The sequence below is a fragment of the Lampris incognitus genome, chromosome 11 (genome assembly GCF_029633865.1).
Source record: "Lampris incognitus isolate fLamInc1 chromosome 11, fLamInc1.hap2, whole genome shotgun sequence".
NCBI lineage: Eukaryota > Metazoa > Chordata > Actinopteri > Lampriformes > Lampridae > Lampris > Lampris incognitus.
This window is the reverse complement of record NC_079221.1, coordinates 57,015,120-57,159,298: the sequence shown is the minus strand read 5'-3', so window position 1 is coordinate 57,159,298 and position 144,179 is coordinate 57,015,120. Positions and strand designations below refer to the sequence as shown.

The following is a 144,179-nucleotide window of genomic DNA, read 5'->3' as shown; positions in this document are numbered from 1 at the left end:
AATGACTGATCAAACGAGTGACTGAATCAATAAATGATTGAATGAATGAATGAATGAATGACTGACTGACAGAATGAATGAATGACTGACTGACTGACAGAATGAATGACTGACTGACTGACTGACAGAATGAATGACTAATAAAAGAATGAATGACTGACTGACTGACTGACAGAATGAATGACTAATAAAAGAATGAATGAATGACTGACTGACTGACTGACAGAATGAATGACTAATAAAAGAATGAATGACTGACTGAAAGAATGAATGAATGACTGACTGAAAGAATGAATGACTAATAAAAGAATGAATGACTGACTGATTGAAAGAATGACTGACTGAGAGAATGACTGACTAATAAAAGAATGGAAAACTAATAAAAGAATGAATGACTAATAAAAGGATGAATGACTGACTGATTGAAAGAATGACTGACTGAGAGAATGACTGACTAATAAAAGAATGAATGACTAATAAAAGAATGAATGACTAATAAAAGGATGAATGCCTGACTGACAGAATGAATGACTGACTGATTGAAAGAATGACTGACTGAGAGAATGACTGACTAATTAAAGGATGAATGACTAATAAAAGGATGACTGACTAATAAAAGAAAGAATGACTGACTAATGAAAGAATGACTGACTAATAAAAGAAAGACTGACTAGTAAAAGAAAAAATGACTGACTAATAAAAGAACGACTGACTGACTAATAAAAGAATGACTGACTAATAAAAGAAAGAATGACTGACTAATGAAAGAATGACTGACTAATAAAAGAATGAATGACTGACTAATGAAAGAAAGAATGACTGACTAATAAAAGAAAGAATGAGTGACTAATAAAAGAAAGAATGACTGACTAATAAAAGAAAGAATGACTGACTAATAAAAGAAAAAATGACTGACTAATGAAAGAATGAGTGACTAAAGAAAGAATGACTGACTAATAAAAGAATGAATGACTGACTAATAAAAGAATGAATGACTGACTAATAAAAGAAAGAATGACTGACTAATAAAAGAATGAATGACTGACTAATAAAAGAAAGAATGACTGACTAATGAAAGAAAGAATGACTGACTAATAAAAGAAAGAATGACTGACTAATAAAAGAAAGAAAGAATGACTGACTAATGAAAGAATGAATGACTGACTAATGAAAGAATGAGTGACTAAAGAAAGAATGACTGACTAATAAAAGAATTAATGACTGACTAATAAAAGAAAGAATGACTGACTAATGAAAGAAAGAATGACTGACTAATAAAAGAAAGAATGACTGACTAATAAAAGAAAGAAAGAATGACTGACTAATGAAAGAATGAATGACTGACTAATGAAAGAATGACTGACTAATAAAAGAAAGAATGACTGACTAATAAAAGAATGACTGACTGACTAATAAAAGAAAGAAAGAATGAGTGACTAATGAAAGAAAGAATGACTGACTAATAAAAGAAAGAATGAGTGACTAATGAAAGAATGAATGAGTGACTAATGAAAGAAAGAATGACTGACTAATAAAAGAAAGAATGAGTGACTAATAAAAGAATGAATGACTGACTAATGAATGAGCAACATGTTACAGTAAATGTTACAGTATACTGACTGCATCCACCACAGTAAGAGTGGCTCAGTGTGAAGGGAGTGAATGGTAAGGAAGAATGGAAGAAATGAAAAATAAATGATAAACAAATAATAAATATTATAAAATAAAATAAATAAATAAATCAACAAATAAAATTAAAATAAAGAAAAATAAAATAATAAATAAAAGAAAAAATCAAATAAAAAAAGAAAAAAGAATTAAGAAAACAAAAGAAATAAACAGAAGAAACCCAGGATACCTCTTTTACTCCTTTCTTCTTCGTCTTCTTGTCATCCATCTCTGGTGGGACTCCATCTCTCTCTCCATCTCTCGCCTCTCTCCCCAGTGTCTCTTTCTTCTCTTTCAGTCTGTCCATATCGCTCTCCTCCAGGAGGTCCTGGCGCTTCTCTCTCTCTCTCCCAGCCCTCTCTCTCTCCAGCTCCTTCTCTCTTTCCTGCAACCTCTTCATCACCTCCTCCATTCTTCGTTCAGTCTCTTTTGCCCTCTCTCTCTCGTCTCTCCTCAATCCCTCCATCCTCTCCCGCTCTCTCTCCACCTCTCTCAGTCTGTTGCTTTCACTTGTTCTCTGGGCAATCAGGGCAGACAGACGGTTCCTGTCTTCCTCCAGCTCTCCAGTTCTGGTTCTGATCTGGTTCAGCTCCACTCGGCTCTCCTCCAGACAGACCCTCAGCTCCTCTGCCTCCTCCCTCTCTCTCTTCACCTTCGTTAGCTCTCTCTCACTCTCAGTCTTCCAGTCAGTCAGCTGGTGAATTTCTCTCCTCTGTTTCTCAACCTCTGTCCTCAGCTCCTCCTCTCTCCTCCTCCAGTGCTCCTCTGCCTCCTTCCTCTCCCTGCACATCTCCTCTGCCATCTCTCTCCGCCTCTGCTCTGAGGCTTTAGCTCGTGCTCTTAGCTCCTCCAGCTCTCCCCTCTCCTTGTCCCTCTCCTCCTCTCTCCTCTCTATCTTCTCTCTCTCTCTCTGTACCTCTGCCCTAACAGCCTGCATGTTTTCCTCCCTGCTCCTCTCCACCTCCTCCTTCCTCTCCCGGAGGGTCTTTCTCAGACGCTCCCCCTCGCCATGGCTCTCCTGTGGGACACAAAGGACTTCAATCAAACCTCTTAAGTCTCACTGTCCACCATGTTGGATGATGGAACATCACTGTGACATCACCAACGATATCAAAACCTGTTCCACTGAGAGAATACTGGTCTCTGATTGGCTGGAGGGTGTGCGTTAAAACCACTGAATACACACATTAATTGGCTCAAGTTTACTTACTTTTCTGAATTAATAAACGACAGCGACATGCTGAATTAACAACTAGCCCAGTAAGCAGTCAAAACGTTAGCTTCCCGGCTAACTCCTCCTCCGTAACCCGAGTCCAAAACCCTCAACAAAGAAGGGAGTGAACGCTTTTATTTGACTTCTCTGGCACGTGGCCACAGTATAAGCAGGCTAACCCACTCCGATGTGTGTGTTGAAGTACTTGAACAAACAATGTGGAGTGGATTATTACTTACACAGCTGACTGCCCAGCAGAGGAAACCACACAGTTACACATCACGCCATGATCCAGCAGGCTGAACGGACCAGCCGCTTTGATACTTTCCATCACTGGTGTGTTAACGACAAGCACTAATGCACAAACACCACATCCAGCACACTGGAGCAGCATGTGATGGGTGGGTGGTGTCTGGTAGGAGGGCAGCATGTGATGGGATGGGTGGTGTCTGGTGGGAGGGCAGCATGTGATGGGATGGGTGGTGTCTGGTGGGCTTTGTCAAGACCTTCACCTACAGATAGATAGTACTACATCAATAAGACCTTCACCTACAGATAGATAGTACTACATCAATAAGACCTTCACCTACAGATAGATAGTACTGCATCAATAAGACCTTCACCTACAGATAGATAGTACTACATCAATAAGATCTTCACCTAGACAGATAGTACTACGTCAATAAGATCTTTACCTATGGATAGATTGTACTACATCAATAAGACCTTCACCTACAGATAGATAGTACTGCATCAATAAGACCTTCACCTATAGATAGATAGTACTACATCAATAAGACCTTCACCTACAGATAGATAGTACTACATCAATAAGACCTTCACCTACAGATAGATAGTACTACATCAATAAGACCTTCACCTAGACAGATAGTACTACATCAATAAGATCTTTACCTATGGATAGATAGTACTACATCAATAAGACCTTCACCTACAGATAGATAGTACTACATCAATAAGATCTTTACCTACAGATAGATAGTACTACATCAATAAGACCTTCACCTACAGATAGATAGTACTACATCAGTAAGATCTTTACCTACAGACAGACAGTGCTACATCAGTAAGTACAACTTAGGTTCCACCAGGTTTTTTTGGTGTGTTCCTGACACAACAGCCCTGCTGACTCTCATTCATCTGGAATGGAGCTCAGACACCACCTCACCACCTACATAAGAGCACAGCTCATACATTTTTTTTTTGGGGGGGAGGGTGTTTTGATCCCTTTCTCCTCAGTTGTATCCAGCCAACTACCCCACTCTACTGAGCCGCCCTGGTCTCTGCTCCACCCCTTCTGCTGACCCGGGGAGGGCTGCAGACTACCACATGCCTCCTCCCATACATGTGGAGTCACCAGCCGCTTCTTTTCCCCTGACAGTGAGGAGTTTCACCAGGGGGACGTAGCATGTCGGAGGATCACGCTATTCCCCCCAGTTCCCCCTCCCCCCTGAACAGGCACCGCGACTGACCAGAGGAGGCGCTAGTGCAGCAACCAGCATACATACCCACATCCGGCTTCCCACCCGCAGACACGGCTAATTGTGTCTGTAGGGACGCCCGACCAAGCTGGAGGTAACACGGGGATTCGAACCGGCGATCCCCGTGCTTGTAGGCAACGGAACAGACCGCTACAGTAACCAGACATCAGAGTTCATACAATTTTTAACCAAAGGTTTTCAATGACTTTTCTGTGACATCTACATACTTTTTAGCATAATTTCCTTGTCAATTTGAAGGCTGTAATTGTTGAAACTGTGTTTGTCCAGTATGCTGTCACCAAGCTAGCTAGCTAGCTCATAGGAACGCTACCAAGGGAAGGTATATGTTAGCATACTGAGACACACTCTTGCAAACACACAACAGAAATTTTGGGTCCATTTAACAGAATCCTTAACATAGTTAATGCTGCTTTAGTCAGTTTTTAAGAATTTTCCAAAACTTCTACAAAATTATACTTTTCCATAACTTTTCCAGGACCTGGACATTGTATTTTCATATTTACTGACTCTTCGAGGTAGGCGTTAAGCTAATACAGATGATCTTCAGCATGGCGACTGGTCTTTTTGTTCACCTGCAGGAGGCGTTTGAGGGAGGTCATCTCCTCCAGACCCGCCCGCAGACCTGCTCTCATTTTTTCCTTCTCCACCTCCTTCTCTTTCACCTCCTGCCGCGCCCGGTCTCTGTCCTGGCTCAGCTCCGACACCTGGGAGGATGGAGGGATGGACAGATAAATAAAGTTTTTTAAGCTGTTTGAGGGATTTAAACTGACAACCTTCATCTAAGCTGGTTTGTGTTTTCTTACTGTTCCTTTGAGGGAGGCAAGCTTCGCAGACATCACCTCCATGCTCTCCTTCACAACCTTCAGCTCCTCCTCCATCCTCCTCAGAGACAACTCCACCTTCTGCTTCTCTCTACACTCATTCTGCACCTCCTCTCTGAGGGCTGAGACTTCCCTCTCACTCCTCCTTAGCTCTGCCGACAAATCCCTCCTCTCCTTCTCCAACTCCTTCAGCCTCTCTCTGCTCCCCTGTACCTCCTCTGACAGCCGGCTCTGCAAGGTCTCCTTCTCTTCCTCCACCTCTCTCAGTTCATCTACCAGACTCCTCCTCTCTTCCTCTGACCTCCTCAGCGCATCCTTCAATCTCTCCTCCTCCCCGTCTATCTCCTCCAGTGTGGTTTTCAGCTCCTTGACCTCCTCCTCTCTCTCCCTAAGGAGTCGGGCAAGTTTGGTTGTCTCGCTCGCCCGCTGCACCGCTCTCTCCCTCCAGTCTCTCACCTCTTCCTCCAGTCCCTGGTTGGCTTCCTGTGCCTCCCTGAGCTCTGTCTGGGTGACGTGGCTCTGGGCAGCGGCCATACGGAGGTCAGCGGCCTGACGGGTGAGTTGCTCCTCTATTTCCTTCTCCTGCATTTGTTGTTTCTCCAGCAGCATCTGAGTTTCTCTCAGAGAGGAGGAAATCAACTCCTCACTGCACTCCTTCTCTCTCAGTCTCTCCCTTAACATGCTCAACTCCTCCTCTCTCTCTCTCTGCCACTCATCCGCCCTCTCCTCTGCCTGTCGCAGGTGCTCCTGGAGTCTCTCCACCTCCTCCTCTCTCTCCCGCACAGCGCTCATCTGTCTCTCCAGGCTGCCATTCCTTTTCTCCACCTCCCTCTTCATCTCATCCCTTTCCTCCTCCACCACACTTGTTCTCACCCCCAGCAGGTCCACCTCCTTCTCTCTCTCGGCCAGCTGCGCTCGCAGGTGCTCCTCTCTCTCCCGTGCCTCTGACTCTCCTCTCTTCCATCTTCTCTCCTCCTCTATCCATCTCTCCTGCTCTGTCGTTCTCTCTCTATCCAGGAGGGAGACCCGGCCCTGCAGTCTCTTTCTCTCTCTCCTGTCCTCCTCCAGACTGGAGATCTGTTCTTTCAGTCTCTCCATCTCTTCTTCGCTCCTCCTCAGTTGAGCTTCTGTCACTCCCAGCTGCTCTGACAGCTTCTCTCTCTCTCTCTCCATCTGTTTTTCTTGCTCGTCCATCTTCATCTCCTGGTCGACCAGTTTATCTCTCATGTTCTGTTTCTCTCTTTCTGCTGCTTCCGCCCTCTCCCTCCATCTATCCTTCTCCTCCTGTATACCCCTCATCTTCTTTTCCACGCTCCTCTGTTCTGACAGGACTCTATTAAGCTCTACCTCTCTCACCCCTTTCTCTCTCTCTAGTCCCTCTATCCTGCTGCAGAGAGCTTTTACCTCTCCATCTCTCTTCTTTACCTCCTCGCTCCTCCTCTCCTCCTCCTCCCTCTGTTTCTCTCTCAACTGAATGTTCTGTTCATTTAGCGAAGCCTCCAGTCTCTCCCTCGCTCCCTCCATCCGGTGTATTCTCTCCTTCAGTTCCCCCACCTCCTCCTCTCTCTCTCTCACTTCTCTCTCACTCTTTTCCAGATGCTGTGTCATCATCTCTCTCTCTATCTCAGCAGACATCAACTGTTCTTTCTTTCTATTTTCTGTCTTGGTGAGAGACAGAGCCAGTCTTTCTATCTCCTTCTCCTTCTCCTCCACTCTCTCCATCCATCTACCGATCTGCTCTCTCTCTTCTCTCACTTGGTTTTCCGTCTTCCGGTTTTCAGCTGACAGAGCGACATTTAGTCTCTCCACTTCCCTCTCTCTCTCCTCCAGCAGAGCCGAGATCTCCTCCTTTTCCGTCATCAATCCCTCCATCCTGTTGTTCAGTGCCGACACCTCTCCGTCTCTCATCCCCAGCTCTGTGCTCAGCTCCTCTCTCTCTCGCTGCCATCGGTCTCTCTCTTCTCTCCAGTTCTCCTCTTCTTCCTGTCTCCTCTTCCTCAGCTGTTCCATCTGCTCACGGTGCCGCTCTGCCTCACCTTGTGCATGCTCCCTCTCCCTGTCACTCCTCTCTCTCTCCTCCCTCTCTCTCTCCTTCTCCTCCTCTCTCCTGGTCATCCCTTGCTCCAGCTCTCCTCTCAGACACTCGATCTCCCCTGAAGAAGAAAGGAGAAAGCGAGAATGAAGACTGAAGCTTCTTTATTTGTTGTGCCTCGTTATAGAAGCACCAGAGAGTAAAGTTCTTGTGTTTCAGCTCCACAACACTGCAGCAACAACAGTAATACAATAACAACTAAACAACACAAAAGAACGGCAATCATAATAAATAGTGTGTGATGTATGTAAGGTGCTGTGTGTGTGTGTGTGTGTGTAGGCCCAGCCTTAATAAATGTGCATATGTGTGTGTAGTTGTTTGCATATTTGTGTTGTTTGTGTATGCCAAGCTACATCTGTGTGTGTGTGTGTGTGTGTGTGTGTGAACTGATGATCCGCTGAAGACCACAGGTCAGTACCATCAGTCCGGCACCAGGCTTAGTGTCTTTAATGTTCTTTGTTCAAAAGCCTGGTTGCTTGGTGGAAGAAGCTGTTCTGGAGCCTACTGGTCCGGGCTTTGAGGCTGCGGTACTGCTTGCCTGACGGTAGCAGCTGGAACAGTCCATAGTTGTTCTGGAGCCTACTGGTCCGGGCTTTGAGGCTGCGGTACTGCTTGCCTGACGGTAGCAGCTGGAACAGTCCATAGTTGGGGGGGCGGGGGTCTTTGATAATCCTACGGGCTTTGCTGACACAACGTGTATTGTGTATGTCCTGGATGGAGGGAAACTCGCATCCACTGATGTCCTGGGCGGTCCGCACAACCCTCTGCAGTGTGTTGCGGTTGTGGGCAGTACAGTTCCCATGCCAGGCGGTGATGCAACCAGTCAGGATGCTCTCGGTTGTGCCTCTGTAGAAGACCTGTAGAATCCTGGGCCCCATGCCGAACTTCTTCAGCAGTCCCGTTGATGGTGATGGGGTCCCCCCTCCCCCCTCTCTTCCTGTAGTTCACTATCAGCTCCTTACTTTTGTCGACGTTGAGAGAGAGGTTATTCTCCTGGCACCACTTTGTTAGGTTGTTGACCTCTCTCCTGTACGCCGTCTCGACATCGTCAGTGATCAGGCCCACCACCGTCATGTCGTCAGCACACTTTATCACCAAGTTGGAGCTATGTGTGGCCACGCAGTCACGGCTGTACAGGGAGTACAGGAGGGGACTTAGGACGCAGCCCTGGGGGGCTCCTGTGTTGAGGGTCGGAGGAGCAGAGGGATTGGAGCCCATCGTCACAAGCTGGTGTCGGCTCGACAGGAAGTTCAGGATCCAGCTGCACAGGCTGGGGTTCAGTCCTAAGTCCCTGAGCTTGGTGTAGAGTCTGGAGGAGACTATGGTGGTGAATGCTGAGCTGTAGTCTACAAACAGCATTCTCACATAGGAGTTCCTTTTCTCCAGGTGGGTGAGGGCGGTATGGAGTGTAGTGGCTACTGCGTCATCAGTGGATCTGTTTTGTCAGTAGACAAATTGGTGGGGGTCAAAGGTGGGTGGTAACATGCTACAGATTAGTCCCTTAGCAAGCCTCTCGAGGCACTTACTCACTATGGGAGTGAGAGCAACAGGACGCCAATCATTCGAGCATGTTACCTTGGTCTTCTTCGGCACCGGGACGATGACTGATGATTTAAAGCAGGAGGGGACTACACACAGGGAAAGAGAGAAGTTGAAAATATCCGTGAAGACACCCGCCAGCTGCGCTGCACACGCTCCGATCACCCAGCCTGGAATGCCGTCTGGGCCGGCGGCTTTGTGTGTAATCCCTGCCACGTGCTACGGGGGTTGTTAGCACTTAGTTGTTCCTCAATTTTCCTGCCGTATTCTCATTTGGCTGCTTTGATCACTTTCTGGAGATCATAAAGGGCTTTCTTCTGAACGGAAGACTGAACGGAACTGTTTATCCCTGGTTTCTGGTTTGGATACACCCGGACTGTTTTAGTGGGCACCAGCTCCTCAATGCTCTTCCGGATGAATCCAATAACTGCTTCCGTGTACTCGTCAATGTTGCCATCCTACGAATCACGGAACATGTCCCAGTCCACTCGATCAAAGCAGTCCTGTAACACGGCATCCTATTGGTCAGACCAGCAACGCATCGTCCTCACAGTGGGTGCTGCCTGCTTCAGCTTCTGCCTATAGGCAGGCAGGAGCAGGCTAGAGGAGTCATCCGATTTGCCCAACGGTGGGCGGAGGAGGGGTTTGTAGGTATTGCGGAAAGGAGAATAGCAGTGATCAAGTAAACTATCTCCTCGTGTGTTAACGGTGATATGTTGTAGGTATTTCCGTAATACTTTCTGCAGAGATGCTTTGTTGAAATCCCCAACCACGATAAAAGCAGCTTCCGGGTGCACATTTTCCACGTCTTAGTATAGTCACTAAGTCTGTCCATCTGTCTGTCTGCCTCTTTGTCTGTCTGTCTGTCCATCTGCCTGTCCAGCCGTCTTGTCTGTCTGTCCATCCATCTGTCTGCCTGTCCATCCGTCTGTCTGTTTGTCCACCCGTCTGTCTGTCCATCTGTCCATCCGTCCGTCTGTCTGTCTGTCCACCCGTCTGTCTGTCCATCTGTCTGTCTGTCCACCCGTCTGTCTGTCCATCCGTCCGTCTGTCTGTCTGTTTGTCGGTCTGTGTGTCTGTATTTGTGAAAGTTGCAACTGTGTGTTGGTCTGCTGCTGCCTACCTTGGCCAGGCCACTCTAGTAAAAGAGATGTTTAATCTCAGCGAGTGTCTTCTCCGGTTAAATAAATTAATAAACAAACAAATAAACAAACAAATAAATACACACATGTATTTACAGTTTGAGGAGTTTCCCCTTCATGTGATTACACATGTTGTTTACACATGTTTGAGAAGGATTTTTTTAAGTTTGATTATCTTTACCATAAGAGGCTGATGAGACAGACATTTCCCCAACACACACACACACACACACACACACACACACTCACACACACACACACACACACACACACACACACACACACACACACACACACACACACACACACACACACACACACACACACACACACAGACCCACCGTGCAGGGTGCGCTTGGCCTGCTGCAGTGTGTGTATCTGTGTGTGCAGCTGACATCTGTCAACCTCCGACTCTGACACCTGCTTCTGAGACACAGCCAGCTGATGGTGGAGAGACACTGACAGAGACCTGGAGAGAGAGACAGACACAGAGACACACAGAGACACAGACAGAGAGACACACAGAGACACACAGAGAGACAGAGACAGAGACACAGAGAGACAGAGAGAGCGAGACAGAGAGAGAGAGAGAGACAGAGACACACAGACATAGAGACACAGAGAGTGAGACAGAGAGAGAGAGAGAAAGAGACAGAGACACAGAAACAGAGAGAGACAGAGAGAGAGAGAAAGAGACAGAGACACAGAAACAGAGAGAGACAGAGAGAGAGAGAAAGAGACAGACAGAGAGACACAGAGACACAGAGAGAGAGAGAAAGAGACAGACAGAGAGACACAGAGAGAGAAAGAGACAGACAGAGAGAGACAAGATAGACAGACAGAAACACAGAGACAGAGAGAGCGAGACAGAGAGAGAGAAAGAGACAGACAGAGAGAGACACAGAGACAGAGAGAGAGAGACAAGATAGACAGACAGAAACACAGAGACACAGAGAGACAGAGAGAGAGAGAAAGAGACAGACAGAGAGAGACAAAAGAGAGACACAGAGAGAGAAAGAGACAGACAGAGAGACACAGAGAGAGAAAGAGACAGACAGAGAGAGACAAGATAGACAGACAGAAACACAGAGACAGAGAGAGCGAGACAGAGAGAGAGAAAGAGACAGACAGAGAGAGACACAGAGACAGAGAGAGAGAGACAAGATAGACAGACAGAAACACAGAGACACAGAGAGACAGAGAGAGAGAGAAAGAGACAGACAGAGAGAGACAAAAGAGAGACACAGAGAGAGAGAGAGAGCGAGAGAGTTGTTTTGTAATGTTGTAATTTGTGTTGTAACCAAATGACAACACAACTGAGAATGTTATGGGGCCCTAAAAAGAGAAGACAAACTGGCTGACTGTCTGTCCACTGTCTCTGACAGTGGACAGACACGTCCTTACCAAGTACAGGCTCACTGACCACAGCCTAGCCACTGAAAAGGACAGACACACAAAACATCTTGGCTACCAAAAGAGCAAAGAATATGTGCTCACTGTCCGGCAGGTGAGGTGGAGACAGAGATGCACTTCCTGCTAAATTGTGAGACATTCCAGAACATAAGAGAAAAATACCAGGAGACATTTGAAAACCAGATTCCAAATGTTCTACTGCGGGATGAGAAAGAACAATGGCCACTTATTTTAGGGGAGGGTCAAAGGTCACAGCTTGCAGCACAATATGTGTCAGAATGCCATAGCCTAAGGGTCAGTGAGTGACCAAAACACTGTCAGTTACTGTCAGTTGCTGTTCCAGTGCTGGTCTATGTTTCTGCCAGATCTACCTGTTCCTTTTTCATTGATTGATTGATGTATTTACTTATTTACCTATCTGTCTATCTATCTATCTATCTATCTATCTATCTATCTATCTATCTATCTATCTATCTATCTATCTATCTATCTATCTATCTATCTATCTATCTATCTATTTATTTATTTATCTGTCTATCTATCTATCTATCTATCTATCTATCTATCTATCTATCTATCTATCTATCTATTAATCTGTCTATCTATCTATCTATCTATCTATCTATCTATCTATCTATCTATCTATCTATCTATCTATCTATCTATCTATCTATTAATCTGTCTATCTATCTATCTATCTATCTATCTATTAATCTGTCTATCTATCTATCTATCTATCTATCTATCTATCTATCTATCTATCTATCTATCTATCTATCTATCTATCTATCTATCTATCTATCTGTCTGTCTGTCTGTCTGTCTGTCTGTCTGTCTGTCTGTCTATCTATCTATCTATCTATCTATTTGTTTATTTCTTTATGTGTGTTCAGTACTCTGTTGACCTGATTTGCTTTGGCAGCATTGTAATGAATTAATGCAGTCATGCCAATAAAGCATCATTGAATATTGAGTAGAGTGTGATCTTACCTCAGTTCTTTCACCTCCTCCTCCAGTTGCTCCCTCCTCCCCTCCAGGGATGTCACCTCTTCCTCACACCTCCTCTTCTCTCTCTCCAGCTCCTCTCTGTCTCTCTGCCCTCTCCTGTCAGTCTCCACCACCCCACACAACTCCTCCCTCACTCCTCTCAACTCCTCACACACCACCTGGTGCTGGGACAGCAGCTACACACCCACACACAGACACACAGACACACAGACACACACACACACATTTGGGAAGAGTCATTTGAAGAAGAAAGAAATGTGAAATGAGACCACCCAGCACTGACTGGTCAAGACTTTGGTTCTCCTCATCAGTCTTCTCTACCTCCTCCAGCTGTTTTCCATCCCTCTCTCTCTCCTCTGTCAGGGCAGCCTTCTCCCTCTCTCTCTCCTCCACTATTCTCGCCAGCTCTCTCTCGCTGTCTCTCAGCTTCTGGACCAGGTCGTCCTCCATCTCTCTCTCATTTCTAAGGAAGGCAGAATGCAGAATAGAAACTGACAGACTGCAGTAGGACACAGGTCACAACACCGAGCCCAAAGTAACCAGAGAGAACTGGCCAGAGAGGAGAAGCATTATCTAGAGGTTTAACCAGGTCAACCAAATCAAACCCACCTGAGCTGGCTGTAGTCCTGCCTGAGCGTTTTCACCTCCCGGCGTAGAGAGACGACCTCTGACACCACAGCCTCCTGCTGGGACTGGCTCTCTGCCAACTCTAACTCCACCTATACACGAGCACACACACACACACACACACAGCAGATAAGTACTCACCTCTGATCATACTGTCTATGAGCAGCACATTAGAGAGAGGTATTCTACCTTCAGCAGCTGTGAGCCGAGCTGTCTCTTGTCTTGGGCCAGAGCCTCGTTGAGGGCGGCCATTTTCTCCAGACTGTCTCTAGCCACATTTACCTCCCGCCTCAACAGACTCTCACTGGACGAGAGAGACAACACACTCTCTCTGGCCTGAGGAGGGACAGAGACAGAGACAAAGAGAAAGAGATTAGAAGATGGAGATACTTCTTTTTATTCATCATCATCATCGGTGGTCACTCAGGGTGGAGTACGACCGTCCTCCCTCTGGGTCCCTCTGGGTCCTCAGGTGGGCGTAGAGGCTGATCCTGGAGCTGCATGATGTGAGGACGCCTGCGCGTGACAGCTTTTTAATGGAGTGGCTGATGCGCCTGCAGCACCACGTGGTCCTTGGCCGGAGGTGACCACAGTCCAATGGCAGGGAGAACCAAGACGACTGGGGACCACCCTCTGTTGCAGCCTTCATCCACCTTCACTGCCATTGTGAGCTGGAGACATCTTCCTCCAGCTCCGCCGTTGAGGTCTTTGTTGGATCACACTCCACTGGAACCCCCCGACTTGTCCGCCTTGGGGGACCCTACCAGCAGCCAAGCTCCGGACGGCATTGCTCTTGGGATCACTGGTGCACACAAGCTTCTCCGCCACAGCAAAGTGGTGATCCAGGAGAAGTTCTTGTTATTAACCCCCCCCCCCACACACACACACACACAGACAAGCTCCATTTGAGTATCTGTGTGTGTGTGTGTGTGTGTGTGTGTGTGTGTGTGTCTGTGTGTGTGTGTGTGTGTGTGTGCGTGCGTTCTTCAGGAGTTGCCAAATTTGGATGTCCACCCGAGTTTCTCACCATCCTTGGCCAGTTCCACTCAGGAATGGTGGCCCGAGTGGTAGTGGGGAACCACAGTTCTGAGCCCTTTGGTGAGCAGACTGGAGTCAGACAAGGCTGTGTGCTAGCTAGCTAGCCCCAGTCCTGTTCAATATCTTCTTAGTCTCTGTTACAACACTGTTACGAAGGAGGCTGGAGAAGCAGGCTGGAGTCACCATTGACTTCAGGCTTGATGGAAACCTATTCAACATCAGGAGGTTTCAGGCAACCACCAAGTTGACCTCTGAGACCATTATTGAGCTACAGTATGCCGACGATTGTGCCCTGGTAGTCCACACACCAGAAGCCCTACAAAACACTCTGTCGGCAGTTGTACCTGCATACAGGAGAATGGGACTGATTATCAACACCCAAAAGACGGAGGTAATCTGTCAGTTGACGGCTGGCCTCCCAAGCCATCCAACAACCTTCACAGCAGAAGGGCAACAACTGGCCACTGTTCCTGCCTTCAAATATCTGGGAAGTATGCTGTCCGACACCTGCACAATGGACGATGAGATTCAGCACTGCCTCAAACAAGCCTCAACATCTTCTGGTTGTCTAAGGAGGAAGGTTTTCCAGAACAGCAACCTCAGTCTCCACACCAAAGTGCTTGTTTACAGGGCAGTGTGCATCTCCACACTACTCTATGGATGTGAGGCATGGACCATCTACAGCCACCATCTCAGAAGCCTGGAGGCCTTCCATGTGAGATGTCTCCAGAGGATCCTCAGCATTACTTGGGAGGACAGAGTGCCACACACAGAGGTGTTGGAGCGGGCAGGCAGCTGCAGCGTGGAGTCTACCCTAAACCACCATCAACTCAGGTGGCTTGGGCATGTCATTCACATGCCCAGCCAACGACTCCCACGTAAAGTCCTCTACGGCCAACTACGCCTTGGTCAACGCACTGCTGGTGGGCAGAACAAGCGGTTCAAAGACCAAATGAAGACCACACTGAAAAGATGCCAGATCAACCCCTCTTCTTTGGAGGAACTTGCTTTCTACCGCACAACCTGGCACTCTCATGTCTCAAAGGGAGTGAAGTACATGGAAAACCAGCGCACACAACACCGTGTAGCAAAGTGTGCGAAGAGGCATGCTCGCAAAGCTACCCCTGCCCCCTCCCCCCCCAGCACCACTTTTACATGCCCGGTCTGCAGCCGCAACTGTGCATCCAGGATCGGACTATTCAGCCAACAAAGGACCCACAAGTAGGAGAAGATGGTCATCATCGGATACAATGGACAGCCAGCAAGCAAGCGTGTGTGTGTGTGTTGTGTGTGTGTGTATTTACCTTCTGAAGGCTTTCTCTGGCATCAGCAGCCTCTTCTTCTGCTCTCTGTCTACCTATCTGTTCTCTCTCTAGCACCCCCTGCAGGACAGACAGGAGGACAGCAGGAGAGAGAGAGCTGTATTTAGAAAACAGCATGGTGTGGTGGCCCAACGAAAGACAAATAGAATTAATCTTTAATTAAGTGTTACACATTCTACATTTTCTGATCATCCACAGCCATTTGCAAACACAATGAGTAGCCAAGATGATGACTGTTCAGAGTGGTTCCACGTGTCCATCTGGTCTTCAGCTGGGCTTCACTAAACCAGACTGGAGTTGGCTGAAGTAAATGATAGGATGCCAGAGTAGACTCTACTAAACTCAGATAAGCTGTGTTTATCATGACAATACTAAACACTGTGAATACTGGATGATAGAGGTCCGATACAAACAAAGAGAAAACAGCCAGGATCCCCATGGTTCTTACCTTATGAATGAGATATCTAGTTATTTCAGTCTCCACTAGTCTGTAAATGCTTCACTACGTACAGGGCTAGATACTCTCAGGTTTCTCCTGTGTTAGATCTCTTTATGTTGACAACTCCACCAAGATAAACCACTGTTGGTGAATTTGCTTGGATGTCACTACAACTCCATCTACAGCTAAAATGAGTCTGACCAAAGTAGACCAGACCGGACTGGACCTGAACACACCGGATGGACTGGACCAAGCTGGGCTAGTTTAAAAGAAGCCTACCTTCAGAGTGTGGATCTCCATGCGGCTCCGTGTCTCTCTCTCCATCTGCTGAGTGGTCTCCACCAGTTCACTTTCCATGCTGAAAACACACATTTCATATATTTGACACTGGCGGCACATTCAACTCAAGACATTTACCACAGCAACAAAAACTTCTTATTGTATGTACAGTGCTATGAAAAGTATTTGCCCCCTTCCTGATTTCCTCCATTTTTTTTTTCATATTTGTCACACTGATGTGGACTGTGGGACATGGACATGGGATGTGGGACTAACATGGGCATGGCTGATGTGGACTATTACTGTCATAACTGTTGGAAATTAATCCAGGAGCCCTGGGAGTTTCTCCAGGATGTCAGGGGTAGCAGCTCCAGGAAACCAGTGTGTGACCGCATTTATGAAACAGATGTTTCGGACTACGGGGTTAGGGTGGCCGCCACACAGCAAGAAGGTTCTGGGTTTGAGCCCCGGGGTAGTCCAACCTTGGGGGTCGTCCCGGGTCGTCCTCTGTGTGGAGTTTGCATATTCTCCCCGTGTCTGTGTGGGTTTCCTCCAGGGGCTCTGGTTTCCTCCCACAGCTCAAAGACATGTAGGTCAGGTGACTCAAAGGCATGTAGGTCAGGTGACCCAAAGACCTGTAGGTCAGGTGAGTCAAAGACATGTAGGTCAGGTGAATCAAAGACATGTAGGTCAGGTGAGTCAAAGACATGTAGGTCAGGTGAGTCAAAGGCATGTAGGTCAGGTGAGTCAAAGACATGAAGGTCAGGTGACCCAAAGACATGTAGGTCAGGTGACCCAAAGACATGTAGGTCAGGTGACTCAAAGGCATGTAGGTCAGGGGAATCAAAGACATGTAGGTAAGGTGAATCAAAGACATGAAGGTCAGGTGAATCAAAGACATGAAGGTCAGGTGACCCAAAGACATGTAGGTCAGGTGACCCAAAGACATGTAGGTCAGGTGAGTCAAAGACATGAAGGTCAGGTGAGTCAAAGACATGTAGGTCAGGTGAGTCAAAGACATGTAGGTCAGGTGAGTCAAAGACATGGAGGTCAGGTGAATCAAAGACATGTAGGTCAGGTGAATCAAAGACATGAAGGTCAGGTGACCCAAAGACATGTAGGTCAGGTGAGTCAAAGACATGTAGGTCAGGTGAATCAAAGACATGTAGGTCAGGTGACTCAAAGGCATGTAGGTCAGGTGAATCAAAGACATGTAGGTCAGGTGACCCAAAGACATGTAGGTTAGGTGACCCAAAGACATGTAGGTCAGGTGACCCAAAGACATGTAGGTCAGGTGAATCAAAGACATGTAGGTCAGGTGAATCAAAGACATGTAGGTCAGGTGAATCAAAGACATGTAGGTCAGGTGACTCAAAGACATGTAGGTCAGGTGACCCAAAGACATGTAGGTCAGGTGAATCAAAGACATGTAGGTCAGGTGACTCAAAGACATGTAGGTCAGGTGACCCAAAGACATGTAGGTCAGGTGACCCAAAGACATGTAGGTTAGGTGAATCAAATACATGTAGGTCAGGTGAATCAAAGACATGTAGGTCAGGTGAACCAAATACATGTAGGTCAGGTGACCCAAAGACATGTAGGTCAGGTGAATCAAAGACATGTAGGTCAGGTGAATCAAAGGCATGTAGGTCAGGTGAATCAAAGACATGTAGGTCAGGTGAATCAAAGACATGTAGGTCAGGTGAATCAAAGGCATGTAGGTCAGGTGACTCAAAGACATGTAGGTCAGGTGAACCAAATACATGTAGGTCAGGTGACCCAAAGACATGTAGGTCAGGTGAATCAAAGACATGTAGGTCAGGTGAATCAAAGACATGTAGGTCAGGTGACCCAAAGACATGTAGGTCAGGTGAATCAAAGACATGTAGGTCAGGTGACCCAAAGACATGAAGGTCAGGTGACCCAAAGACATGAAGGTCAGGTGACCCAAAGACATGTAGGTCAGGTGAATCAAAGACATGAAGGTCAGGTGACCCAAAGACATGTAGGTCAGGTGACCCAAAGACATGTAGGTCAGGTGAGTCAAAGACATGTAGGTTAGGTGACTCACCGTACTCAATTATCCCTAGGTATGAATGTGTGTGTGTGTGTGTGTGTGTGTGTGGGCCCTGTGATGGCCTGGCGGCCTGTCCAGGGTGTCTCCCCGCCTGCCGCCCAATGACTGCTGGGATAGGCTCCAGCATCCCTGTGACCCTGAGAGCAGGATAAGCGGTTTGGATGATGGATGGATGGATGATGGATGGATCTGAAACAGTGAAGTGTTCCACATATGCAACACAGGGGAGATCAGGAAGGGGGAAAACACTTTGTCATGTCATGTAGGCTGTAACATCAGCATGTTACGATACAAGAAGAAAAGGGCCTGTCGTTCAGGATCTGTTCTACTGAGAAGGTAAAGCGAGCTACTGTTTCTGTCGCTCTCTCTCCAGCTTGTTCCTCCTCTCCTCTTCTTCGTCCCTCTCTCTCCTCAGTCTGTCGTTGTCTCTCTTCATGTCCTCCTCTCGCCTTTCTACCTCCTCCACCTGTCTCTGCAGAGAAACTACCGTGTCCCTCTCCCTTATGAACACACACACACACAGACACACACACACACAGACACACACACACACACACACACACACAGACACACACAGAGAGAGTTTAAGTATACACAGACAATGCTGCACTAGTACACATATGAAAACAACACTCTTGTCATCACACACATGACGTCAGTTATATTTATCAAGTCATAGAGCTTACTCTCACAACACATCTGCATGGACACAGAGCTGCTTGTAGAAAGTGTGTATACACAATTTATCACTCATTTTCTCTAATTCTGGATTTGTCGATATGATCAAAGTGTAAAAGCAGCAGACTTGTGGTTCAACAATACAGACAGCATGCTACACAAAAGCAGACATGGTCAGAGGACCGTTGGTGTTCACTGCGCTGAAGGTGACTGCCACGTGTTAATGGACATGTAGAGAGGACTCTTTCTCTCAACCCAGCCACTGAGGATGCACAAGCCAGTGCACTCTCAGTGCCGCTCCCAAACCTGGATAAATGGGGAAGGTGGCGTCAGGAAGGGCATCCGGCGTAAAATCTTTGCCAGATCAAAAATCAGATTTCCATACCAGGTCGGTCAAGGCCCGAGTTACCAATGACCGCCACCGGTACCGTTGACCGAGGAGAGATGCTGGGTATACTGGGAGAAGGATGCTGAATATGGAGCTGCCAGGGAAGAGGAGGAGAGGAAGGCCAAAGAGGAGGTTTATGGATGTGGTGAGGGAGGACATGCAGGTGGCTGGTGTGACAGAGGAAGAAGCAGAGGACAGGAAGAGATGGAAACGGATGATCCACTATGGCGCCCCCTAAGGGGAGCAGCCGAAAGTAGTAGTAGTAGTAGTAGTAGTGAGGACTCTCTCCCAGTGGAATCAGCAGAGATGAGGAGCCTTCATCTATGAAGCCTGCACAGGGACTTCCTTCAGCCCAAATAAAAGTAAAAAGTGGACCAGATAGTAAACCCTTCATGCTGACTTATCAGATCTAAAAAAGGATATAGGACCAGTTAGCGACCTTTCTCTTCACCGTTGATCACGGGAAGAAGAGTTAATCCCATCTCCACATAAGACTAGAACCCTTTAGAGTGCGACTTCCTCACCCCACCCCACCATGTTGTAATGCAGACCTTAATAATGTGTTTGAGGTTAAATACCTTCTCGGTTTACCCGGAAAATGACTTGAACTGAACAATTCAAACCTCATTCCTTCTCTCTCTCTCACACAGACACAGACACAGACAGACACACACACAGACACACACAGACACACACACAAATCACATAAAAATACTCAAACCCCACTTTCTGGACCTTGCCAAATAAGCTTATCTTCAGGTCGTAGATTCCAACATTCTTCAGAGGCCTCCGATGCGACTCTTTGTTTCCGTACACGTCAGAGCTGATGTGAATTGTTTAATCCCACTTAATCAATTGTTTAATCCAGGTAATGTTACTCCGCAAACAAGTTCATGAACATTGATCAAACTCCCGTGACTGTCACTTAAATTGAGATAGTGAGCAAGATTTTAACTGCATTTGTATTGTGTATCCATACTGCCATCTAGTGACCATAGGTGGTTAGGTCTCCCGGCTCAAACGATATGAAGTTTGTTTTATTATTTGATTTTGTCATTTTCTTTCATTTTATTCTATTCATGTTATTACTATATGATAATCAGCGAGTTGTTAGTTAACTTCTGTTCATCTACCGATAGTATAGAAACTTGTCTTGCTAGATAGTTTATATCTTGATGCTCAATAATCCAGGTAAGAAAACCAAATAAGGTTGAACCAGTTGTATCCAGATGAACCGATTCAACCTTCTTTGATACGAGATGGTTTAGTTGGTAGTACCATGTTGTATGAGTATTTAATGTGAGAGAACGATTACTATTTAATCATATGTTGTCTTGGTGTGTGAGGCAATATACTGTAATATACCTCCCATGTTTAGAATCACTGTTGACTGACCATGGTGTTAGCCTAAGTGTGTGATATTTGTGCGTATAGTCTAAATTAAACAATCCTCTCTTAAAATCACGGGATGAAAACCAGTGAGGAGGTGGATCTCAATGTCGCCGGGCGCAAAAGTCAGTCATCCCCCCAGTGAAACAGATGGATAAAAAGCCAGGTCCACTTTTTGTTCAGTTTTTCACTACTACTCTTTTTTATATTTTCTTTCTTTCCAAAGAGACTTCTCAAGCTTTCTTTTATTTTCCACGTCCTTTCATATTTTATTTATTTATTTATTTTTTGCCCTGTGATGGCCTGGCGGCCAGTCCAGGGTATCTCCCCACCTGCCACCCAATGCCTGCTGGGATAGGCTCCAGCATCCCTCGTGACCCTAACAGCAGGATGAGCAGTTTGGATAACGGATGGATGGACTGAACCTGGCTGTTCTGGAAAGATCTGGATTTGGCCCAGTATTCATTACATGGATCAGACTACTTTATGCAACCCCAAAGGTGTCAGTGTGAACCAATTCAACATAGACTATTTTCTCCTCCATCACGGCGTTAGACAAGGCTGCAGCCTATCTCCATATTTATTTAATATTGCTATTGAGCCCTTGGCTATAGCCTTTAGAGCAGAAGAAAAGATAGGTGGCATTGTGAGAGGGGGCTCTACCCATAAAGTTTCACTTTATGCGGACGACGTCCTTCTCTACATATCTGATCCAGTAGAATCCCTACCTCGGCTTATAGATATGTTTCACCACTTTGGAAGACTCTCAGGCTATAAATTAAACTTCTCCAAAAGTCTGCTTTTTCCTATTAACCAAATAGTGTCAGATCTTAACTACAATAACTTTCAATTTAAGCTGGAGCACCATTCATTTACCGATCAAGGAACCACTGTTATGCGATCTTATAACGATCTAGTATATGGCCATAACTTTAAAAACGTACTAGACTGTACAAAACTAGACCTTGTGAAATGGGCCTCACTACCGGTTTCCTTGGCAGGCAGGGTTAATACAATTAAAATTACAATGCTGCCTCGTTTCCTGTATCTGTTCCAAATTATTCCTTTCTTCTTACCTAAATCGATGTTTCGTGACCTTGACAGTCACATCTCGTCATTTATTTGGAATAGATCCAGGCCACGATCAAAATGAACCATTTTGGAGATGCCTAGGTTAATGGGAGGTCTAGGACTGTCTAGTTTTATGTTTTATTGCTGGCCAGCCAACATAGTTAAATTAACTTACTGGATTGCAGTGTTTGAAAATAAAAGTGGCCCCACCTAGGCCCTTATGGAGACACGTTCTAATCCCAAAGTCTCTCCAACATCTATACCGAGTTCTCCACTACCCGGGGGAACTATTAAACATGTCAATAATCCTGTGATAAAAAGCTCTCTTAGAATTTGGCATCAATTCAGAAAACACTTTAATTTCAATAGTGCATGCAGCCATATGTCCTTGACACATAATCTTTTTCCTCCTTCCCAGACTGATGCAGCATTTCAAATGTGGCATAACAACGGTTTGATCTTTTTTAGCGACCTATTTGTAGATGGCATTTTTGCTTCATTTGAAATCCCCCAAAAGGACTATAATATACCAAAGACACACTTTTTTAGATACCTCCAGGCCCGCAGCTTTGCCAAAGGACACTACTCGTTTCCTGTCCTGCAGGAAAAGAGCATATTAGACATCACATTTGACTGGGACCCGGATACCAAGGGAAACGTTTCTAAAATATATAAGATTATCCAAGCTATTGGCTCACCTTCCTTGGAAAAATCAAAATCAGCCTGGGGACAGGATTTAAACATCAAGCTCACTGAAGAGATATGGAAACATTCCTTACAGCGTATTCACACCACCTCTCCCTGCCTTAGGCATCGCCTTATTCAATTCAAAGTGTTACATCATTTACATTACACGAGAGAGAAACTGTCCAGATTCTATCCCAATATCGATCCTACTTGTATTAGGTGCCACCTGAACCCATCCACAGCTGGGCACATGTTTTGGGAATGCCCATCTTTGACCATATTTTGGGGTCGCATCTTCGAAGCTTTTGCATTTATTTGTTGTAAAACAATTGAACCCAGCCCAATCACGGCCATTTTTGGAGTTCCCAGTGAGGGCATAGACATAACCACACCCCAAGCCAACTCTATAGCATTTGCCTCACTTCAAGCCCAGAGACTTATTCTTCGCAATTGGAAGTCTGATAAGCCCCCATCATTCACACGTTGGATCAAAGAAGTGCTATCTTTATTTCCATTAGAAAAACTCAGATACAACAGCTGTAAGTCCCGTCAGAAACTTATGGATGTCTGGTCTCCCTTTATAGAATTCACTCTTGCTCTGCCTCCTTTATAAATACCAGAATAGATCTCTTTCTCCCCAATTACAGCAGCTATCCTTTTATTCTAAGTATTAGGACTAGGAATGGGGGATGCTTTAATAATTCGGGATAATTTAGCTGGAATAAGTGTCTTATTCATGTGTTATTGTCGATGAGTCTGTCCGCCTGTACTCAAATATGTGTATTGAGATCTGTGGGTATGTATAGCTCTTTATTTGTGTATAAGTAAGTGCATATACTGTATATATCTCTGTGTCTGTATATGTGTGCATGTTCGTGTGCATATATTTACCTAGCACTAGGTGTCTGACTATTGAGTGGTTCCAGTTGTAACAAACAAAGCCCCTTTGTTTTCATCCATGTTTAGTTGATGATTTTGTTTGGTTTTGGTTTTCTCCGACTTGCTTGTTGTTGTTGTTTGTTTTTTTTTTGTGTGTCGGGGGGTTATGTGTTTTGATTTTTGTGTGTGTATTTTTGGGGAAAAAAACCTATAAATAAACAAATCTGAGCGTACAAAAATTACCTGTGGAGTTCTCCAAGGCTCCATTCTGGGGCCGCTTCTGTTTAACATTTATATGTTCCCACCAGTTCAGATTACGGAAAACAAAAAAATATGTTACCATAATTATGCAGACGACACGCAGACTAGCATATCCATATCACCAGGGGACTATAATCCCATACAAGCACTGAGTAAGTGCACTGAACAAATCAGCGATGTCTCAGAATTGTCTTCAATTAAATAAAGATAAAAATTAAGTAATTGTCTTTGGAGCCGAGGATGAACAACTAAAAGTCAGCACTCAGCTACAAGAGGTAATGTTAAAAACCACGAACCAAGCCAGGAATCTTGGTGTTGTCATGGACTCAGACCTGAATTTAGATAGCCACAGTAAGACAATTACAAAGGCAACCAACTATCACCTGAAGAATATATAAAGAATTAAAGGATTGTGGGCATCTGGGTAGCATGGCAGTCTATTCTGTTGCCTACCAACACAGGAATCGCTGGGTTGAATCCGGCTCGGTTGGGCATCCCTACAGACACAATTGGCTGTGTCTGTGGGTGGGAAGCCGGATGTGGGTATGTGTCCTGGTCGCTGTACTAGCGCCTCCTCTGGTAGGTCGGGGTGCCTGATGGGGGGGGGGACTGGGGGGAATAGTGTGATCCTCCCATGCGCTACATCTCCCTGGTGAAACTCCTCCCTGTCAGGCGAAAAGAAGTGGCTGGTGACTCCACATGTAGCGGAGGAGGCATGTGGTAGTTTGCAGCCCTCCCCGGATCAGCAGAGAGGGTGGAGCAGTAACCGGTACAGCTCAGAAGAGTGGGGTAATTGGCCGGATACAATTGGGGAGGAAAAGGGGGAACCCCCCCCCTCCTCAAAAAAAAGAATTTAAAGGATTTATGTCTCAGCAGGATTTGGAAAAATTTATCTGCAGTCGACTCAACTACTGTAACAGTGTCTTTGTAGGTCTTACAAAAAAATCGTTAAATAAGCTGCAGCTGATTCAGTCCTTACTAAGACCTAAAAAATAAAACACATCACTCCGGTCCTGATGTCACTGCAATGGCTTCCTGTCCGTCAAAGAATTGATTTTAAACCTCTGCTCTTGGTTTATAAGCTAACTGCTAGCCCATGCAGACCGGCAGTCCCGACAGACATCCTGGCTGGCGTTGGTTCTCCTGGACGGTGATTTATTTATTTGTTTGTTTGTTTGTTTAGTTTAGATATAGGTGTTAGTTTGGATATATGTGTTCTTGTAGGGGAAACCATGTTTTGTTTCACTTCATGTGTGCAAGTGCATGAAATGAAACGACAAATAAAGCGTTTCTGATTCTAAAGCACTGAATGGTTTAGGGCCAAAATACATTTCTGACCTACTGCTACACTATGAACCATCCAGACCGCTCAGATGGTCTGGGACAGGTCTGCTCTCTGTCCCCAGAGTCAAAACTAAACACGGAGAGGCAGCTTTCAGTTTTTATGCACCACATATCTAGAACAATCTCTTTGAAAACTGCAGGTCTACTGCAACTCTGTTCTTTTAAATCTAGGCTGAAGACTTTCCTCTTGGCTGCTGCCTTTTATAAAATAAAAAGCGGGGCTTTTTTTTTAATATAAATTTATTTCTAGTTTTTCCCCTTATCCCACCCGATTAACCCAACGGCATATGGCTGGAACTCTTGTCGAATAACTCCCCTGGCTCACGTTTCCACAGGAAGGAGATAGTCGTAACACCAGCTTCTTTCAAACTCGTGTCGGCTGCTCTCGCCATTTTACACACTGAAGCCTCGCATGGATTGCTTCAACTTCAGGCCGCGAAGGAGGCGTAGGGAGAATGCTTTCGGTTGCTTGGCTGCAGGCGCCCGGGTGGGCCAGAGGGGTCGCTGGAGAACGACGAGTCCCCGAACACTACACCGATCTACACCCACTATCCCTCGGGTAAGGGTGGCCTAATGAATGCCTTACCCCGTGGACGCTCTGGCCGTGACCGGTTATGGCGAGTCTGGGATACGAACCTCCTAGCCACATGACGAGCGGACTGCAAGAACGGCGGTTTATTCCGCTCGGCCACCAGAGCGGCAAAAGCGGGGCTTTTGAGTTTCATCTTACACTGCACTGTAACTTTTACTCTCTTTTTACCGGTTTTTAAATGTCTATACTGCCTTATGTTGCTTCTCTTAATGCCTTTTATCTTTCATGTAAAGCACCGCGAATGGGCTTGATGCTGAAATGTGCTGTATAAACACATTTGCCTTCTATTTATTTATCTATTTGTGGATTTCCCCCCCCCCCTTTTTCTCCCCAATTGTATCCGAGCCGTCCTGGTCTCTGCTCCACCCCCTCTGCTGATCCGGGGAGGGCTGCAGACTACCACATGCCTTCTCCCATACATGTGGAGTCACCAGCTGCCGCTTCTTTTCACCTGACAGTGAGGAGTTTCACCAGGGGGACGTAGCACATGGGAGGATCACGCTATTCCCCCCAGTCCGCCGTCCCCCCTGAACAGGAGCCCCGACCGACCAGAGGAGGCGCTAGTGCAGTGACCTGGACACATACCCACATCCGGCTTATGACCCATAGACACGGCCAATTGGGTCTGTAGGGACGCCCGACCAAGCTGGAGGTAACACGGGGATTCGAACTGGCAACCCCCGTGTTGGTAGGCAACGGAATAGACCGCTACACTACCCAGACACCCCTGCCTTGCCTTTTATCTCACAAAGTTATGCTCAACTCAGCTTTCTTATTATATACTACATCTTTTCTTTTTTCTTTTTTTAAACAAGCCTCCGTTCCGTATCTCCTCTCAACTGAGCAAGCCCTGCTTTGATCATGTTCGCATCACAAAGGAAAGCCTTGTGTGTGATAATTTTTGGAAGTTTTATTGTCCAACCCATAAAGTACTTTCAGATTGTTTTTACCTAGTTGGATTGGGTCAGTGTAGTCGATTACTATTTGACTATCGTTGAAAAGGACACTCTACCAGCCTTGCCTACCAACATTTCATTGTTGCTAAGAACCTCCAGGCAGTCTTTCCCCACGAGCTACAAAGACTCCATCGCTTTCCAGCATCTGACTTTTGCCAAGAATAACCCAGGGAGCTTTGCCCAGGGTACGCTACATGCAACCCGTAGCGGGACATCAGCGAAGAATCGGCTGGTGCCCGACATCGTTGATGGGCAACCTCGACTCCCTTGTGAGTTCATTCTCGCATGGACGTCGGGAGTAAGCCTGAGTTGTCTACAAGCGGCCTCAAGCCGGACCAAATCATCTCTACAGCGACGCTTCATCTAAAGTAGGCTCGAGTCACATCTGCTGCCTTTGATAAGAGTGCATGTCAAACAGTAATTCAGTAATTAGTAATTCAATCATTTCATAGCATCTGGCCTTCTCTGGTAGTTCTGAAAATCGCATGCCCCTTTAATACCATCACCAAACTAAGAGATAAGCTCTGTTTCAATTCAACTTTTATTCCAGACCCATCGCAGTAGAGGTTTATGTCAAAAAGAAAAGAAACAGTACAAGACAAGGACATATACACAGAACATTATAATATTACAAGAGCAAAAACATTTGTCCATCTCACAGTTTACATAGAGGCTCTTGCGCTAATGTCTCCACGTATCTGATGAGAAATTAGTGTAACTCAACAGAGTTAAAACCACAGTAACATTACTCTCCCACTTATCTAGACGGCACATAAATTTATACATAATGTTTCTTAACACTGCTTGACAAGTAGGTGTACAAACATCTGGTTAGCACTGTGACGCCTTGGTACATGAAGCAATAACTGCTTAGCATCATTGTATGCCACTTTAAGTCTCTGCATACTGCCTCTTGTGTAACTACCCCATAGGAGAGCAGTATACAGCGTTGTACATAGAGCTCTGAAGAGTGAGGATTTGATATCGCTAGTGCGCATATGAAACTTGCCTATCAACATGTTAGCCTGAGCATTGTCTATGGATATCTCTGTCATCAGTTAGATTTTCTCTAATATAGTAACCAAGGTATTTAATCTCATTACACACTTTAAGAGCATTATTACCCAGATAAAAATCAGGAAAACCAATTTTCTATCCTCTACATCTTACAATCATAACATTAATCTTTTTGGCATTGTATTGGATGTCAAATTCAGCACCATACTGGGAACATAGCTTCAATTACGGCTGTAAGCCTGTAACCCAGCACTATATGGACAGAAAACAAACCAAATCATCTGCATACATAAGATAGTTAACAACAGTATTTCCACTAACACAGCAAGTTTTATACCCATTCAGCTGCTTCTACAAGTCACATTGAACAGGAAAGGTGATAAAATACCACCCTATCTGACCCCACTGCTCACATAAAAAAAAAGAGCAGATACAGTGTTGCCCCATTTAACCTGCATAGTCTGACGAGCATACCAGAAAACTGAAACTCTGAGTATAAGCTTGGGTACACTTCTTTGTACATTCTGTTAAATAATTTCTCATGATTAATTCTACCAAATGCCTTAGAGGCATCTATAAAACATATAAACTTGGTAGAATTTCAGCTTTTGTATTTAGCTACTATTTCCTTCAGGGCAAAAATACACATATCTGTGCCATGTTTACACTTAAAACAGAACTGATTATTATTGATAAGAATGTACATTTCTAGCCTGTTCAGCAAAATTCTCTCCAACCCTTTAGAAAGCATGCTTGCTATAGAAATAGGCTGTTTGTAATTTGAAAGGGTAATTTCGTTCACCCATTTGATTCTTTCATTTAGTCAGTCATTTATTCTTGGGTTCATTTACTAATTTATTTTATTGTTGGTAGACATTTAGCCATTAATAAGTGTCTCTGATATTGAAAGTCAGTGTATGTGTGTTTGTCGGAAACAAACATGGAAATCCCTGTAATCGGGAATTTACAACTTCAGATCTGAAACTGATTAATTTGGATTATTTTAATTTCCTATGACAAGTAGGTGGTGCCTTCAAAATGTATCACAAGAGCATAATCATATTGCGGCTGTTCATCACTAAAAACAAGTAGCATCAACACTGAAGATACATTTCAGAATAACTTTGGGGTTAAGAGGGTTTGGTGAATGTGACGTTAACAAGACATAGAGAGGAATTTTAGAGAATCTTCTTTGACACATGTCTAAGAAATCTGGTGTGTGTGTGTGTGTGTGTTTGTGTAATACCCACCTGGCTAGCATTTCCTGTGTGTGTGTGAGATCTTGGTGTGTGTGCTGGGAGTATGTGTGGATCTCCTGGGTGTCTGTCTCCAACTGAGTGACTCTGTTTTCCAGCACTGCCCTCTCCTCCTCTAATCTCCTGATGGTAACCTCTGCCTCCTGAGAGGATCACACACACACATACACACACAAAGAACATCTACATCAACTTTCTGTATGTATTAATTTCGGCTCTACCCTGTAGTGGTACCATATACAGTGGTAATCATGGCAACATCAGTAGTATATTAGTACTGTATACAGTGGTGACTGTGGTAACATCAGTATTGTATAAGTAATATATTCAGCTGTAACCATGTTAACAGTATTATATTAATACTGTATGGAGTGGTAACTATGGTAACATCAGTATTGTATTAGTACTGTATACAGTAGTAACCATGGTAACATCAGTACTGACAATCAGGGTCTCATGTGTCCGACTCGTTTTTCCTAACCTGCAGCTCTTGGTGTCTCCCCTGGAGGGCGCTCTCTGTCTGAGCCAGCACAGACAGCAGTGAATCCAGATCCTGAGCTGAGCCAAACAGACTGGGACTGGACCTGATGGTGGTGCTGGTGTTGAGGACCCTGGACTGAGACAGACACCAGTCAACAACACATTACTGACAGCTGAGGAGGAGGACTCCTTCTTTTCTTTTTTCTTTTTAACCTGTGCTGTCAGCAGGCTTGGCATACAATACAGGGGATTTGTGCCAATGTGTGCTAAACAGAGTTAATTTGCAGGTGGAATTCAGATTCTTCACCCAAAGACAGTCTTTATTAATTATCAAGAACCACTTATAATACTAAATCCATCCTTTGGATGATCTGTAGGATAACAAGAGCACAGGTTTTTGTTACACATTTATAGCCCCTACCGGTCCCCCTCTTCTGCATGACCGATCAGCTAAACAACCAATCAGCATCGCTTCTCCAAGAGGGGGAAAATCACCACAAGCAAAACAAGGAAACTAAAAATGACAACATGTATCTGATAAGAAAGAGACATAGAAACAGACACTGACATGTGTTCAACAAAATATAATTAATCAAAATCAACTTTATTGGCCAAGGGTGTTTATGCATACGAGGAATTTGACTCTGGTTTAAATTGGCTTCTAGTACTTTCATATCACAAAAAAGAACAAAAACAAAAAAGAAAAAGGAAAGAAATAAATGTCCGAGTCGAGTAACTGTACTAGTGTATCTTCTGGGTTAGATAGATTTATTAATATATCGTCAGTAAATAAGGAAATCTTTTGTTCTCCTCCCTTCATAGCTATCCCTTTAATATTTTTATTCTGAATAATTCACTGGCACGGGGGTTCAACAAAAATCGGAAACAAGAGAGGACTAATTGGGCAGCCCTGTCTTGTTCCTCATTCTAAAACAAAGGGGTTGGTTATTTCTCCATTGATCTTAATTCTTGCCTTTGGTTTATCATAAAGAGCTTGTATTGTTTTAATAAATGTACTATGAAAGCCGAATGTATCCAAAACTCTATATAAAAACGACCAATTCACACAATCAAAAGCTTTTTTCGCATCCAGACCAACCAACAATGCTTCGAAATCATACTCTGTTATATGGTTAATTACATGTATGGTCCAAGAGGAAGAGCTGTGTTAGCCGGGGAGGCCTGGCTCACTCTGTCTTCTTTGAGTAACGTGAACTGCATTGACTTCTTCTTTTTATTAGGCATTTTCGAAGCCCACAATCTTGAATCACATTGAATCAAACGTTTTTGTAGATTCGAGTCGTAGTGGGCTTTTAATTTTTAACTTTGTTGGGAGCACGTTTTCCTAGGTTGCCATTGCGTAGCTTGCTAACCCAGAACGATATTTATTCTATATAGCTTGCACCCCTAAACCCCCCCGCAGTGACTAGCCGGGGGCTTTCCGCATCCAACCATGGGCCTTCAGCATAGCAAGCTGTCCTGCGCTTCAGGCAAGCCCCCAACCAGCACCAGTGCAGGGCAAACCTGCCAGGATCAAGTGCCCGCCCAGTTCCTACAAATCACCCCCTCCCCCCAAGGCATGCAGGCAGACACAGAGCCCCGCAATCCCGCCCTCTGGGCAGGCGGCCAGGGATCGCCAACCACAAGATCCAACCCTACCCCAGCGACCCAAACCCACCCCAGCCCGAATCTAAGAACGCACCCCGTATGCACACCAGTAAGCTGGCTACAGGCATCGCCCAAAACCACAGACACAGAGACTAGAGGATGACTCTTAACATCTGAGAGGAAGACTCTTAAAATTTGAGAAGACTCCTAATGTCTCTCACATCTACACCCTCACAGCAGAATGACAAAGGATACACTACATGGCCAAAAGTATATGGACACCCCTTCTAATTAGTGGGTTCGGCTATTTCAGCCACATCCATTTCAATCATATGAGACAATTTTTTAACAAAAGAAAACACGGTTCTAATATAACATCTCCTAATTTCTATTACAGCTATTGAATCTGTGTACCTGTTAACCATTGCTAACAGGTGCACAAATTCAAGCACACAGCCATGCAGTCTCCAGGTCATACTGAAGAGCTCAGTGATTTTCAATGCGTCTGTCATAAGATGCTACCTTTCCAACAAGTTGGTTGGTCAAATGCCCGGCTAGATCTGCCGCAGTCAACTGTAAGTCTGTCATATTCCTATCTCCACGCAATGGTCACGCCCTACACCCCCGTCCGACCACTTGGCTCTGCTGCCTCGGGACGCCTGGTTGCCCCGTCGCTCAGAGGCCGCTGCTGCCGATCGACCCGGTCCCGGCTCTGCTCTGTCCTGGCCCCACAGTGGTGGAATGAACTCCCCACTGATGTCAGGACAGCGGAGTCGCTGCCCATCTTTCAGCGCAGGTTGAAAACTCACCTCTTTAAGAACTACTACCCTGTTACTTGTTCTTAGCACTTATTGTATTCACTCAGTAAAAAAAAAAAAAAAAAAAACTTTTTCACACTTTTACTTTAGCACTGGTTTTGCTCTTAGATTCTTGTTTAGAGAGAAGATGCACGTATGACCTCTGATGACTAGTAGTTCTCCTTATCTCCTACATTAAATGATGCACTTATTGTAAATTGCTTTGGATAAAAGCGTCGGCTAAATGACTGTAATGTAATGTAAATGTAAGGAAGTGGAAACATCTCTAAGCAACAACAGCTCAGCTGTGAAGCAATAGAACACACAAGACCACAGAACAGGACCACCGAGTGCGAACAGTCATCTGTCCTTGGCTGCAACACTCACGACCAAGTTTCAAACTGCCTCTAGAAGCAACGTCAGCACACGAACTGTTGGTCGGGAACTTCGCAAAATGTGTTTCCATGGCTGAGCAGCCACACAAAAGCCCAAGATCACCACGTGCAATGCCAAGCATTGGCTGGAGTGATGTAAAGAACACCGCCACTGGACTCTGGAGCAGTGGAAACATGTTCTCTGGAGCGATGAATTATGCTTCACTATTTGGCAGTCTGACGGACCAATCTAGGTTTGGCGGATGCCAGGAGAACACTACCTGTCCGAATGCATAGTGCCAAGTAGAGGAGGGACAATGGTCTGGGGCTGTTTTTTTTTTTTATGGTTTGGGCTCAGCCCTTCAGTTCCTGTGCATAGAAAATTTAACATTACAGCAAACAATGACATTCTAGACAATTGTGTGCTTCCAGCATTGTAGCAACAGTTTGGGGAAGGCCCTTTTCTGTTTCAACATGACAAAGCCCCTGTGCACAAAGCAAGGTGCATAAAGACATGGTTTGCCGAGTTTGGTGTGGAAGAACTTGACTGGCATGCATGCAGCCCTGACCTCAACCCCATCCAAAACCTTTCGGGTGATCGCTGATTGCGAGCCAGGCCTTCTCCCGAATATCAGTGCATGACCTCATTAATGCTTTTGTGGCTGAATGGGAGCGAATCCCAGCAGCCATGTACCAAAATCTAGTGGAAAGACTTCCTAGAAGAGTGGAGGCTGTTATAGCAGGTAAGGGGAGACCGACTCCATTAATGTCCATGGAAGGAGATATTCAACAAACACATATGGATGTGATGTTCAGGTGTCCACATACTTTTTTGGCCATGTAGTGTAAAATAAAGTTTGGGTTTTATTGTATGAAGCTGTTATTTCTCTGTCCTGTCTGAGCATTAAATGTGTTGTATGTTACGTGTATGATGTGTGTTATGTGTTCTTCTTCTGGATCGCCATCTTGTCATGGTGGAGAAGCTTGTATGTACCAATGATCCCAAGAGCTTGGCCATCTGGAGCTTGGCTCCTGGTAGGGTCACCCAAGGTGGACAGGTCAAGTGGGATGTTCCAGACAAAGCTCGATCCAACGGCAGAACTGGTGGACGATGTCTCCAGCTCACAACAGCAGTGAAGATGGATGAAGGCTGCAACAGAGGGTGGTCCCCAATCTTCTTGGTTCTCCATGCCATTAGACTCTGGCCACCCCCTGCCAAGGACCATATGGTGGCTGCAGGTGCATCAGCCACTCCACGTAAAAAGCTGTCATGTGCAGGTGTCCTCCCACAAGGACTGAGGAGGAGAACAGTCATACTCGACCCCGAGTGACCACCGATGACGAGGATGTGTCGTGTGTATGGTGTGTGTATGTTGTGTGTATGCTGTGGCTTGTGTGAGACTCATTCTGCCAAAAAGCACCACAGAGCGCCACGGGAGGTCATTCCTGCCTTTGGCCATCAAACTTTACAACTCCTCCCTCAGACTCAGACTGTCAGACACTCTGAGTTAATGGTCATTGGACTGGCCCTGTCAGGTTTTGTTTGTGCTGCTTGTTGTGTGCTGCAGGAGTGCAGTATAGACAGGCTGTTATGTGCACTATGCTTGTTGATATATTTTGTTCTTTTTTCTATTTCTTATTTTATCTTTCATTTCTATTTGTTTGTGTTTCTATTTTCTTATCTTGTATCTTGTTAGTTTTTAGTTACTAGAGCGTGAATGTCTGTAATAGAACCCAATGCCCCCTCAGGGATGAATAAAGTATTCTAATTCTGATTGATGTTATGTGTATGCTGTGTGTATGCTGTGTGTTGTATGTTGTGTGTATGCTGTGTGTTGTATGTATGCTGTGTTGCATGTTGTGATAGTTGAAATGTGATTTTATTGTGATTATATTGTGAGTTCATTGTATGTTTAATTGAGAAGTGGGCCTTCTCTCAGGATTTGGATGTGACTGAAAACAAGGTTGAGGCTTCAGATGTCACACTCACCAGCTTCACTACAGCCTGACAGACTGACTGCAGACTGCTCTCCGCCTCCCTGTCCACCTCCTGCTGCTTCCTGCAGGCCTGCAGGTAGACAGACAGCTCAGCAACCCTGAGCGGGAGAGAGCAACACAGAGTAAAGATTAAAGTGAGAGGTAGAATACATTCATACGTATATACGTTTCTTGAATTTCTTTATCATCATTTCACATCATCACTGACTTGACTTCTAAAGCACACTAGAGCAGCAGGTTTTAAAGCAGTAAATTTAATATTAAAGAAAAGAAGACATGATTTAAGAAAAATACAAAATAAAAAAGTGAGTGGACTGAAAAGATGACGGCTCATCCAGGTTCGAGTAAATACTCAGGACGACATGAAATAATGTGTAATTGATATTTTAACACTGATTCAGAACAGAACCGGTCTAGATCTGCACTGCCCTCAACCAATCAAACAAGCAGAATTTGGAGGATGAAGGTGGCTTGACGGAGGTGGGTTTCATCAAGAGTACTGAAATGACACCCTCTCTTTGTTCCATCTGATGTCTGATGTCTGACTTCTGTGGCTGTGACCTCTTTGCTACGGTCTTCTCTGAATTTTAGTGATGTGGGAATATAACCTTATCTACACTACAATAATCCTCTTCTTTCAGCTTGGTCCCTGTTTCTCAGGGGTCGCCACAGTGGATTGTACAGTTTCCATCAGTACCCTGTGAGGACACAGCACCGATGGCGGTCGTTGTTCACCCAGGCCCTGACTGATCCAGTTTGGTCTTGTCAATCTGCATACTGATTTGGCAGAACGTTACATCGGATGCCCTTCCTGAAACCACCACTAACCCTATGGATGGGGGCACAGGTGAAGCGCTGGATGCCATCCCAGTGTTCATGGACTTGTGTCCACGCCTGTTGCATTATCTACACTACAATAATACTACAGTTATACTGCAGTAAGACTACATTAAAATTACAGTAAGACTACAGTGAGACTCGTGACAAAGTGCAAAGCAGTTTTTCGGTTCAGAGAAGAGACTGACTGAGGAGAGGAGAACCCACCTGTCCTTCAGCTGCTGCACCTCCTTCTCGTGTAAAAGTTTCAACTCTGACATCTCTCTCTCCTTCTCATCTCTTCTCTCTTTCTGCTTCCCCATCTCTTCTTCCTCCCCCTCCCTCTGCTCCAGCTCCCCCAGGGAGAAGGTGCCCAGTGTGACGGAGGAGAGGGGAGGAGTTTGGGAAAAGGAGTCTGGCTGAGGGTGGGCCAGTGGGGAGGAGCGAGGAGGAGGTGAAGGGGGATGGTCATGAGCCAGCGTAGAGGAAAGGGGAGAGGGAAGGAGAGAAGAGGGAGGGACAGTGAGCCCGGAGAAGTTGAGAGGAGGGGCAGAGGATTGGAAGTTGGTTGAAGGAGCGCTGAGAAGCAGAGAGGATGTGAAAGATGTGAAGGAGTCACAACTGGAGAGGAGAGAGGAGGAAAGGCGGGAGAATTCAGCCCTCAACTCCCACAAGTCCCTGCAACAGAGAGGTGAAGCAAACATGAGGATGTGCTGGGAGATAATGGCTGGTAAACTAAGCTGGTGCTGCTCAGCAAACTCACTCATGCTAACCAAACTCCTGCCCCTCGTCCACCACACGGTGCCGGCTCCACTCCACTCACTTCACTCCACTCCATTCAATCGCCACTCCACTCCACTCCACTCCACTCCACTCCACTCTCCACTCCACTCTCCACTCCACTCACTTCACTCCACTCCATTCAATCACCACTCCACTCCACTCCACTCCACTCCACTCCACTCTCCACTCCACTCTCCACTCCACTCACTTCACTCCACTCCATTCAATCACCACTCCACTCCACTCCACTCTCCTCTCCACTCCACTCCATTCAATCCACTCCACTCCACTCCACTCCACTCCACTCACTTCACTCCACTCCATTCAATCACCACTCCACTCCACTCCACTCCACTCTCCACTCCATTCAATCACCACTCCACTCTCCACTCCATTCAATCACCACTCCACTCCGCTCCACTCCATTCAATCACCACTCCACTCTCCACTCCACTCCACTCCACTCCACTCCAATCACTCCACTCCACTCCACTCTCTGCTCCATTCAATCACCACTCCACTCCACTTCACTCCATTCAATCACCACTCCACTCCACTCTCCGCTCCATTCAATCACCACTCCACTCCACTCTCCGCTCCATTCAATCACCACTCCACTCCACTCCACTCCATTCAATCACCACTCCACTCCACTCCACTTCACTTCACTCCACTCCACTCCACTCCACTCCACTCCACTCACCCTTTTTCACTTTCCATTACTGGAAAGTACCGGCATTTTGGTAACTCTTACCACTTTTCTGGTACCACCTTTGTCGAGGTGGTACCACCCGCCATTTTTAAATACCGCAGCGGGAGAAGCGGCGTTATCTGAAAAGTACATTTTGAAACTGAAAAAAGGGTGTTGCTACGACGACCAGCTACACTGAGAGGGTACCGTTACGGTAATGGAACACGACACAGAAGCGAGCTGAGCCGGGCCGAGCCGGTACCATGTAGTGGAAGAGGGGCATCAGTTTGCAAAGACAGAAAGAGTTCCTGAACTAAACCACATACACAACCACATACCCACATACACAACCACATGAAACCACACACACAACCACATACACACATACACAACCACATGAAACCACATACCCACATACACAACCACATGAAACCACACACACAACCACATACACACATACACAACCACATGAAACCACATACACAACCACATGAAACCATATACACAACCACATGAAACCACATACACAACCACGTGAAACCACATACACAACCACATGAAACCACATACACAACCACGTGAAACCGCATACACAACCACGTGGAACCATATACACAACCACGTGAAACCGCATACACAACCACGTGGAACCATATACACAACCACGTGAAACCGCATACACAACCACGTGGAACCATATACACAACCACATGAAACCACATACACAACCACGTGGAACCATATACACAACCACGTGAAACCATATACACAACCAGGTGAAACCACATACACAACCACATGAAACCACATACACAACCACGTGGAACCATATACACAACCACGTGAAACCATATACACAATCACGTGAAACCACATACACAACCACATGAAACCATATACACAACCACATGAAACCACATACACAACCACATGAAACCACATACACAACCACGTGAAACCACATACACAACCACGTGAAACCGCATACACAACCACGTGGAACCATATACACAACCATGTGAAACCATATACACAACCACGTGGAACCATATACACAACCACGTGAAACCGCATACACAACCACGTGAAACCATATACACAACCAGGTGAAACCACATACACAACCACGTGGAACCATATACACAACCAGGTGAAACCACATACACAACCACGTGAAACCACATACATAACCACGTGAAACCGCATACACAACCACGTGGAACCATATACACAACCACGTGAAACCGCATACACAACCACGTGGAACCATATACACAACCACGTGAAACCGCATACACAACCACGTGGAACCATATACACAACCAGGTGAAACCACATACACAACCACATACACAACCATATGAAACCGTATACACAACCAGGTGAAACCACATACACAACCACATACACAACCATATGAAACCGTATACACAACCAGGTGAAACCACATACACAACCACGTGAAACCACATACACAACCACGTGAAACCGCATACACAACCACGTGAAACCACATACACAACCACGTGAAACCACATACACAACTACGTGAAACTCCAGTCAGCTCATCTCATTCAAACTGAACAGTTCACAATCTGCTTTACAAAAAAGCTGCTGCAAATATCAAACTGGGCCTTTCTGGCTAAGCTGAAAAACTCTCTTACACACACACACACACACACACACACACACACACACACACACACACCTGTCTGTGGCAGTTTTCAGGGCGTGGCAGTGTCTGCTCAGTGTGACCACAGCGCCCCACAGTGACATCAACCGGCTCTGCTCCTCAGCGATGTGACCTGTCAGATGCTACGTGTGCACCAACACACAACCGCACATGCATGCAGGTGCAAACACAAACACACACACCAACAACAACAACAAGAAGGAAATAAAGACAAAAGTAGACAGAAGTGATATCCTTCCATATTTCCATCTTTGTGTTTATCGTGATGACGTCATCACTCACTCTCAGTGTGTTCACATGCACAGTTAAGTGGGGCTACGTTTACAGCTTGATCAGACCATGTAACTGGACTACTGGACGTTGTCCCAGTACACAAGAACCGGGGGAGAATCGGGTTATTGACGGAAGTATGTCCCACCCCGGTACAGTAGGTGGCGATATGCTCCCTTTTAGCTGGTGGCTGTTGGACCTTCTTCCGGTTGACCTATTACGCCACGTACCAAACAAGCCACAAACAAGTTAGCAAGTGGCGAGCGGGTCCCATGTGGAGCGGTGACAACATGGACACCTTCACAACACTGTGCGGTTCACACGCTCTCCATGCTTTACTGCTGGTACACATGAGACGCAGCCAGGCTGCCCCTGGTGCCGGCGCTGGTGTCCGAAGGCAGAAGACCATGCCGCATGCTCCTGGCGTGGTCCAGCCACGCCACTTCTGCGGTGCTCCACTTCGTGCCCTCTTTACTACCACGGGCTCCTCGCACGTGTTGGACGCGGGGCAGGAGCAAAGACTGGTGGGAGAGGGCAGAGCGGCGGTCTTACATGTCCGGGTGAAAGACCGCCGCGGGGACCGTGGATCATGCGCAGAACGCCTAGGGCAGTTCGGGGCAGATTGAAGCGTATACATGCCGCAGTAAATCCACCCCCAACCGCATCATCTAGGTGTGTCAGTCCCACTTCCAGAAACTCGATTTAGTAGGACTTCAGTGGGACTAACACATTTACATGTGTTTTAAAAGTCCAGTTTTAGTCACACTAACACAATAAATCCACTTTTCTAACAGCATGTAAACGTAGTCCCTGAATTACTGGAAAGAGAAAATAAAGGAATCCTGGCTTCTGTAAAACCACTCTGAAATCAGAGTTTTGATTCCAAGAAAACTAAGCAAGACTCAGCCAGCTGTAAACCTGTCTCTCTCTCTGCCACTCGGCCTCCTTCTGCTCCAGCTCCTCCACAGCCCCGCTCCAGTCAGCCGTCAGCTTCTGCAGGTCCTCCCTCAGGGCCTGGCTGGCCAGCGTTGACTGACTGAGCTGGTCTCGCAGGAGCGAGTTCATCTCAGCTAGACCAGTAGATCTGGGGGGGAAGACAGGTGGATATGTAGACATGTACATGCATGGCACACACACTCGCACACAACACACAAATATTTGTACTCACCTCTGTTGTTCCTCTTCCAGCCTGATGAGGGCGCTCTCCAGGGAGTCACTGTGTTCATCTCTCATCCGCCGCTACAAGACACCACAGACAGCAGGTTGTGTTCTGTACCAGGACCCTGAACACAGGTCTGACTCTTCAATACTGATAGCACATCTGACAAAACCAGACCGTTCTAACCCCAAACACGACATCTCTCTGTTTCCCTTTCCAAATCTCCGTTCGGGTGGTGCAGCGGTCTATTCCGTTGCCTACCAACATGGGGGTCTTGGTTCGAATCCCCATGTTACCTGCGGTTTGGGCGGGCGTCCCTGCAGACACAATTGGCTGTGTCTGTGGGTGGGAAGCCGGATGTGGGTATGTGTCCTGGTCGCTGCACTAGCGCCTCCTCTGGTTGGTCGGGGCACCTGTTCGGGGGGGGGGGGGACTGGGAGGAATAGCGTGATCCTCCCAAACGCTACGTCCCCCTGGTGAAACTCCTCACTGTCAGGTGAAAAGAAGCAGCTGGTGACTCCACATGTATGGGAGGAGCCATGTGGTAGTCTGCAGCCCTCCCTGGATCAGCAGAGGGGGGGGGGGGGGGAGCAGAGACCGGGACGGCTCGGAAGATTGAGGTAATTGGCCGGGTACAATTGGGGAGAAAAAAGGGGGGGGGTTCATTTTCTTGAATAAACAATGTGATATTTCAATATCACCAAATAGTGCAGGGCTAGCAAATTTTAAAAGTTTACCCGTGGGTTGAAACCCTTCAGGTTGTGATGTGTCATTTCTCCTCCAGAGCATCAGGGGGCAGTGTGTATAGCAGACCATTTTGTCATTTATCATAAAATGTAAACAGCAGAACTTAGGTTCTAGACACTGGTCACTATCCTGACTGTCAGCAGTCGCAGCTGTAAAGTCCCCAGCTGCTAAACATGACATAACAGGTAGGTATACTATTGTCCTCAAGAGGGCGCTGTGGACGGTCACCTCGGTTCTGTGCTCTCTTGTATGTTTCCTGTTTTTGTTTGTTTGTTTAGTTTCCAGCACCCTCTCACTGATCACATCCATCACAGGGGGGACCTTGAAGTCCTCAGCTGTCCACTGGACAAACTGAACAGACTTTTTTAACGACTTTCACTGAACATTTTAATGAAAGTCTTGCCGAGGTCTTCATCGGCACAGCCTTGTGGACTATGATGAAGATGCTGAAGGGGGAAGCGAGCCAGAGTGCTCGTTAAACTGCGACAGCAGGGATTCAGAACCACGCTCCCATCCATCCACCTGGAGAATGTTGGCTCTCTGGCCAACAAGATGGAAGAACTGCTACTCATACACAGAAACCACTCAGACTTTTCCAGATCTGCCGCCCTGTGTCTCACCGAAACCTGGCTTAGTGAGATACTGCGAATGTTCTCATTCATCCAGGTCATGGTTATCCAAAGGAGTTGAATCAAGTGCAACTGGACTTGGTATATATCAGTGGCTTAGTGAGCTTATACCGGACAGTACAATTCATCTGCTGCAGTTCCAACCCCTCCGGGCGGACTGCAAAACAGGGCTATTGGGGAAAAACCTGGTGGCGGCAGCATATGCTTCTCCATAAATGAAGGTTGGTGTACGGATGTCACAGGGTTGAAGAAGTCACGCAGCCCTGAGATAGAGACCTCTTCCACTGACTGTAAATCATCCTGTTCACCACGGGGATGGTCACCGTTTATTCTGGTGGTGTCTACGTAGGTGAACATCTAGGGAGGTGTCCCCCGTACCTCTACACCGTCACTCAAACATGGCAGTACAAGTGAACAGTACAGGATGGACAGCGCTTTATGATCCAGAATGTGCTCTGCCTTTCCCAGAACTCCAACGCTCCTCGCCATTTTTGTTCTCATGAAGCTTATATGAGGTTTCCAGCAGATTCTGTGGTGAAGGTATCACACCCAGAAATTTATTTTCATATACTCTTTCAACGTTAATATTGCTGATCATTACTTCAACTTGTGTGTCTGTTTTATGGTTTACAAATAACATAAACTTAGTTTTGTTCAGGCTGGTGTTGTGTGTGTGCTCTGACTGACCTCTCTGCTGAGCACCTCCCTCTCCTCCACATGGAGTCTCTGATCCAGACGCTCACAGCGATCCCTGTACTCCACCACCTGCCAACAATAACAACAACAATTACAAAAACACCAATAATAATGATATTAATAATGATGATAATAAGGATGATAATGATAATAATAATAATGATGATGAAGATAATAATATAATGATAATAAATAATAACAATAATAACAATAATAATAATAATGTGCCCCCACTACTGCAATCAATAACCTTAAAAAACTGCACCTACGACCACAATTAATAGTAACAACTGGTGGTTCCACACACACACACACACACAAGCACCCACACAACCACACAACACCTTGTTCTGCAGCTTGTGTATGAGCAGAGCCTGTCGTGCCTCTCTCTCCCTCCCCTCCCTCACCCTCCTCTTCCACTCTCTCTGTTCACCTTCCAGATGGAGAGAGAGAGACAGAGACGGGTCCAAGGACCGAGACAGCTGGAAGACAGACAGAGAGAGAGAGATGCAGACAGAGCAAAAGAGGAAAAGAGGGAGACAGACAGGATTATCATGACTGCTGAGAGTTTTAGTCTGAATAAACGGACAAAAATAAATGGACAGACATCATGAAGAGATTTTCTGTAGAAAAAAAGAGAAGAAAAGTGTGAATAAACAAAAGCAGCCGTCAACACACGGTCTCTGGAAACGTCTATCTGGAAACGTCTATCTGGAAACGTCTATCTGGAAACGTCTATCTGGAAAGTGAAAACAGACCAGATGACAAACTTCTTGTTATATTTGATCTGGACAGTTGTGGTAACAGAAATGTGTCCTAAAAACTGCTCTGCTTCAAACTCTTACCAAGGCACCGACCTGTCCACCAGGAGGCACCCACCTGTCCACCAGGAGGCACCCACCTGGCCACCAGGAGGCACCCACCTGGCCACCAGGAAACAAGAAAGGTACTGATCCTAAACACCAGAGAGACCACCACAGATAAGCAGACTGACAGAGAGAGGAGGAGAGAGGCTGAGAAAGGGGGAGAGAGAGACAGAGAAAGGGGGAGAGAGAGACAGAGAAAGGGAGGGAGAAACAGGGAAAGGGGGAGAGAGTCCGAGAAAGGGGAGAGAGACAGAGAAAGGGGGAGAGAGTCTGAGAAAGGGGAGAGAGACAGAGAAAAGGGGGAGAGAGTCTGAGAAAGGGGAGAGAGACAGAGAAAAGGGGAGAGAGGCAGAGAAAGGGGGAGTGAGCGAGCAGTCTTTACCCTCTCAGTGAGAGCCTGCGCTCGTGATTCCAGCGCTTCTTTCCCCGCTTGGCTCTCTGCCAGTTCATCCTGCAGCCGAGACACTTCCTGTTTCAGCTCCGCCCTCTCTTCCTGCCAGCCAATCAGTAGCCGTGAGTCCATCCCGGTGGCTGAGCATCCAGCTTCAGGGCTATTGTCAGACTGGACAGATGCCAGAATGAACAGATGTTAACAACACCGACTGGGAAAGTGGGATTGAGAGATCATGTCAAATCATGCGATCCAGATAAATATGGTGTCATCTGAATGGCGGTCAGTAATGTAAGCATTAAACACGCGGGGTCCAGGACCTGACACATTTAGTCAGGGCTCTACACTAACTTTTTGCATTGGTTGCACTGGTGCGCCTAACTTTTTTTTTTAGGTGCACCAGCACAAAATTTAGGTGCACCCACATTTTTCATTGCGTCGCCTTTAACACCAAAAGGTCTCCTTTTATCGCTCTTCTAAAATATAATGTGAATGATTTTTTTAAAACAATAAGGTGTAGAAAAAGCTTGTCTTTATTTTAAACACAATATATAAAGAATATATATACATATATATATATGAAGAATATATAAAGAATATATAAAGACCAATTTGGTCGCATGTGTGACCAAATTGGTCGCACTCTCGAGCCCCGTTAGTGCCCTCCCCTTTTACTACTGGTTATAGAGCAATACAGCAAACTGCTATAATACTCCACATGGCTCCATGCTTTGTTTGAGCCCGAAGCTTTGGCTCCATCCATCAATCCATCCATTACCCAAACCACTTATCCTGCTCTCAGGGTCGTGGGGATGCTGGAGCCTATCCCAGCAGTCATTGGGTGGCAGGCGGGGAGACACCCTGGACAGGCCACCAGGCCATCACAGGGTCCACATACACACATTCACACCTAGTGGCAATTTAGTACAGCCAATTCACCTGACCTACATGTTTTTGGACTGTGGGAGGAAACCGCACCCCTGGAGGAAACCCACGCAGACACGGGGAGAACATGCAAACTCCACACAGAGGACGACCTCGGATGACCCCCAAGGTTGGACTACCCCGGGGCTTGAACCCAGAACCATCTTGCTGTGAGGCGACCGCACTAACCACTGCGCCACCGTGCTGCCAACTTTGGCTCCTACATGAGCAAAAAACTTGTGATGGTCCCTTGAGCCGAGAGCCCTGTGACTCACAGGCCAGACCCCATAACTCTGCAACAGAAACAACTGACTAACTAACTAGGTTTAAGAGAAAGTAACACGGCCTCAGTGTCTGTAGGCTGTTGAAGGGTTTTCCCCGAAGCCATTGGTTCACTGAGCAGCCTGAATAGGCTCTGATCACAGAACAGCAACTTGATGGATTTAGGGTGCTTTCACACTAGGGACCTGGGCCCGGATCTTAGTACACTTGACCCCAAAGTCCAGTTCATTTGAATAGTGTGAACACTGCATACTGTACTCAGGCTGAAAAGGTGGTCTCTAGTATGGTTCATGCGTACTTGGACCTAGTTTGCACCAGGTGTGAAAACAAAACATGGAATTGAACTGATACGCTACAAAGGCATAGCAGCGCTACAAAGGTACTAACACTCCCTGCTCAGTAATCCAACGCTTCCTACCACATCATCTGCAGAACGGAGTGACAGCCCATCTAAAACCACTCCCTGCTCAGTAATCCAAAGCTTCCCACCAAATCATCTGCAGAATGGAGTGAAAGACCATCTAAGAAAGACCGCTCCCTGCTCAGTAATCCAACGCTTCCCACCAAATCATCTGCAGAACGGAGTGAAAGCCCTTATAAAACGGACCGCTCCCTGCTCAATAATCCAACGCTTCGTACCAAATCATCTAAAGAACGGAGTGATAGCCCATCTAAAACCATTCCCTGCTCAGTAATCCAACGCTTCCTACCACATCGTCTGCAGAACGGAGTGACAGCCCATCTAAGAAGGACCGCTCTCCGTTCAGTAATCCAACGCTTCCTACCACATCATCTGCAGAATGGAGTGACAGCCCATCTAAGAAAGACCACTCCCTGTTCAGTAATCCAACACTTCCTACCACATCATCTCAGAATGGAGTGACAGCCCATCTAAGAAAGACCACTCCTGCTCAATAATCCAACGCTTCCTACCACATCATCTCAGAATGGAGTGACAGCCCATCTAAGAAAGACCACTCCTGCTCAATAATCCAACACTTCCTACCACATCATGTCAGAATGGAGTGACAGCCCATCTAAGAAAGACCACTCCTGCTCAATAATCCAACACTTCCTACCACATCATCTCAGAATGGAGTGACAGCCCATCTAAGAAAGACCACTCGCTGCTCAGTAATCCAACGCTTCCTACCACATCATCTCAGAAACGGAGTGACAGCTATTCTAAGAAAGACCACTCCCTGCTCAGTAATCCAACGCTTCCTACCACATCATGTCAGAATGGAGTGACAGCCCATCTAAGAAGGACCGCTCCCTGCTCAGTAATCCAACGCTTCCTACCACATCATCTCAGAATGGAGTGCCAGCTCATCTAAGAAAGACCACTCCCTGCTCAGCAAACAAACGCTCCCTACCCCATCATCTACAGAATGGAGTGACAGCACATTTTTGAAAGACCTCTCCCTGCTCAGTAATCAAACGCTTCCTACCACATCATCTGCAGAAGGGAGTGAAAGCCCATCTAACAAGAACTGCTCCCTGCTCAGTGATCCCACGCTTCCTACCAAATCATCTCAGAATGGAGTGACAGCCCATCTAAGAAAGACCACTCGCTGCTCAGTAATCCAACGCTTCCTACCACATCATCTGCAGAACGGAGTGACAGCCCATCTAAAACCACTCCCTGCTCAGTAATCCAACGCTTCCTACCACATCATCTGCAGAACGGAGTGACAGCCTATCTAAAACCACTCCCTGCTCAGTAATCCAAAGCTTCCCACCAAATCATCTGCAGAACTGAGTGACAGCCCATCTAAGAAAGACTGCTCCCTGCTCAGTAATCCAACGCTTCCTACCACATCGTCTGCAGAAGGGAGTGAAAGCCCTTATAAAACGGACCGCTCCCTGCTCAGTAATCCAACGCTTCCCACCACATCATCTGCAGGAGGGAGTAAAAGCCCATCTAAGAAGGACCGCACCCTGCTCAATAATCCAACGCTTCCTACCAAATCATCTGCAGAACGGAGTGACAGCCCATCTAAAACCACTCGCTGCTCAGTAATCCAACGCTTCCTACTAAATCATCCACAGAACGGAGTGACAGCTCATCTAAGTAAACTGGTGTGTAGATGAGGGTGACGGGCTGTGGATAATCTACTACTACTACTTTCGGCTTCTCCCGTTAGGGGTCGCCACAGCGGATCATCCGCTGTGGCTGTGGATAATAAGCATGTTAATAATAATCTGCAGTCCGAGGCGTCAGCATGATGACCATTTAATCCTGAGATGAACCTGCTGCTCCAGTCCAATTTAGCTGGAACCTTGTGGGTTACAGAGGTGTATACAACTTTAAGTGCAGCTGGTACAATGCAAGAAAAACAACTTGCATCATGAGGTTTTACCTTGACATACAGGTCTCAGAACTTAACTCTTGAAAACTGAATCGGTTTAATTTTCTTTCAGTAAATCTTTGGCGGTCACTCAGGGTCAAGTATGACTGTCCTCCTTCTAGGTCCTTGTGGGTATCCTTGCTCAGGTCGCCTGCACGTGACAGCTTTTTATGTGGTGTGGCTGATATTTGTCATTTCATCTTATGTACTAGTACGTACACAAAAGAAACAAAATTCCATTTCCCCCAGCCCTCAGCAGTGCAACACAAAAGATAAAAACACATATCCAAAACAACACCACCAAAAACGTACAAAAAACAGAGAGAACAAAGCAAGAACAGCCAACAACACAGACCACCCATTACAACACGGTCCACCCAGTACAACACAGTCCACCCAATACAACACGGTCCACACAGTACAACATGGTCCACCCAGTACAACACATCCCACCCAGTACAACACAGTCCACCCAGTAAAACACGGTCAGAAAACGCAACCGCCCAGAGAACAAACGCCAGCCAGGATGACTGTCGGAACTGCCGATCTGCATGAGCTAGCAGTTAGCTTAGTCTGCCCCGCCTCCACATCCTGTCAGACCACCTTCTGTGTTTCCTCTTCAGGTGCAGCTCCAGGAAGGGCCGCGGTCCTTGGGCCCATCGGCTGTAGCGGACCAGGCTCCCTCGGTCGATCCAACGCCAGCTCTCCAGCCAGACACCTCCGACAAACGTCCCCCGCTCTCCACACGATGACGCAGACAAAAACACTGCACAGTCGACGCTAGGCATCTTGGGCAGGGCCGTGGGCTAGCAGTTAGCTTAGCCTGCCCCGCTTGCCTCCTCCTCGAGCCCACGGGACGCAGCAGACCAAGCTCTCTCAGCCGATCCAGCACCAGAAGCAAAATCGACAGTCAAAATAAAAACTTCATATGATGACACAAACTTAGACGCAGACGTGGACAAAGACAGTGCAATAATCGGTACTGGGTGAGGTTGCTGCAAACGAGAGTATGCGCCGCCACCTCCCACACTGGAAGGTAAGATATATATATATATATATATATATATATATTATACTGAGCAAAAATATAAACACAACACTTTTGTTTTTGCTCCAATTTTTCCTGAGTCGAGATCAAACATTAAGACTTTTTCTATGGACACAAAAGGCCTATTTGTCTCACATGTTGTTCACAAATGTGTTTAAATCTGTTAGCGAGCACTTCTTTGCTGAGATAATCCACCCACCTGACAGGTGTGGCATATAAAGATGCTGGGATTATTGCACAGGTGTGCCTCAGGCTGCTCTCAATAACAGGCCACTCTAAACTGTGCAGTTTTATCACACAGCACAATGCCACAAATGTCGCAAGTTTGAGGGAGCGTGCAATTGGCATGCTGACTGCAGGAATGTCCACCAGAGCTGTTGCCCATGACTTGAATGTTCATTTCTCTACCATAAGTCGTCTCCAAAGTCGTTTCCGAGAATTTGGCAGTATATCCAACCGGCCTCACAACTGCAGACCACGTGTAACCACACCAGCCCAGGACCTCCACATCCGGCATCTTCACCTGCAAGATCGTCTGAGACCAGCCACCCGGACAGCTGATGCAACAATTGGTTTGCAAAACCAAAGAATTTCTGCACAAACTGTCAGAAACCGTCTCAGGGAAGCTCGTCTGCATGCTCGCCGTCTTTACTGGGGTCTTGAAGGACTGCAGTTCGTCGTTGTAACCGACTTGAGTGGGCAAATGCTGACCTTCGATGGTGTTTGGCACTTTGGAGAAGTGCTCTCTTCACGGATGAATGCTGGTTTTCACTGTACCGGGCAGATGGCAGACCGTGTATTGCGTCATGCGGGTGAGCGGTTTGCTGACGTCATCGTTGTGAACAGAGTGGCCCGTGGTGGCGGTGGGGTTATGGTATGGGCAGGCATATGCAATGACAACAAGCACAGGTGTATTTCATTGATGGCATTTTGAATGTGCAGATACTGTGACCAGATCCTGAGGCCCACTGTGGCGCCATTCCTCCGCCACCATCACCTGGTGTTGCAGTACCGTAATACACGGCCCCATGTTGCAGGCATCTGTACACAATTCCTGGAAGCTGAAAACAGCCCAGTTCTTGCATGGCCTGCGTACTCACCGGACATGTCACCCGTTGAGCATGTTTGATGCTCTGGATTGGTGTATACGACAGCGTGTCCCAGTTCCTGCCAACATCCAGCAGCTTCCACGATCATCAACAACCCGATCAGCTCTATGCAAGGAGATGTGTTGCACTGCGTCAGGCAAATGGTGCTCACACCAGATACTGACTGGTTTTCTGACCCCCCCCCCCGCATTTCTGTGAAATCCATAGTTCAGTGCATAATAAATGTCTCTCCAAGACAAAACTGCACATTTCAGAGCAGCCTGTTATTGTGAGCAGCCTGAGGCTCACCTGTGCAGTGATCCTGCTGTGTAGTCAGCATCTTACTCAGCTCGGCAAAGGAGAGGCGCTCACTAAAACATGCAAACACATGTGAGAGAAATGGGCCTTTTGTGTACATACAAAAAGTCTTCATCTTTGATTTCAACTCAATAGGAGCAAAAACACACGTGTTGCGTGTATATATATAGATATATAGATAGATAGATCTCTAACTAACCTGAAAACTATCGGTTCCCTTTACATGAAGTTGTTGAGGTTAGAAGGGGGGGGGCTACCAGTTAATATGGAATATAAAACTCACTTCACCGTGATATAGTACTACTGCTATAACAAGATTACTATTTCGCGAATGTACTACTAGTGGTGCGACATTAAGTAACGTTACGATATGAGTACTATGTAGGAGATGTACTATTATGAGTACTCCTGCATAGTTTACTGACTTACATGTCGTGATTTCTATGCGTCGTTCCATGACAGCAGTCAGCAGCGTCCGCTAACTGATGCTTCTCCAGCAAATAGCCTGGGCCAAACCACACGAGTCGCTGATTAACGGCCGAGCCGCTAACACCTTAGCCGTGTGTCGCTAACACCTTAGCCGTGTGTGTCGCTAACAGCTTAGCCGTGTGTCGCTAACAGGTTAGCCGTGTGTCGCTAACAGCTTAGCCGTGTGTCGCTAACAGGTTAGCCGTGTGTCGCTAACACCTTAGCCGTGTATCGCTAACAGCTTAGCCGTGTGTGTCGTTACAGCTTAGCCGTGTGTCGCTAACAGCTTAGCCGTGTGTCTCGCTAACAGGTTAGCCGTGTGTGTCGCTAACAGCTTAGCCGTGTGTGTCGCTAACACCTTAGCCGTGTGTGTCGCTAAAACCTTAGCCGTGTGTGTCGCTAACAGCTTAGCCGTGTGTATCGCTAACACCTTAGCCGTGTGTATCGCTAAAACCTTAGCCGTGTGTGTCGCTAACACCTTAGCCGTGTGTATCGCTAACACCTTAGCCGTGTGTATCGCTAAAACCTTAGCCGTGTGTGTCGCTAACACCTTAGCCGTGTGTATCGCTAACACCTTAGCCGTGTGTGTCGCTAACAGCTTAGCCGTGTGTGTCGCTAACACCTTAGCCGTGTGTCGCTAACACCTTAGCCGTGTGTCGCTAACACCTTAGCCGTGTGTCGCTAACACCTTAGCCGTGTGTGTCGCTAACACCTTAGCCGTGTGTCGCTAACACCTTAGCCGTGTGTGTCGCTAACATCTTAGCCGTGTGTGTCGCTAACACATTAGCCGTGTGTCGCTAACAGGTTAGCCGTGTGTGTCGCTAACAGCTTAGCCGTGTGTGTCGCTAACAGCTTAGCCGTGTGTCGCTAACAGGTTAGCCGTGTGTGTCGCTAACAGGTTAGCTGAGTGTGTCGCTAACAGTTAGCCGTGTGTGTCGCCGTTTGTGTCGCTAACAGCTTAGCCGTGTGTCGCCGTGTGCGTTGCTAAGCAACAGCTTCGCAGGAAAGCCTCCTACCTGCAGAGTCAGACCGGGTCTCCATACCAGACAGAACCTACTCTGGAACGTTCATTCATTAACCGCTGTCGCTCGGTAACCACAACACTTCACCTTTCACCCTTGACCCAAACACAAACCCATCATGTGATCACAGCGGAAACAAAGTGGACTGAGTAACCGACAGCGCCCCCGACTGACGTGGAGAGGAAGTGCACACGATTTTAAAAAACGTATTTATTGGATTTTGCATTTTACAAATCACAGAATCCACGTATGAAATAAATCCATATTTTATTTCATATTATTCTATTTAAGAAGAACAACATTAGAATTTAAGCAGACCGTGTGGACTGGCGTACTGCGGAGACTCGGACAGGAACTGACAGACACCACAGCGAGACGGACAGGAGTGAAACTCTGGTTGTCTTAATTGTGCCGACTCAGAGAAACCTGGTTTCCTCCTGTTTCTGCTCCTGCATGCAAGGCAAGAACAGCAAGGCAGCCATCTGCCAAGAACACCACGCAGGACTTCTTCATTAGCGTCCTGGAAGACTCTCTTGACGATCCATCAATTTAGTCAAGCTGCAGGAACAACTGAAAACTTCCCACTACACAGTTAATGAGGAGTATGATGTATGTAAATATATATATATATACATATGACAATTTATACACATTTGATAATATTGTCACATTAGCAGAAACGCACGTTTCATTTCATGCAGAGCTCCAGCTAGGTGGTGAGATAGTTTTGCTCCTCGTCTCATTAGAATGATGGGACTCATAATGTGTAGAAAGACTGCAGCCCTGGATGTCCAGTTGGCCATTCATCTGAATCAACTGTCAGCTTCTTCTCTGGACAAAAATAAACCCCAGCACGAATAAAGGTTGTACTTTAAAAATATTATTTTCAATACAGTGAATATAATTTTTAAACGTTTATTTACTTGTAAACTACAGTATAAAATGGTCACACTACTTTACAGGCCTAAAGATTCTGAGTCGGTTTACAAAAAACAGATTTCTCAGATTAATGAATACGAATCAGCTCTCATTTTCACATGCAGTTAAACGAGGAAGATTAGCTTCCGTCCATTATCTGAAACACTTATCCTGCTCTTAATGAATCATGTTAAAACTTGCTCCACCCTGAAAGTGAAATTACATCTCATCTCATCTCATCTTCAGCCGCTTCTCCGGGCTCGGGTCGCGGTGGCAGCAAGCTAAGTAAGGCACTCCAGACGTCCCTCTCCCCAGCAACGCCCTCCAGCTCCTCCTGGGGGATCCCAAGGCGTTCCCAAGCCAGATTGGACATGTAGTCCCTCCAGCGAGTTCTGGGTCTACCCCGGGGTCTCCTCTCAGTTGGCCGTGCCCGGAAAACCTCCAAAGGAAGGCGCCCAGGAGGCATCCTGATCAGATGCCCAAACCACCTTAACCGGCTCCTTTCGATGTGAAGGAGCAGCAGCTGTACTCCGAGCTTCCTCGTCTGTGAATGTTCTCATTCATCCAGGTCATAGTCATCCAAAGGAATTGAATCAAGCTCCCTCCGGATGTCCAGCTCCTCAGCCCATCTCTAAGGCTGAGCCCAGACACCCTATGGAGGAAACTCATTTCAGCCGCTTGTATCCGCGATCTCACCCTTTCAGTCACTATCCAAAGCTCATGACCATAGGTGAGGGTTGGAACCAAGACTGACTGGTAAATTGAGATGTTTGCCTCCCGGCTCAGCTCCTCTTCACTGCAACGGTCTGGTACAACGTCCGCATGTTTTTGCAAGAGTGTGGAAAACAATGCAGAGTCAATATGTGCAAAGCTTATAGACTCTCAAAAAGGCAGTGCTGGGACACAATTAAAAGGTGCTTCAACTAGTTTAGGGGTGTGCACACTTATGCAACCACGTTTAAGTTTTGTCGTTTTTTTTCTCTAAAAGGTTTCACATAGGTTGCAATTTCACATTAAAGGTGGAAAAACTTATGACATGATTTTTTCCCCCCCACATCACAAGGACCTGCCATTTTAACAGGGATATATAGATCAGTATGGAGTCTCCGTGGACTATGTTTGCGGATGACATTGTGATCCGTAGCGAGAGTAGGGTGCAGGTTGAGGAGAGCCTGGAGAGGTGGAGGTATGCACTGGAGAGAAGAGGAATGAAAGTCAGTAGGAGCGAGATGGAATACCTATGCGTGAGTGAAAGGGAGGACAGTGGAATGGTGAGGATGCAAGGAGTAGAGGTGTGGAAGGTGGGTGAGTTTAAATACTTGGGGTCAACTGTCCAAAGTAACGGCGAGTGTAGAAGAGAGGTGAAGAAGAGAGTGCAGGTAGGGTGGAGTGGGTGGAGAAGAGTTTCAGGAGTGGAGAAGAGTGTCAGTACATAAGAGAAACCAAACAACCATTACACAAACGGATGGCCCAACACAGAAGGCCAAACTCCTCAGGACAAGACTCAGCAGTCTATCTACACCTAAAGGAGAAGACACACTCCTTCCAGGACAGCAACGTACACATTTTGGACAGAGAAGATAAATGGTTTGAAAGAGGGGTGAAGGAAGCCATCTATGTGAAACTGGAAAAACCATCCCTCAACAGAGGAGGAGGTCTGCGACACCACCTATCTCCCACTTACAATGCCGTCCTTTCATCTCTACCCAGGAGACTCAAGAAGCCTAGCCTCCAAGAACAACAGTCGGTCACTAACGGCTCCAACCACTCTCATGACCACTGAACAATGACGTCGAAACTACCACCCCCAACCACCGTCGCTGCTAAACAAATGCAAATCAACAGCTCCGATGGCGACGGGCCCGGCTGGACATCGGAGCACAAAAGAGTCACTCATATCTATGGCTCTGTTAGCGACAGGCGTTGGTAAACATCGGGACACAAAGACCCATGGACATCTATAGCTCTGACAACGACTCCAAAGAGGATAAATTCTGAGTCTCATCACCAGCCAGTCAGACTAGCTTGGTCTAGTCAGAAAGACACGAACTGAGGAAGCCTCTTGGATGAGAGGCGAAACGTCTTCACGGATATATACCAAGTCCAGTTGCACTTGATTCAACTCCTTTGGAGAACCATGACAACCTGGATGAATGAGAACATTCACAGACACGTCAGGAGTGATGTGTGACAGAAGGGTACCAGCAAGAGTTAAAGGGAAGGTTTACAAGATGGTAGTGAGACCAGCTATGTTGTATGGTTTGGAGACAGAGACACTGATGAAAAGACAGGAGAAGGAGCTGGAGGTGGCAGAGTTGAAGATGATAAGATTTTCACTGGGAGTGATGAAGAAGGACAGGATTAGGAATGAGTATATTTAGAGGGACCGCTCAGGTTGGACGGTTTGGAGACAAAGCAAGAGAGACAAGATTGAGATGGTTTGGACATGTGTGGAGGAGAGATGCTGGGTATACTGGGAGAAGGATGCTGAATATGGAGCTGCCAGGGAAGAGGAGAAGAGGAAGGCCAAAGAGGAGGTTTATGGATGTGGTGAGGGAGGACATGCAGGTGGCTGGTGTGACAGAGGAAGATGCTGAGGACAGGAAGAGATGGAAACGGATGATCCACTGTGGCGCCCCCTAACGGGAGCAGCTGAAAGTAGTAGTAGTAGTAGTAGTAGTGGTAGTAGTAGCAGTAGTGGTGGTAGTAGTATAGTTTTTTATATATCCACTGTATCAAAGGTTGAATCAGTTGATGTGGACACCACATTTATTGAGAAACGTTTCATGATCATCTAAGTGACCTCTTCAGTCTCACCCCACTGCAGGTACCCCACCTTTATAAAGAATACAGTGACTGCAGGTGTCCCCACCCTTATAAAGAATACAGTGACTGCAGGTGTCCCCACCCTTATAAAGAATACAGTGACTGCAGGTACCCCACCCTTATAAATAATACAGTGACTGCAGGTGTCCCCACCCTTATAAACAATACAGTGGCTGCAGGTACCCCACCCTTATAAACAATACAGTGGCTGCAGGTACCCCACCCTTATAAACAATACAGTGGCTGCAGGTACCCCACCCTTATAAATAATACAGTGACTGCAGGTACCCCACCCTTATAAACAATACAGTGTCACAACGACTGAAACTAACCATCAGTTTCATAGGCAGATTGGCGGACCATTAAGTAGAGTTTCAGTGGCCATGTGTACTATTCAGTGGATTTGATAATGTTAGCAGTCACACAATATATCCCCTGTACTTCTCCACCACATACACAACACTCAATTTCCCTTGACACACTGTTTTCTTTCCGTGTTTTCACCTCATGGATTCAGTCAGGGTCTGACTCTTCTTACTGCTGCTTATCTGTTAACAGTGAACCGATGATTGGAGATTATTCCAGTTGTTCTGGATAGACTTGTCCACTAAAAACCGAGTAAAAATGGGAAAATATCAGGTTGTCCGTCATCTGTCATCTTCCGTCCTGCATCACTGAGGCTCACAAGACGGTGTTCAGTAAATATGATGTAGACTAGTAGACACCCACCATAGAAAGGACATGTAGTGAAATTGTTATTTCAGTGTAGACAGTAAGAGGGGGGGGAGCATCCTTCATGCAACGATGTGACTTCAGTTAGCTTCAAGTTAGGAGGAGCTACTGTCTTACAGCCAGTTACTTGAGGGGCTTTTCTGTACATCAGTGTTTGATCCAGAAATATAACAAAGGCTATCAGGCTGAGATGGGGTGTTTCCACTTCCAGCACCAATGGACTGGAGCAGTTAAACTCCAACAAGCCTGGTTGGATGCGGGTGTTAAAAACACAAAATTAAAACAAGAGTTTAGTCCTCACAAGCTGCCTTAGTGTCTTCTCATGGCTCCTGTGGAAGTTCAGTGACCAAGTCCCCAGTTGCTTCTGAGGTCACAGCTCTTTTCAAAGATGTGTTCAGGAGCTCCTGTTGCTGGTTTTAAAGCTGCAATCTGAGATTTCCTCGCTACTTACTCCATCAAAAAATTATCTCCTCCTCTAAAGGTGGAGGTGATGTGGTGGTGGTGTTGAACAGACGGTCAGTATTCCAGTAGAACAGTGTTGTGATATAGTGGCTGTAGGAGGCAGAGAGAAACAGAACTGTTTTTGTGGGACTACCATCCAGGTGTAGCAGGACTACAAACCAGGTGTAGCCGGACTACAAACCAAGTGTAGCAGGACTACAAACCAGGTGTAGCGGGACTACAAACCAGGTGTAGCAGGACTACAAACCAGGTGTAGCCGGACTACAAACCAGGTGTAGCAGCCATGGTGGCTGGTGTGCCGTCAGCTCAGCAGTAAACAGTTCCACCCTTGTAAAAATGGATCCTGGGAGCAAAGCTAACACAGACAGTCTGATGTATTACAAACTACATCACACTATATGGGAACACTGTTGTACAGTTATACTGGTTGTCATGGATACATCAGCATCACATCTCAGTCTTTTGTCCAACATGTACGTGTTTGCTGCTGCACCAGTGTTCATCCTACCCGGTCAAAACATCTCAACAGCGGTACACGGAGACCGGAGAGTGTCTCCAACCATGGTGAAGATGACAGGTGGTGTTACGGAGCCAGACTCCATCACACACGGAGACAATAAATATTTAAGGAGAAAAATCAGATTTCACCTTTAAGTATTCCCTGAATGTAAAATCCTTTGACAGGTGTTATTATTTGTCTCTACAGTTTTGTGGGTGCATAAGCTCTTATAGAGGTAAAAATGTATTTCTCCCAGCTCGTCTTCAGTTGGAAGATAATAAGGTGCAAAGAGATGTTTCAGTCGGGACAAAGATCTCCTCCAACAGGTCAGAAGTTTGGAGATCTTGAAGAAAAGTCTGGCTACTTCCTGATCAGCAGGTTTTTAGTTTGAAGCCCTGGACAGAATTGTGGCGGTCTAATATTTCAGAGGGTCCCTGTAGTTTAAATGACGTATTTGTAGTGTTGAAGATCTGGAGATTGAATGAAGGACGCTGTCGTTGTGTTGTCAGTGCAGTTTGGTGTTCCTTACAGAGGCTGTAGATGGACGACGACCTCAGTCTGTATGACTGTTAAAACCTGATGAGTCTCTGATGAGTTCTAACCAGAGGTTGTCACTGGAAAGTTGTGGTGAGCTTCAGCTGTTCTGGACTGTTTCAGATTGCTACTTCCCTCAAAGCTGTAATTCAATTCAGAAGATAGTTTATGAGTCTTGGCTGGAAAAGCTTGGCTCAGGTGTTGGTGTGGTCCTCTGAGACCTGTAGGGATGGTGGGTGGGTTTCCCTCAGTAGGTTTTGAGTTTAAAGACCTTGCTGAGCCGGGATGTGGCACTAGAGTAGATGAGGAAGGAGCCCTCGGCGGTACTGAAGTGTTCCCAGTCCCTGCAGCCGAACGTCGGGAGACTGTGGACGGGAACAAAGCCCTCATAACCCTGCCACCTGCAACACACACACGAATACACAAGACAAGGAATACATACACCAACACAAAGATCTGATATGTATCTAGGACTCGGGCTCCAGACCTACTGCCATCTGGATCAGAAAAGCACACAACTCTTTAAGATGAACCCTGTTGTCCCAGTGTGAGCTGCTGCTACTACACCTGTATATCACAGTAATCAGACAGTAGTATTGTAGTACTGTACCTGTATATTATCACAATCATACGGTGGTATTGTAGCACTATACCTGTATATTAAAATAATCAGACAGTAGTATTCTAGTACTGTACCTGTATATTATCACAATCATACAGCGGTATTGTAGCACTATATCTGTATATTATAATAATCAGACAGTAGTATTCTAGTACTGTACCTGTATATTATCACAACCATACAGTGGTATTGTAGCACTATACCTGTATATTATAATAATCAGACAGTAGTATTCTAGTACTGTACCTGTATATTATCACAATCATACAGCGGTATTGTAGCACTATATCTGTATATTATAATAATCACACAGTAGTATTGCAGTGCTATACAAAAACTAAGTTGCTGCCGGAAGTGGGGTTGGTGGGCCAGCAGGAGGCAGTCTTCCCTCTGGTCCTATTGAAAACAACAAATAGCAAATCCCAATGCCCCAGTACAGTGACGGGGATACTGTGCTGTAGGAGATGCCGTCCTTGGGATGAGACGTTAAACCGAGGTCCTGAGTCACTGTGGTCATTAAAGACCCCGTGGCACTTATCACAGAGAGTAGGGGGTCCCCGGTGTCCTGGCACCATTCCCCACCTAGCTCTCTCCATCTGGCCACCTAATCACCCCCCCATGCAAGTGGCTCAATGACTCCTCCCTCTCCACCTCAAACTGATGTGTGGTGAGTGCTCTGGTGCAACATGGCTGCCGTGCACCACCCAGGTGGTGCTGCACATTGGTGGAGGTTGAGGTGAGTTACCCCCTTCACTGTGAGGCGCTTTGGGTGTCTAGAAAAGAGCTACAGTGCATCCTGAAAGTATTCACACCCCTTCACTTTCCCCACATTTTGCGATGTTACAGCCTTATTCCAAAATGGATTTAAATTCCTTTTTTTCCTCATCAATCTACACACACTACCCCATAATGACAAAGCGAAAAAGGTTTTGTAGAAATTTTTGCAAATTTATTAAAAATAAAAAAATGAAATATTGCATGTACATAAGTATTCACACCCTTTGCTATGACACTCAAAATTGAGCTCAGGTTCATCCTGTTTCCACTGATCATCCTTGAGATGTTTCTACATCTTGATTGGAGTCCACCTGTAGTAAATTCAATGGATTGGACATGATTTGGAAAGGCACACACCTGTCTATATAAGGTCCCACTGTTGACAGTGCATGTCAGAGCAGAAACCAAGCCATGAAGTCAAAGGAACTGTCTGTGGACCTCTGAGACAGGATTGTATTGAGGTACAGATCTGGGGAAGGGTACAAATAAATTTCTACAGCTTTGAAGGTCCCGAAGAGCACAGTGGTCTCCATCATTCATAACTGGAAGAAGTTTGGATCCACCAGGACTCTTCCTAGAGCTGGCCGCCCAGCCAAACTGAGCAATCGGGGGAGAAGGGCCTTGGTTAGGGAGGTGACCAAGAACCCGATGGTCACTCTGACAGAGCTCCAGCGTTCCTCTGTGGAGATGGGAGAACCTTCCAGAAGGACAACCATCTCTGCAGAATCAGGCCTTTATGGTAGAGTGGCCAGACGGAAGCCTCTGCTCAGTAAAAGGCACATGACAGCCCGCTTGGGAGTTTGCCAGAAAGCACCTAAAGGACTCTCAGACCATGAGAAACAAGATTCTCTGGTCTGATGAAACCAAGATTGAACTCTTTGGCCTGAACGCCAAACGTCACGTCTGGGGGAAACCAGGCACCTCTCATCACCTTGCTAATACCATCCCTACAGTGAAGCATGGTGGTGGCAGCATCATGCTGTGGGGATGTTCTTCAGCAGCAGGAACAAGGAGACTAGTCAGGATCGAGGGAAAGATGAATGGACCAAAGTACAGAGAGATCCTTGATGAAGACCTGCTCCAGAGCGCTCAGGACCTCAGACTGGGGCGAAGGTTTACCTTTCAACACGACAATGACCCTAAGCACACAGCCAAGACAACGAAGGAGTGGCTTCGGGACAAGTCTGCGAATGTCCTTGAGTGGCCCAGCCAGAGCCCAGACTTGAACCCCATTGAACATCTCTGGAAAGACCTGAAAATAGCTGTGCAGCGACACTCCCCATCTAACCTTACAGAGCTCGAGAGGATCTGCAGAGAAGAATGGGAGAAATACCCCAAATATAGGTGTGCCAAGCTTGTAGCTTGGTGAACCTCTCCTTGAGGGACTGGAATGCAGAGCGGGCAGCCGGGGACCAGATGAACGGCTGGGAGGGGGAGGTCAGCCTGGTGAGAGGTTCTGCCACGCAGCTGTAGTTCCGGATGAACCTCCTATAGAAGTTCACAAACCCGAGGAAGCTCTGTAATTCCTTCCGTGATGTGGGATCGGGCCAGTCCACCACAGCCTGGATCTTGCGGGGGTCGGCCCGGGTCTGTCCCCTCTCAACAACGAAGCCCAGGTAGTCAACGGAAGGGGAATGGAACCGGCACTTCTCTGCCTTGATGAAGAGCCGGTTCCGGAGGAGACGTTCGAGTACCCGGCGGACATGCTGGACATGTTCCTCGAGGGACCTGGAGAAGATGAGGATGTCATCGAGGTACACCACCTCAAACTCGGCGAGCATGTCGCAGAGAATGTCATTCATGAGAGCCTGGAATACCGCCGGGGCGTTGGTGAGGCCGAACGGCATGACTAGGTACTCATAATGACCCCGGGGCGTGTTAAAGGCTGTCTTCCACTCGTCCCCCTTCCACATCCGGACCAGATGATAGGCACACCGGAGGTCCAGCTTAGTGAAGACTGTAGCCTGGGTGAGGGGCTCAAGGGTGGAACTCATGAGAGGAAGGGGGTACTTGTTCTTGACGGTTATCTCATTGAGTTGGCGATAGTCAATGCAGGGTCGGAGGCCCCCGTCCTTCTTCTTCACGAAAAAGAATCCAGCTGCCACCTGGGAGGACGAGGACCGAATGAGCCCCGCTGCCAAGGACTCGGAGATGTACTCGTCCATCACAGCTTTCTCGGGGATGGTCAGACTGTACAGACGACTGCTGGGAAGGGGTGCCCCAGAGTGGAGGTCGATAGCACAGTCATAAGGCCGATGAGGAGGAAGAGATTGGGCCCGGGTCTTGCTGAAAACCTCACCTAACTCATGGTACTCCGGGGGAACAGAGGAGAGGTCGGGAGGCGGGGTACTAGGGGCACGTCAGGGGGATGGGGCGGGAGCAGCCTGGAGACACTGGGCATGACAGGAGGAGCTCCACTCCATGATGGTACCGGAGGCCCAGGCGATGTGTGGCTCATGCTGCACGAACCAGGGGCGCCCTAGGATCACAGGGACTAACGGGGACTGGATGATGTAGAACCGAAGTCTCTCCACATGGTTACCTGCTATGGTGAGAGAGACAGGGTGGGTGCGTTGGGTGACGCTGGCCAGGCAGCGCTCGTCCAGCGCGAAGGCCTCCATGGGCTTCTCCAGCGTCTCCAGCGGGATGTTAGCCTGGGCAGCAAACTCCGAGTCCAGGAAACACTCATCAGCCCCCGAGTCGAGGAGTGCACCCACCGTGAGCCGCTGGTCAGCCCAGGCCAGGGTAACGCTAACTAGATGGTTCTGTGGGGCAGGACGGTGGGAACAGGAAAGTCGGCTCACTAGGATCTCCCGGGGCCCCAGTGAGCCTAGTCTTTTGGCCGAGTGGGGCAGCTGCTGATCAGATGTCCCTTCTGGCCACAGCAGAGGCACTGACCCGCCTTGAACCGGGCCTCTCGTTCGCCGGGCTAAGGCGCGTGTGCCCCAGCTGCATAGGTTCCTCCCCCGTCGTGGTCTGGGGCGCGGGGGGAGAAACGGCCACAGGGAAAGTGGGGCGAACAGGAGTAGGGATCCTGTTAGGAGTGCCTCGCGCCTCCTCTCCCGGAGGCGTCCGTCGATGCGGATGGCGAGCTTGATCAGGTCCTCGAGGGAGGACGGCTCCTCCCAGGTGGCTAGCTGGTCCTTGACAGCCTCGCTGAGACCTCTCCGGAAGGTGACCCGAAGTGACCGGTCGTTCCAGCCGCTCTCAGCTGCGGCCAGCCTGAACTCCACCGAGTAGTCTGTGACACTGCCACTGCCCTGCTGGATACTGCTCAGCCAAGCTCCAGGGTCCTGGCCACCGACTGGATGGTGGAAAACCTTCCGTAGTTCCGCCTCAAAGGCCTTGTAGGTGAGGCAGAAACTGGCCTTCATGGACCAGGAAGCAGTGGCCCACTGAGCTGCTCGGCCTGTGAGCAGGTTGGTCACGTAAGCGACCCGGGCAGCATCAGATGTGAACATGCTGGGTTGGTGCAGGAAGACCAGCTCACACTGCATGATGAACGTGGCACAGGTCTCAAAGTGGCCATCAAACGGTCGTGGGCTGGAGAGGCAGGGCTCCTGGGGAACTGGGTTGAGCCCCACAGGGTTAACCGGAGCAGATAGTTTGCAACTGCCGCAGGATCTCTGCTTGTTGGCTCGCCAACGCCGCCCGCTGCCTCGTTAGGTTACCCACACAGGCCGCCTCTAGCTGCTGGGTGCGGGAGTTAAGTCAGTTGGATCTGTTCGATGAGAGCCGCTCGAAGCGGGCTGGCCGGTACGCTCTCTGTGTCGGCTGGGGTCGTCATGGTCAGTTTGTACTGTTAGGGTTTGTGGAAGACCCCAGGCGCACGACACCAGACAGAGATGGGGTTAGCCGAAAACTGGCGTACTTTATTCCTTACGCGTACAAATAGTTAAACATTGGAAGGCAATGAGCGACAAGGAAAAAACGGAAAGTCCAAGGGGGAAAAAAACTCGCGGGTAATCCAAACGGGAACACGGCAGGATACTTCCACGGGGAAACTTTGCAAGGGAAAAACATGAACCAAGGGCTGGGATGAGTTCGTAGAGAAAAGGACCGTGGGAGGAGAGTAGCCGCTACTGCGGGTGCGGGGAGGTTACAACACGAACTGACAACGGGCACGTGGGAGGCCACCAAACTTAAGCCCAGCCCTGATGACTAAGCCCGGCCCTGACGAGCCGATTGGCTGCCGGCGCGGGGTGGGCAGGCCATGGCGCAGGGTGGGCGGGCCACGGCGCGGGGTGAGCGAGCCATAAAAGTAAGAGTAGTATTGTAGTAATGTACCTGTATATTACAGTAATAAGAGTAGTTCTATATCTCTATATTATCATCAGATAGTAATCAGAAAGTAGTATTGTAGTACTGTACCTGTACATTACAGTAATAAGAGTAGTATTGTACTACTGTATCTTTATATTACAGTAATCAGACAGTAGTATTGTAGTACTGTACCTGTATATTGCAGTCATAAGAAAGTTGTTTTGTAGTACTGTACCTGTATATTACAGTAATAAGACAGTAGTACTGTAGTACTGTACCTGTATATTACAGTAATAATACCGTAGTACTGTAGTAATGTACCTGTATATTACAATAATAAGACAGTAGTATTGTAGTACTGTACCTGTATATTACAGTAATAAGACAGTAGTATGGTAGTGCTGTACCTGTATATTACAGCAATAAGACAGTAGTGTTGTAGTACTGCACCTGTATATTACAGTAATAAGACAGTAGTGTTGTAGTACTGTACCTGTATATTACAGCAATATGACAGTATTGTAGTACTGTACCTGTATATAACAGTAATAAGACCGTAGTACTGTACCTGTATATTACAGTAATAAGACAGTAGTATTAAAGTACTGTACCTGTATATTACACTATTCAGGGTGTAGGAGCTGCCGTCATGAGAATTGGCCACAATGAGAAACTTCTCTTCTCCCACTGAGAAGAAGTCCCAGTCTACAGCACTGAGAGACAGAGACAAACACACACACACACACATATTTTATTTACTGCGTGGCGACATGCTAACATACTCTAACTTGTCCAGACAAAATCTAATTTAATGGCAATTAATGCTTTTAACCTGACGGTGATGTTCTGCACATCTGACAGATTATTCCACAACATCTGACAGATGTTATTCCACAACATCTGACAGATGTTATTCCAGAACATCAGACAGATTATTCCACAACCTCTGACAGATGTTATTCCACAACCTCTGACAGATGTTATTCCACAACCTCTGACAGATGTTATTCCACAACATCTGACAGACGTATTCCAGAACATCTGACAGATGTTATTCCACAACTTCTGACAGATGTTATCCCACAACATCTGACAGATTATTCCACATTTGACAGATTATTCCATAATATCTGACAGATGTTATTCCAGAACATGACAGATGTTATTCCACAACATCTGACAGATGTTATTCCACAACATTTGACAGGTTATTCCACAACATCTGACAGATTATTCCACAACATCTGACAGATGTTATTCCACAACATCCGACAGACGTATTCCAGAACATCTGACAGATGTTATTCCAGAACATCTGACAGGTTATTCCACAACTTCTGACAGATGTTATTCCACAATCTCTGACAGGTGTTATTCCAGAACATCTGACAGATGTATTCCAGAACATCTGACAGATTATTCCACAAATTCTGACAGATTATTCCACAACATATGACAGATGTTATTCCTCAACCTCTGACAGATGTTATCCCACAACATCTGACAGATTATTCCACATTTGACAGATTATTCCCTAACATCTGACAGATGTTATTCCAGAACATGACAGATTATTCCATAACATCTGACAGGTAATTCCACAGCATCTGACAGATGTTATTCCACAACATCTGACAGATGTTATTCCAAAACATTTGACAAATTATTCCAGAACACCTGACAGATTATTCCAGAACATTTGACAGATTATTCCAGAACATCTGACAGATATTCCAGAACAGCAGACTGGTTGTCAGTAGGACACACCTGTGTGTGAGGAGGTCCTGGAAGCGGATGAAGGTCTGTGTGAGTGTGTTGAGCTCGTAGATGGTGGAGTTGAGGCTGTACAGACTCGGGCTGCGCTCAACAACCCGCTGACTGTTAGCGACTACCAGGAAGTACCTCTCCTCAATCTGGAACATCTCCCAGTCTGTTGCTCCCACCGTCTGACAACACAACACCACACACAACACCACAGCTTTAGTCCGTCCTTCTTTCTTTCTCCAAGCAGAGAAGCCAAACACACACACACACACACACACACACACACACACACACACACACACACACACACACACACACACACACACACACACACACACACACACACACACACACACACACACACACACAGGATTCCTTTCACTTGTGTGTCATGAGTGTATTTTCAGTGTCAGCTGTGAATAGTGAAGATCAGTTCCTACAGTGCGTTGTGTATATATCTGAAGGTTGTTGTGTTGTAGTGTTGTTATTCTACAGTGTCTTGTGTATATATCTGAAGGTTGTTGTGTTGTAGTGTTGTTATTCTACAGTGCCTTGTGTATATATCTGAAGGTTGTTGTGTTGTAGTGTTGTTATTCTACAGTGCCTTGCATAAATATTCAACCCCCTTGTGCTCTGAAAGCTCCAAGTTTACACAAATGACAAATTATTCCTAAAACAAACTCAGGTTAACACAATTGGACAAAATTAGTGTGCAGCTGTAAAACATTAAAGTAACGGTCTGGTTTATGGGTATAAAAAGCACTCTGTGTAAAGTTCATTAGCCGGGCATGAACTCCATCAGAAAATGAAGACAAGGGAGCATCGTACTGAAGTAAAAGACAAAGTGATTAAAATGCAGAAGGCGGGAAAGGGACATAAAACAATATCCAAGTGTTTGGATGTCCCACAGAGCACTGTTGGATCCATTGTCAGAAAGTGGAAGCTGCATCACACCACCCAGACACTTTGTAGGACAGGCTGTCCCTCAAAGATAAGTGTCTGAGCAAGATGTGGGCTGGTGAGGAAAGCCACACATGATCCTGCAATCACTCTGAATGAGCTCCAGAGGTCAGTGGCTGAAACTGGAGTAAATGTGCAAGAGTCAACCATATCACGGCTCTCCATAAATATGGCCTGTATGGGAGGGTGACAAGAAAGAAGCCGTTGCTCAAAACTATGCACATAAAAGCACACTTGGAGTTTGCTACCAAGCATGAGAGAGACCCGGTTAGGATGTGGTAAAGGTTTTGTGGTCAGATGAGACGGAAGTTGAGCTTTTTGGCCAAAACTCAAAACATTATGTGTGTTGCAAACCTAACACTGCTCATGCCCTAAAAAACACCCTCCCTACAGTGAAGCATGGGGTGGCAGTATAATGCTATGGGGTTGCTTTTCAGCTGCAGGCACTGGGAACCTTGTTAAAACTGAGGGAGGCATGGATGGAGCTAAATACAGGGAAATATTGGAAGAAACCCTGCTGCAGTCTGCCATAAAACTGAAGCTTGGGAGAAGGTTCACCTTCCAGTAGGACAATGATCCTAAGCACAAGGCTAAAGCAACAATGGCATGGCTCAGCAACACAAAGGTGAACGTTTTGGAGTGGCCAAGTCAAAGGGCGGACCTCAGCCCCATTGAAAATCTCTGGCACAGACTGAAAATCACAGTCCAGAGGCGCCATCCCACCAACCTGCAAGACCTGTAGAAATTCTGCCAAGAAGAATGGGCAACAATTACTCCAGAAGAATGTGCAGAGCTTGTACATACTTACCCCAAGAGAATCACGGCTGTTACTGCAGCAAAAGGGTTGTTATTCTACACAGTATTGATATGTGGGGGTTGAATACTTATGCAAGCACTATATTTTAATTTATTAATAAAAAGTCAGTGAAACATAACTTATTTTGGCTTTGGGAACATGCTGTCAGAGCTTATGGGTTCACAAAATAATACTGTTCTGGAACAGATGTGTGAGTATCTTTTATAATCCAGAAATTACTGATGACTGTCAAGGGGGTGGAATTCTGTTGCAGGGCACTGTAACATCCTCTCTTCATTCATCAATCTCTCTCCATTCCACAATCATCTATCATCATTATTCTCTCTCACAGACACACAGACTCACTGGGATATGTTGAAAGGTGTGGAAGCATCCATCCATCCAGATGTAGACAGTGGAGCTGATGGTGGTGGTGACCCCGTCAAAGGTGTTGGCAACCACCAGGAAGTGGTACGGTCCAACACTAAAGAACTCCCAGTCATACGCTCCTGATGTCAGCAAGGTCTGATTCACCTCAAACAGCTGAGAGAATCCAACATAACCGAACAGAAAAGATGACAAAGAAATCATTCAGAAAAGATCAAACAGAACAAAACAGTTCATCCATAGCTTCTAGAGTAAAGTAATATTTATCATAAAAACCAATGTAAGTGATGAGTGAGTGTGAGTGATAAGTTGTGGTCAAACGCTGAATTAAGTACAGCAAGTCCAGCTTGTCTTTCATAAGGCTCGCTCCATCTGTCTGTCTGTCTGTCTCTTCATGCCCTCTTTTTGCCCTCGTCAGAGTCCCCGTCCTTAACTAGGCACAGACAACTCCTTCCACACACTATAGTCAATGAATGATAGATTTATTATGCACCACCGCTTCATTTTGAGAGTATGGGAATGGAGTAAAACTAAAATAAAGAAGGACAATAAAGGAAACAGTGAGTATAATAAGCCTCACTAATATGCATTCCCATCATGTACTACATGCCTCATAAGCCTATCTGGTGTATCTATAGGTAACAAATATAGCTAGCTGAAAGCATTTCACAGTACAGGTTACATGGTGGGCAATGAATACTAGTGAATGACACAAAAACATGGCCTAACCTAGCCATCCACACAAAATATAAACAATGACACAAACATAGGCATCTTACTAAAACTGGACTTACACATGATGCGTCTATAACTGATTCCAAAAGAAATTGGATGTAGAAGTTTTGACTACACTGTTCCGCAATGTGTTTTCTACAAAGGAGTGTATGGAAAAAAGAAAGTCTCACTCCACATGAACAACTCCAGAGTTCATTAAGTCGACCTCTCCATCATGTGGACCCTGTTTGGCTATTTGATGCTCATCTAAGTTGGATTGGGGAATTCTCAACTCCACAAACCAAGCTGCTCCATAGTCCATAGGTCCTGGGCTGTTCCGGTGACGTCTGGACACTGCTTGGCATCCTCGAAGTCATATTCTTCATCCATCTTACTATAATTACATTATAATTCTATTATCCTCTTTCAGCGTTGTATTGTGTAAATTGTGTAAACACAACATCATATCATGTTGTCCGTCTTGGGAGAGAGATCCCTCCTCTGTTCCTCTCCCTGAGGTTTCTCCCCATTTTTCCCCCCTGTTAAAGGTTTTTTAGGGAGTTGTTCCTTATCTGATGTGAGAGTCTAAGGACAGGATGTTGTGTTGCTGCAAAGCCCTCTGAGGCAAATTTGTAGTTTGTGATAATGGGCTATACAAATAATATTAGTATCTTGACTTCTACAGGGTTACTACGGCAAGTGATGAGGCCCAATATTAAGTCAAAACGTAATAAGCACCATCTAGTGGCTGCAGAATAAACAAAGTTCTTTCTAGGTCAGAACTGTGGACCAGTGGTTAGCGCTGTTGCCTCACAGCAAGAAGGTCCTGGGTTCAAACCCCAGGCTGTCCCAGGTCCTTTCTGTGTGGCGTTTGCATGTTCTCCCCGTGTCTGTGTGCGTTTCCTCTGGATGCTCCGGTTTCCTCCCACCATCAAAAAGGCATGCATGTTAGGGTTAATACTCCTGCCTGTGCCCATGAGCAAAGCAATGGAAGGAAGAAGTGGAGTTGGTCCCCGGGTGCTGCAGCTGCCCACTGCTCCTACTACACAGGTAGGATGGGTTAAATGCAGAGAACAAATTTCAATGTAACATGTACAATGACAAAATAAAGTGGCTTTCTAACACTCCCCACCTGGAATCTGAAAAGATGCCACTACTAACAATACACTGCAGAAGAGAACTAAAACCTAATCAGTCTCTGGGGAGAGGAGTAGGACAGTCTCTGAAACAGGATGTAGAAAGGTCTTGCATGAACCATTCTTTGCTGTATTGATCTCCACCTTTGTATCTCTGTCATCTGTGCTGGGGAATGTCTTGACTATGATGCCCGTGGGCCATTCATTCCTTTTCACCTGGTTGTCTTTCAGTATCACAATGTCCCCCTTGTGAAGATTGTGTTCTTTCTTTTGCCATTTCCTACGTCTCTGCGGGGTGGGAAGGTACTCTGTCCTCCAGCGATGCTGAAAGGTGCTGGCAAGGCTTTGTACTTGCCTCCACTGCTTGCCGTAGAGATCCCTCTCATCAAATCCACCTTGGGGAGGAGGAAGTACACTGATCTTCTGTATGAGAGGTGTTGCAGGTGTTAGGATAAGTGGGGAGTCTGGATCTGTGGATACAGAAACCAATGGGCGAGCATTCACTAGAGCTGAAACCTCCGCCATGAATGTGGTCAAGTCTCTGATATGACTATCATATTGAACGGTTTCTTGAATTGACTTAAATATTCTTTGATGTTCTGGAAGTTGGCACGTAGGCTTCTGCTGTTAAAGTGGATAATTGATATTTTATGATCAGACTGATCTTGTGTAATAACAGCAATTGTTGATATTACTGAAGAAATTATTTTCAGGATTGATATCATTTTCCATATCTTGTGACTTATGCTCAGTATATTCAAAAGTTTTCAATCCCAGTTTGTCATATTCTGTAATCTTTGTTGTTTGCTGACTATCATCTCCAGATGGAGAGGAATGACTTCTTTCAGAACTTGCCAGAACTTTTCATTGACTAAAACATTAAAGTGCTGAGCAGTGTGCATGCAGTGGTGCTGTTGTCGCTGTTTTGCTGTATGATTATTTTGTGTACCCCTCACAAACATCAAATGTCCATCCTATTGACTTGCTCTAGCATGGCGTCTGGTTCTTAGGGCCTCCCGACATCTTTACTGCAGAAATGAACCAGGGAGAAAATCTGTCAAACAGCCCAGCATTACGTCTGTCCCGGATGATGAGCTCAAAAAGACAGTTTGAAACAATGATGACTGTCAGAGAAAATAATTATTCAGGAGAAATGAGAGTGAGAGAGGATCGACTGTTTGGGCATTTCAATCTGTGGGGTAAAATTGTGGAACAGTGTGAGCGTGGAACTCAAACAAAGTACAAACATTACACAGTTCAAGAAGAAGTACAAAGGTCTGATTATCAAGAGATACAGGGACGATGAAGAGTTGTGTTAACTGTCTACGTTTTACTGATCTCCAAATATTCCTAATTACAGTTTTTCATTTGTCTATATATGACACCGGGTGGATTTCTGGGTTGTACGTAGCATTGAGATCTGTTTATTCTTGCTACATGACATTAGCATATGTTTATTCTTGCTACATGACATTAGCATGTGTTTATCCTTGCTACGTCTCATTAACATGTGTTTATCCTTGCTACGTCTCATTAACATGTGTTTATTCTTGCTACATGACATCACCATGTGTTTATTCTCGCTACATGACATTAACATGTGTTTACTTTTGCTACACGACATTAACGTGTTTATTCTTGCTACATGACATTAGCATGTGTTTATTCTTGCTACATGACATTAGCATCTGTTTATTCTTGCTACATGACATTAACATGTGTTTACACTTTCTACATGACATCAGCATGTTTATGACCAAGTCGCTGAAGCAGACATCCAGGCCTATCGGACGGCCACTACGGGGCTGCGGTTGGAGGATGTGGTGTTTGACAGCGCCAACGCCATGCTCCTCTGGGACGTTTCCACGGGCCAGCCCCGCCCCATGATGCCCACCGGCTGGCGGTGCCGTGTTTTTGACGTTATCCATGACCTTTCCAACTCGGGTGTGAAGGCGTCCACTAAGCTGGTGGGGGCCAAGTTCATCTGGCCCGGCCTCAGGAAGGACGTCAAGGCCTGGGCTGACTCCTGCGTGGCGTGCCAGCGTTCCAAAGTACATTTTCATACCAAAGCCCCCTTGGCGCCATTCCTGGTGCCCGAGAGGCGTTTTGACCATGTGAATATGGACCTGGTGGGCCCCCTGCCCCCCTCCCGTGAGGTTCACTCACTTCCCACCATGGTGGACAGGACCACCAGGTGGCCGGAAGCTGTTCCCCTGTCATCGACCACGTCTACTGAGGTGGCCCGGGCGTTCATCGGGTCCTGGGTGGCCCGTTTTGGCACGCCGGCTGACCTCACCTCTGACAGGGACCTGCAGTTCACGTCGGAGCTTTGGACTGCAGTCGCGGGGGTGGGGGTGAAGCTCTACCGCACCACAGCGTACAACCCGCAGGGCAACGGACTTTGTGAGCGGTTTCATCGGTCTATGAAGGCCGCTCTTCGTGCCAGCCTCACGGACAGCAACTGGGTCAATCACCTCCCGTGGGTCACGCTCGGCCTTCGCTCTGCCCTCAAGGAAGACCTCCAGTCCTCGTCTGCCGAGCTGGTTTACGGCCAGCCGCTGCATGTCCCGGGTGAGTTTCTCCCGGACGCTTTGGCCCCCTGGTCAGCAGCTTCTCATTGGGCTGTGGCCCGGGACAGTGCCAACGCTTTCGTTCCGATCCCTACGTCTCACCACTGCCTCCGTCAGTCCTATGTCCCCAGGGATCTGCTGTTGGCCAGGTACGTCTTCATCCGCCACGACAGCCACCGTACCCCCCTGCAGCCCCCCTACGACAGGCCCTTCCGCATCCTGGAAGCGGGGCCTAAGAACGTTGTGGTGGATATTGGGGGCAAGCCAGAGCAGGTCTCGGTGGACCGTCTCAAGCCTGCCCATTTGGACCCGGGTGGGCCGGTCAAACTGGCCCTGCCCTCGCGGTGTGGACGCCCCCCTTCTCAGGCCGCTGGCCCAGCCTCGCCCCCCCCCCCCCTGAGCTCCGGCTCTGTCCCCCTCCCCTGCCCCCATACCCATTCAGCGCAGCCGTTTTTTGTGATGGTGAATTCTGGGGGGCCTGTGTCGTGATACACAATTGAGGATAGATTCACCAGGGGCTGCTGCTCCTTTAAGGCAGACGTTCAGAGTGATGACGTAGGCACTGCTTAGGGTTTCCGAGGTGGAGCCATGTTTTCAGCAGCCTAGCGGTTAGCTGGTCGCCACGAGAGATTGCGCTGTATCGGTGTCGTTTTGTGTGGCAAGTAAATGGAATTGACTCGACTCGATCTCTCTGTCTCCTCATTACTGCACTCCCACAATGTGTTTATTCTCGCTATGTGACATTAGCATGTGTTTATTCTCGCTACATGACATTAGCATGTGTTTATTCTCGCTACATGACATTAGCATGTGTTTATTCTTGCTACATTAAATTAGCCTTTGTTTATTCTTGCTACATGATATTAGCATGTGTTTATTCTCGCTACATGACATTAGCATGTGTTTATTCTTGCTACATGACATTAGCATGTGTTTATTCTTGCTACATGACATTAGCATTTGTTTATTCTTGCTACATGACATTAGCATGTTTATTCCTGCGACATGACATTAGCATGTGTTTATTATTGCTACATGATATTAGCATGTGTTTATTCTTGCTACATGACATTAGCATGTGTTTATTCTCGCTATATGACATTAGCATGTGTTTATTCTCGCTACATGACATTAGCATGTGTTTATTCTCGCTACATGACATTAGCATGTGTTTATTCTGTGTATATCTTATACAGTGTTTGCTGCGTTTGTGTGTTTCTGTCTTTCAGTGTTTGGCTAAGCTGCAGTCCTTATTTCATGTTTAACACGTGCCTGCATGTTGTTTTAATGACAATACACAATTAAACTGAATGTATTGTTTTGGAATGTGACTCAGCCAATCAGGGCAGAGGAGCAGAGCGCTGTCCCCTCATTGGTCGGGATGTCCAGGTGACTGTACCTTGGTTGCTGCGTTCCACCTGTAGATCACACTGTGGATGTTGTGGTTGGAGTCTTCGGCTGGAGACAAAACAGGAAGCAGCAGTGTCAACAGCCCAGCAACAGCGGAGAAAACCTGCTCGCCTGCTACACACTCAGCAAACCACTTCCACGCCAAACTAGCAACATAGTGCTACTCTACACAACACCAGCTGCCATGCTGAAATGTTGTGTTTTCATAACTAGGACCAACAACAACACGGCTGTGTGTGTAGGTGTGTGTCTACACCCTGAAGTGGATGACCCAAAATAATGTGGGGCCACTATGAGAGTGTGTGTGTGTGGGATCTAACCAACAAAAATGCCACCTGTGTCAGCTGGCTGCATGCCAGACACACACACACACACACACACACACACACACACACACACACACACACACACACACACACACACACGTGGTTAGATCAGACATCACACAAAACTTTAGATGTTCTAAGCCTTTTCAGTTCAGATCAATCAGGCCACATGTTTTTCATCTTCACAGAAACACTGTGTGTGTGTGTGTGTGTGTGTGTCTGTGTGTTGTGTGTGTGTTTACAAAGACAAACATACATACACATATAGTACACACATTATACACAAACATACAAGTACACACATAGGCTATACACAACGCTATCGACTAAATAGCACACACACACACACACACACACACTTGAGCCCAGGTTGCACAGACAGACACACACACAGGGTGTGCATGAGGGGTGTGTGAACACACAGGGGATCCACAGCACATGAGTGAGTCATGAAAGAGGAGGAGGAGGAGGAGGAGGAGCTGATACCATCTGGCTCCTGCCCGGCACACAAACTGCGTCTCATCTGTCTCCTAATGCCTCTATAAAAGTCATGGCTTGTTATTTAGGCAGGCAGGTCAGGGTGGTGTCAGGTCAGGGTGGTGTTGTTATTTAGGCAGGCAGGTCATGGTGGTGTCAGGTCAGGGTGGTGTTGTTATTTAGGCAGGCAGGTCAGGGTGGTGTCAGGTCAGGGTGGTGTTGTTATTTAGGCAGGCAGGTCAGGGTGGTGTCAGGCCAGGGTGGTGTTGTTATTTAGGCAGGCAGGTCAGGGTGGTGTCAGGTCAGGGTGGTGTTGTTATTTAGGCAGGCAGGTCAGGGTGGTGTCAGGTCAAGGTGGTGTTGTTATTTAGGCAGGCGGGTCAGGGTGGTGTCAGGTCAGGGTGGTGTTATTTAGACAGGCGGGTCAGGGTGGTGTCAGGTCAGGGTGGTGTCAGGTCAGGGTGGTGTTATTTAGGCAGGCGGGTCAGGGTGGTGTCGGGTCAGGGTGGTGTTATTTGGGCAGCCAAGTCAGGGTGGTGTCGGGTCAGGGTGTTGTTATTTAGGCAGGCGGGCCAGGGTGGTGTCAGGTCAGGGTGGTGGTGTTATTTAGGCAGGCAGGTCAGGGTGGTGTCAGGCCAGGGTGTTGTAATTTAGGCAGGCGGGTCAGGGTGGTGTCAGGTCAGGGTGGTGTTATTTAAGCAGGCGGGTCAGGGTGGTGTCAGGTCAGGGTGGTGTTGTTATTTAGGCAGGCGGGTCAGGGTGGTGTCGGGCCAGGGTGGTGTCGGAAGACAGCGGGGAAGGAAAAAGAACTCATTCAAACACAGCAGACAAGACGGAGAAGGAGGCAAAGGCAGAACTTTCCAACCGTCTCATGTGGGGCAGTTTGTCTTCACAGTCATGTAAGAAGTCCTGCAGATTTCTAACTGTCTCATGTGGGGGCAGTTTGTCTTTACAGTCATATAAGAAGTCCTGCAGATTTCTAACTGTCTCATGTGGGGCAGTTTGTCTTCACAGTCATGTAAGAAGTCCTGCAGATTTCTAACTGTCTCATGTGGGGACAGTTTGTCTTTACAGTCATGTAAGAAGTCCTGCAGATTTCTAACTGTCTCATGTGGGGCAGTTTGTCTTTACAGTCATGTAAGACATCCTGCAGATTTCTAACTGTCTCATGTGGGGGCAGTTTGTCTTCACAGTCATGTAAGAAGTCCTGCAGATTTCTAACCGTCTCATGTGGGGACAGTTTGTCTTTACAGTCATGTAAGAAGTCGTGCAGATTTCTAACTGTCTCATGTGGGGACAGTTTGACTTTACAGTCATGTAAGAAGTCCTGCAGATTTCTAACTGTCTCATGTGGGGGTAGTTTGTCTTCACAGTCATGTAAGACATCCTGCAGATTTCTAACTGTCTCATGTGGGGACAGTTTGTCTTTACAGTCATGTAAGAAGTCCTGCAGATTTCTAACTGTCTCATGTGGGGCAGTTTGTCTTTACAGTCATGTAAGAAGTCCTGCAGATTTCTAACTGTCTCATGGGGGGGACAGTTTGTCTTTACAGTCATGTAAGACATCCTGCAGATTTCTAACTGTCTCATGTGGGGGCAGTTTGTCTTTACAGTCAAGTAAGAAGTCCTGCAGATTTCTAACTGTCTCATGTGGGGGACAGTTTGTCTTCACAGTCATGTAAGACATCCTGCAGATTTCTAACTGTCTCATGTGGGGGCAGTTTGTCTTCACAGTCATGTAAGAAGTCCTGCAGATTTCTAACCGTCTCATGTGGGGACAGTTTGTCTTTACAGTCATGTAAGAAGTCGTGCAGATTTCTAACTGTCTCATGTGGGGGCAGTTTGTCTTTACAGTCATGTAAGAGGTCCTGCAGATTTCTAACCGTCTCATGTGGGGGCAGTTTGTCTTCACAGTTATGTAAGAACTCCTGCAGATTTCTAACCGGCTCACGTGGGGACAGTTTGTCTTTACAGTCATGTAAGAAGTCCTGCAGATTTCTAACTGTCTCATGTGGGGGCAGTTTGTCTTCACAGTCATGTAAGACATCCTGCAGATTTCTAACTGTCTCATGTGGGGACAGTTTGTCTTTACAGTCATGTAAGAAGTCCTGCAGATTTCTGTCTCATGTGGGGACAGTTTGTCTTTACAGTCATGTAAGAAGTCCTGCAGATTTCTAACTGTCTCATGTGGGGGTAGTTTGCCTTTACAGTCATGTAAGAAGTCCTGCAGATTTCTAACTGTCTCATGTGGGGACAGTTTGTCTTAACAGTCATGTAAGAAGTCCTGCAGATTTCTAACTGTCTTATATGGGGCCAGTTTGTCTTTACAGTCATGTAAGAAGTCCTGCAGATTTCTAACTGTCTCATGTTGGGCAGTTTGTCTTTACAGTCATGTGAGAAGTCCTGCAGATTTCTAACTGTCTCATGTGGGGGTAGTTTGCCTTTACAGTCATGTAAGAAGTCCTGCAGATTTCTAACTGTCTCATGTGGGGACAGTTTGTCTTTACAGTCATGTAAGAAGTCCTGCAGATTTCTAACTGTCTTATATGGGGCCAGTTTGTCTTTACAGTCATGTAAGAAGTCCTGCAGATTTCTAACTGTCTCATGTTGGGCAGTTTGTCTTTACAGTCATGTAAGAAGTCCTGCAGATTTCTAACTGTCTCATGTTGGGCAGTTTGTCTTCACAGTCATGTAAGAAGTCCTGCAGATTTCTAACCGTCTCATGTGGGGACAGTTTGTCTTTACAGTCATGTAAGAAGTCCTACAGATTTCTAACTGTCTCATGTGGGGGCAGTTTGTCTTTACAGTCATGTAAGAAGTCCTGCAGATTTCTAACTGTCTCATGTGGGGGCAAGTTTGTCTTTACAGTCATGTAAGAAGTCCTGCAGATTTCTAACCGTCTCATGTGGGGGCAGTTTGTCTTTACAGTCATGTAAGAAGTCCTGCAGATTTCTAACCGTCTCATGTGGGGGCAAGTTTGTCTTTACAGTCATGTAAGAAGTCCTGCAGATTTCTAACCGTCTCATGTGGGGCAGTTTGTCTTTACAGTCATGTAAGAAGTCCTGCAGATTTCCAACTGTCTCATGTGGCGGCAGTTTGTCTTTACAGTCATGTAAGAAGTCCTGCAGATTCAGCGAGTCCTCAAACGAGTAACAGGCTGAGAGTACATTGATGCTTCATAAGAATCAAGACCTACACATCACTTATAAAGACCTACACATCACTTATAAAGACCCACACACGACTTATAAAGACTTACACATCACTTATAAAGACCCATACACGACTTATAAAGACCTACACATTACTTATAAAGACATACACATCACTTAGGAATACCTACACTTCACTTCACTCCACATACTGCTGTACTCATAACCATGAAGTCCTGTTAAATCTACTGTCAGATTAAAAACTCATTTGGTAGATCACGTCTCAGGAACAGTCTCCCTTATTGTCAAAACATGTGCTGCTGTCCAAGTATACCAAAAACCAGCACACCACACAGAGAGCAGAGTCAGTTCATCTGGACACCACTCCCAGAGAGCTGAGTCAGTTTATCTGGACACCACTCCCAGAGAGCTGAGTCAGTTCATCTGGACACAATGCCAGAGCTGAGTCAGTTAATCTGGACACCACTCCCAGAGAGCTGAGTCAGTTCATCTGGACACAACTCCCAGAGAGCTGAGTCAGTTCATCTGGACACAACTCCCAAAGAGCTGAGTCAGTTCATCTGGACACCACTCCCAGAGAGCTGAGTCAGTTCACCTGGACACAACTCCCAGAGAGTTGAGTCAGTTCACCTGGACACCACTCCCAGAGAGCTGAGTCAGTTCACCTGGACACCACTCCCAGAGAGCTGAGTCAGTTCATCTGGACACCACTCCCAGAGAGCTGAGTCAGTTCACCTGGACACAACTCCCAGAGAGCTGAGTCAGTTCATCTGGACATCACTCCCAGAGAGCTGAGTCAGTTCACCTGGACACAACTCCCAGAGAGCTGAGTCAGTTCATCTGGACACAACTCCCAGAGAGCTGAGTCAGTTCACCTGGACACCACTCCCAGAGAGCTGAGTCAGTTCATCTGGACACAACTCCCAGAGAGCTGAGTCAGTTCACCTGGACACCACTCCCAGAGAGCTGAGTCAGTTCATCTGGACACAACTCCCAGAGAGCTGAGTCAGTTCATCTGGACACCACTCCCAGAGAGCTGAGTCAGTTCATCTGGACACAACTGTTACTGCAGAAACACTTCATCACTCATCTGAAGTCTGACAACACTGAACCTTCCTCAAATTCATATTCACACTGACCCTGTGCTGTGTTAACCTGTGGTGTACACCTGTGCTGCGTTAACCTGTGCTGTGTTAACCTGTGCTGTGTTAACCTGTGGTGTACACCTGTGCTGTGTTAACCTGTGGTGTGTTAACCTGTGCTGTGTTAAGCTGTGGCGTGTTAACCTGTGCTGTGTTAACCTATGCTGCGTTAACCTGTGCTGTGTTAACCTGTGGTGCGTTAACCTGTGGTGTGTTAACCTGTGGTGCGTTAACCTGTGGTACGTTAACCTGTGCTGCGTTAAACTGTGGTGTGTTAACCTGTGCTGCGTTAACCTGTGGTGTGTTAACCTGTGCTGCATTAACCTGTGCTGTGCTAACCTGTGGTGTGTGAAGCGGTGGTGTGTTAACTTGTGCTGTGTTAAACTGTGCTGTGTTAATGAGGTTTCCTCTGAAAAACCTCTCCGCCTCCTGTCCATCAGACACACGCTATGCTACCAAACTCTTCACTACAGTGATTTATTGCCTGTATGTCATGTTACCATGTTGTGTATGTCATGTTAGCATGTTCTATATGTCATGTTAGTATGTTGTGTATGTCATGTTAGCTTGTTGTGTATGTCATGTTAGCATGTTCTGTATGTTATGTTAGCGTGTTCTGTAAGTCATGTTAATGTGTTGTGTAGGTCATGTTACCGTGTTGTGTGTCATGTTAGGGTGTTCTGTATGTCATTTTAGTGTGTTCTGTATGTCATGTTAATGTGCTCTGTATGTAATGTTAGCATGTTTTATATGTCATGTTAACATGTTTTGTATGTCATGTTAACATGTTCTGTATGGCATGTTAGCATGTTGTACATATCGTGTTAACATGTTCTTTACATCATGTTAGCGTGTTCTGTATGGCATGTTAATATGTTCTTTACATTGTTAGCATGTTCTGTATGTTGTGTTAATGTATTCTGTATGTCATGTTAGTGTTTTGTTTGTCATGTTAACATGTTATTTGTGTCATGTTAACGTGTTCTGTATGTCATGTTAGCTTGTTGTGTATGTCATGTTAACATGTTCTGTATGTCGTGTTAATGTGTTCTGTATGTCATGTTAGCGTGTTGTGTACATCGTGTTAACATGTTCTTTACGTCATGTTAGCGTGTTCTGAATGTCATGTTAACGTGTTCTGTACGTCGTGTATGTTGTGTACGTTGTGTATGTGGTGAACAATGATACTTGTTCTCTCTGCAGGTGGTTGAATTACTGTCAGTAGGGATGTCTTTCAGTCACCGAGACAACATCTCATTGACACACGTATATCTGATCTGGATCTATTTAGACACATGAAAACAACCAGACGGTATCAAAGGCTGTTTTAAAAAAAATGCATTGAGCGTGACACTGTTTACTTCCTGTTTACCTCGTCTGTGATTGGCTACGACGAGGAAGGAGTCATTGTGGATGCTGAAGGCCTCCCAGTCCAGAGCGGAGTGAGTCTGGATGGTCTGGTACTGCAGAAACCTCTCACGCCTCGAACTCCACCGATAGATGACCGAAAACTCCCTGTCTGTCTCTCTGGAGTTAGCCACCACCAAAAAGACCTGGGGGGTGGGGGGCAAAGAGAGAGCGAGAGAGAATTGAATTTTAAAACAAGTCTTTATTTAACATTACCTCTTTTTAACAATATGAAAAGTCACTGCTTCACATGAACCTGTCCAACAGAGACTTCATTTCCATCACAGAATGGATTCACGTATCAACTGAGAGATTTACAAAACCCATTATTTGCACGACAATTGGTATATTTGACAAAATGACCTCAACTACAAAGTTAATGGTCAAGTCAACTCTACTTGTATAGCCCAATATCATAAACACACATTTATCTCAGGGGGCTTTACAGCAACACACCATCCTGTCCTTAGACCCTCACATCAGATAAGGAACAACTCCAGAAAAACCTTTAACAGGGAGAAAAAAATAGGAAGAACGCTCAGGGAAAGCACCAGAGGAGGATCTCTCTCCCAAGATGGACAACGTGCAATGATGTTGTGTTTACATATTTACACAATAAGTAAAACCTAAGCCAACTATACAGCCAGGACTGTATCTGGAAAATACTCGGATACTTTCACAGATTCTCCACAAATGTCATCTAGGAAACCATTAATTTCCTCTAGCATGTATACATCTCTACTGTGTGACTGGAGATAGTCAGAGAGTCAGTGTCATACCCTGTTTCCTCCACCTAATCCTCACAAGAGTCAGTGTCATACCCTACTTCCTCCACCTTATCCTCACTAGAGTCAGTGTCATACCTTATTTCCTCCACCTTATCCTCACTAGAGTCGGTGTCATACCCTATTTCCTCCACCTAATCCTCACTAGAGTCAGTGTCATACCTTATTTTCTCCACCTTATCCTCACAAGAGTAAGTGTCATACCCTACTTCCTCCACCTTATCCTCACTAGAGTCAGTGTCATACCCTATTTCCTCCACCTTATCCTCACCAGCAACACTCTCTATAATGCACAACACACCCTTTCTCTCCTTTGCACCACCAGCCTGACTTTGGTCAGGTCTATCTGCTGGCCCTTTTCCGCTGCTGGTGTTTCCTCTGCTCCTTTCCTTTCTTCTGTTGTGACACTCGGGACAGCCGAGCTATCAACAATTACATTCTCACTGCCTGAATAAGCTTGCTGTTCCCCTGCCTGATTATCTGCCTGCACACTCTATCTCTCTCCCGCCTCAAGCTCAGTCAGCAGGGCACCAGCCCCCCCCCCCCCCCCCCCCCGGAGCAGTGCCATTCACTGGCTCCTCATCTGGTGGAGCACCGGTGTTAGTGCGCTCCTCGGCTGGCCCAGCCCCCAGCTTGGGGCACCCCTCAGTCGGCCTGTGAGGACAAGCGATCCGCTTATGTCCCACATCCCCACACTCAAAGCATTTAATGCTGCCTGTGTTGTCCTCTGCACACAGAGGAGTTTGCATGTTCTCCCCGTGTCTGCGTGGGTTTCCTCCGGGTGCTTCAGTTTCCTCCCACAGTCCAAAGACATGTAGGTCAGGTGAATCGGCCGTACTAAATTGTCCCTAGGCGTGAATGTGTGTGTGTGTGTGTGTGCGTGTATCGGCCCTGTGATGGACTGGCGGCCTGTCCAGGGTGTCTCCCAGCCTGCCACCCAATGACTGGATGTGCTGGGGTACACCATGTAATGTCCCTCCCCATGTTTCACTCTGAAAGAAACCTCCATCATCTGTGATGGACAATTCAGAAACACGAACACCTGTCTCTGGAGGGATTGGACATGTTTCAGTTCATACAGCCCAACCCCACAGCCCTAAAACTGCTCACCAGCTTACTGAAGCACCGCCGCTCCTGTTCCAACGCCTCACTGGGAATGAACGGGGGAATACCGGAGACGGTGACCCGGGTGGAAGGCACGGTGAGCGGGGAAAGCAGCAGATAGACGCTATTCAGAGAGACACCGCTCACTATTAACTCAGCCACAAAACGCTCTTCTTTCAGGAAAACAACCACACTTCTGTTTATCCTGGAGGCAAACGACATGTGGTGTCCCACATGGTCTCCCACAGCCAGGAGAACTGCCTGTATCAGAACAGAAGGATCGGGCTGAACCTGCACAGCATGTTGGATAGAGAGAGAAAGCGCCTCCAAGGACGCCATTTCTCTCACACTGAAAGAAACTACGACAGACTACAGCAAATGTAGCCCACTACCAAAAAACACAAACAATCTGAAACCGTCAGCCCTGAAGACAAGAGTAACCTACTAGAACTTGGATAAATACATCGAACTTACTAACAGCAGGTCGCTCCCACCAAACACACTCTCACACACCGACTCCCAGCATGCACGGAGGGAGAGAGAGAGAGAGGGAGAGAGAGAGAGAGAGAGAGAGAGAGAGAGAGAGAGAGAGAGAGAGAGAGAGAGAGAGAGAGAGAGAGAGAGAGAGAGAGAGAGAGCGAGCTCTGGATGATTCTGCAGTTGATTGACAGACGACACACAGCTCTTCCACCAGACTCTTTCTCATTATGACTCCTGGCTGTAATTAAGGTGAGCTCAGTTCACTGAAGGGAAAGGGGGGTGAAGGTGTATAAATCAATCACTCCCTCCATCACATCATATATTATTCATCTGTGTGATTATACATGTTTGATTTATGAGCACAACACATCAGCTCTCTCTCTTCCTTTACTAAAACCACATCAAAATACTCCCTCGCTCTCCTACTCCCTCCCTTCAAACAGCTGTGACTGAACATCTCTCTCTTTATGCCAGCCCCCCCCCCCTCTGTCCCCCCCCCCCTCTCAAACATCCATGAGCCTGTAAAAGACTCTGGGTACTTGGAACATTTTCTTTTCTTTCTACCACATGACCATAACACACAGAATACTGCACAACTTGTCACTTTTGATGGGCAGCAGCTGACTGTATACGCTTATACAGCATATCATATACTCTTTACTGTGTACTGTATACTGTCTAGTTTTTACCGTGTACTGTATACTGTCTAGTGTTTACCGTGTACCGTATACTGTCTGTTTACCGTGTACTGTATACTGTCTAGAGTTTACTGTGTACTGTATACTGTCTAGTGTTTACCGTGTACTGTATACTGTCTAGTGTTTACTGTGTACTGTATACTGTCTAGTGTTTACGGTGTACTGTATACTATATAGTTTACTTTGTACTGTGTACTGTCTAGTTTACTGTGTACTGTATACTGTCTACTGTTTACTGTGTACTGTATACTGTCAAGTGTTTACTGTGTACTGTATACTATATAGTTTACTTTGTACTGTGTACTGTATATTGTTTACTGTGTACTATATATTGTTTACTGTATACTGTTTACTTGTACTGTATGCTGTTTACTGTATATTGTTTACTGTGTACTATATGTTTACTGTATACTGTATACTGTTTACTTGTACTGTATGCTGGTTACTGTATATTGTTTACTGTGTACTATATATTGTTTACTGTATACTGTTTACTTGTACTGTATGCTGTTTACTGTATATTGTGTATTATAGAGAGGAATGTAATGTATAATACTGTACAGTGTTGTGTCATGTGTTTTCTTATTGTGTGGTGTCCTGTATTGTATTGTGTTGTATTGTATTGTGTGGTGTCCCATATTGTGTTGTATTATTTTGTGTTGTACTGTATTGTGTTGTGTCGTATTGTGTTGTATTATGTTGCATTGTGTTGTGTTGTATGGTGTTGTGTTGTGTTGTATTGTGTTGTATGGTGTTGTGTTGTGTTGTATTGTATGTTGTTATGGTGTATTGTGTTGTGTTGTATTATGTTATGTTGTATGGTGTATTGTGTTGTGTTGTATGGTGTTGTGTGAGACTGTTGGCTAAGAAATGGAAGAGTAGATAATGATACTGGTGGTAATGAGTTTTGTTCAATAGAAACCCATCCAGTCTCTACAGCCTTAACAACCCGGGCCACTACTGCTCTAAGCTGGGCTGCCCAATAGTAAAGTTTTAGGTTGGGTAAACCCAGACCTCCTTTCTCTTTTGTTGACAGCAATATTTTTAATCTGACTCTTGGTCTCCTGTTTTGCCAAATTAATTTTGATATTCATTTTTCTAACAGCTTAAAGACAAAGCAAGAGAGGCAAGATTGAGATGGTTTGGACATGTGTGGAGGAGAGATGCTGGGTATATTGGGAGAAGGATACTTAATATGGAGCTGCCAGGAAAGAGGAAAAGAAGAAGGCCAAAGAGGATGTTTATGGATGTGGTGAGGGAAGACATGCAGGTGGCTGGTGAGACAGAGGAAGATGCAGAGGACAGGAAGAAATGGAAACGGATGATCCGCTGTGGCAACCCCTAACGGGAGCAGCCACAAGTAGTAGTAGTAGTAGATTTTTCTAATAGCTTAAGTGTGGAACTAATACAGGGAGGGACTGAAAGAAGAAAAGTAATCTTGGTAGAATATTCATTCTCACTGATTCTATTCTGCCAAAAAAATGACAGAGGCAGTTTATCCCATCTGTTTAACTCTTTATTAATTTCTTTAATCAGTTTGTCGTAATTTGAGGAGAATAATTGTGCAATTTTAGGTGTGATAACTACACCAAGATATCTGAATCCCTGTTTGGATCTTCTGAAAGAGACCAGGTCATCTAACTGGGAAGGCCATTCCCCAGCTGTCATCATGGCTTCAGATTTGATCATATTGACCTTATAGCCTGACACTGCACTATACTCATTAAGGCTATGTAAGAGAGCGGGGACAGAGGTAACAGGGTTTTCTAAGAATAATAATATATCATCTGCAAATAGTGCTAATTTGTGTTGATCATTTCCTTCATCAGAGATTCAATCTTTTCTCTTTTATGAGGGTCATCTTCCTCTTTATACAACGTTCTGTAGTGCCAAAGCAGTCTTGGGGTACATTCATAATCAAGAAAGGTGGTTCTATGTCTATGTAAACAACAGAGTTCAGAGGATCCGGCAGTCCACATCTCCAGACCAATGGAGGCATGTTCCAACTGACGACAACCCAGCTGACTATGGGTCTAGGTCTATCCCAGCAACTCTCCTGAGCAGCATGACATGGCTCTCTGGACCAGCCTTTCTTCGGAATCCATCTCCCCACTCTTTCGAACCTCATCAACCCTGCCTCTGACTCCGATGTGTGCCCTGAGGTTGCTGTGAACCTCAGCTTAGTCTCTCAAGACCTACTGAACCCCAAATGCTTCGACTGTTTCTCAAAGTGGACCACTCTCATCCCCACAGTCGCACGCTTGACCCATATAACTCGCTCCTTCGCCCTGCCTGCCCAAGAGGGCAGCTGCCGTGGATGGCATATCTGTCAAAAAGGCCCTCAGAGGAGGAGCTGGATAGAGCCAAGATTGTTGTGATGAAGAGCGTCCAACATGAGCTCTATGTGAAGAACTGAAGAACATAGCCTCCAAACAAAGTCTTCCCTCTCGGAGTAGTCTGTTGAAGCTAAACCCTATCATCGACAACCATGGGCTCCTCAGAGTTGGAGGCCGTACAGCTCAGTCCAAGCTAGAAACTGACGAAACGAGCCCCATCATCATCTCAGGTCGTCATCACATTGCGACCCTGCTCATGCGACATCACTACGAGGCTGTAAAACACCAAGGGAGGCAATTTACAGAGGGCGTCGTCAGAGCAGCTGGGCTCTGGTTGGTCGACGCTAAAAGATGCATCAGCAGCCTTCTCTTCAAGTGCGTCACGTGCAATAAGCTTCGCGGGAAGACAGAATACCAACAAATGGCAGATCTGCCTGCCGAGCACCTCCAAGTAGCCCCTCCGTTCACCTATGTCAGTGTGGATGTCTTCGGACCATGGGACGTTACCTCACGTCGTACCAGAGGAGGACACACCAACAGCAAAAGATGGGAATTGGCGAGGCATCTCCTTCGAGATGCAGTTGGCGAACGCATACAGTACGAGGGTGGGTGTTTGAACTAGAATAGGGAGCGATTGGCCACTAAATTGGGAGAAAAAGGGAAAAAAGTCAGAAATACATTTATAAAAGAAAAGAAAAAATAAGTCCGAGGAAACATCAATGGATTCGAGATAAAACGTTGAAGCTATGCGACAGAGGACGTGAAGCCAAGGCTCTGAAGTACAGTTCTGAAGAATGCAAGGAGGAATACAGAAAATGTAAGAGAAGTGAAAGCTGCAATGACAACAGATAAGGAGGAATGGATTGAACAAAAATGTCAAAGTATTGATAACAACTTGAGGCACAACAACACAAAAATGGCTTCCCAAACAGGGGGTACTGAAACGTAACCCCCCCCCCACACACACACACCCATGCACACATCATGCCCACCCCACGCCCTAGCCATTAAACCCCACCTTAATTATTCTGAGCTTCCAGTCAAGCTGGCATGTCAAATCCACCAGACCATAATCACACATCTATTGGTCAAAAGCTGAATAACCAGTCCAGCTGAGCAGGTATGCCTATACAATTCAATAGACCAAGTACTGTCATTTCACTCACACATCACAAGACAAGGGTACAATGGATTAAATTATCCCAAGGCAGTGTATGACTCTACACTATGGCAATATTTATGTTCATGGAAACCCACCCAAGTATACAGCACACCAGTTATTACTGATACATAATAATGTGAAAGTACATAATAATATGTTTCATATTTTTGCACTTAACCTATTTCAAACTTGTTTTACAAACTACCCACAGCACATTACTCTTAGTGGATGATGCAGTCAACATAGGAATGCACTACATCCTGCAACACCTCGACTCTCCAGGGACGTACGCAAGGATCCTGTTTGTGAACTTCAGCTCGGTGTTCAACACCATTATCCCAGAAGTCCTACTCACCAAATGCATATCATCATATATACTGTATATTGTATACATGCGTATTCTGCCATGTCCACCTACCTCATCTATATAAAGTAACCTGTTAACATACCTATTCCAGCATCCTTGCACTCTGCACCATTGCACTATTGTCTTCCTGTTACGCCAGTGTTGGTTTTTTCTCTTATATATATATCTGTAAGCCCTGTGATGGCCTGGCGACCCGGCCGAGGGTGTCTCCCCACCTGCCGCCCAATGACTGCTAGGATAGGCTTCAGCATCCCCGCGACCCTGACAGCAGGATAAACGGTTTGGATAATGGATGGATGGATGGATGAATAAAGTGAAAGTCTAGGAATATGCTTACAACATTGCCATCCTAAGGTAATCACACAGCTGAAACCTGAATGCAGGTTTTAAAATAAGGCTCACTAAGTGAGTAAGGCAACTTCACACAGAACTGCAAAAACTAACATATAATGAACTTGACAAACTGACTCCAATACAATATAGCACCATCACACCACAGTGAGGCAATACACACGTTATGCAAACAGCACATCAAATAAACTCGTCCACAAAATATACAGCAACACACAACCGCAACAGATAATAGAGCTCAATGCAGAGACAACATAATCAAATGGTTCTTACCTTTAGAAGTTCTTCTTTCTTGACTTTTTCTTTGCAAATTCTGTGATCAAGTCCTCAAAACCCAGCTCCCTCACAAGCTCAGACTCAGCGACCATCAAAGAGTGCGCTGAAAACCTTTTCTGACACGTGGTTGTTCCGAGTTCCTTTTTTATCCATTTCGGTTGCGAAAATGTCCTCTCTCCCTCGCAGTTGGATACAGGCAGTGTGAGAAAAAGCCTCCGCATAACAAAAACGTTGGGGAAGGTTGTCTGGAAGTCCATTCCTCAGCACAACTTGCAATAGGTTTGCAGCAGTCTTATCTTGTTCGGTGCTGACAAAAGACCTAAACTGGCTCAGCTCATCAGCTAAGGCCTTGTCGAAGTCAGTTGGATATGAAGAGGAGAGAACATCAGCCTGTTTGTGGAATTTCCTCCCGGACCTTCTCTGTAATCCATCCCCATAATGCAGGGTCTTCACAAATGATGCTACTGCAAATCAGCTTGAAGTAACGTTACTTTCCACTGTTTGGTCATCCCTGTCTTCTCACCCCCCCCCCCGCCATCTTGTTGTACCCCTAGCAGAGGCAGTGTGTCACTGCTGGAGCTAAAGACTTCCAGGCTAACGTTTCCACCACTAGCTAGCGAGGCTGTACATTGCTGCAACTGATGGTAGACGCTTCCAGGTTATCCTTACTACTTGCTAGCTCGACATCCTCCATCGGAATGCCCTCTTCTTCACTTTGTTTAGCTTTTTAAAAAAAAAACTATTTATTAGCGGGACATTTTTTATTGTGGCCACTTCTTTCACTTCCCTTTCCTTTCTTTTGGCAGCCCCGCTGGGCTTTTGGTTAACGCCGTCCATTTTCTGCTGCTGGGCAATTTTTCCCGCACACTTCTCACTGATACAACCTAACTCGGGGGGGGGGGGGGATCTTATCCAGGAAGGGCCAGTGTAGGTGAAGGTTTTTGTTCCAACCAAGCAGTTACACACCTGATGCCACTAATCAACCAGCAGAGTCTTTGCTGAGGACCTTGATTAGTAGACGCGGGTGTGTATTGGAACAAATACCTTCACCCACACTGGCCCTTTCTGGATAAGACTGCCCATCCCTGACCTAACTGATACTGGGTCAGGTAGAAATTAATTCCAGTTTTTAGCCTTGACTTGACTGGAACGACCGGGATTTCACTCCTACCTAAAACAACTATGGGCGGTCAAAGTGACCGCCAGTTTTTAAACTCTATATTCTGTCAAGATAAATACCCAATTGAGATATTAATGCATTAGTATGTCTGTTAAGAAACTAACGGACACCAAAATTAACATTTTAACAACTTTAATACTATTTTTAAACAATTTAAACTTCAGAGAGACATGAGCGAACTTGAAAAGCAAAATTGAAAAAGTGAAAATATTACCTTAAAAACTAAACGGAAAACACATATTGCTAATGTAACAAACGTAACAAGGCCTGTAAAACGTGAAATGTAAAAAAAGAACTGAAAATAAATATTGAAGCAGTCACAAGCAACGACTGGAACTATAAAAACTACTAGAACGACGCTATATTCTGTCAAGATAAATACCCAGTTGAGATATTAATGCATTGCATATGTTAGTGTGTCTGTTAAGAAACTAACTGATACCAAAATTAACATTTAACAACTTTAATACTATTTTTCAAACAATTTAAAATGGCCGCTGTCCAACGCCTGTAAATACTGCAACGCCTCGGTGGTAGCCATGGTGCGTCTGTAACAGCGTCTGTAACCAGACATGTTGGACATAATCAAAAATCAAGTGTAGACTATTTCTCTGACTTGATGACGCTAGTGTGTTTCAAGGACAGAGCAACGAACTTCACACAGGAAACGACGTGTTCAAAACATGTCAGCAGCCATTTTGACCGCTCATGGTCATTTTAGGTATATCTTATCATAACCTTTTTGTGCAATTGACCTAAAACTTATTTTAATGAAAATATATGCATTTTAGGAGTATTCAGGGAGTGGCAGGTCTGTTATCCCCCCCCCCCCATAAAGTTATTAAACTTTGAAAATCCAAAACGATGAAAATGACCGCCTTGGTCGTTCTTAAAAAAAACTGATCTTAAATCTGAGCAACGTAAGCCACCTGCTCTCTATGCCCACCCACCTTCACCATTAGCCAATCTATACAGTACATTGCTGCTTCCTCACCAGTCACCACTTACCCAGCCATCTCACCAATATAATAATCAATCATGGGACTTAATTTTCTTGGAAACAACTTTTATTTCATAGATTGGATAATTACCAAGAGAATGGGTCAAGCTTTGAGTCATATATATGTGGAGCATGACATTAAAAAAAAAGCAAAAAAAAAAACACATTTTTTTTTTTTCCTTCCATTGCGGAGGGCCCTTTTACACTTAGGGGCCCCTGGGCACATGCCCAGGTTGCCCATATGGTAGATCCGGCGTAGGGTTGAGGTCCACACTTTGACTTGGCCACTCCAAAACGTTCACCTTTGTGTTGCTGAGCCATGCCATTGTTGTTTTAGCCTTGTGCTTAGGATCATTGTCCTGCTGGAAGGGGAACCTTCTCCCAAGCTTCAGTTTTATAGCAGACTGCAGCAGGTTTTCTTCCAATGTTTCCCTGTATTTGGCTCCATCCATGCCCCTCTCAGTTTTAACAAGGTTCCCAGTGCCTGCAGCTGAAAAGCAACCCCATAGCATTATGCTGCTGCCGCCATGCGTCGCGAAAGGGAGGGTGTTTTTTAGGGCATGAGCAGTGTTAGGTTTGCGCCACATATAATGCTTTGAGTTTTGGCCAAAAAGCTCAACTTCCGTCTCATCTGACCACAAAACCTTTACCACATCCTAACCGGGTCTCTCTCATGCTTGGTAGCAAACTCCAAGTGTGCTTTTATGTGCGTAGTTTTGAGCAACGGCTTCTTTCTTTTCACCCTCCCATACAGGCCATATTTATGGAGAGCCGTGATATGGTTGACTCTTGCACATTTACTCCAGTTTCAGCCACTGACCTCTGGAACTCCTTCAGAGTGACTGCAGGATCATGTGTGGCCTTCCTCACCAGCCCACGTCTTGCTCAGACACTTATCTTTGAGGGACGGCCTGTCCTACAAAGTGTCTGGGTGGTGTGATGCAGCTTCCACTTTCTGACAATGGATCCAACAGTGCTCCGTGGGACATCCAAACACTTGGATATTGTTTTGTGTCCCTTTCCCGCCTTCTGCATTTTAATCACTTTGTCTCTTACTTCAGTATTCTGCTCCTTTGTCTTCATTTTCTGATGGAGTTCACGCCCGGCTAATGAACTTTACACAGAGTGCTTTTTATACCCATAAACCAGACCGTTACTTTAATGTCTTACAGGTGCACACTAATTATGTCCCATTGTGTTAACCTGAGTTTGTTTTAGGAATAATTTGTCATTTGTGTAAAATTGGAGCTGTCAAAGCACAAAGGGTTGAATACTTATGCAAGCACTATGATTTAGTTTTTAATTTATTAATAAAAAGTCAGCAAAACATAACTTATCTTGGCTTTGGGAACACGCTGTTAGAGCTTATGGGTTCACAACAACAATATTGTTCAGGAACAGATGTGTGAGTATCTTTTATAATCCAGAAATTAGTGATGACTGTCAAGGGGTTGAATACTTTTGCAAGGCACAGTAGAATAACAACACTACAACACAAAAATCTTCAGATACGTATATACACAAGGATTGACTTATACGTGTGAAATAGGTGATAAAGTGCAATGGTGCTGAGAATATAGTATTGTAGTAGGAGAACTTCATTTATGCCCAATTATATCCAAATATTATGTATTCTTACATGAACTGGCATATATAGAATTAGCTACTTGCCTTCATCCAGCATAGTTTTCCAGTCTGCCAACAGTGATATTTTTTGTTTACATGTGAAGCTATACTGTAATTGGTTCATCATTTTCTTTTCAATTTTAAACCCACCTCCACCCCCACCCCCCATCCTCTTATTGGAGGAAAACTTTATGCGTGCCCAATTATACTTGGTTGCCTCCCTTGGATTTGAGACCAGACTACAGCACTCTTCAAACGACACTGACTAGATATCTGCTTGCTGAATCCCTTGTGTTTCTCCATGTCAGTTTTCCAATTATTAAATCCTTGCTGGGTAAAAACTATGTTTCTGTCATTAGATGCATCAAATTTGCAACAGGGGAAACAGAAGCACGCATCCATCTTTGCAGAATACTCAAGCCATGCTCCCACAGTACTAGCCCAGGTCGAGTGCGCGTGCAGTCAGGCCAAAGTTACGCTTAGAGAAAAAGAGGGTGGGCTGCAACAGCGCAAGGTTATTCAAGCCATGGAAATTATCGGCTGCTGAGGCACCAGTGAACACCAGCTCAAGGCGTAGTGCATGGGGCAATGGGATCATGGGGTGCAGTGCTTGAGCAACCGAGCTGCAAGGCAGCCTCTAGGGAGGTATTGGGTCAAGGAGCAGTTGCGTATGACACCATGGAGCCTGCATCTGTTGACTGCTGCTCCGAAACGGTAGCAGTGGGGTTGCGAGGTTTCACAACCAGAAATCGGTGCATGATGACAGAGAGAGAAAGGGAGATAGAGAGAAACCAAGGCCCAGAATGAGAAACGCTAAAAACTTAATCTCTGGAGAGAGTATAGAAACGTGCACCAATGTGCAGAATGCAGCTAGCTAACACAAATACACATCTGTAGCCAGCTAACCCCTGATAGCAGGCAATTGCAAATGCTTCGAAATGATAATAATCTCAGCAACCACTACTGGATGTAATTTGCAAATATCCTAATAAATCGATCTAGTGCCAATATCTAAAAATCAAATCTCCCCGACTGACTGAGACTCCCACCACTCAGCTATCCTCACTGGAGTCACTCAGCAAGCTATGCTAATAACCAAAGAGTACAGGCAGCGATGTGCAGTGGTCAAGTAACAGCAACTACTGATCAGAGAAGTGACACCACTCTCTCATTGCGTCTCCACCTTTTATATCACCAAATCAACCAATCACATATTGGTAAAACTTTATTTTTATGTGGCATTTTTATGACTGGCCGAATCGATGAGTACAAAATAATATACTTTTTAATTTTTGCAGTTTGGGATGGGGGGGGGCACTTGGCGTTGGGCAGTCAGAGCATTTGGTGGGGCATTGCACCCCCCCCCCCATTCCCATGCCTAGAACCGGCCCCGACCTGCTGTCACAACAATGTCCTCAGTTACTTTCAACTGTTTTGCTTTACTGGAAGATCACAGTGTGTCCTGGCTGGATTTACACCTCCATTTAAAACAAAACAAGTCATCGATTTAACCGAGACTCATTTTACAGCTGGCTGTGAACAGGAGTGAAAGAGCTCTTTTTGTGGTTGTGATGAGGGAGGAGGAGCTGACCTGTCCATCCAGGATGAAGTGTTTCCAGGCACGGGCCTCTTGGGTGCTGATGTTCTGGTACAGGTGAAACCTCCCATCCATCCATTTATAAATGCCAGAACCGGGCCAAGAGTCCCTGCAGTCACATCCAACACAGGACGCTTTAAATCCTCACTAATGCTGTTTGACTGGTTTATCTGATGGTATTCACATCCTGCCATCAAACTCACATCTAGATTTGATCATTTATTTGGAAGTGAAATATTTTGAGAAGACCCTTTGCTTTCTAACCTTTCATCTGTAAAATCCATCATTTTTGAAATATATTTTAATAGAGTTCATACACTCTTTCACTACTGCCTTTCAATGACTTCCAGGACTTCTCCATAACTTTTAACTTAATTTCAATGATCAAAAGAGACCACTTTTTATACAAACCCCAATTCCAATAAAGTTGGGACGTTGTGTAAAACGTGAATAAAAACAGAATACAATGATTTGCAAATCCTTTTCAACCTATATTCAATTGAATACACTACAAAGACAAGATATTTAATGTTCAAACTGATCAACTTTATTGTTTTTTGCAAATATTCACTCATTTTGAATTTGATGCCTGCAACACGTTCCAAAGAAGCTGGGACAGGGGCAACAAAAGACTGGGAAAGTTGAGGAATGCTCAAAAAACACCTGTTTGGAACATTCCACAGGGGAACAGGTTAACTGGAAACAGGTGAGCGTCATGATTGGGTATAAAAGGAGCATCCCCGAAAGGCTCAGTCGTTCACAAACAAGGATGGGGCGAGGTTCACCACTTTGTGAACAACTCCGTGAGCAAATAGTCCAACAGTTTAAGAACAACGTTTCTCAACGTACAACTGCAAGGACTTTAGGGATTTCATCATCTCCAGTCCATAATATCACCACAAGATTCAGAGAATCCGGAGAAATCTCTGCACGTAAGCGGCAAGGCCGAAAACCAACATTGAATGCCCGTGACCTTCGACCCCTTAGGCGGCACTGCATTAAAAACCGACATCATTCTGTAAAGGATATTACCACGTGAGCTCAAGAACACTTGGGAAAACCAACGTCAGTCTGACGAGTCCGCATTTCACATTGTTTTTGGAAATCATGGACGTCGTGTCCTCCGGGCTAAAGAGGACAAGGACCATCCAGATTGTTCTCAGCGCAAAGTCCAAAAGCCAGCATCTGTGATGGTATGGGGGGTGTTAGTGCCCATGGCATCATGGGTAGCTTGCACATCTGTGAAGGCACCATTAATGCTGAAAGGTACATACAGGTTTGGGAGCAACATATGCAGCCATCCAAGCGACGTCTTTTTCAGGGACGTCCCTGCTTATTTCAGCAAGACAATGCCAAGCCACATTCTGCACGTGTTACAACAGCGGGGCTTCGTAGTAAAAGAGTGCGGGTACTGGACTGGCCTGCCAGCAGACCCCGGACTGTTGAGCAACTGAAGTCGTACATCAAGCAAGAATGGGAAATAATTCCACCTACAAAGCTTCAACAAGTAGTGTCCTCAGTTTCCAAACGCTTATTGAGTGTTGTTAAAAGGAAAGGTGATGCAACACAGTGGTGAACATGCCCCTGTCCCAGCTTCTTTGGAACGTGTTGCAGGCATCAAATTCAAAATGAGTGAATATTTGCAAAAAAAACAAAGTTTATCAGTTTGAACATTAAATATCTTGTCTTTGTAGTGTATTCAATTGAATATAGGTCGAAAAGGATTTGCAAATCATTGTATTCTGTTTTTATTTACGTTTTAAACAACGTCCCAACTTCACTGGAATTGGGGTTTGTAGTTTTCACTCAAAAGGTGAGTTTTAAGACTATGTATGGTGTGAAAGTCGGTATATATTTCAAATACTAAATATGAGCCACTCTGTTTTTATACTTTTATTTTGTACTTGTTCATTTGAAGCTGCTGATTGTTGAAACTTGACTTGTTATCAACAAACTAGCTAGCTAACTGATACAGCAGGGAGTGTGTCTATGTTCTCTCAACCCTATGTTAACCTCAACCCTATTTCATTGAACTTACCTAAAGTTAACCTAACCAACCTTAACCTGACTGAATCTCAGCCTCTAACAAACCCTGACCTTAACCCATCCATCCATTATCCAAGCCACTTATCCCAATTGGGGTCATGAGATGCTGGAGCCTATCCCAGCACCTTAATCCAGTGCTTACCTTAACCTAACCTTAACAGACAGCTAACCCACAGGGCTGAGGGTACATATGGCAGACCCCGATACAGCGCTAGCTAGCAGAGGCACATGTTAGCATATTGAGACAATCTGTTGCATGAAAACAATGGAAATTCTGAAGAACCACCACAAAGGTTCCACTTGCTGTTAATTTTCATTTTCTGAATTAGTCAATCAATCTTTAACAGAGCTGGTGTTCCTTTAGTCAGATTTCAAGGACTTGATCAAAACTTATCTAAATTTTTATATAACTTTTCAAAGATCTGGAAATTATATTTTCAAATTTAGTAACTTTTCCAGGTTTTTCATCACTGTATGAATCCTGTTAATAAAATTTTGTCCTTCTGTGTTCCATTTTCATGTCAATAAAACAAACTCAGAACAGCTTGAAATATGAATGACATTCATTCTCTAACATTGGCAAAGGAATCAAATCCACAGCAGGATATCCAGTTTGCATCATTCAGGGAAGATGGAGCGACCAGTTGGATTATTATCTCAGCAATAAAGGAATCGGGAACTGATTCCATTATGACAGTAAATGGTTCATAAAAACAACAGATATCAGTAATCTGTATTAAAATAAAGCGGGAATTTGCCCAACTCAGTCTTTAGACTGAGGATGAGAAGTCTGTCAGGGGCTAAATGAAAAAAAACGTTGCCTGTTTTAAATGCCTTGAGAAGGAGGTGAGACTTGACAACCACCTCACCTGTTGGCTGCAGCCATGAAGAGACCCACAGAAGGAATGGAGAAAACTTCAACATCAAAGGTTTCTGAGCTGGTGTAAAGGTCCTGGTAGTCTTCTACGTAATCCAAACGCTTCTTTTCTGGACAGGAGAGGAGACATCAATATTATCGGACTGTACTATGTCAGAATACTGGACATGTATGTGTCTTTACTGCTGGAGAAACACATGCTATTATTACGAGTGTGTTTCAGGTATTTCACCCTGTACTCAAAATACTTTGGGGTAAAGGCCTTTTACAGTACATTACTATGTATCGATCAATAAATAAAAATTATTTCACACAAATATGAAAAAATACAATTTATACATATATAATACACAAAATAGTTTGAAAAGGGACACCCCAAGGAAGCTCAGCAGAGTTTATGGATGGGGGCCCATACCCCCCCCCTTTTTCTCCCCAATTGTATCCAGCCAATTACCCCACTCTTCCGAGCCGTCCCGGTTGCTGCTCCATCCCTTCTGCCAATCCAGGGAGGGCTGCAGACTACCACATGTCCCCTCCGATACATGTGGAGTCACCAGCCACTTCTTTTCACCTGACAGTGAAGAATTTCACCAGGGGGACATAGCGCGTGGGAGGATCATGCTATTCCCCCCAGTTCCCCCTCCCCCCTGAACGGGCACCCCGACTGACAAGAGGAGGAGTTAGTACAGCGACCAGGACACATACCCACATCTTGCTTCCCCTCCCACAGACACGGCCAATTGTGTCTGTAGAGACGTGTGACCAAGCCGGAGGTAACGCGGGGATTCGAACCAGAGATCCCTGTGTTGGTAGGCAACGGAATAGACCGCTACGCTACCCGGATGCCTGGGGGCCCATACTTTAAGCAAAGTAATTTATATAAAGAGTAACAGACATAAAAGGAAAGAAAAATAAAACCTACAAAATAAAAAAAGTAAAAAAAATCTAAAGTCCTAGCCCTATAAGTAGCACGTTTTTAGTATATCAGTCAGAATTATATTTCTGAATTAATGTATGTTTTAATTTCTTTTTAAAGACACGTAGTAGATCAAGTATTAATATAGTCACCTGTAAGTAAATTATTTTACAGAAATTCATCCTGCAGTAGATGTGTGCACTAACAGTTTACCAGCTAGTAAAGGCGTCCATATGTGTCCATCACAGAGCAGCAGGCTTTTCCTCTGGGTATTGAACCACAACTGACCCTCCTCTGACCTGGAACAATGAGGCTCACCCCCTAAAGTCACTGTCACGGCTGTCTCTGATGGAAGAGAAGACAAGAGAAGACAAGACAAGACAAGAGATGAGAAGAAAAGACAAAAGACAAGGCAAGACAAGAGACGAGAAGACAAGACAAGACAAGAGAGGGGAAGAGACGGCAAGAGAAGAGAAGAGATGGCAAGACCAGAGAGGAGATGGCAAGAAAAGAGAAGAGAAGACAAAAGAAGAGAAGAGAAGACAAGACAAGAGAAGAGACGAGAAGAGAAGACAAGGGAAGACAAGACAAGACAAGACAAGACAAGACAAGACAAGACAAGAGAGGAGAAGAAGAAGAGAAGAGAAGAGAAACAAGATGACAAGAGAAGACAAGATGAGAAGAGAAGAGAAGACAAGAGAAGGGAAGACAAGAGAAGGGAAAGGAAGAGAAGACAAGACAAGACAAGAGATGAGAAGAGAAACAAGATGACAAGAGAAGAGATGAGAAGAGAAGGCAAGACAAAAGAAGACAAGACAAGACAAGAGAAAAGAAAAGAAGGGGAGAACAGAAAACAAGATGACAAGAGAAGAAAAGAGAAGAGAAGAGAAGGGAAGAGAAGGGAAGAGAAGAGAAAACAAGATGACAAGACGAGACAAGATGAGACGAGAAAAGAGAAAACAAGACAAGAGAAGACAAGAGAAAACAAAATGACAAGAGAAGAACAGGGAAGAGAAAACAAGATGACAAGAGATGAGAAGACAAGACAAGACGAGAAGACAAGACGAGAAAACAAAACAAGAGAAGACAAAAGAAAACAAGACGAGAAGACGAGAAAAGACGAGAAAACAAGAGAACAGAACAGAACAGAACAGAATGGACAGATGAAAGGAAACAACAGTGGATAACCAGATTCAACAGCCAAACTGAGTCATTGTCCAGTGTTGGTCTTAGAGACAAAGCGTGGATTGTCTGAGTTCATCTCAGACTCTGTGGTTGGAAAAAGTCATCCAAACTGAAAGTCTTTCTCTAATGAAATGAGGTCAGGAGAGGTTCAAGTCATTCCTCGTTATCAGCCGACAGACGGAGGAATTATTCTCTGACTTCCAACCACAACACCCCACATGAGCCCATAAAAGAGGGAGAGATGAAGTGTTTTATCTCAATAACAGACAGCAGAGACATGGAGAGGGAGGAAAAAGAGGAGGGGAGGTACATAGACAGAGAGGGGGGGAGAGACAGAGAGAGAAATGTGAGTCATGTTCTTTAACTTTAGAGGTGATCCAATTCAAAGGGCTGCTTGCTTAAGGCAAAGCTGGAAATATTGTTTGTGTGTGAACATGTGATTTTGCTGATGTTTAAATGAAGTCACCTTCCTGCCAGGTATGATGGAAGCTGCCAAACCCACCAGTCTGATGGATGTCTGTCAGCTGGAAACCAGTAAGACAGTGTGGTGACCATAGATCTCTCCTTTACACAGAGCTATTCATCTGTCTCACACTATTTGACAAGAATGGCACTCACATAAACCTGAGTACCAACAAACTACATCTTCAACTAGACTCACAACATCAAGTCTAGTTGAGCAAGACTATGGATTATATGAAGACTGATGAAGCTGAGCGTTATTAAGGAGAGATGGTTTCAGAGATGCCTCAACACGTTTCTTCTAGCTAGTCGGCACAAATTAGTTTTTACCTTCACTCCCATCCGGTGTAAAACTCTGGTTTTATTGCCATCCTGTCAGCTTTTGACACCATGTCATGAAACTAAACTAAACTAAAAGTGTTCAGTCAGAACTGGTCTTGTTGAGGGACTGGATGACAATTTGAGCTGGTTTCCATTTTATCATAAAGATTGAAAACTGCCACACTCTATTTTATTTGATGGAATTGTGACAAAATGCAGTGAAGTAAACATGAATTCAGCCTTCTGACATATAGTATGGCTCAATAATATTATATACATGATGTAAATAATATAAAAAATAAATAATATTATATATATATATAATATAATATTTTTTCTTAAAAAAATAAATGATTCAGTCTGAGTTTTACGGCATAATTAGTTTTGGTTAAATAGTGAACTGAGCCGTGGTTCATCATGTCTGGTGAGGACCGTTCTTTTTGCTGAAAGCAGACATGAGGCTGGAATATCCTGAAATAATCTCCAGAGGTCTGAACACATTAAAACCCATTTTCTTGGCTGGAAGGATCAGGGGGGGTGTTTGCTTTGGAAGACATTCACAGCAGCTTTAGTTTCTAATGAGATCCTTAAATCAAGTCTGTCTAAGTCTCCCAGGCTTTACATCACACTCATCCAGACCAGAAAACGTGACGCAACGGATCTTTGGAGGCTTCAGCAGATGAAAAATTAACCTTTGACCTTTATGGTGAGGAGCCACAGAGCACTGATTAGCTGACCAGGATGATGGCAGTCAAAAGTCCTCTGAATTTACTTTGCTGTGCCTGTCAAATTAATCTGATGGTGGTTGTGTTTTCTTCGCTGACAACCTGGAACACAACAACAACACAACAACAACAACAAGAGAACAAACCACCAAAAAGACATTGGAAGACCTGAAACTGGCTTAAACAGCAGATGTCATTCAAATACTGGCCAGTTCAACCAGTCATCTACTGTTGATTACTGGGTGCTGACCAGCACAACCACAATGTTTTATGGGCTCAGGGCTCCAGGGCATCTCACCATTTTTCCTTTTTTTTTTTTTTTACTTGCCTCACTCAGATCGTTGAAGGATTATGCTGTGTATATGTATAATGAATAAACCCAGCCACTGAGGATGCACAAACCAGTGCATTCTTAGTGCTGGTCTCCTGCCCAGATAAATGGGGAGGGTTGTGTCAGGAAGGGCATCCAGCGTAAAACCTTTGCCAAATCAAATATGTGGATCATAAATCAGACTTCCATAACTGGATCGGTTGAGGCCCGGGCTACCAACAACCACCTCCAGTACTGTTAACCAGCAGGGTGCCAGTGAAAACTATGCTACTTTTGGGTGAAGGAGAAGGAGAGGGGGAAGGCATGTCCAGAGGCAGCAGGAGAGGAGGAAGGGTAGGAGTGTGGAGGTGACAGTCAGAAGTTTGAATGTTGGCCCTATGACTGGTAAAGCTGGCTGATATGACGGAGAGAAGGAAGGTAGATATACGGTGTGTGCTAGAGACTAGGTGGAAGGGGAGTAAGGCCAGGAGCATCGGAGTTGGGTTCAAACTCTTCTACCGTGGTGCGAATGGGAGGAGAAATTGGGTAGGGGTTATTCTGAAGGAAGAGTATGTCAAGAGTGTGCTGAAGGTGAAGAGAGTGTTAGACAGAGTGATGAGTATGAAGCTGGAAATTGAAAGTGTATTGATGAATGTTATCAGCACATATGCCCCGCAAGTTGGGTGTGAGATGGAAGAGAAAGAAGAATTCTGGAGTGAGTTGGATGAAGTGGTGGAGAGTGTACCCAAGGAAGAGAGAGTGCTGATTGGAGTGGCATGGGCATGATGGTGATGGGAACAGTGGTGATGAGGAAGTGATGGGTAGGTATGGTGTCAAGAAGAGGAATGTGGAAGGACAGATGGTGGGGGATTTTGCAAAAAAGATGGAAATGGCTGTGGTGAATACATATTTCAAGAAGAGGGAGGAACACAGGGTGACGTATAAGAGTGGAGAAAATTGAACACAGGTGGACAATATCTTATGTAGGAGGCACAATCTGAAAGGGACTGGAGACTTCAAGGTGCTGACAGGGGAGAACGTAGTTAGGCAGCATCGGATGGTGGTCTGTAACATGACTTTGGAAACCAAGAAGAGGAAAAGAGTGAAGGCAAAGCCAAAGATCAAATGGTGGAAGTTGAAGAAGGAAGACTGTTGTGTGGAGTTCAGGGAGGAGGTAAGACAGGCACTGGGTGGTAGTGAAGAGTTGCCGGATGGCTGGGCAACCACTGCAGAAATAGTGACGGAGACAGTTAGGAAGGTACCTGGTGTGTCATCAGAATAGAGGAAGGAAGACAAAGAGACTTGGTGATGGAATGAGAAAGTCCAGCAAAGTATACAGAGGTAGAGGCTGGCAAAGAAGAAGTGGGATAGTCAGAGATGAAGAAAGTAGACATGAGTACAAGGAGATGTGGCATAAAGTGAAGAGAGAGGTGACAAAGGCAAAGGAAAATGCGTATGGTGAGTTGTATGAGAGGTTAGACACTAAGGAAGGACAAAAGGACTTGTACCAATTGGCTAGACAGAGGGACAGAGCTGGGAAGGATGTGCAGGAACGTAGGGCGATGAAGGACAGAGATGGAAATGTGCTGACAAGTGAGGAGAGTGTGTTGAGAAGGTGGAAGGAATACTTTGAGGGACTAATGAATGAAGAAAATGAGAGATGATGATGGATGATGAGGGGATAGTGAATCAGGAAGTGCGGTGGATTAGCAAGGAGGCAGAGAGGGCAGCTATGAAGAGGATGAGGAGTGGAAAGGCAGTTGGTCCAGACTCCAGATGACATACCTGTGGAAGCATGGAGATGTTTAGAGATGGCAGTGGAGTTTTTAACTAGATTGTTTAACACAATCTTGGAAAGTGAGAGGATGCCTGAGGAGTGGAGAAGAAGCATACTGGTACTGATTTTCAAGAATAAGGGTGATGTGCAGAACTGTAGCAACTACAGAGGTATAAAGTTGATCAGCCACAGCATGAAGATATGGGAAAGAGTAATAGAAGCTAGGTTAAGAGGAGGTGATGATTAGCGAGCAGCAGTATGGTTTCATGAAAGAGCACCACAGATGTGATTTTTGCTTTGAGAATGTTGATGGAGAAGTATAGAGAAGGCCAGAAGGAGGTACATTGTGTCTTTGTGGATTTAGAGAAAGCATACGACAGGGTGCCTGGAGAGGTGGAGGTATGCACTGGAGAGAAGAGGAATGAAAGTCAGTAGGAGAAAGACAGAATACCTATGCATGAATGAGAGGGAGGACAGCGGAGTGAGGATGCAAGGAGTGGAGGTGACGAAGGCATATGAGTTTAAATACTTGGGGTCAACTGTCCAAAGTAACGGGGAGAGAGAAGAGACAGCAGCAGATGATGGAGAGAGAAGAGAGCGCAGCAGATGATGGGGAGAGAAAAGAGAGAGAGCAGCACATGGAGAGAGAAGACAGCAGCAGATGATGGAGAGAGAAGAGAGAGCAGCACATAATGGAGAGAGAAGAGACAGCAGCAGATGATGGAGAGAGAAGAGACAGCAGCAGATGATGGGGAGAGAAAAGAGAGAGAGCAGCATATGATGGAGAGAGAAGAGACAGCAGAAGATGATGGAGAGAGAAGAGAGAGCAGCAGATGGAGAGGTGAAAAGTGCCAGCACTACACCACATGAACTGTATCTGAAAATTGTGTGTGTGTGTGTGTGTGTGTGTGTGTGTGTGTGTGTGTGTGTGTGTGTGTGTGTGTGTACTTACTACAAGAAAAATGCCGGGGACAAAATCCACCACTATACATGGCCTTCATAGACCTCACCAAAGCCCTGGACTCTGTGAACCGTCAGGCTCTATGGCTGGTTCTGGCAAAAATTGGCTGCCCGGACAAATCCATCCGGATACTGAGACTACTGCATGACAATATGTCAGCCACAGCACTCAGTGGCAGTGGAGGTGAAACGGAAGAACCCTTCAGGGTTCACACTGGAGTCAAGCAGGGCTGTGTCATTGCTCCTACCCTGTTCTCCATTTTCATTTCTGCTATCCTCCATCTTATGGCTAAACACATGCCACAAGGAGTCAGAATCATGTACAGAACTGACAGACAACTCCTGAACATCAACAGATTCAGGGCTAAAAGCAGAACCACCACCTTATCCATCATGGAGCTGCAGTATGCCGATGACAATGCCCTCGTGGCCCATTCAGAAGAGGACCTACAATGCATTCTGGATGCTTTTGCCAAGGCATACAAGCAGTTTGGTTTGGTCCTTAACATAAAAAAGACCCAGATCCTCTACCAGCCACCACCCAACACAAATAACCCTGCTCCACCCCCAACTATCTCTGTTGGCAAAACCAGACTGGAAAATGTGGACCACTTTACATACCTCGGAAGCCTCCTATCCTCCAAAGCTAATATTGATGAGGAAATACACCACCGCCTCCGTTGTGCCAGTGGGGTTTTCTCAAGACTGAGGAATAGGGTCTTTGAAAACCGCGACCTCCAGGCCAGGACAAAAATTACTGTCTACAGAGCGGCAGTGTTGCCCACCCTACTGTATGGATCAGAATCCTGGACCACATACAGTAGGCACCTGAAGGCACTAGAGGCACATCATCAGAGGTACCTCTGAAAAATCCTCAAGATCACCTGGGAAGATAGACGCACCAACAGCAGCGTCCTGGAGGAGGCTAACATTCCCGCTATCACTGCCACCATCGCCCAACACCAGCTCAGATGGACTGGCCATGTCATCTGTATGCCTGGCTCTCGCCTTCCAAAACAAGTCCTATACTCCCAGCTTCTCACAGGACAACGTGCCCCGGGAGGTCAAAAGAAAAGGTATAAGGATAACATCCAAGCGAACATCAAAAAATGCCACATAGGCCCTAAGACCTGGGAGGACACAGCAACCAACAGGGGGACCTGGAGAAAACTTGTCCGGGAAGGAGCTGCATTGTATAATAATGATCTCCACTGTGCTGCAGAAGACAAGCGCAGACTCAGAAAGGAGGGAGTTTCCACCAAAAAGGCCAAAACCAATCCCACGACTACCACCACCCACCCCTGCTCACATTGCACCAAAATATGCAGCTCCAGGATCGGCCTCTTCGCCCACCTGAAGACCCACAAGGACCAAGAAGGAGGACAGTCATACTCGACCCCGAGTGACCGCCGATGTGTGTGTGTGTGTGTGTGTGAAAGAAAATTCAATATTCCAATAAAGTAATGTTAACATAACTACGTGTAACTTTTGTTCTCTAGTCTGGTACTGCAGCATGTCAGTAAATGTGTAATGACAGCAAATTTGTAATTTGTGATATTGGGCTATACAAATAAAATTGATTTGATTTGATTTGATTTGAACACAGAGCTTGTTTATCAAAAATATTTCGGGGAAGGATGATCCCCCCCGGACTCCCCTACAGAAGTCCAGGCTAAGCCCCGAATGTCCTCAAATCCTGGAAACGCTCCCCCGTGAGTTTGTGTCACTCATTCTGGCCAGTGTTTACATTCCACCGCGGGCCGATGATGTACAGTACAGGAGGCACAGCGCATGCTCGCCGACCAGATCCTGTATGTAGAGTGGACAAATCAGGACTCATTCCTTACTGTCCTCGGTGATTTTAACAAAGTGACTCTCAGACATGAACTACCTAGATACAGTCAGCTGATTAAATACCCGACCAGGGAGGAGAGCACTTTAGATTACTGTTACACTATGATCCGCACTGCCTCTCATGCAGTCCCCCACACTGCAATGGGACACTAACCACGTCACGGTCCACCTGGTTCCTGCATACAGGCAGACATTAAAACTCTAAACCTGTTGTGAGGACATCTAAGAAGTGGACCAGGGAATCTATGGAGGATCTTCGTGCGTACTTGGACTGTACTGATTGGGATGTTTTCTGGTCTGCCACCGATAGTCTGGATCGGTACACTGAGGCTGTGATGTTTTATATCAGCTTCTGTGAGGACAGCTGTGTACCATCACACACCTGGGTCAGTTACAACAATGACAAACCCTGGTTTACAGCTCAACTCAAGACAGCTTAGTTTGGAAAATGAGGAAGCATTTAGGAGTGGGGACAAGGTCCACTTTAGAGTCTAAATAAAGGTTTAGCAAAGCGGTGAGAGATGCTAAATGCCTGTACTCTGAGCGACTTCAACAGCAGTTCTCAGAAAACAACTCGACCTCTGTCTGGAAAGGCCTCAGACAGACTACCAACTCCAAACTGAAAGCCCCCCCACTCCACTAATGACCCGCGCCTGGCCCGCGATCTGAATGAGTACTACTGTCGATTTGGAAGACAATGAGACATTCCTGACACCATCCCCGTGACTCCATCCACCAGCCCCAGGTCACCAGCTCCTCCTCCCCTGCCTAAGCAAGGGCCTGGGCCTCTCCACAACTGCCCAACTTAGAGGCCTCCTTATCCCCTACCACCAAGATGACTCGCTCCATCCTGGAGATTGACATTAACAGGCTGTTCAAGGAACAGAACCTCCACAAAGTAGCTGGACCAGACTCTGTCTCTCCCTCCATCCTGAAGCACTGTGCCAAGCAGCTGTCTCCATTATTCACAGACATTTTTAATACCTCACTGGAGACATGCCACGTACCAGCCTGCTTCAAGACCTCCATATTTATCCCCGTCCCCAAAAAAACAAGGAGCACATGACTCAATGACTCCAGACCTGTCGCCATGACCTCTGTGGTAATGAAGTCTTTTGAACGCGTTGTTCTGTCCCACCTTAAAGCTATCACTGACCCATTCCTGGACTCTGCAGTTTGCCTACAGAGCCAACAGTTATGTCCGTCCGTCCAGACATAACTTGATATGTACAACTTGAAACTTTTCACCCGTTTGCTGGTAGGTGCAGGTGCAAGTTTGTCAACAGTTCTGTGTATGTCGATTAGGGAGACTGGGATGAAGAGGGTGAGTCCTGGGAGGACACTGGGGCGGCTTTGACAGTTACAATGGTCGTGTGTACTATTCACAGAGAATTGGGGAATAGTTGCAATCACAGCATTGTGAGATGGTGACAGATGTACTCTTAGACCCCCCTCTGTTCAGGGATGGTCGTTCCCTCTTAACATAGATGGCCTCTTTGACTCCCCTTTCAAACCAGCATTCCTCCCTATCAAGGATGGTCACATCCTCATCCTTGAAAGAGTGGCCACTGACCTGTAGATGGTGTAGACTGCTGGTCTGTAGATGGTGTAGACTGTGGAGTCCTGGTCTGTAGATGGTGTAGACTGTGGAGTCCATGCCTGTAGATGGTATAGACTGTGGAGTCCTGGTCTGTAGATGGTGTAGACTGTGGAGTCCTGGTCTGTAGATGGTGTAGACTATGGAGTCCTGGCCTGACGTGTTAGCTCTCCTGTGTTGTGTCATCCTCTTGGCCAGTGTCTTGTTTGGTTTCCCCAATGTAGAAATCACGACAATCCTCCTGGCACTTAACAGCATACACTGTATCGCTCTGTTTGTGCTGGGGGACCTGATCCTTGGGGTGGACCAACTTCTGGTGCAGCGTGTTGTGGGGTTTGAAAGCAGCTGAGACGCAGTGTTTGGAAAATATGCATAAGAGTACATCTGTCGCCATCTTACAATGCTGTGATTGCAACTATTCCCCAATCCTCTGTGAACAGTACACATGACCATGGTAACTCTAGTTAACGGTGACGCCCATATTTGCATATGAAACTGGTGGTTGGTTTGGGTGGTTATGCCACTGTATTGTTAATAAGGGTGGGGACACCTGCGGTCACTGTATTGTTTATAAGGGTGGGGACACCTGCAGTCAGTAAAGACTGAAGAGGTCACTTACAGCCCAGACACACCAAACTGACTAGCGGCGACGAAGCACGACTGTTGCGTTGCCTCATGTCGCCTGCCGTCTGGGCCAAAAAGCAGCACTTGAACACACCACAAAGACTACAGCCGATGGCCCTGATTTGCTAGCTTAGCACTGATTCATTAGCTGAACAGCCAATCAGAGTGATCTCTCTCACCGACGGGCTCCGCCGATTCAACATGCTGAATCGGCCGTAAAGCTGCAAACAGGGGTCTGACTAGTGCCGACTGTGTGGGGGACACACCGCAAAAACTAGCATCAGAGACACTCACCGACGGCCCGACACTGACCGACAGCTGACTGTTGACCTGGTGTGTCAGGGCCCTTAGATGAGTGATGAAACAGATCTCTAAGTGTCCAGATGAACTGATTCACCTTTCTGTGATTTTCTTACTTGGATTATTGAGCATGCATCAAGAGTTATTTCACCTCATTTAACTTTATCTTGTATATATATTTTATCTTTACTACTTACTGTTAATCTTTCCCTCTTGCACCAACGTACCAAGACAAATTCCTTGTCTGTTCTTGTGCTTGGAAAGAAATAAGAAAACACGGAGTCCTTCAGCAGCATCCGAGTGTTCACAACAAGCAGTGTGCTGTCAGAAACACATCACTCAGCCTGACAATCCAGCAGTCAGGTATGTACACGTACACACACACACACACACACACACACACACACACACACACACACACACACACACACTGGAGCAGTGGAAACTGGGGGGTGTACCTTTAAGATGTACTTGCCTGGATGCGGGAGAGGCGGCATCATCAGACGGCACGAGTGGCACGTATGCTGTGCATGATCGCATGTTGGCTAGCTCCTGCTCTTCCTTTGCCTCACCTCAAGAGTGACTGGGGGTTACGTGTGGCCTCAGTTTCATTCATGCGTGATGGAACAGTAGCCGCATAACCGGGCTTGTGATGGAACAGTAGCCGCACAACCGGGCTTGGTAAGGCTGATGTGTAGTAATAAACCACAAGCTTCATGGAAACCCAATAGTTGTGTTCTGTCTTCCTCCTTCCCACTTTCCAAGCTCCCTCAACCGAGAAACACCAACCCAAACTGTTAAAAGATACACACACACACACAAACACATACACACACTGGAAGCAGCTCTTCCACCATGTCAGTCAATTCACAGCTCAAGTTACCAAATCCCTGATACCATCACAACCTGCTGTTTCCTACCCAAACACACACACACACACACACACACACACACACACACACACACACACACCTGGCTGAAGATGGGGGTATCTGTGGTATGTGGCCGTGGTTAACTTTTAAGTGAATTTGTGTGTCTTTTGGGTGGCACAACAGATTGAAGCAGCAATGTTGGAATAACAAGGAGGTTGTTCCATATCACAGCTCTTCGTCTGTTCTGCCACATAACACAGCTCGTCGTCTGTTCTGCCACATAACACAGCTCTTCGTCTGTTCTGCCACATAACACAGCTCTTCATCTGTTCTGTCACATAACACAGCTCTTCATCTGTTCTGCCACATATCACAGCTCTTCTGTTCTGCCACATAACACAGCTCTTCGTCTGTTCTGCCACATATCACAGCTCTTCGTCTGTTCTGCCACATAACACAGCTCTTCGTCTGTTCTGCCACATAACACAGCTCTTCATCTGTTCTGCCACATATCACAGCTCTTCGTCTGTTCTGCCACATAACACAGCTCTTCATCTGTTCTGCCACATATCACAGCTCTTCGTCTGTTCTGCCACATAACACAGCTCTTCGTCTGTTCTGCCACATATCACAGCTCTTCTGTTCTGCCACATAACACAGCTCTTTGTCTGTTCTGCCACATAACACAGCTCTTTGTCTGTTCTGCCACATAACACAGCTCTTCGTCTGTTCTGCCACATAACACAGCTCTTTGTCTGTTCTGCCACATAACACAGCTCTTCATCTGTTCTGCCACATAACACAGCTCTTCGTCTGTTCTGCCACATAACACAGCTCTTCATCTGTTCTGCCACATAACACAGCTCTTCATCTGTTCTGCCACATAACACAGCTCGTCGTCTGTTCTGCCACATAACACAGCTCTTCATCTGTTCTGCCACATAACACAGCTCTTCATCTGTTCTGCCACATAACACAGCTCTTCTGTTCTGCCACATAACACAGCTCTTCTGTTCTGCCACATAACACAGCTCTTCATCTGTTCTGCCACATAACACAGCTCGTCGTCTGTTCTGCCACATAACACAGCTCTTCATCTGTTCTGCCACATAACGCAGCTCGTCGTCTGTTCTGCCACATAACACAGCTCTTCATCTGTTCTGCCACATAACACAGCTCGTCATCTGTTCTGCCACATAACACAGCTCTTCATCTGTTCTGCCACATAACACAGCTCTTCATCTGTTCTGCCACATAACACAGCTCTTCATCTGTTCTGCCACATAACACAGCTCTTCATCTGTTCTGCCACATAACGCAGCTCGTCGTCTGTTCTGCCACATAACACAGCTCTTCATCTGTTCTGCCACATAACACAGCTCGTCATCTGTTCTGCCACATAACACAGCTCTTCATCTGTTCTGCCACATAACACAGCTCGTCGTCTGTTCTGCCACATAACACAGCTCTTCATCTGTTCTGCCACATAACACAGCTCTTCATCTGTTCTGCCACATAACACAGCTCTTCATCTGTTCTGCCACATAACACAGCTCTTCATCTGTTCTGCCACATAACACAGCTCTTCATCTGTTCTGCCACATAACACAGCTCTTCATCTGTTCTGCCACATAACACAGCTCTTCATCTGTTCTGCCACATAACACAGCTCTTCATCTGTTCTGCCACATAACACAGCTCTTCATCTGTTCTGCCACATAACACAGCTCCCTGCAGTCATTGGGCGGCAGGCGGGGAGACACCCTGGACATGCCGCCAGGCCATCACACAGGGCCTCCTTACACACACACACACACACACACACACACACACACACACACACACACACACACACACACAAATTCACACCTAGGGACAATTTAGTACGGCTGAGTCACCTGACCTACATGTCTTTGATTCACCTGACCTACATGTCTTTGGGTCACCTGACCTACATGTCTTTGATTCACCTGACCTACATGTCTTTGGGTCACCTGACCTACATGTCTTTGGACTGTGGGGGGAAACCGGAGCCCCCGGAGGAAACCCACGCAGACACGGGGCGAACATGCAAACTCCACACAGAGGACGACCCGGGACGACCCCCAAGGTTGGACTACCCTGGGGCTCGAACCCAGGACTTGCTGTGAGGCGACCGCGCTAACCACTGCACCACTGTGCCGCTTGCAGGACAGGATGACGTGTTTTACTCATCCAGACGGGAGGAGAGATGAGAAGGAGACACCAGTGGTCTGAATCCCAGTGAGATTCACATTTAATACTGCAGTTACAAAGTGAATTTCCATGTGTTGACACACAACACCAGATTAATGTGTGACTCATAAGAAACCAGGGGCCATATCATTAGCTTTACAATCCAGGTCTGTCTGGCTGGTTAAAGGACCGACATGTACCTTCTGCCTAAGTGCTGCCCTCTGTCTTTCAGACATATGAATAACAACAACAAACCAAGCCAGACAAACTAACTGTAACAGAGTCAGTGTGTCGTGTTCAGACTCCTTCAGTAGAAACCAACTGGATGTGATGGCTGTAGAGTTCCACGGGGACTGTGAGTGTCTTTGGGTCTCTATTTACTCATCTTATTATGAGATTTACTAGTCTTATATTTACTGGTCATAGTAGAGTTCATGAGTGACTTTTTGGTGTTTATGAGTCGTATTATACGCCAACAAAGTTAAAATATACATAGCACCCTGAACCTGCAATCTACGACTTTCCTCCATCTCTGTTGTGATGTAGTGGATGTAGGAGGCAGAGAGAAACAGACCTGTTTTTCTGGGACTACAACCCAGGTGTAGCAGGACTACAAACCGGGTGGAGCAGGACTACAAACCGGGTTTAGCAGCCATAGTGGCTGGTGTGCCGTCAGTTCAGCAGTAAACGGTTCCACCCTTGTAAAAATGGATCCTGGGAACAAAGCTAACACAGACAGTCTTATGTATTACAAACTACATCACACTATATGGGAACACTGTTGTACAGTCATACTGGTTGTCATGGATACATCAGTATCGCGTCTCAGTCTTTTGTCCAACATGTATGTGGTTGCTGCTGCACCAGTGTTCATCCTACCCGGTCAAAACATCTCAACAGCGGTACACAGAGACTGGAGAGTGTCTCCAACCATGGTGAAGATGACAGGTGGTGTTACGGAGCCTGACTCCATCACACACGGAGACAATAAGTATTAAGAGAGAAAACTCAGATTTCACCTTTAAGTATTCCCTGAATGTAAAATCCTTTGGCAAGATCCTATCAGGTCCTAAAACAAACCATTTATTAGGTGGAAAAACCGCGAATTTCAGCTTTTACTGTGCCTTTTATGCACATGAGAACTTGTTAATTCAGCTAGCCAAGTACAACCACAGTCTTCTACTGTTGGTCACTGAGATATTTCACTGGCTCAGTTCCAGTTTAGTACTTTGCTCAGCAGCATGTTGGCAGAGGTTGTTTCTATCATTTTCTCTCCTGGTCTCTCCTTTAACCTTCATGTCTCTATTATTATTTGTCTGCAGACTGCAAGACAGGACATAAAATTCAAGACACATCCCTACAGTATAAGACATGCCCCCATTGAGGTCAAAGCTGGGAGGTTAAGGTAAGGGCAAGTGATGGGCGAGAAGGTGTCTTGTAGTAGTACTGCAGTTTGCAGACAGACCCTTCTCCTCTATTGTGTCTGAATGTGTTCCTCTGAGCAGACTCACCGTAAGGCAGCTGTGGCCGAGTGCCGGCAGGCTGCAGGGGGAGAGAGATCACAACCTGTGGAAGAGACAGAGCAGCCAACTGGGGCTCAGAGGACGGACACAGTCTGGGCACGGCATCAGAACCAGGAAGTAAAACCAGCTGGCGGAGCAAACCCTAGGAAGTGAACAATACACAGATTTATAAAGCAACCATCCTGAAGATCCTGTTTTACTTTTACTGTCAAAATGAAAGAGTCAGGAGTGCTGTTGTGCGTGTGCATGTGTGTGTGCGCGCTATTTATTTTCTCCAGTTGGCTACAAAGTCCTATCATTTGAACTCCAACCAGAGCTGAGAACTCACAGAGTATAGTCCTTTCCATCTTCTCCTGCTTCCAATGTAGAAGCTGGAGTCTCTGGTGCTCAAAGTCCTGGAAAAGGCCTGGTCCATGACCCTAGAACACAGTCAACAGATTCGTCAATGGAGAGAACAGACCAGACCAGACCAGACCAGAATAGAATAGAATAGAATAGAATAGAATAGAATAGAATAGAATAGAATAGAATAGAATAGAATAGAATAGAATAGGACTTACACTTCCAGAGGAATTCCACAGTCAATGGTGAGGGTTGCGTATCTTCCGGTCACCGCCAGGATAATGGTGTGCCAGTGGTCATCCGCCAGATGAACATCCCTAAAGCTAATCTTCCTCCTCCCCCTTGGAGTTGGCACTGTAACCAGGAAGTGAAGACTGGCCTGGGAGACACGTAACCCTAACAACAGCCTGCTAGGTTTGTCTTCCACCAAGGTGAAGATGTACTCATTCCTCTGGAAGCAAACAAGAGAAACATCATGAAAGGCCCACAGCTGCAGCATGGAGGCGTGAATGTGTAGTAAACATGTAGTAAACATGTAGTAAATAGTATGTCGATGATCCAGGGTTTACACACTCCACCTACACACATCCTGATTTTCTGAGGCTTTTATTCCATGTTATTCTTTATATGTTCTGTGTATTTTGACTGTTTTAGTGTGAATTGCATTACTTTATATGTTTGCGTAAAAAAGAGACTACATGTACATGTAGTTTGACTGACTGATGGATTAACAATAGATCCAAACAGCCCATCAAAGTAGCAGCAGGGTGAAGCCCCCCCTCACAGCGTTATGAAGTTATTATAACGCCACATTGTGGTGTGTTTGACAGTGTGTGCGACCAACAGGGCAGGAACATGAACAGTCAAACAAATAATTAATAAATAAAACAGTTAACATCCTGACATGTCGTGTTTTTTCTCCTTCTAAACATTCTGTTCACGTCCAGCTGACTGACCGACACAAACTACTGTTTAACTTCAACTGAAGCTCAAACTTCTCTTTGTTTCTTTATTTTTTCTCTCTCTCTCTCTCTCTCTCTCTCTCTCTCGCTCGCTCTCTCTCTCTCTCTCTCTCTCTCTCTCTCTCTCTCTCTCTCTCTCTCGCTCTCTCTCTCTCTCTCTCTCTCTCTCTCTCTCGCTCTCTCTCTCTCACATTCTCTCTGTCTGTCTGTCTGTCTGTCTGTCTGTCTGTCTGTCTGTCTGTCTGTCTGTCTGTCTGTCTGTCTCTCTCTCTCTCTCTCTCTCTCTCTCTCTCTCTGTCTCTCTTGCTCAGTCTCTGACCATGTTGGTTTTTATCCTGCTTATTATTGTTTTGTAACTTTTTTGTAACTTTTATTACAGTATTGTTAAAATCTCACTCACTCTCTGTCTCTCTCTCTCAATTCAATTCAATTCAATTCAGTTCAACGTGTGCTTTATTGGCATGACATACGTTTGTGTACATATTGCCAAAGCATGTAAAACAACAACAACACAATACAACAATGATTATAATAATAACAGCAACAACAGCAATGATTATGATATCGAACAGCAACAGTAGCAATAGGTGCCGTCACCCACTGTCTCTCAGGTGGTGGCAAGATAATATAAATCTTGCTGCAATGCTCGCCGCTGCCCCCCTCCCAGGACCACCCGCAGCTTACCTGCGTCGTCCATTTCCTGGTACTCTGGGATCACATGTTCCAGCTCCTGGACAAGAGCCCGGCGCTGTTTTTCAAATTTGTCACATTTAAGGAGGAAGTGCCCCTCTGTCTTCACCTCATCTGTCATGCACTGACCACATGTTCATTGCTCTTTCGGCAACCACGTCTTTTTGTGTCTCCCCTTTTCAATGGTTACACTGTGGTCACTGAGCCTGTATTTGGTGAGGATCTGTCGCTGCTTCCTGTCTCTGACAGTTAAGAGGTATTCTTCCAAATCATAGTTTGTTTTTAGGGCCCGATAGACTTCTAGTTTGTTTTGAGTTTTGACTTCAGCGTTCCAGTGTTTCAGATAATTGTTCTTGCTTTGTTTTATACCTGATTTATCCTCATCTTGATTTGTTTTACAGCCTGATTTATCCTCTTGTTGGTTTGTTTTATAGCTGATTTATCCTCATGTTTGTTTGGAATACAGTGCTGGCCTGAGGTTGGTTGGTCTTAGTATTTGTTAAAGGGTTAGTGAGTCTCAGAGCCAGCTGCTTCAGGGGACCCTTTTCGGGGTTCAGTTCTTGGGTTTTCAGAGCTTTAAAGTGCAACGTATTTGTTGGGCTTGTATTTAAGTGCATCCAGAAATTTGGAGATGTTTTTTGTACATTTATCAATAATGGAAACCGGCCTAATTCCGCCCTACATGCGTTGTTTGGTGTTTTCCTTTGTATTTTCAGAATCATTCTGCAGAATTCAGCATGTAGGGTTTCTGCTGGATGCTTGTCCCATCTAGTGTAGCTGGAAAGACTGAGTGGACCCCATACCTCACTTCCATATAGCGCAATGGGCAGAATTACACTATCAAACAGTTTGCACCAGATGGAGATTGGTATATCAATGTTAAAGAATTTATTTTTAATTGCATATAGAGCTCTGCGAGCTTTTTGTTTTAGGTTATTCATTGCCCTACCGAAACTCCCCGATGCTGTAATAATTAGACCAAGGTAAGTATACTGCATCGTATGCTCTTAGGTGATGCTACCTAGAGTCAATTGGTATCTATTTTCCTGATATCTGGGCTTCTTCTGGAAGAGGATTACTTTTGTCTTTTTTGGATTTATTGCCAGGGCCCAGTGCTGGCAGTAGTCCTCAAGCAGGTCTAGCAGTTGTTGCAGCCCATCTGCGGTTGGTGACAACAAAACTAGATCGTCTGCATAAAGCAAAAATTTTACTTCCATGTCATACAGGGGGAGACCTGGGGCTGCAGGCTGTTCCAGCTCTCTCTCTCTCTCTCTCTCTCTCTCTCTCTCTCTCTCTCTCTCTCTGTTTATACAAACTTCTGTCAAAAGTGCTTGCTAATAGACTTAAAAACATTCTGGAATTAATAATCCACAGAGACCAGTCATACTGTGTACCAGACAGACCCACTGTGGACAATATTTTCCTCATGAGAGATTTATTTGACGTTTGCAAACTGTACAATTTTGATTTTGGAATTATATCATTAGATCAGGAGAAAGCGTTTGATAGGGTTGACCATGGTTTTCTTCTTTCCACTTTAAGAGCGTTTGGTGTTGGAAACGGTTTTGTGTCACTACGGGGTTAATTGTACAAGGAAGCTTTATGTTTGGTGAAAGTGGGCGGTGGATTGAGCTGTCCAGTACAGGTTCAGAGAGGCATTAGACAGGGATGTCCTACCTCTGGAGAGTTATACTCTTTAGCTGTTGAGCCTCTTCTGAATAAATTAAGATCCAGACAGTCGGGACTTATGCTCCCAGGGTTGCCTCAGTTCCCCTCGCTGGTGGTGTCAGCTTATGCTGATGACATTACTGTGTTTGTCAGAAACCAGAGATGTGGGGTTCCTAGGTAATAGTTTAGATATGTATGAAAGGGCATCTTCAGCAAACGAACTGGGGAAAAAGTGAAGCTTTGCAGGTTGGGTAATGAGCAGACAAGGACAAGCCAAAGTTACCAGGAAACCTCAGATGGGGAAGACAGAGCATGAAAATTTGGGGTGTTTTTCTGGGAACAGAGGAGTTTCAGAGGAAGAACTGGGAGGGTGCTATGGACAGAGTGTGTGCCAGACTGTCTAAATGGAAATGGCTGCTACCTCAGCTTTCCTATAGGGGAAGGGTCCTGATCATCAATAACTTGGTTGCCTCGACCCTTCAGCACAAACTGCTAGTCTTACCTCCACCAAGGGGCCTGATTGAAGGAATTCTGAAGGCAATTGTGGATTTCTTCTGGTCAGGGCAGCACTGGCTGAATTCAGCAATACTGTACCTACTGGTACAGGAGGGAGGACAGGGCCTAGTAGACATCGAATAACGGATCACAGCCTTCAGACTGCAGATAGCTCAGAGACTGCTTTACAGCTTTGGCCTGCCATGGACAGATACTGCCTGTTTGCTGCTAAGGAGGGCTGGATGCCTAGGCTACGACAAACACTTGTCCCTGCTTCAGCCCCAGTCCATCGATTTAACTGGTCTGACACCTTTTTACCAGTCTGTCTTACAGGCGTGGCAGGTTTTAACGTTCCGTCGGGAAGCTGTGATGACACCAGGGATGTGGTTCTTTGAGGAGCCCTTGTTTGGCAACAGTTTCATCACCTCTCAGGTTTTACCTTCTGTTAGCCTGAGATCCAGATTGAGAGAGGCTGGCTGTGTTAAGCTGTGTCATCTCATGAAGACATCCATAACCCATCTAGCTGGACTGCTCAACATCAGGTCCAATAGACTGCTGCTCAGGCTGGTGGAGGAGGTCTGTGCTTCCTTGCCAAAAGCCCTCAGAGCGTTTGCTGAAGATTGTACTCTATCTGACCAATGGGATGATGAGTATGAGTATGCCTTTCCTTCCCTGGCTGTTTCTCCTGCTGTGGGACAGTGGCAAGATAAGGAGGACATCCTGCTGTCTCTTAAGAACCTAGAGGTGGGAGACTTTGAGACTCTAGGGAAAGAAAATCCAGCCTATTATATCAGTGTGAAGAAACTTACACTCCTTGGCAGAGGTGAAGGTGTCGAGGTGGACTGGGTTTTTTGGGGTGGGATCATCCCTGGGGGGGCTGTTGGCAGTCCCCGTACAAAAACCTCCCATTAACAAACGGGCAAGTGACCTCCAGTGGAGGATTGTACATGGGGCCATAGCTACAACTAGGTATCTGGTGCACCTCAATCCTGGCACAGGGGACGGCTGTCCTTTCTGCTTACGGACAGACACAACATGCCATCTGTTTTATCCAGGGATCCAGACTGGTCAGACTATTCAGCCTACTACAGACATGGTTTCAGGGCTCAGGAGAAAGATTTTCTTTTTGTCTTTTTATCTATGGTCCACACTACACTGCAAAGAAAACATCTGTACACACATTAATGACTTTCATTTCAGGACTGGCCAAATTAGCTATTTGGAAAACAAGGAAAAACTGTGTGAGGGGTGAGGGGTCAAAAGACGTGGTTCTGATACTGACTGGGCTGTTTTTGTAAACACTTGGGGCGTGAAGGATGTGCTGTGTTCAGTCAGAGAAAATTCTTTGGTTCTGAATATCTGAGGTTTTTTTTCCATCTTTGAATGAATTTGTTTTGTAATTTTTGATAATGGAAGACTTTTTGAATCAAACTTGGTTCAATGATGGAAGTTTTTTTTCTTTGTTCATATTGTTCATATTGCTAAAAAGATGTCGTCTTTTTAAAAAAATTAATTTTGTTAAATTTGTTGTTGTTGTCAAACTTGTTTAAAAGAGTATGTTAAATAAAGACTGGTTTTAAATTCAAAAATTCTCTCCCTCCGTCTCTCTCACCTTCTGGATGAGTCTTGGAATCTTGACTGTGGTGACCAATGAGAATTCACCGGGGAAGAAGTCACAGTTGGTGAATATTTGGGAGGCAGGGAAACTCAGCCTGGTTGCCATGGCACCGGTTAGACGTACTCCACGGGATCCTGCAGACTGCACCATCCGAACCTGCCAGGTCACAACAGTGAGCAGAAAATATACAAGACTTCATGAGGAATTCGTTAATCCGTCCCTCTTTCATCCATCCGTCCATCTATCATGCATCCTTCTTTCAATCCTCCATCCATCCTGCTCTCACCTGGCTGGGAGGAGCCTCTCCAGGGCGAGGGAGGACCCTGGAGAGAAGGTCAAGGGGGAGCAGATCTGAGGAGAAACACAACATCAAATGTCTGATGATCACACTTATAGTCAATCACTTCACCATAGACAGACAAACAGACAGACAGACGCACACACACACACACACACACACACACACACGTATCATTTTCCTGATAGAAATAAATTGTTGTGGTGTTATGTATTATTTACTACACAAAAGCAATTTCCCCGTGTGTGTGTGTTGTATGGGATACATATCAGGTATAAACTAATGGGATCAGGACATCAGATGATGAACACTTGAATTCCTGTCATGTTTAACCGAAGCAACACTTCCTGCCAGGAAGTGACATTACTGTAAGATGAACTGCTGTCTGCTCGTTTTCTTGTGAACACCAACTAACTGACTGGCTACCACAACACTCGACATGACTTAAATGCAAGTCATACGTCCGGGTGGTGTAGTAGTCTATTCTGTTGCCTATCAACACAGGGATCTCCGGTTTGAACCCCCGTGTTACCTCCAGCTTGGTCAGGCGTCCCTACAGACACAATTGGCCGTGTCTGTGGGTGGGAAGCCGGATGTGGGTATGTGTCCTAGTCGCTACACTAGCGCCTCCTCTGGTCGGTCGGGGCGCCTGTTCAGGGGGGAAGGGGAATTGGGGGTAATAGCTTGATCCTCCCACGCGCTACGTCCCCCTGGTGAAACTCCTCAGTGTCAGGTGAAAAGAAGCGGCTGGTGACTCCACATGTATGGGAGGAGGCGGGTGGTAGTCTGCAGCCCTCCCCGACCCCGGGATCAGCAGAGGGGGCGGAGCAGCGACCGGGACGGCTCGGAGAGCGAGGTGATTGGCCACGTACAACTCGGGAGGAAAATAAAAATAAATGAATAAATGATGTAAGTCGTGGTATGTCGCATCCCCCTCCCCCGAAAGACGGCGCGGCGCTTGAGCTGATGATTTCAGATGTGTTGGAAATCCCAGAACCAACGTAAGAGCGACAACGACAACAAATATGCTAGCGAGCGTTAGCATCGCCTCGCTAGCTCACATTAAGCTAACGCTAACTCGCCAGACAAACGGTAGGAACGAGTTCTTCTAGTTCAAAACTACTTTATGACACAAGCCGTATATTAATATTACAGTATTACAACGAATACTAACTTTGTGCCCCTTCGGGAAGCGCTAAGACATTAATACGCTAAACGTTCCGCGCTTCCGTTTCGCCGTTCGCGCTTTTCTCGCGCTCGCGGTAGGAACTAGGTAAGGGTCAGCGAGCAGCTTTCAAAATAAAAGCCCCTCCGGTCAAAACAGGAAGCTTAAAACAGGTCACATACGTAATAAAAGCAACGAAAACGACTGTTGGACGGGGCCGTCTCTTCTGTAGAGCTGAAACATACACTGGGTTATTTACGTGATGACTTGGTTAGACAGACAGGACGGCTCAGGTCTGAACCGGATTACAGGAAACCACCGGAACCCCGCGGGGACCAGCTGGGCATGATGGGAGTTGTGTTTTAGGTTGGCTCATGCGAGAGCGTCTTAAATCTCAACCTGTGGCGGACACAAGGGGCTGCGCCTCTCACCCAGCAGGGGGGCGTGGTTTACAATGGGGGCGTGGTTTCAGCGGGGGGCGTGGTTTACGTTCCCGGGCTCTCTGGCGCAGGGTAGTTCCTGTTGCAGTTTGGTTTTGGAGCTGAGGAATAAAGTTCGTCTGCTGTGTTTTTCCTCATGCTGCCACAAACCCACATTTAAATCTAAAACGCTCATATCCAGAGAGACCTACACCTCCATTACCACTACTACAAGGCAGAGACAGGCGGGAAGGTCAAAGTTCACCCGGAACTCATTTCCTTGTTGCTGCCCTGACCATGAAACAGAAAGAAAGCCATAAAACAGGAGGTTAATGATATTGTAAATGTTCATGTAATTTACTTTAATTGATTAGTATGATGAACATTTACTTCTTATCTGAATTTTTTTTTTTGTGGATTTTCCCCTCTTTTTCTCCCCAATTGTATCCGGCCAATTACCCCACTCTCCCGAGCCGTCCCGGTCGCTGCTCCACCCCCTCTGCTGACCCGGGGAGGGCTGCAGACTACCACGTGCCTCCTCCCATACATGTGGAGTCACCAACCGCTTCTTTTCACCTGACAGTGAGGAGTTTCACCAGGGGGACGTAGCGCGTGGGAGGATCACGCTATTCCCCCCAGTTCCCCCTCCCCCCTGAACAGGCGCCCCGACCGACCAGAGGAGGCGCTAGTGCAGCGACCAGGCCACATACCCACATCCGGCTTCCTACCCACAGACACGGCCGATTGTGTCTGTAGGGACGCCCGACCAAACCGGAGGTAACACGGGGATTCGAACCGGCGATCCCTGTGTTGGTAGGCAGCGGAATAGACCGCTACGCCACCCGGACGCCCTGAATTCCTTTTTAAGCGCTCTCAGGTTGTATGCCTGTGTGTGTGTGCGTGTGTGCGTGTGTGTGTGTGTGCGTGTGTGTGTGTGTGTGTGGTTCCAGTAGCATGAATTGAGGGAGGGGTCGACATGATGGACGGATCAGGTGTCAGCATGGTGAATGCTGCTGGCTGGCTTCCGCGGCGTCCTCTGGGATGTCTCACAGCTCAGTGAAAGGATGAGCAGAACAGGAACGACCTGAGTTACGACAGCTCATCCAGGAGACCAGGAAGTCGTCACAACATAACACAACGGGACCGCCCTCCTGATACCACGTTACACCTCCTTCTGTCTGTCTCTTCTCCATCACCTCCATCTGTCCTTCGTGACTGACGTGGATTTAACAGAACTCAATAAGACATCACAGCCTGATCACTGTGTTGCTATGGAGACACCACTGTGTTGCTACCGAGACAACAGCTGGTGGTCGTTGTACAGTGTGTGTGTGTGTGTGTGTGTGTGTGTGTGTTTGGTGAACTGATCCTTTAGGTAGTTTATACAGCAAGATCCCTTAAAGGCTTAATTCTTTGTGCATGTAGGTGCATGCTTCTGTATGCCGCTGCCGTGTGTGTCTGTGTGTGTGTGTGTCTGTGTGTGTGTGTGTGTGTGTGTCTGTGTGTGTCTGTGTGTGTAAATCTGGCTGTGCAGCAAGAAGATGTTAATGATGTCACCTTAAACTCAACGAACTCTCAAAACAATTACACCACACCCGTTATTCGCGATGGGCGGGGCCCTGGGGGCGGGGCTCCCCGTGGCCCCGCCCCCTGTATAGACCAGTTGTCTTTGCCCAGCAGTTTAACAGCATTGGGCGTGAAGAGGTAAACACAGCCCATCAGGAGCAGAAAGATCGAATCAACCTGTTTTTACAAAGCTGGACAGACGGCTAGAACGATGAGCCGATGGGGAGATGACAACGATAAATGGGAGGAGTCCTCAAAGGAAGGACAGATGGATGGAGAGATGACTACGATAAATGGGAGGAGTCCTCAAAGGAAGGACAGATGGATGGAGAGATGACTACGATAAATGGGAGGAGTCCTCAAAGGAAGGACAGATGGATGGAGAGATGAACGCTGCTGCTCCCTTGAACGAGATGAACATGTGTCGTATACAGTCATGTGAGGAAGAGGAAGAGGAAGGCAGGTGGTGTTGAGACAGAGGAAGTGGAGGAGCTGTGTCTAACCAGCAGATGTGACGGAACAAGCTGGTGGACCTTCACCAACACATGGTACCACATCACAGAGTGCAGCTCAGGGTAGACCAGGTTTTATGTTTGTTTCTGGCACAACATAACAGACACCCACCTCACCACCGCCTACATGGGACACACACTGGTCCAGTACCACCACCACCTACATGGGACACACACTGGTCCAGTACCACCAGCAGATCCACCTCACCACCACCTACATGGGACACACACTGGTCCAGTACCACCAGCAGATCCACCTCACCACCACCTACATGGGACACACACTGGTCCAGTACCACCACCACCTACATGGGACACACGCTGGTCCAGTACCACCACCACCTACATGGGATACACACTGGTCCAGTACCACCACCACCTACATGGGACACACACTGGTCCAGTACCACCAGCAGATCCACCTCACCACCACCTACATGGGACACACACTGGTCCAGTACCACCACCACCTACATGGGACACACTCTGGTCCAGTACCACCACCACCTACATGGGATACACACTGGTCCAGTACCACCACCACCTACATGGGATACACACTGGTCCAGTACCACCACCACCTACATGGGACACACACTGGTCCAGTACCACCACCACCTACATGGGACACACACTGGTCCAGTACCACCACCACCTACATGGGACACACACTGGTCCAGTACCGCCAGCAGATCCACCTCACCACCACCTACATGGGATACACACTGGTCCAGTACCACCAGCACCTACATGGGACACACGCTGGTCCAGTAACACCACCACCTACATGGGACACACACTGGTCCAGTACCACCACCACCTACATGGGACACACAATGGTCCAGTACCACCACCTCCTATATAGGACACACACTGGTCCAGTACCACCACCACCTACATGGGATACACACTGGTCCAGTACCACCACCACCTACATGGGACACACGCTGGTCCAGTAACACCACCACCTACATGGGACACACACTGGTCCAGTACCACCACCACCTACATGGGACACACAATGGTCCAGTACCACCACCTCCTATATAGGACACACACTGGTCCAGTACCACCACCACCTACATGGGATACACACTGGTCCAGTACCACCACCACCTACATGGGACACACGCTGGTCCAGTACCACCACCACCTACATGGGACACACACTGGTCCAGTACCACCACCACCTACATGGGACACACACTGGTCCAGTACCACCACCTCCTATATAGGACACACACTGGTCCAGTACCACCACCACCTACATGGGATACACACTGGTCCAGTACCACCACCACCTACATGGGATACACACTGGTCCAGTACCACCACCACCTAAATAGGACACACACTGGTCCAGTACCACCACCACCTAAATAGGACACACACTGGTCCAGTACCACCACCACCTAAATAGGACACACACTGGTCCAGTACCACCACCACCTACATGGGACACACGCTGGTCCAGTACCACCACCACCTACATGGGACACACACTGGTCCAGTACCACCACCACCTACATGGGACACACGCTGGTCCAGTACCACCACCACCTACATGAGACACACACTGGTCCAGTACCACCACCACCTACATAGGACACACACTGGTCCAGTACCACCAGCAGATCCACCTCACCACCACCTACATGGGACACACACTGGTCCAGTACCACCAGCAGATCCACCTCACCACCACCTACATGGGACACACACTGGTCCAGTACCACCACCACCTACATGGGACACACGCTGGTCCAGTACCACCACCACCTACATGGGATACACACTGGTCCAGTACCACCACCACCTACATGGGACACACACTGGTCCAGTACCACCAGCAGATCCACCTCACCACCACCTACATGGGACACACACTGGTCCAGTACCACCACCACCTACATGGGACACACTCTGGTCCAGTACCACCACCACCTACATGGGATACACACTGGTCCAGTACCACCACCACCTACATGGGATACACACTGGTCCAGTACCACCACCACCTACATGGGACACACACTGGTCCAGTACCACCACCACCTACATGGGACACACACTGGTCCAGTACCACCACCACCTACATGGGACACACACTGGTCCAGTACCACCACCACCTACATGGGACACACACTGGTCCAGTACCGCCAGCAGATCCACCTCACCACCACCTACATGGGATACACACTGGTCCAGTACCACCAGCACCTACATGGGACACACGCTGGTCCAGTAACACCACCACCTACATGGGACACACACTGGTCCAGTACCACCACCACCTACATGGGACACACAATGGTCCAGTACCACCACCTCCTATATAGGACACACACTGGTCCAGTACCACCACCACCTACATGGGATACACACTGGTCCAGTACCACCACCACCTACATGGGACACACGCTGGTCCAGTAACACCACCACCTACATGGGACACACACTGGTCCAGTACCACCACCACCTACATGGGACACACAATGGTCCAGTACCACCACCTACATAGGACACACACTGGTCCAGTACCACCACCTCCTATATAGGACACACGCTGGTCCGGTAACACCACCACCTACATAGGACACACACTGGTCCAGTACCACCACCACCTACATAGGACACACGCTGGTCCAGTACCACCACCTCCTACATAGGACACACGCTGGTCCAGTACCACCAGCAGATCCACCTCACCACCACCTACATAGGACACACGCTGGTCCAGTACCACCAGCAGATTCAAGACTGTGGCTTTAACACAGAAACAGCCCTGTCGTGTGTGTTTACAAACAGCCTCCTTCCTGCCGGTGCAGTTCACAGAGATATGAAGGCTGGATTCCAGTAAGTCTCCATAGCAACGGTTTAAAGCAGCGTGAAGCCATGACGTGACACCACGAGACCGTCAGTCATCTACACATCACATCACACGTTACATCACATCTACACATCACATCTACACATCACACGTTACATCACATCTACACATCACATCACACGTTACATCACATCTACACATCACATCACACGTTACATCACATCTACACATCACATCACACGTTATATCACATCTACACATCACATCTACACATCACATCTACACATCACATCACACGTTTCATCACATCTACACATCACATCTACACATCACATCTACACATCACATCACACGTTACATCACATCTACACATCACATCTACACATCACATCACACGTTACATCACATCTACACATCACATCTACACATCACATCTACACATCACATCACACGTTACATCACATCTACACATCACATCTACACATCACATCTACACATCACATCACACGTTACATCACATCTACACATCACATCACACGTTACATCACATCTACACATCACATCACACGTTACATCACATCTACACATCACATCACACGTTACATCACATCTACACATCACATCACACGTTACATCACATCTACACATCACATCACACGTTACATCACATCTACACATCACATCTACACATCACATCACACGTTACATCACATCTACACATCACATCACACGTTACATCACATCTACACATCACATCAGACGTTACATCACATCTACACATACTATCACACGTTACATCACATCTACACATCACATCACACGTTACATCACATCTACACATCACATCTACTCATCACATCACACGTTACATCACATCTACACATCCCATCTACTCATCACATCACACGTTACATCACATCTACACATCCCATCTACTCATCACATCACACGTTACATCACATCTACACATCACATCTACACATCACATCACACGTTACATCACATCTACACATCCCATCTACTCATCACATCACACGTTACATCACATCTACTCATCACATCTACACATCACATCACACATTACATCACATCTACACATCACATCTACACATCACATCACACGTTACATCACATCTACACATCACATCTACACATCACATCACACGTTACATCACATCTACACATCACATCACACGTTACATCACATCTACTCATCACATCACACGTTACATCACATCTACACATCACATCTACACGTTACATCACATCTACACATCGCATCTACACATCACACGTTACATCACATCTACACATCACATCTACATATCACATCTACACATCACATCACATGTTACATCACATCTACACACATCTACACGTCACATCTACACATCACACATTACATCACATCTACACATCACATCTACATATCACATCTACACATCACATCACACGTTACATCTCATCTACACACCACATCTACACGTCACATCTACACATCACATCTACACATCACATCACACATTACATCACATCTACACATCACACGTTACATCACATCTACACATCACACGTTACATCACATCTACACATCACACGTTACATCACATCTACACATCACACGTTACATCACATCTACACATCACACGTTACATCATATCTACACATCACACGTTACATCATATCTACACATCACACGTTACATCACATCTACACATCACACGTTATATCACATCTACACATCACATGTTACATCACATCTACACGTCACATCATACGTTACATCACATCTACACATCACATCACACGTTACATCACATCTACACATCACATCACACGTTACATCACATCTACACATCACACGTTACATCACATCTACACATCACACGTTACATCACATCTACACGTCACATCACACGTTACATCACATCTACACATCACATCTACATATCACATCTACACATCACATCACACGTTACATCACATCTATACATCACATCACACGTTACATCACATCTACACATCACATCACACGTTACATCACATCTACACATCACATCTACACATCACATCTGTACATCACATTCCCAACGAACACAACGAACGGAAGGGATCTGCCAACCTCATTAGTCTGCTCTGACGTCACACACGACACTGCTTTTTTAAACATTTTATTTCTGATTTTTCCCCCTTTTCTCCCAGTTTAGTGGCCAATCGATCCCTATTCTAGTTCAGACTCCACCCTCATACTGCATGCGTTCGCCAACTGCATCTCTGTCTGGCCGGCAGTCTGGAAGGAGTCGCCTTGTCATGAAAGTGGCGAGGCGACTCCAGGCCAAACCACTGCCTTCCCTCCCCACCCACACACACACACACACAGTGTAACAGAAGTTGTGTGAGAGGTTTTGATGACTTAACTTCAGAAACACTAAGTGAGCTTTTATCACAGTCATCTCCCCTCACCCTCACGCCACTGTTTACATTCCTACACACACACACACACACACACACACACACACACACACACACACACACACACACACACCTGTACATGGTCTCCAGCTCTGAGCGTGGACTGCAGCAGAGAGCAGCGTCCAGAGCAACACCAGCATCCACATCAGGACTTTGTCTCTAGGCGGGATGTGGACGTGGAGGTTCACATCAGCTCTGTGAGACATGGTGGGTGTGGTTCTGGTTCATCACACAAGGTAACGGGCATCTTTTCTCTCTCTTTCTCCCATCGCTGCTCTCAGCAGCTCCGAATCTACAATGTCAGTCACAGAGTCCTGGAGGTGAGTTAGGACGGTGTCGGATCAGACCTTCAGCTCAGAAGGAAGCTGGCTGCGACGTCACAGAATGCGACGAATGACGGAACTTCCTCTTCGGACAACATCATCAATCTCCATCTGAGGAAACCTTTTTTTCTGGGAGAACTAGTCAAGGACTTGACCATGGACTTGTTGGGGAATCAGACTAGGCATTCTCATCTGGACCTTCAAACTGCAGACCATCTACAAGTGTGGACTGACACAGCTCGTGTCTCCTGATTTTTATCGATGAAGTCCGGTTTTCATCAACAGCTGAGTCCGTGTGACCGAGGCTGTGTTTTACCTTCAGTAATCCACAAACAGATGGTTGTGAAGAACACAAGAGCCTGCGATGAAAAGAGGTAAACCCAGATGAGACCCAGTCAGCTCTCTGGTCCTGATGCTCTGCAGACACCTCAGAAGGTCCACACAGAAGTCCACAACACCTGACACCTAACAGAAGTGCTCTAGTTTCTGTCATCCGTCATGTTTTCTGTAGAGGGAACAAACCAGTGAACAGGGAAACATGCTGATGTCTTCAGAATGAAAGGAAACGAACTGGAGCACTCGTCTTGCCGGGCTGCAGGCTTCCCTCCATCACAGGTCTGATCTCCTCCTGGAGTCCAAACCCAGAAAACATTTAGACAAAAGACCTCTAGAAAACATCCACGAGTTTAAAGAGCTGAGGTGATGTGACGACTGGGTCAGTCTGTGTGTGTCTGTGTGTGTCTGTGTGTGTCTGTGTGTGTCTGTGTCAGACGGAGCGTTCACCTGAGAACAATGTAACGTTACCTGACATTTAAATACGAGAGACTGTCAGCCGGAGGGGGAGGGGCTTACACCTAGAGGAGAGGGAGGGGGACAGAAAAAAGGAAGAGATAATAAAGAGAGCGAGAGACTAAATAATCTCTCTCTCTCTCTCTCTCTCTCTCTGTCAGGTGAGTAGAAGTTCACTCTGGAGGAATTCCCCGTGGTGGGAGGGTCTGTCCCAACCATTATCCCTCCTCCTCTCCTCCCTTCACTTCATTCATCCATCATTCCCACTCCTCCTCCTCTCCTCCCTCGGTAACTCCTTTCCTCCACACACACACACACACACACAGTGTTAGTCTACTGTGTGGTTTCCTGTGTGGCTGAGACTGGCTGATCCTGACTGAAATAGCTCCACATGTGTGGCTGAACACCTCCATATGGACAAGGTGGTGATATTTACTGGCTATTTACACAGCAGAACATGTTGATAATGATCATTAGCAATGTAGATATGATGACCAAGCAGGGAGAGACATTCATCGTTCATTTCACTAAAACAGTGGAATAAGTAGAGAACACGGTGGGACTTGACTGTGAGACCAGGGAGGACCACATCTAACGTCTATCACCACGTTAGTTCTAGCACAACGTTAGTTCTATCACCACGTTAGTTCTATTACCATGTTAGTTCTATCACCACGTCAGTCCTATTACCATGTTAGCTCTATCACCACGTTAGTTCTATTACCATGTTAGTTCTAGCACAACGTTAGTTCTAGCACAACGTTAGTTCTATCACCACGTTAGTTCTATCACCACGTTAGTTCTATCACCACGTTAGTTCTATTACCATGTTAGTTCTATCACCACGTTAGCTCTATTACCATGTTAGCTCTATCACCACGTTAGTTCTATTACCATGTTAGTTCTAGCACAACGTTAGTTCTAGCACAACATTAGTTCTATCACCAAGTTAGTTCTATTACCACGTTAGTTCTATCACCACGTTAGTTCTATCACCATGTTAGTTCTATCACCACGTTAGTTCTAGCACCACGTTAGTTCTATCACCACGTTAGTTCTATTACCATGTTAGTTCTAGCACAACGTTAGTTCTAGCACAACGTTAGTTCTATCACCACGTTAGTTCTATCACCACGTTAGTTCTAGCACCACGTTAGTTCTATCACCACGTTAGTTCTAGCACAACGTTAGTTCTATCACCACGTTAGTTCTAGCACAACGTTAGTTCTATCACCACATTAGTTCTAGCACCACGTTAGTTCTAGCACCACGTTAGTTCTAGCACCACGTTAGTTCTAGCGCGACGTTAGTTCTATCACCACGTTAGTTCTATCACCACGTTAGTTCTAGCACCACGTTAGTTTTATCGCCACGTTAGTTCTATCGCCACGTTAGTTCTATCGCCACGTTATTTCTATCACCACGTTAGTTCTAGCACAACGTTAGTTGTCACCACGTTAGTTCTGTCACCACGTTAGTTCTATCACCACGTTAGTTCTATCACCACGTTAGTTCTAGCACCACGTTAGTTCTAGCACCACGTTAGTTCTAGCACCACGTTAGTTCTAGCACCACGTTAGTTCTAGCACCACGTTAGTTCTAGCACAACGTTAGTTCTATCACCACGTTAGTTCTATCACCACGTTAGTTCTAGCACAACGTTAGTTCTGTCACCACGTTAGTTCTATCACCACGTTAGTTCTAGCACCACGTTAGTTCTATCACCACGTTAGTTCTATCACCACGTTAGTTCTAGCACAACGTTAGTTCTAGCACCACGTTAGTTCTATCACCACGTTAGTTCTATCACCACGTTAGTTCTATTACCACGTTAGTTCTATCACCACGTTAGCTCTATTACCATGTTAGCTCTATCACCACGTTAGTTCTATTACCATGTTAGTTCTAGCACAACGTTAGTTCTAGCACAACATTAGTTCTATCACCAAGTTAGTTCTATTACCACGTTAGTTCTATCACCACGTTAGTTCTATCACCATGTTAGTTCTATCACCACGTTAGTTCTAGCACCACGTTAGTTCTATCACCACGTTAGTTCTATTACCATGTTAGTTCTAGCACAACGTTAGTTCTAGCACAACGTTAGTTCTATCACCACGTTAGTTCTATCACCACGTTAGTTCTAGCACCACGTTAGTTCTATCACCACGTTAGTTCTAGCACAACGTTAGTTCTATCACCACGTTAGTTCTAGCACAACGTTAGTTCTATCACCACATTAGTTCTAGCACCACGTTAGTTCTAGCACCACGTTAGTTCTAGCACCACGTTAGTTCTAGCGCGACGTTAGTTCTATCACCACGTTAGTTCTATCACCACGTTAGTTCTAGCACCACGTTAGTTTTATCGCCACGTTAGTTCTATCGCCACGTTAGTTCTATCGCCACGTTATTTCTATCACCACGTTAGTTCTAGCACAACGTTAGTTGTCACCACGTTAGTTCTGTCACCACGTTAGTTCTATCACCACGTTAGTTCTATCACCACGTTAGTTCTATCACCACGTTAGTTCTAGCACAACGTTAGTTCTAGCACCACGTTAGTTCTAGCACCACGTTAGTTCTAGCACCACGTTAGTTCTATCACCACGTTAGTTCTGTCACCACATTAGTGCTGTGTGTTGGGGGCAGCATCAAGGAGGTCTGAGGAGCACTGAGGGGGTCTGCACGAGGTCTGATGAGCACTGAGGAGGTCTGCAGGAGGTCTGTTCTGCTGCAGCTTGATTGTACGAGTCGTTCTCCTCCAGCTGCTGATCAGGGTCTATCTATCTATCTATCTATCTGTCTATCTGTCTATCTATCTATCTATCTATCTATCTATCTATCTATCTATCTATCTATCTATCTATCTATCTATCTATCTATCTATCTATCTATCTATCTATCTATCTATCTATCTATCTATCTATCTATCTATCTATCTATCTATCTATCTATCTATCTATCTATCTATCTATCTATCTATCTATCTATCTATCTATCTATCTATCTATCTATCTATCTATCTATCTATCTGTCTATCTATCTATCTATCTATCTATCTATCTATCTATCTATCTATCTATCTATCTATCTATCTATCTATCTATCTATCTATCTATCTATCTATCTATCTGTCTATCTATCTATCTATCTATCTATCTATCTATCTATCTATCTATCCATCTATCTATCTAAGACATCACTGATATTTTTCTGTTGGTGAAAAACTGAAATGAGAATGTGTGTGGATTTAAATGTACACCAAGAGAACCAACACATTTGGGAAGTGCTGGTTAGGGTTAATATTCAGAGTCCTCTCAGAAGCTTTCATCACCGTGTCTTTATTTGTGGCTTCAATTCACGGACAGATTCAGGAAGAAGAGTTACCGGCGATACTCCCGTGGCCTGTTATCAAGGGAAAGGTCGTCTCTTATCAAGCCAACAGGTTTAGAGGGAGGAAGAAGAGATAGGAAATCTAATCTTCCTCCATCTCTCACCTGACGCTGCTGTTTGATTGACAGCTGCTGGCTGGAGGGAGGACAGAACTGGTTCTACTGGGAGCTTCTCCTAAAGAACACAACACTCTGTGGAGAAACAGAGAAGTGAATTTCCATCGCTTGATTTTTTCTTGCAAGGGTGTGACGAGACCACCAGCGACTGCTTCCAGACTAGACTCACCCAGACTTACATGGGCTTAGTCAGGCTTTAGACTGGATTTACACCCCCCCCCCGGATAAACCGGATTGAATCTGGTTCAGTTTGTCGGACAGATGTGAGCAGTGTGAAGACTGACTTACTCTCCAGGGTGGTTCTGCATCCAGCTGCCTGGAGAACAAGACACGCGGGTCTGGACTTTAAGCCACGTGGTCCGGCTGACGCGTCCACACAGCCTTCGCCCTGCCTTTCTTCCTCCCGGTTCAAGTCCCGCCATTACTGACGGAGCTCAGCCACCAGCCCCCCGGGGGTCCGAGTCAGGCGTCTGTCGCCTAGAGGTGTCCCCATCCTTTTATTCTGGTGTGAGCGTCGCCAGCTTGGTTCCTTTCGCTGTGTGGATTTCCCCTCTTTTGTCCCCACTCATCCGAGCCGTCCCGGCCTCTGCTGACCCGGGGAGGGCTGCAGACTACCACATGCCTCCTCCCATACATGTGGGGTCGCCAGCCGCTTCTTTTCACCTGACAGTGAGGAGTTTCACCAGGGGGCCTAGCGCGGGTCTGATCAGTGCAGACCTTCGGCACTGGATTAGAAGTCTTTGGAGACTGGATTTGATGCTTTGGTTCGTCATGTGAGCTACGAGAACCGGTTCTGCTCTGGGCTACGAGAACCAGTTCTGCTCTGGGCTACGAGAACCAGTTCTGCTCTGGGCTACGAGAACCGGTTCTGCTCTGGGCTACGAGAACCGGTTCTGCTCTGGGCAGCTGTTAGCTGGGTCAGTATTCAGCCCTGGGATGTTTCTGCAAAACTCTGAACCTCTCTATCTGTCTCTCTCTATCCACCTCTCCCTCCATCTCTCTATCTACCTCTCCCTCCATCTCTCTATCCACCTCTCCCTCCATCTCTCTATCTACCTCTCCCTCCATCTCTCTATCCACCTCTCCCTCCATCTCTCTATCCACCTCTCCCTCCATCTCTCTATCTACCTCTCCCTCCATCTCTCTATCCACCTCTCCCTCCATCTCTCGATCCACCTCTCCCTCCATCTCTCTATCCACCTCTCCCTCCATCTCTCTATCCACCTCTCCCTCCATCTCTCTATCTACCTCTCCCTCCATCTCTCGATCCACCTCTCCCTCCATCTCTCTATCCACCTCTCCCTCCATCTCTCTATCCACCTCTCCCTCCATCTCTCTATCCACCTCTCCCTCCATCTCTCTATCTACCTCTCCCTCCATCTCTCTATCCACCTCTCCCTCCATCTCTCTATCCACCTCTCCCTCCATCTCTCTATCCACCTCTCCCGCCATCTCTCTATCTACCTCTCCCTCCATCTCTCTATCTACCTCTCCCTCCATCTCTCTATCCACCTCTCCCTCCATCTCTCTATCTACCTCTCCCTCCATCTCTCTATCTACCTCTCCCTCCATCTCTCTATCCACCTCTCCCTCCATCTCTCTATCCACCTCTCTCTTTCTATCCACCTCTCCCTCCATCTCTCTATCCACCTCTCCCTCCATCTCTCTATCCACCTCTCCCTCCATCTCTCTATCCACCTCTCCCTCCATCTCTCGATCCACCTCTCCCTCCATCTCTCTATCCACCTCTCCCTCCATCTCTCTATCCACCTCTCCCTCCATCTCTCTATCCACCTCTCCCTCCATCTCTCTATCCACCTCTCCCTCCATCTCTCTATCCACCTCTCTCTCTCTATCCACCTCTCTCTCGACCCCTCTCTCTAGCCATATCTCTCTCTATCCGTCTCTCTCTCTATCACTTTCTCTAACCACCTCTCCGTCTCTCTATCCATCCCTTTCTCTATCCACCTCTCTCTCGACCCGTCTCTCTAGCCATATCTCTCTCTATCCGTCTCTCTCTCTATCACTTTCTCTAACCACCTCTCCGTCTCTCTATCCACCTCTCTCTCGACCCCTCTCTCTAGCCATATCTCTCTCTATCCCTTTCTCTAACCACCTCTCTCTCTCGACCCCTCTCTCTAGCCATATCTCTCTCTCTATCCCTTTCTCTAACCACCTCTTCGTCTCTCTATCCATCTCTCTCTCTATCCACCTCTCTCTCTCGACCCCTCTCTCTAGCCATATCTCTCTCTATCCCTTTCTCTATCCACCTCTCTCTCTCGACCCCTCTCTCTAGCCATATCTCTCTCTATCCGTCTCTCTCTCTATCCCTTTCTCTAACCACCTCTCCATCTCTCTATCCACCTCTCCCTCTAACCACCTCTCTCTATCCGTCTCTCTCTCTATCCCTTTCTCTAACCACCTCTCCGTCTCTCTATCCATCTCTCTCTCTATCCACCTCTCTCTCTCGACCCCTCTCTCTAGCCATATCTCTCTCTCTATCCCTTTCTCTAACCACCTCTCCGTCTCTCTATCCATCTCTCTCTCTATCCACCTCTCTCTCGACCCCTCTCTCTAGCCATATCTCTCTCTCTATCCCTTTCTCTAACCACCTCTCCGTCTCTCTATCCATCTCTCTCTCTATCCACCTCTCTCTCTCGACCCGTCTCTCTAGCCATATCTCTCTCTCTATCCCTTTCTCTAACCACCTCTCCGTCTCTCTATCCATCTCTCTCTCTCTCGACCCCTCTCTCTCTCGACCCGTCTCTCTAGCCATATCTCTCTCTCTATCCCTTTCTCTAACCACCTCTCCGTCTCTCTATCCATCTCTCTCTCTCGACCCGTCTCTCTAGCCATATCTCTCTCTCTATCCCTTTCTCTAACCACCTCTCCGTCTCTCTATCCATCTCTCTCTCTAACCACCTCTCTCTATCCGTGTGCTTTAATCTCTCTCTCTCTCTTTCTTCTCAGATTAAAGCGTCAACAAGGACTTTCATGCCCAGACGACTCTCCCTCCCTCCCTCCCTCTCTCTCTCTCTCTCATACTCACACACACACACACAGACAGACACACACACAGACAGACACACACACAGACAGACAGACACACAGACAGAAGCAGCTGTGTGTTCAGCAGTATGAAGCGGTGATGCTGTGGTACCTGTGTTTGCTGGTAAAAGAATCTGCATGTGTGTGACAGACAGTACATGTATGTTGGTACACGTGGTGGGTGGGTGTGTCATCAAAACTCAGGAGGCTGAGGAGCACAAACTGAACTCTGTTAGAGAGATGTTTTAGTTTGATGTGACAAGCAGGAGAGAGGGAGGAGAGATGAGAGAGGGAGGAGAGATGAGGGAGGGAGGAGAGATGAGGGAGGGAGGAGAGAGGGAGGAGAGATGAGGGAGGAGAGATGAGAGAGAGATGAGGGAGGAGAGATGAGAGAGAGAGGAGAGAGGGAGGAGAGATGAGGGAGGAGAGATGAGAGAGGAGAGAGGGAGGAGAGATGAGGGAGGAGAGGAGAGATGAGAGAGAGAGGAGAGAGGGAGGAGAGAGGGAGGAGAGATGAGGGAGGAGAGATGAGAGAGAGATGAGGGAGGAGAGGAGAGATGAGAGAGAGAGGAGAGAGGGAGGAGAGAGGGAGGAGAGATGAGGGAGGAGAGATGAGAGAGAGGAGAGAGGGAGGAGAGAGGGAGGAGAGATGAGGGAGAGATGAGGGAGGAGAGATGAGGGAGGAGAGATGAGAGAGGAGAGATAAGAGAGAGGAGAGAGGGAGGAGAGAGGGAGGAGAGATGAGGGAGAGATGAGGGAGGAGAGATGAGAGAGGAGAGATGAGAGAGAGAGGAGAGATGAGAGAGGGAGGAGAGATGAGGGAGGAGAGATGAGACATGAGGAGACAGGAGAGAGGAGGGAGGAGAAATGAGACACGAGGAGACAGGAGACTTGAAGCTGTGATGACGTCAGCGTCCGACAGTCTGGACAACACATGAAGGATCTTACCACCAAGACCACATTCTGAGATCTGCAGAGTTTTTATTGTTTTGTGGACCTCCCTCCCTCCCTTTTCTCCCCAGTTGTATCCGGCCAACTACCCCACTCTCCCGAGCCGTCCCGGACTCTGCTCCTCCCCCTCTGCTGACCCGGGGAGGGCTGCAGACTACCACATGCCTCCTCCCATACATGTGGAGTCACCAGCCGCTTCTTTTCACCTGACAGTGAGGAGTTTCACCAGGGGGATGTAGCACGTGGGAGGATCACGCTGTCCCCCCCCCCTCCCGAACAGGTGCCCCGACCGACCAGAGGAGGCGCTAGTGCAGCAACCAGGACACATACCCACATCCGGCTTCCCACCCACAGACACGGCCGATTGTGTCTGTAGGGACGCCCGACCAAGCTGGAGGTAACACAGGGATTCGAACCGGCGATGCCCGTGTTGGTAAGTAAGGAACAAACCAGACCACCACGCCACCCGGACGGCCCGATATGAAGAGAGTTTAGAAGCAGATTTGTACCTCTTCTCTGGGGGACGACCGGTAGCCGGTCATGCTGGTGTAGTTTGGTCTTGATGCCTCCAGGCGCCCCCTCCAGTAACAGCATCTGCCCCGTGCCTTCAGTCTAACACAGGAATCTACCAAAGGGAGGACCCCACCTTTTGAAACCAGCGTCCCCGCTCCCAGCATCCCGCTCGCCTTGCTGGAACTCCCGCTGGTGCTGCCGTCTCTCCGCTCCATAAGCCAGGTAGGAAGATCACCCAGCATCTCACAGGAGTGACACCCTGGTCACAACCCGTCCCACTCCTCCCCTCTGGCAGGCGCTAGAGAGCATCCATCCACCCACCCATTAGTCCAGCAGTCATTGGGTGGCGGGCGGGGTGCCACCCTGGACAGGCCGCCAGTCAGTCACAGGGGACAGGGCCCCACACCTTCATACCGAGGGACAACCTTTTCTGGTACGGCTGACTCAGCCGACCTACAGGTCTTTGGACTGTGGGAGGAACCCGGAGCCGCCGGAGGCAACCCACGCAGACCCGGGGAGAACATGCAGACTCGATACGGTGCAGGGTTTCACCATTAAAATGTCTACAAACCACAGGACCTTTGTTATGTATTTTGTTGAGTTGTGTATTTACATTATACCAAACGTTTCCAATACAGTTTTGTTTTCATTGTTTGTAGTGAAAGAAATTACATACTGTGTATTTAAGGCCAAATACTGATAAAGTAGAATTTAAGAAATTGTAAGACTTTCTAAGGACCTGCAGACACCCTGTTTAATAGAATAATTGCTTGTAGACAATATTAAGGTGACAATAAGAACGATCCGCACTGTTTCTGGGTGCTGGCTCAGACACGGCCTTCTGCAGCAGCAGCGACACCACCCGCAGTGCACCGTCCTGCAACTCTCCCCGTCATGCCGGTCCACAGAAAAGCATAGTAACATGAGTATTGTACTGCACCCTCAATGCTGTAACCTTCCCACAAGTGTTGGAACAAAGATGAAGAGCAAGCCAAACTCCAAGTCAGGGGAATTTAATGACGTCTTGCCATTAACTAGAGCGAAACGACGACGACGATGAGTGAAACTGTAGAGAAGAAAATAAAATACAATTTTGAGCACCTACGCTAAATATAAAAATATACTACATAGGTGTAAAATATCTGCATATAGATATACCGTTATCTATCAAAAGTACCCTGAATTACAGTAAGACTGTATAAAATCTCTATGGCTAACTAGCTAAAACATCCATTTCTGCAGCTAACATATAGCTATTTACCTAATATCTGTAGCTAACGCAAAACTATCATAGTAATATCCAGTATTGCTAACACAATGCAACTCAATAATGTAGCTAACCCATCCAAATGAATAGCTAGCACACAATACAGCTTAGCTTATAGATCCCGTCTTTCCTAAGCTAACAAAACTACCCTATGAAATATTCAAACTACACAATATACACCTACAAACGTCACCAAAGATGTACACTATTATTTAGACGTACAGTCACTGCTTTCTGATGGCATTAAACAGAACGATGAGCGAAGATTGAGACACGCAACAACTTTTTCTACTTTCTTTACTGTAACTACGCTTCCTGTTTCATTCTTCTTCTTGTGCCGGTGGCGCTAAATCACATCAAAACAATAGCATGCAGCCACCCAGTGGTTGAAAGTGGTATTACATCAAAATAAACTGCGCAGGCAGAACAAGTATGATTTAGGCTAGTGTAATGTTAAAGGCTGACATAACAACATAGTAATAGTAGTATGAGTCGGCTTGTGTTCGTCACAGGAGTGCGTCTCTGTGTGTGTGTGTGTGGGGGGGGAGCAGTGGTTCGGCCTGGAGTCTTTTTCCAGGCTGGTCATTAGCCACGTTATGTATCCACCACTACTAATGTGTGTGTGTGTGTGTGTGTGTGTAGGAATGTAAACAGTGGCGTGAGGGTGAGGGGAGATGACTCTGATAAAAGCTCACTTAGTGTTTCTGAAGTTAAGTCATCAAAACCTCTCACACAACTTCTGTTACACTGTGTGTGTGTGTGTGTGTGTGTGTGTGTGTGTGTGTGTGTGTGTGTGTGTGTGTGTGTGTGTGTGTGTGTGTGTGTGTGTGTGTGTGTGTGTGTGAGTGTGTGTGATGTCTGTGATAACACACTTCAAGGGTTTAGGAGCAAAAGCTAAACCAAGCAGAACAGCTTTAAAATGGATGAAACTGGTGTGTGTGTGTGTGTGTGTGTGTGTGTGTGTGTGTGTGTGTGTGTGTGTGTGCGGTTATGAATTTCAGGGTGTGTGGATGTTTAAAAAAATAGTAAACCATTCAAAATAGAAAACATTACTGCAACTTTTCTGTGAAGTCAAGTGTGAGGAGGAGGAGGAGGAGGAGCTGAGCAGGGGCTCCTCTTCCTCGCTCTGTGTGCTGGTTCGAAAGCGGAGGAGGAGTGGAGGATCTCACACCGTTCCCTCTGATACGAGACTTGATGTTTGAGGATCTGTGCCAGGTCTGGACATGTTGGGACCGGTCGCTCCTGCAACGCACACCTCCTCCCAGCTCAAAGCTCGTGCGGAGGAGGTGTGCCGGGGGCCCGGCTGAACAGCACTCTTCATCTTCACCCAAATCTCAGATGAAGAGGACGTTCATGTGGTTACTGGTATGAGACTGGTTCCATGGACTCACCTGAGACGGATGACAGCTTGTCCTTGTTGTTTCTACTAACTCTGTTCTGCTGTGTCTTCAAACACCGCCCGTCTAGAAACACCGGACGGTTTATACCTATACCCATACCTATATCCATACCTATATCTATATCCATACCTATACCCATACCTATACCTACACCTATATCCATACCTGTACCTATACCCATACCTATACCCATACCTATATCCATACCTATACCCATACCTATACCTATATCTATACCCATACCTATACTTATATCCATACCTATACCTATATCCATACCTATATCTATATCCATACCTATACCTATACCCATACCTATACCTACACCTATATCCATACCTATACCTATACCCATACCTATACCCATACCTATATCTATATCCATACCCATACCTATACCTATACCCATACCTATATCCATACCTATACCTATATCCATACCTATATCTATACCCATACCTATACTTATATCCATACCTATACCCATACCTATACCTATATACCATACCTATATCCATACCTATATCTATATCCATACCTATAACTATATCCATACCTATACCTATATCCATACCTATATCTATACCCATACCTATATCCATACCTATACCTATAACTATATCATACCTATATCTATACCCATACCTATACCTATACCTATATCTATACCCATACCTATACCTATATCCATACCCATACCTATACCCATACCTATATCCATACCTATACCTATATCCATACTTATACCTATACACATACCCATACCTATACCTATATCCATACCTATACCTATATCCATACCTATATCTATATCCATACCTATACCTATACCTATATCCATACCCATACCTATACCCATACCTATACATACAACTATGTCTATACCTATACATAGTATATGTACCTATTTATATACATATACTTATACTTATATCCATGCATATACTTATATCCATACATATACCTATACCCATATCTATATCTATATCCATACCTATACCTATACCCATACCTATATCCATACCTATACCCATACCTATATCTATACCTATATCTATACCTATTTATATACATATACATATACTTATATCCATACATATACCTATATCCATACCTATACCTATATTCATACCTATATCTATACCTATACTTATATCCATACCGATACATATACCCATACCTATATCCATACCTATCCATATGCCTATATTCATACCTATATCTATACTTATATCCATACCTATACATATACCTATACCTATAGTTATACGTATATATATATATGTATGTATGTATATATATATATATATATATATGTGTGTGTGTGTGTGTGTATGTGTATATATATATATACACGTATAGATATATCTTCAAACACCGCCCGTCTAGAAACACCGGGCGCTTTTATACCTATACCTATTTCCATATCTATACCTATACATATATATATACCTATATCCATACCTATATCCATACCTATATCTATACCTATATCTATACATATGCCCATATCTATACCTATATCTATGTGTGTGTGTATGTGTATATACACATACAGATATATCTTCAAATACCACCCGTCTAAAAACACCAGACGCTTTTATACCTATACCTATATATACCTATATATATACACCTATATATATATATATCCCTATATATACACACCTATATATATATACCTATATATACATATACATACATATATACATACATACACACATATATACATACACCTATATATATACCTATATATACATACATGTATATACCTATATATATACACACACACCTATATACACCTATATATATACCTATATATACACCTATATATACATACATATATACACACCTATATATATACACCTATATATACACACCTATATATATACACCTATATACATACATATATATACACACACACCTATATCCATAACTATACCTATACTTATACCTATACGTATCTATCTATACGTATACATATAGATATATCTTCAAACACTGCCCGTCTAGAAACACCGGACGCTTTTATATCTATACCTATATATCTATATATATCTATATATATCCATACCTATCTCTCTCTCTCTCTCCACACATATATATATATACACATACACACAAACATATATATATATATATATATATATATATATGTATAGCCCCTTTTACCCTGTGACTATAGAGGGCAGAGCCCTAGGTTCTCTTACTATAATGCAATTTATATTACCTAATTATCCTTAATTATACCAATTGCCATGAAACGAATAAGCTTTAGATGAATAACCAAACAAGACAAAGTTGCAAGTCGAAATATTTAGTTGTAAAAAAACAAAATACACAGTGCACTTTCACGGTATCAGGCTCAACACAGTTCAAATACAAAATTCAAGTGTGTACCCAGATAGCCAAACTGCTGTGGCCCGGACCCGTCCCACACCGACACCTCATCCGGCCCACATACCACGTGGCATGATGGCACTCGGGCGGTCCGCTCCTGTTTGCCAGATCTGGGCCAGAACCAAGCCACAGCAGTGCCGCATGCACCATATTTGTTTTGTGATATTTGGGCCATATTCACCGTTTACCACACGGGGCGCTGCAGGGTCACGTCCGGATCACATGTTGCCAAGAGCGCGGCATCTTTGATTCGGCATCTTTGGGCCGTATTTGCTGTTATACATGTGGGCCACTTCAGGCTCACATCCGTTTCGTCCGGGCCAGAAGGAGGGCGCCAGTGCCGCATCGCTGCCTGAGGTGGCCCACATCCATCCGGATGCTGTCTGGGAGACCTAACCCAAACCAAACACACTGAACATGAACTAAACTGAAGCCGGCCTCTACCAAACTAACGAGGAGGTCCTCAGAACCCTCCCTGGCCGCAGGCCCGACGCCACGTGTCCAGCCCATGTTATCGCCCCTCCCACCGGCCGGCTGCCCGGACAGACGTACTGTTCAGGAGAGCGGCACTTCCAGAAGGTTCCTACAGTACATGTGTGTGTGTGTGCTGAGGCCCCCTGCATGCTTCTAAGACTGCAGCCGAGTGGCTCTACAGGCAAGTCAGTGCGTCTACTGATTAGGTGACTTCGGACTCACGGGTTCTGTGTGCATTGTGAAAACCATAAAGCAATGTGTTGATCCTGAAAAGAAAATGTACTTTTGAATACTCAAGTATTTTTAAAAGTAAGTACTCCAGTACTTTAACTCAAGTAACATTTTGACTGAGCAACTTGTACTTGTAGTGGAGTAATATTTGACCAGGAGTATCTGTACTTAGACTCAAGTAATGGGGTGGTGTACTTCGTCCGTCCACCACTGCATGTAGGTCAGGTGAATCAGCTGTACTAAATTGTCCCTATGTGTGTGTGTGTGTGGGGGGGTGGGGGTGGGGGGGGCTCTGTGATGGCCTGACGGCCTGTCCAGGGTGTCTCCCCACCCGCCGCCCCGGCTGCTGGGACAGGCTCCAGCATCCTGCGAGCCTTGGTAAACATAGGTGGTTTGGATGATGGATGGATGGATGATGAATGGATAATAGATGGATGGTTGGATGATGGGTGGATGGATAATGGATGGATGGATGACGGATGGTTGGATGATGGATGGATGACTGATGGTTGGATGATGGATGGATGATGGATGACGGATGGTTGGATGATGGATGACGGATGGATGGATGACGGATGGTTGGATGATGTATGGATGGATGATGGATGGATGACAGAGGGTTGGATGGATAATGGATGGTTGGATGATGGATGGATGATGGATGACGGATGGTTGGATGATGTATGGATGAATGACGGATGGTTGGGTGATGGACGGATGGTTGGGTGATGGACGGATGGTTGGATGGCGGATGGTTGGATGATGGACAGATGGTTGGGTGATGGACGGATGGTTGGATGGATGACGGATGGTTGGGTGACGGATGGATGGATGGATGACGGATGGTTGGGTGATGGACGGATGGTTGGGTGACGGATGGTTGGATGGATGGCGGATGGTTGGATGATGGACGGATAGAAAACTCCACTCGTGTCACTGTCTCCTCATTTCTTGGCCACTATCCCCATCCCCCCTTTTCTCTCTCCCTTCTTTGTCCTCCATCCTCCTTCTGTCGCCACAACAATACTTGTTTAATTTTGTCGTCAGGATCCGGGCCGCTCTGGTGGCCGAGCGGATAACCCGCCGTTCTTGCAGCCCGCTCGTCACGTGGCTGGGAGGTTCGTATCCCAGACTCGTCGTAACCGGTCACGGCCAGAGCCTCCACGGGGTAAGGCCTTCATTACGCCACCCTTACCCGAGGGATGGTGGGTGTAGATCGGTGTAGTGTTCGGGGAGTCGTTGTTCTCCAGCGACCCCTCTGGCCCATCTGGGCACCTGCAGCCGAAAGCATTCTCCCTACGCCTCCTTCGCGGCCTGAGGGTGATGCAATCCATGCGAGGAGGCTTCCTCCGTGCGAGAGCAGCCGACACGAGCCTGAAGGAAGGTGGTGTTATGACTATCTCCTTCCTGTGGAAGCGGGAGCCCCAGGGGAGTTATTCCCCAAGAGTTCCGGCCATATGCCACCGGGTTAATCGGGTGGGATAAGGGGGAAACTAGAACTAAATCTGAAATAAACATTTGTTGTCAGGATCTGGGGCTCTGCTCTCTGGCCTTGTTCTGTTTGGCTAGAATCTGCACAAAGAACATTCCAGACCATTCATTAAGTCCGCTGCTATTGAAGAACCTTCTGATGGACGGAGCTGCAGACAGATCTGTACACACCGCACTATCCTTTCAATCAAAGCCACTGGAACAGGAAGTTGAGGTCTGTGTCTTCATTGAACTTCCTCTGCCAAAGGCAACAGTGATGCTTGTGTGGTTCACCGGCTGACAGCTTTAATCCCTTTATCAAAGGCGGCTGAAGCTCTTCTTTCATCAGAGCAGCTGTAAACCAGTCCTCTGCTCTCCAACATGCTCTTCACCTACAAACCCGGAGGCCAGTTCAGATGATCCCTCAATGTCCTGTCCTCTGCTCACAAATGAAGTACGTTTTATTATTTCACCAGCAAAACCTTTTAAAGACCTCTGACCTCTCCTGGGCGCTACAGTGTTAGACACTGTTAACTTATCACTTACTACTGGCACTGTCCTGATGCTGCTCAATACCCCAGCTAGGAATCACAGATAGCTGAACCAGGTCATCTGGACACCACGCTTAATGACAGACACGTTTCATCATCTTCTCAGTGACCTCTTCAGTCTCACCTGACTGCAGGTACCCCACCCTTATAAACAATACAGTGACTGCAGGTACCCCACCCTTATAAACAATACAGTGACTGCAGGTACCCCACCCTTATAAACAATACAGGGACTGCAGGTACCCCCACCCTTATAAACAATACAGTGACTGCAGGTACCCCACCCTTATAAACATTACAGGGACTGCAGGTACCCCACCCTTATAAACAATACAGTGACTTCCCAAACCAACGACCAGTTTCATATGCAAATAGGTGTGACTATTAACATGGATCACAAACTAGGGGTCATCAGGATGCTGGACCACCGAGCTGACAATGGCACAGCGGCCGGGGAAGAGGAGAAATCCCACATTAAACAGGCCCTGGTTAAGTGTGGTTATCCTAACTGGGTGTTTGTCAAAGCCAGGAAGACCCCAAACAGTGCACCAGCTGATCGAAGACAGGAGAAGGACAACAGCTGTCTAAGAGTAAACCAGTGGTGATCCCATATGTGGCGGGAGTGTCGGAAAAGCTGAGATGTGAATTTTCCAAACACCACGTCTCAGTTGCTTTCAAACCCCAAAACATGCTGCACCAGAAGCTGGTCCACCCCAAGGATCAGGTCCCCCGGCACAAACAGAGCAATATAGTGTAGCTGTTAAGTGCCAGGAGGATTGCCGTGACTTGAACATCGGGGAAACTAAACAGACGCTGGCCAAGAGGATGGTACAACACAGGAGAGCTACCACATCCGACCAGGACTCCACAGTCTACACCATCTACACAGTCTACACCATCTACAGACCAGGACTCCACAGTCTACATCATCTACACAGTCTACACCATCTACAGACCAGGACTCCAGAGTCTACACCAGGGGTGGCTAACCATGTGCCATGGAGAGCCATGTGTATGCAGGTTTTCATTCCAACCCGACTCCACACCAGGTGATTTCACTGATAGATTCTTCCTCTTTGGTTGAAGGTTGCTAATCAGTGAAATCACCTGGTGTGGAGTCCGGCTAGAATGAAAACCTGCATACACATGGCTCTCCATGGCACATGGTTAGCCACCCCTGGTCCACACCATTTACAGGCCAGTGGCCACTCTTTCAAGGATGAGGATGTGACCATCCTTGATAGGGAGGAATGCTGGTTTGAATGGGGAGTCAAAGAGGCCATCTATGTGAAGAGGGAACGACCATCCCTGAACTGGGGGGGGGGGGGGGCTAAGAGTACATCTGTCACCATCTTACAATGCTGTGACTGCAACTATTCCCCAACCCTCTGTGAATAGGACACATGGCCACTGTAACTCTAGTTAATGGCCACACCATAGTTGCACATGAAACTGGTGGTTGGTTTCAGTCGTTATGCCACTGTATTGTTTATAAGGGTGGGGACACCTGCAGTCAGTTGAGACTGAAAATGCCCCTTTTCCACCACATGGTACCGGCTCAACTCGATTCGACTTTTTCGTTTTCCATTACTGGAAAGTACCGGCACTTTGGTAACTCTTACCACTTTTCTGGTACCAACTTCGTCGAGGTTCCAAACAAACTGGAGCGGGTACCAAAACCAATGCAGACCAGCTACACTGACGGGTAATGTTAAGGTAATGGAAAACGACCCTCTGCGAGTCGAGTCAAATCGAGTTGAGCTGGTACCATGTAGTGGAAAATCAGAATCAGAATACTTTATTCATCCCTGAGGGAGGGGAAATTGGGTGTTCCATGAGGGGCATGAGATGAGTGATGAAACGTTTCTCTCAATAAACGTGTCCAATGAACTGATTCAACTTTCGTTGAAACTATTGACATGGTTCCCAGCAGTTTTAAGACGGCTGTGGTTAAACCTCTACTTAAAAACCCACACCTCGATCCAGGGTCTCTTAATAACTATTGACCAGTCTCTAATCTTCCATTCTTCTCTAAAGTACTAGAGAGAGTTGTGTATCAACAACTTTCGACCCATATAGAAGAAAACCATCTATATGAACCTTTTCAGTGGGCTTTCAGGCCCTGTCACTCCACTGAAACTGCTCTGACCAGAGTGGTGAATGATCTTTTACTGGCTATCGACTCTGATTCCACTTCTGTGCTTCTACTACTGGACCTCAGTGCAGCCTTTGACACCACTGATCACTGTATACTATTAGACAGAATAAATAGTAATTTTGGTTTCTCTGGTTTAGCTCTATATACCCAATAAAAAATAAAGTTCAAGAAATCTCTTTTAACATTTAATATAAGTGTTACCCCTGTAATGAGCTGTCATCTATTTGTTTCATTGAGATGGAGAGCAATTATGCTTTTGTAAAAATATATCTGAATGTAACTGACCATCTGCAAGACATTCAAACAGAAAATTATGTTAAACATAAAAGCCCAGTTGGGGCACCCCAGTGGCTCATCTGGTAGAGCGCATACCACATAAGGCTGAGTCCTTACCACAGTGGCCTGCGTTCAAATCTGGT

General features: G+C 46.2%; 2 protein-coding genes across 2 annotated transcripts in view; both read right to left on the bottom strand.

The window, feature by feature from the left end:
- Positions 1-49,298, bottom strand: part of si:dkey-230p4.1 (trichohyalin) — a 59,612-nt gene extending 10,314 nt beyond the window's left edge. Inside the window, exons 1-23 of the mRNA XM_056288971.1 lie at positions 49,157-49,298; positions 42,708-42,887; positions 41,804-41,941; positions 41,451-41,528; positions 39,397-39,467; positions 39,147-39,312; positions 37,974-38,080; positions 35,020-35,469; positions 33,968-34,073; positions 29,200-29,334; positions 28,713-28,861; positions 18,551-18,700; positions 16,124-16,202; positions 15,388-15,465; positions 13,235-13,381; positions 13,028-13,137; positions 12,740-12,881; positions 12,401-12,594; positions 10,340-10,467; positions 6,697-7,378; positions 5,208-6,609; positions 4,977-5,108; positions 1,859-2,686 (exon numbers count right to left, since the gene is read on the bottom strand). Coding sequence (XP_056144946.1) covers positions 1,859-2,686; positions 4,977-5,108; positions 5,208-6,609; positions 6,697-7,378; positions 10,340-10,467; positions 12,401-12,594; positions 12,740-12,881; positions 13,028-13,137; positions 13,235-13,381; positions 15,388-15,465; positions 16,124-16,202; positions 18,551-18,700; positions 28,713-28,861; positions 29,200-29,334; positions 33,968-34,073; positions 35,020-35,469; positions 37,974-38,080; positions 39,147-39,312; positions 39,397-39,467; positions 41,451-41,528; positions 41,804-41,941; positions 42,708-42,848 — 5,613 coding nt within the window. The 5' untranslated portion in view covers positions 42,849-42,887; positions 49,157-49,298. The remainder of the gene's footprint in view (positions 1-1,858; positions 2,687-4,976; positions 5,109-5,207; positions 6,610-6,696; positions 7,379-10,339; positions 10,468-12,400; positions 12,595-12,739; positions 12,882-13,027; positions 13,138-13,234; positions 13,382-15,387; positions 15,466-16,123; positions 16,203-18,550; positions 18,701-28,712; positions 28,862-29,199; positions 29,335-33,967; positions 34,074-35,019; positions 35,470-37,973; positions 38,081-39,146; positions 39,313-39,396; positions 39,468-41,450; positions 41,529-41,803; positions 41,942-42,707; positions 42,888-49,156) is intronic.
- A 7,137-nt stretch (positions 49,299-56,435) lies between these two features.
- LOC130120434 (thrombospondin-type laminin G domain and EAR repeat-containing protein-like) lies at positions 56,436-124,880 on the bottom strand. Its single transcript, XM_056288970.1, has 15 exons — positions 124,748-124,880; positions 115,699-115,763; positions 115,407-115,568; positions 110,198-110,430; positions 109,966-110,056; positions 109,626-109,779; positions 95,127-95,258; positions 93,990-94,107; positions 91,069-91,183; positions 78,078-78,258; positions 71,577-71,635; positions 65,737-65,913; positions 63,618-63,796; positions 62,462-62,563; positions 56,436-56,589 (listed from the first exon to the last, which is right to left on the bottom strand). The coding sequence occupies exons 1-15, from the start codon at positions 124,878-124,880 to the stop codon at positions 56,436-56,438; spliced, it is 2,055 nt and encodes a 684-aa protein (XP_056144945.1).
- Between the last annotated feature and the right edge of the window lie 19,299 nt (positions 124,881-144,179).

Bases quoted from the DNA above. Each gene is read 5' to 3' on its own strand.
- LOC130120434 (XM_056288970.1), bottom strand. From the start codon at position 124,880: ATGTCTCACAGAGCTGATGTGAACCTCCACGTCCACATCCCGCCTAGA. The intron at 94,108-95,126 runs GTAAACTGTTAG...TCTCCTGTCCAG, and splicing joins ATGGACGCCTTTACTAGCTG to AAAAGAAGCGTTTGGATTAC. The intron at 65,914-71,576 runs GTACAGTCACCT...GGATTCTCTCAG, and splicing joins GGTGGAACGCAGCAACCAAG to CTGTTTGAGGTGAATCAGAC.